This window comes from Oncorhynchus keta, chromosome 22 (genome assembly GCF_023373465.1).
Source record: "Oncorhynchus keta strain PuntledgeMale-10-30-2019 chromosome 22, Oket_V2, whole genome shotgun sequence".
Taxonomy (NCBI): domain Eukaryota; kingdom Metazoa; phylum Chordata; class Actinopteri; order Salmoniformes; family Salmonidae; genus Oncorhynchus; species Oncorhynchus keta.
Genome location: NC_068442.1, coordinates 43,436,177 through 43,579,264, shown reverse-complemented (window position 1 = coordinate 43,579,264; position 143,088 = coordinate 43,436,177). Strand labels below are relative to the sequence as shown.

The following is a 143,088-nucleotide window of genomic DNA, read 5'->3' as shown; positions in this document are numbered from 1 at the left end:
TATCTCAGACTGTTACAGAGTCACGGTAATCTCCTCTTATGCACTCTGGACATGCTTTGGCAGAACCCAACTAGCTGATGACCGTCCGGTCCTAATGGCCTGGTACTCGGCTCTATTGTCCCTCTAACAACTCTGACATCAATGCAAATGAAATTGAAAATCACATCAAACACATCATCCAAACAGTATCTGGCTTCTAAAAGTCACGTCACTGTGATCAATTTGAAGAAAGAAGTTCAACAGCAGGTTGAAACTGAGTGTAAAACATGGTCTTTGCTGTATTTGTTTTGGTATTTTATTAGGATCCCCATTAGCTGTTGCAAACGCAGCAGCTACTCTTCCTGGGGTCCAACACAAAACATGAAACATAAGACAGAATGACATAATACAGAACATCAGTAGACAAGAACAGCTCAAGGACAGCTCATGCACACCTTACTAGGACAAATAGGGGAGAGGTGTTGCTTTGTCTGTTTTTAAACCAGGTTTGCTGTTTATTTTAGCAATATGAGATGGAAGGAAGTTCCATGCAATAAGGGCTCTATGTATTACTGTACTCTTTCTTGAATTTGTTCTGGATTTGGGCAATGAAAAGATCCCTGGTGGCATGTCTGATGGGATAAGTGTGTGTGTCAGAGCTGTGTGTAAGTTGACAATGCAAACAATTTGGGATTTTCAAAACAATGTTTCTTATCTCAGCTCACTGGTCACGATGGCAACACCCATCCGTAGCACGCGCTCCAGCAGGTGTATCTCATTGATCATCCCTAAAGCCAACACCTCATTCGGCCGCCTTTCGTTCCAGTACTCTGCTGCCTGTGACTGGAACGAATTGCAAAAATCGCTGAAGTTGGAGACTTTTATCTCCCTCACCAACTTCAAACATCAGCTAGCTGAGCAGCTAACCGATCGCTGCAGCTGTACATAATCTATTGGTAAATAGCCCACCCATTTTCACCTACCTCATCCCCACAGTTTTTATTTATTTACTTTTCTGCTCTTTTGCACACCAATATCTCTACCTGTACATGATCATCTAATCATTTATCACTCCAGTGTTAATCTGCAATATTGTAATTATTCACCTACCTCCTCATGCCTTTTGCACACAATGTATATAGACTCCCCTTTTTTTCTACTGTGTTATTGACTTGTTAATTGTTTACTCCATGTGTAACTCTGTGTTGTCTGTTCACACTGCTATGCTTTATCTTGGCCAGGCCGCAGCTGCAAATGAGAACCTGTTCTCAACTAGCCTACCTGGTTAAATAAAGGTGAAATAAAAAATATATATTAAAAAAATAAAAATAAGTGATTCAGTCAGTCTTTCCTCAACTCTTAGCCAAGAGAGACTGGCATGCACAGTATTTATATCAGCCCTTTGATTACAATTAAGAGCAAAATGTACCGCTCTGTTCTGGGCCAGCTGCAGCTTAACTAGGTCTTTCCTTGAAGCACAGGACCACACGACTGGATAATAATCAAGATTAGACAAAACTAGAGCCTTCAGAACTTGCTTTTGGGAGTGTGGTGTCAAAGCAGAGCATTGCTTTTTTTAGCCAGACCTCTCCCCCATCTTTACAACCATTGAATCTATATGTTTTGACCATGACAGTTCACAATCTAAGGTAAGGCCAAGCCTGATGAATTTACTGTTTTAAATGAGGCCTCACCTCCTGGCTACACTAGTGACCATATCCCGCAAAGGCGGAGGTGTTGCTAACATTTACGATAGCAAATTTCAATTTACAAAAAAAAAAATTATGTTTTCGTCTTTTGAGCTTCTAGTCATGAAATCTATGCAGCCGACTCAATCACTTTTTATAGCTACTGTTTACAGGCCTCCTGGGCCATATACAGTGTTTCTCACTGAGTTCCCTGAATTCCTATCGGACCTTGTAGTCATAGTAGATAATATTCTAATCTTCGGTGACTTTAATATTCACATGGAAAAGTCCACAGACCCACTCCAAAAGGCTTTCGGAGCCGACTCAGTGGGTTTTTTCCAACATGTCTCTGGACCCACTCACTGTCACAGTCATACGCTGGACCTAGTTTTGTCCCATGGAATAAATGTTGTGGATCTTAATGTTTTTCCTCATAATCCTGGACTATCGGACCACCATTTCATTACGTTTGCAATTGCAACAAATAGTCTGCTCAGACCCCAACCAAGGAACATCAAAAGTCGTGCTATAAATTCACAGACAACACAAAGATTCCTTGATGCCCTTCCAGACTCCCTCTGCCTACCCAAGGACGCCAGAGGACAAAAATCAGTTAACCATCTAACTGAGGATCTCAATTTAACCTTGTGCAATACCCTAGATGCAGTTTCACCCCAAAAACTAAAAACATTTCTCATAAGAAACTAGCTCCCTGGTACACAGAAAATACCCGAGCTCTGAAGCAAGCTTCCAGAAAATTGGAACGGAAATGGTGCCACACCAAACTGGAAGTCTTCCAACTAGCTTGGAAAGACGGTACCGTGCAGTACCGAAGAGCCCTTACTGCTGCTCGATCATCCTATTTTTCTAACTTAATTGAGGAAAATAAGAACAATCCGAAATTCCTTTTTGATACTGTCGCAAAGCTAACTAAAAAGCAGCATTCCCCAAGAGAGGATGACTTTCACTTTAGCAGTGATAAATTCATGAACTTCTTTGAGGAAAAGATTATGATTATTAGAAAGCAAATTACGGACTCCTCTTTAAACCTGCGTATTCCTCCAAACCTCAGTTGTCCTGAGTCTGCACAACTCTGCCAGGACCTAGGATCAAGAGACGCTCAAGTGTTTTAGTACTATATCTCTTGACACAATGATGAAAATAATCATGGCCTCTAAACCTTCAAGCTGCATACTGGACCCTATTCCAACTAAACTACTGAAAGAGCTGCTTCCTGTGCTTGGCCCTCCTATGTTGAACATAATAAACGGCTCTCTATCCACTGGATGTGTACCAAACTCACTAAAAGTGGCAGTAATAAAGCCTCTCTTGAAAAAGCCAAACCTTGACCCAGAAAATATAAAAAACTTATCGGCCTATATCGAATCTTCCATTCCTCAATTTTAGAGAAGGCAGTTGCGCAGCAACTCACTGCCTTCCTGAAGACAATGTATACGAAATGCTTCAGTCTGGTTTTAGACCCCATCATAGCACTGAGACGGCACTTGTGAAGGTGGTAAATTACATTTTAACGGCATCGGACCGAGGCTCTGCATCTGTCCTCGTGCTCCTAGACCTTAGTGCTGCTTTTGATACCATCGATCACCACATTCTTTTGGAGAGATTGGAAACCCAAATTGGTCTACACAAACATGTTCTGGCCTGGTTTTAGATCTTATCTGTCGGAAAGATATCAGTTTGTCTCTGTGAATGGTTTGTCCTCTGACAAATCAACTGTAAATTTCGGTGTTCCTCAAGGTTCTGTTTTAGGACCACTATTGTTTTCACTATATATTTTACCTCTTGGGGATGTTATTCGAAAACATAATGTTAACTTTCACTGCTATGCGGATGACACACAGCTGTACATTTCAATGAAACATGGTGAAGCCCCAAAATTGCCCTCGCTAGAAGCATGTGTTTCAGACATAAGGAAGTGGATGGCTGCAAAATTTCTACTATTAAACTCGGACAAAACAGAGATGCTTGTTCTAGGTCCCAAGAAACAAAGAGATCTTCTGTTGAATCTGACAATTAATCTTAATGGTTGTACAGTCGTCTCAAATAAAACTGTGAAGGACCTCGGCCTTACTCTGGACCCTGATCTCTCTTTTGAAGAACATATCAAGACTATTTAGAGGACAGCTTTTTTCCATCTACGTAACATTGCAAAAATCAGAAACTTTCTGTCCAAAAATGATGCAGAAAAATTCATCCATGCTTTTGTCACTTCTAGGTTAGACTACTGCAATGCTCTACTTTCCGGCTACCCGGATAAAGCTGAGTCACTGGCTTACTGGGGCTCTCTCATGCCGTCCCTGGAGGGGGTGCGTCACCTGAGTGGGTTGAGTCACTGTTGTGGTCATCCTGTCTGGGTTGGCGCCAGATTCAGCTGAGGTCTTGAACTTAAGGAATGATTTGTACCAAATACAATGATCTTGGTTTTAGAGATGTTCAGGAACAGTTTATTACTGGCCACCCATTCCAAAACAGACTGCAACTCTTTGTTAAGGGTTTCAGTGACTTCATTAGCTGTGGTTGCTGATAAGTATATGGTTGAATTATCAGCATACACTGACACATGCTTTGTTTAATGCCAGTGGCAGGTCATTGGTAAAAATAGAAAAGAGTTGAGGGCCTAGAGAGCTGCCCTATGGTACACCACACTTTACATGTTTGACATTAGAGAAGAATCCATTAAAGGAAACCCTTCGAGTTCTATTAGATAGCTCTGAATCCACAATATGGCAGAGGTTGAAAAGCCAAACACACAAGCTCTCTCAACAACAGGTTATGGCCAATAATATCAAAGGCTAGACTGAAATCTAACAGTACAGCTCCCACAATCTTCTTATTATCAATTTATTTCAACCAATCATCAGTCATTTGTGCCAGAGCACTACATGTTGAGTGCCCTTCTATATAAGCATGCTGAAAGCCTGTTGTTAATTTGTTTACAGAGAAATAACATTGTATTTGGTTAAACACCTTTCTTTTTTTTTTTTTACAACAGTTTGCTAAGACCTGGCAGCGTGCTTATAGGGCTGCAGTTAAAACCAGTAAAGTTCGCTTTACCACTCTTGGGTAGCGGAATTACTCTGGCTTCCCTTGAGACCTGAGGACAAAGCTGTTGTTTCAAAGCCTAACACGATGAAGTGGACAGCTCTTTCTTAAGTGATGATGAGTTCAAAACACCCATAAACATTTTAAGGCTTATGCATATACATAGGCTTATGAAGCCCAAGACCAAAGAAAGAAAACTGAATTAAAATTAGGATTGTGCTTTTATACAATACATAGCCTACTGCATATTATTCATTGCAGAAAAACAAAAAAAACAAACTGATTTATGATGTCTTTGGTACATAATTGGTCTAGCCTATACTCCAAAATTAAACAAATGAGAGTAATCGCCTTTGAGTGTGGACTGCATAGTAGGGCTGCTGAGGGAGAAATACATGTTTTTTGTGTGTGTGTGTGTCCCCCCACAAATGTAGTCCACTGGGCCTGTATTAGTGGATAAATCCATCTGCATCACCAGCACATATCTGCATCGCAAGCGCAGGCAAAAATATACTGTATGTTGGTTCATTGATTGTGCAGGGAGGCTTACAGTTAGCCTCCAATTATAGCGAATTGAATAGCCTAGTAATAGGGCATTTTTTTATATTTTCATAATTAAATTGGGTGACACTTCCTTTCGAAATACAGAATATCTCACCGTGTTTCCATCTCCTCCTCTCTCTCTTTCATTCCTTTCTAGAGCGCGCAGAAGGGCTGGGAACTTGTTTTATTGTTAAAACGTGTTACTATTGATGTTTCCGAACAGATTCCACTTGGTTTCCCAAATTAAGCACTTGGTAGCTGTTGCAACAGGGTTGGAGAGCCCATGGCATACAGAATTTGGCCAGAATGTCACAAGTCGCGCAGCGAGAGCATGCTCCTCAAACAATGGTTGATGCATGGAGTGAAATAAGTGTTCATATACTTATTTCTCAGCTGCTCTTATTAAGCACAGCTCCGCTATAGAACCGAAGTAGCCTACCCAGTATCTGACAGGATGGGTAAGCGCACGAAATCCATTCGATATTCGAGTGCATACAGGTGACATGTATTTTTCCTCAGTTCCTACCCATTTAATAATGGGCCATTCTAAATTGAAACAAATTGTACATATTAGAGAAGACAAGATTCAGTTGAGAATCGTCTGATGGGTGAAAATATGTTCACTTGATGAGAGAACAGCTGTGCAGCCTGAGGCACGGAACTGAGCGCAAGCATCTTCTTTTTTACTTTCTCCAATCATCAATAGCCTACAGTCGCATCATGCAGCCCATATAGGTTTTCATTTTAAGGTTTGTGCCATTCACAATTAAAGTTGCCAAAACTCAATCTAGTTTATAGGACCTGTTTCAAACAATCACTTTTACGCTCAACATAGCCACTTCATGTGAGCATTCTCTCCAGAATGGGAAACATATCCTTTCTATATTATAAATTAAATTATATTCTTCTTACTATAAAATCAAAAAGTATAGTATAATGAAATGGGACTTATAAGCATATCTTGTCAGCTAAATGAACAAGCATATGGCATGGAGCATAGCCAGATAACATATAGTAAGCCTACTCATATTCTGATCTTCTGAAATACTTTATCGTGGCCAGGTCACAGTTGTAAATGAGAACTTGTTCTCAACTAGCTTACCTGGTTAAATAAAGGTGAAATAAAAAAATCAAATAAAAAAAATACATTTGACGTCAAAGTTGGCCCAACTTTTCTGATGACAAGAGAGTTTGGGAGAATGGCTGCCCTGAGAGTTCTGCTTTACATACATACATCATTTGAACGGTTTTAGAAGCTTTAGAGTTTTCTATTCAATAACAATTATTATATGCATATATTAGCAATTTATGACAGATTTTTTTTCTGTTTACTATGGGCATGCAATTCCTCCAAAGGGGGCAGTAGTCAGCCCTATCTTTAACAGGATTTAGTAGTCAGCCCTATCTTTAACAGGTTAATATAATGTTTCTTTAGACCTGACTAAAATAAATAATGGATTTAGTGTGATGGTGTATGTTAACACAAAAGTATAAATCAATTTAAATGTAGACATTCCAAAAGGATCAGTGGCCTGTAGGCAGCTTTTATGTGTGCAGGACTGGAGATGCTAAACATGTTTATGCTAATTAACGGTCAATTATGGTGAGACCGGCAGGCTTTAGCATGACAATAACAGGCTGACAAAATGTCATGACTCTCACAACCCTAGCCAGGCACACAGGTTTGTGTCAAGAGCTGCAACGCTGCTGTTTTTATTTTATTTTTACACACAGTTTCCTGTGTGTATCAAGAACGGTCCACAATGCAAAGGACATCCAGCTAACTTGACAGAACTACGGGAAGCATTGGAGTCAACATGGGCCAGCATCCCTGTGGAACGCCTTCAACACCTTGAACAGTCCATGCTCCAACAAATTGAGGCTGTTCTGAGGGTAAAAGGGGGATGCAACTCAATATTAGGAAGGCGTTCCTAATGTTTTAAATACTCAGTGTAGATAGGGAATAAATAGGATGTCATTTGGGATGCAGACAAGGCACTCCTGATCATGCTGTCTCCATGAATCAATCGCCATCGAGTGGCTCTGTGGCCAGACAGGGGTTTGATGAGTGTTATGATATGAACCAGACAGGGGTCTGATGAGTGTTATGATGAACCAGACAGGGGTCTGATGGGTGTTATGATAAACCAGACAGGGGTCTGATGAGTGTTATGATGAACCAGACAGGGGTCTGATGAGTGTTATGATGAACCAGACAGGGGTCTGATGCGTGTTATGATATGAACCAGACAGGGGTCTGATGCGTGTTATGATATGAACCAGACAGGGGTCTGATGAGTGTTATGATATGAACCAGACAGGGGTCTGATAGGTGTTATGATATGAACCAGACGGGTCTGATGCGTGTTATGATATGAACCAGACAGGGGTATGATGAGTGTTATGATATGAACCAGACAGGGGTCTGATGAGTGTTATGATATGAACCAGACAGGGGTCTGATGAGTGTTATGATATGAACCAGACAGGGGTCTGATGAGTGTTATGATATGAACCAGACAGGGGTCTGATGGGTGTTATGATGAACCAGACAGGGGTCTGATGCGTGTTATTATGAACCAGACAGGGGTCTGATGCATGTTATGAAGAACCAGACAGGGGTCTGATAGGTGTTATGATATGAACCAGACAGGGGTCTGATGCATGTTATGATGAACCAGACAGGGGTCTGATGCATGTTATGATGAACCAGACAGGGGTCTGATGGGTGTTATGATATGATGAACAGACAGGGGTCTGATGCGTGTTATGATATGATGAACCAGACAGGGGTCTGATGCGTAAATATGATATGATGAACAAGACACTCCTGATCAGGGTCTGAATGAGTGTTATGATGAAGAGGAACCAGACAGGGGTCTGATGCGTGTTATGATATGAACCAGACAGGGGTCTGATGAGTGTTATGATATGAACCAGACAGGGGTCTGATGAGTGTTATGATATGAACCAGACAGGGGTCTGATGAGTGTTATGATATGAACCAGACAGGGGTCTGATGCGCGTTATGATATGAACCAGACAGGGGTCTGATGAGTGTTATGATATGAACCAGACAGGGGTCTGATGAGTGTTATGATATGATGAACCAGACAGGGGTCTGATGAGTGTTATGATATGATGAACCAGACAGGGGTCTGATGCGTGTTATGATATGATGAACCAGACAGGGGTCTGATGCGTGTTATGATATGATGAACCAGACAGGGGTCTGATGAGTGTTATGATGAAGAGGAACCAGACAGGGGTCTGATGCGTGTTATGATATGAACCAGACAGGGGTCTGATGCGTGTTATGATATGAACCAGACAGGGGTCTGATGAGTGTTATGATATGAACCAGACAGGGGTCTGATGAGTGTTATGATATGAACCAGACAGGGGTCTGATGAGTGTTATGATATGAACCAGACAGGGGTCTGATGTGCGTTATGATATGAACCAGACAGGGGTCTGATGAGTGTTATGATATGAACCAGACAGGGGTCTGATGCGTGTTATGATATGAACCAGACAGGGGTCTGATGAGTGTTATGATATGAACCAGACAGGGGTCTGATGAGTGTTATGATATGAACCAGACAGGGGTCTGATGAGTGTTATGATATGAACCAGACAGGGGTCTGATGCGTGTTATTATGAACCAGACAGGGGTCTGATGAGTGTTATGATATGAACCAGACAGGGGTCTGATGCGTGTTATGATATGAACCAGACAGGGGTCTGATGGGTGTTATGATATGAACCAGACTGGACAGCGAATCAATACCACCAATAATGACCTCATTGATTTGGATGCTGGGAGCTCCACTATTGACATCAGGCACAGCATCCCAGACCTCTGAATATGGATTATGAGTTTGTGTGTGGAAAAGGACATTATTCAAAACATAAATGAGAAGATAATCAATTATGGGACTGTGTTATTAGGAGACTAAGTATATATTATGCAGTAATCCGTGTGACTCATTCCTATTTCATAATTTACAAAGCCAATTAGAAGAGAGGAAATTCATTTGAGCTCACATTTCTCCCCTATTTTGTCAATGAATAAAGTGCAATGAAACTGAAAGCTCTTCAGCTCTCAAATGCTTCTTGTGTCAGATGCCCTGATTAGTGAGTGAGCCAGTGATAGGATCCTCTTAGATGTCTTACTAGTCCCTACTGAATCAGACTAATGACCTGATACTAAACATCCAGTCTCGATTAGAATACCTGTGAATTGTCAACTTTAAAACCAGCAGTAGAGCATCTAAAATGTTTCTCTCTCCCTTTCAATCTTAATTTTTTTTTTTTATTAAATGTTACTTTTATTTAACTGGGCAAGTCAGTTAAGAACAAATTTTTATTTTCAATGACGGCCTAGGAACAGTGGGTTAACTGCCTGTTCAGGGGCAGAACGACAGATTTGTACCTTGTCAGCTTAATAATTAGAGGAGAGAAGAAAAGTTATAAACCAGCTTTGTTTTGCGCATTGGTCACAAATTTAGCCAAACTCTGGAGTCATGAATAAGGTGTTTATGATATGATGAACCAGACAGGGGTCTGATGGGTGTTATGATATGAACCAGACAGGGGTCTGATGCATGTTATGATGAAGAGGAACCAGACACGGGTCTGATGAGTGTTATGATATGAACCAGACAGGGGTCTGATGCGTGTTATGATGAAGAGGAACCAGACAGGGGTCTGATGGGTGTTATGATGAAGAGGAACCAGACAGGGGTCTGATGGGTGTTATGATGAAGAGGAACCAGACAGGGGTCTGATGCATGTTATGATGAAGAGGAACCAGACAGGGGTCTGATGCATGTTATGATGAAGAGGAACCAGACAGGGGTCTGATGCGTGTTATGATGAAGAGGAACCAGACAGGGTTCTGATGCGTGTTATGATGAAGAGGAACCAGACAGGGGTCTGATGCGTGTTATGATGAAGAGGAACCAGACAGGGGTCTGATGCATGTTATGATGAAGAGGAACCAGACAGGGGTCTGATGCATGTTATGATGAAGAGGAACCAGACAGGGGTCTGATGGGTGTTATGATGAAGAGGAACCAGACAGGGGTCTGATGCGTGTTATGATGAAGAGGAACCAGACAGGGGTCTGATGCGTGTTATGATGAAGAGGAACCAGACAGGGGTCTGATGGGTGTTATGATATGAACCAGACAGGGGTCTGATGGGTGTTATGAAGAAGAGGAACCAGACAGGGGTCTGATGCGTGTTATGATGAATAGGAACCAGACAGGGGTCTGATGGGTGTTATGATATGAACCAGACAGGGGTCTGATGCGTGTTATGATATGAACCAGACAGGGGTCTGATGAGTGTTATGATATGAACCAGACAGGGGTCTGATGAGTGTTATGATATGAACCAGACAGGGGTCTGATGCGTGTTATGATATGAACCAGACAGGGGTCTGATGAGTGTTATGATATGAACCAGACAGGGGTCTGATGCGTGTTATGATATGAACCAGACAGGGGTCTGATGCGTGTTATGATATGAACCAGACAGGGGTCTGATGCGTGTTATGATATGAACCAGACAGGGGTCTGATGAGTGTTATGATGAACCAGACAGGGGTCTGATAAGTGTTATGATATGAACCAGACAGGGGTCTGATGAGTGTTATGATATGAACCAGACAGGGGTCTGATGAGTGTTATGATATGAACCAGACAGGGGTCTGATGAGTGTTATGATATGAACCAGACAGGGGTCTGATGCGTGTTATTATGAACCAGACAGGGGTCTGATGGGTGTTATGATATGAACCAGACTGGACAGCGAATCAATACCACCAATAATGACCTCATTGATTTGGATGCTGGGAGCTCCACTATTGACATCAGGCACAGCATCCCAGACCTCTGAATATGGATTATGAGTTTGTGTGTGGAAAAGGACATTATTCAAAACAGAAATGAGAAGATAATCAATTATGGGACTGTGTTATTAGGAGACTAAGTATATATTATGCAGTAATCCGTGTGACTCATTCCTATTTCATAACTTACAAAGCCAATTAGAAGAGAGGAAATTCCTTTGAGCTCACATTTCTCCCCTATTTTGTCAATGAATAAAGTGCAATGAAACTGAAAGCTCTTCAGCTCTCAAATGCTTCTTGTGTCAGATGCCCTGATTAGTGAGTGAGCCAGTGATAGGATCCTCTTAGATGTCTCACTCGTCCCTACTGAATCATACTAATGACCTGATACTAAACGTCCAGTCTAGAATAGAATACCTTTAAAACCAGCAGTGGAGCATCCAAAATGTTTCTCTCTCCCTTTCATTCTTAATAATTAGAGGAGAGAAGAAAAGTTATAAACCAGCTTTGTTTTGCGCATTGGTCACAAATTTAGCCAAACTCTGGAGTCATGAATAAGGTGTTTATGTTCTGGTATCAACGTTACGGAATGCTACCTCTCATTTGGTATTTTACTGGGACACGCAGTGCAGTGCAAAGAAGTGAAGGAACATAAGGGCAGTGTTATTACTCAGAGAATAAACACCCTGGAATGTAAGGGAGAGAGTTGACTCAATCCCCTCAGGAGCAAGCCAACAGAACACAGAACTCCCGAAGACACATCACGTGTCCCAAATGACACCCTATTCCTTATATAGTGCACTACTAATGACCAGGTCCTATATGGCTCTTGTCAAAAGTAGTGCACATTGCAGGTTATAGGGTGCCATTTGGGATGCACTACATGTTCTAAAGGTTCACTCAAAACAGTCATTGTTATCAGACACTTCTTTAGGCATGTGGTAAATCACTGCTATTTGATACATGTGTAAGTTTGTGTTATCAATGCCTCAATTTCTGATGATAAAACATGTAGATAGATAATTTAGATAGAGCAGTATGTACTGTACACTTTGCTGCAACATGTAACCGCAAAACAGCAACAATTAAAGTGTATTATTTCAGAACATATTTAAACAGCGGAATGTTTTTTTCCCATCAACAATTTTGTGATCAAAAATATTGTGAAAGGGTTTGGTATCAATGCATAATTAATAAACACATTTGTTAGTATGGCACAAAGTTGCTCATAGTTTACCTTTTGATCCCAAAATATATGTTGACGTTTCCCTTACAAGCTGTGAGTGTCATATGGCCACTACTCTCTTTTGTGTGGTAGTGCTACAGAGTTCATGATGCCGAGGACCATATCTCTATGCCAGCTTTGGCAGGGCTGACACAGAGGTCAAACCACTGTGTACTTGAGTGCTTTCTTCAATGATTCTATAAGCTATAACTTATTTGTAGAACTTAATTCTAGATTGATGTTGCGCTGTTCACAGTGAGCACTGTACACAGAAATATTGGTCGGAACCGGTCCAGAACTGCTCAAGAACTTGAGTTGTTCTGGACTGGTTCCTACCAATATTTCGGTGTACAGCAGGTTCTGTGAAGGGCGCAACATCAATTGCTTCACCACTTAAAAGCTCTGGTTGTTCTGATTCATATGCGCTATCGCAAGCACAGCTTCACAGACACAGGAAATCGTATATTTGATTAAGGAGCAACACGTCACATTTTCTGGCCTATCCAGACAAAGGAATGATTCCTGTGCCAGTGAACCTCGTAGCAGCCGCTTGCAACAGCGCATATAAAACAGGATAGTCTAGTGCACGTGTAAAACTCATTCCACGGAGGCTGTAGTTTCTTCAAGTTCACTCCTCCCTTGTACTTGATTGATAATTCATTAGAAAATAATCCCCTCACCTGGTTGTCTAGGTCTTATTAGGAACTCCCCTCACCTGGTTGTCTAGGTCTTAGGAAGGAACTCCCCTCACCTGATTGTTTAGGTCTTATTAGGAACTCCCCTCACCTGGTTGTCTAGGTCTTAGTTAGGAACTCCCCTCACCTGATTGTTTAGGTCTTAGTTAGGAACTCCCCTCACCTGATTGTTTAGGTCTTATTAGGAACTCCCCTCACCTGATTGTTTAGGTCTTATTAGGAACTCCCCTCACCTGATTGTTTAGGTCTTAGTTAGGAACTCCCCTCACCTGATTGTTTAGGTCTTATTAGGAACTCCCCTCACCTGATTGTCTAGGTCTTAGTTAGGAACTCCCCTCACCTGGTTGTCTAGGTCTTATTAGGAACTCCCCTCACCTGGTTGTCTAGGTCTTATTAGGAACTCCCCTCACCTGATTGTCTAGGTCTTAGTTAGGAACTCCCCTCACCTGATTGTCTAGGTCTTATTAGGAACTCCCCTCACCTGATTGTCTAGGTCTTAGTAAGGAACTCCCCTCACCTGATTGTCTAGGTCTTATTAGGAAATCCCCTCACCTGGTTGTCTAGGTCTTATTAGGAACTCTCCTCACCTGGTTGTCTAGGTCTTAGTTAGGAACTCCCCTCACCTGGTTGTCTAGGTCTTAATTGAAAGGAAAAAAACAGAGGCTCCTGGTCCAGATATTATCGAACCTGGGGCTATAGTGACGCCTCAGCAATGCGATGCAGTGACCTAGACCACTGAGCCACTCGGGAGGCGGACCCCAAATTTTTGGATTGGAAGTTACTCTAGCCAGCTATCTAAGTCTCTAGTAATCGTGGCCGAATACTGACCAGGCACGTTCCCAGGGACCCTGTCATCCAGGGATCCACATTGATTTTGTCAGTCATTCTCACTCAGATATCATATTAACATGGCATAAGTCATTGCAAAATGTGTAGAATTGCAGGAAATTGGTTTTAGTACTGCAAAAATGTATCCCCACCCCATGGCAAAATGGGTAGAATTGCATGAAATGTGTTATAAAATTGCAAAGTCTTCTCTCCGCCCCATAGCAAAATGTGTAGAGTTGCAGAAAATTTACTTTAAAGGTCCAATCAGCCTTTTTAAAAATCTCAATATTTAGTAATGTTGGGTAACAATTAAGTACCTTACTGTGATAGTTTCAATTAAAATAGTCCAAAATAAACGAAATACTGCTTCTTAGCAAAGATACATTTTTCAAGCAAGCTTTTTGCTAGAAATGTCTGGGAGTGGTCTGAGTGGCAGAGAGGTTTGGAACACTCATTTAGAACACTCTTTTTATATTGTTCTATGAACTAACAGGCTGAAATTTCAGGTGGTCTTTTCAAACAGCTTACTAAAAGGGCATTATCATCATGTTCACAATTTCACAGTATTATTCCAACCTTATAGTGTGGAAATATATATAAACCATGGGAAATCATGTTTTTGACTGCACTCAGTGTTTAACACTGAAACATTTTCTCTACGCGCCATGGCAAAATGTGCAGAATCGTAGGAAATGTACTTTTCTCTCCATCATCAGGAGGGGGGCCGTTACAAATGTTTTACCATCAGGTGGGGGCCCCCCAACAAAATCTCGCTTAGGGCCCACAAATGCTAGAGATGGCCCTGGAGAGCATGGTGAGAGAACACAATGGTAGGGGGGTGTGATGGCAGAGATGATGGCAGAGACAGGGGAGGGGGGTGGTTTGGATGGGATTAGAGAGATGGAGGGGGGTGAAAAGAGATGAGGAAGGATGGAGGAGAGCACATTGGAGCTGGGGATAGAACTTGAAAAGGGAGAAAGGTGGTAGATGTTTTTGTGATGGGGGAAGAAATAGTTATTGAGGGATGGGAGGCTCAGGCTGCCACTGGCGGGAACTCAAGACTCCGTAATGCAGCCAGAAAAACTGGTACAGTCTTTTACCATCAAGCAACGTGTGATTGAAAATGTATCTTGAAAGGGTTTGGTGCCAGTACCAATGCCAGTGAGGAAATACTCCGTGTTTGGATAAACTGTTCCCACGATTACGCCGATGTTATAGATCCCATCAGTCATGATAATAATGCTGATATCAGAGTTTATATCTATCATGATTATGCTAACCTAGGGGATAACATCATTTCTGATTATAGAAGTAGGTTAGATTACATGTCTTGCCATATACCAGTACTGAAATATCTTACTCAAGTAGAAGTACTGTTACTTTAATGAAATTTTACCCAATTAGAAGTAAAATGACTGACTTGGGAAAATGCTAAAATAAGTAGTACTCTGAAAAGCTACTCAATTAGATGAACAAATGTAGTTGTAATTAGCTACTACCTAGCTACCTTTATGCCCTTTTCCCTGATGATTTATCTGCTAAAGCTAACTCCTGGTTGAAGCCACCTTCCACATCACAACACTTTCCATAAAAGCCGGGTTGACAAGTGAATGTTGATCATAACCTTTTTTTCTTTTAAACTTTAAACTTGGATTCAAAAATCCAAAAAGCATTCCCGCATCTTGGATATCTTGTTGCAGGTGCATGGGAAACAAAGTGAGAGCTTCAAAGAAAAGAGAAGCAAAATGTTAATCATCTTAGATATCTTGTTGCAGGTGCATGGGAAACAAAGTGATAACTTCAAAGAAAAGAGAAACAAAATTTAAACCATTTAGCATATAATCGTCATGTCATTCACAGGGCTATATTATCTTGGTAAAGACAGAGTCATGTCATTCACAGGGCTATATTATCTTGGTAAAGACAGAGTCATGTCATTCACAGGGCTATATTATCTTGGTAAAGACATAGTCATGTCAGTAACAGGGCTATATTATCTTGGTAAAGACAGAGTCATGTCATTCACAGGGCTATATTATCTTGGTAAAGACAGAGTCATGTCAGTAACAGGGCTATATTATCTTGGTAAAGACAGAGTCATGTCAGTAACAGTTGGCTAAATCAATTTGCACTCATTACATTGATCTAAACATTACTTTTAAAGTTGTAATTAACAATGTGTGTGGAAATTCTAAAGACTGAATTCATCAGTGCAAACACATTGATCGTGATTGAAGAACTCATTCATTTACAGCCTATTGTGGCTTATTGTTGGCTGTATTGTAGGCTGTATTGTAGGCCTACATGAGACCCGGCTGGGAAAGAGAATGGTTCTGCTTGTAGGATTCTTATTGGATACTGGGATTACTTTGGTAAAAACTCCAAAGCAGAAACCATTTTGCTATGCCGATTTCAGCTTTGTTGTTCATCACAAAGCATAATTCATATTCAAGTTGTAGCCTATTGAAACAGACACCCAAAATAAGATGCCTACCTGATATTGGTACTGATAGCTACCCCATATTGGTACATAATCCCATGCGAAGAAGTTTATAACCTCCAAGGCCATTGCACTAAAAGTGATGTTCTGTGACTTCTGTCTTCTCGTCATTATCCAGAGACACAACAAGAGATCTACTGCCACTGAGTGGCTGCTTTTCATCCTGAGAGGACATTATTGAAAATGGAAAGTGGAATCAGAGAGGCTGTTGTGGAAATGAAGAGCGTGTCTGTCGACTGTCTGCATCCTTCTAGCTGAGAATGGTGCCTCTGTTGGGACGCGGTGCCAAAATATCTGAAACCTTTACTTTCATCTCCTTCATCAGAACAGTGTCCTGTCAGATGTTTTGTCACTCTTAGCGTTAAATAAATACCCTTCTGTTATTTTCATTAACAATCGATGGGGGAGTTTCAAAATGTCCCATTGATTAAAGGGTAGGCTGATAAGTAATTAACTATCTGTATCACTGAGTAAATATCGAGACGGGAAAAGAAGAAACCTAAGCCCTGTGCACAGCAGTCATATCAAACACTTGGCTTAAATTAGGCTAAATCCCAAAGGAGCTCTTTGTGAACAATTGTTTTTATTTAGTCACTTCAGCAACAATAAAACCAATTACAAACAATATCATTCTTAAACAACCCCCCCCCAGTCCCACCCCCATCCCAAACAAACCTCTGGCAGCCCCCCTAAACAAACCCCTGGCAGCCCCCTAAACAAACCCTGGCAGTGACTAGATTGCTAATCACATACCCTGGGACCGACAGATGGAGCGTTCAAATTGAATCTAGATGGGGTTTAAATCAATTACAGAAGTAGTATCTCACACTGACACCACAGGAAACACCTAAATGTGTTTATGTTGCAGTATTTCAACTGGCCAACTCAACTCGGTTGCCTCCCAGTTTAAGGGATCCACACATGGCAGTGGTATTGATGCTGTCATTTCAAGCTAGTTTTATATTCTGATAGTCAAATCACAGCCTAATACCTAATGCTATGAAATAAACGTAGATCACACTCAAATTGAATATGCGCATCCACACGCCACAATTCTCACAGACAAACAAATATGAGTCCCCTGAGGCCTATGTTTTGTTTTTATCTTTGTCTCAGTCTTAATTCATAGTGAGTATGTAATTTGAGAATAAACATGATATTCTCATCTAGCCAGGTGTGACTCTGTGGAAATCACATTTTCCCACTTGGGTTTCTCATAATTCCTTCATCTAATTGCTTTTGAACTTCTTTTGAAAGTAGCAGCATGTGTTCCATATTCATAACACTGAACGCACCGATTCCGCATGCGTTTCTCTGTTGCTCATTAAGAAAAACAAGATTTCAGTCTTAGGGGGTGTGTCAGTGGCAGATGTGGCAATTACTGATGTTTGTCCCCCATGGGAGACACCATAGGAACAAAGCCAGTATCACTTTCTCAAAATAGTCCAGACAAGGTAACTCTAAGAAATCTATAATTAATATGGACATTTTTGCTAATTCTACATGTAGCTAAGTATTTCTTAGGTTAAAACAGTTGTGGTGTGTTGTCTTATGTAAACAAAGTGTGTTCCGCTGCTAGGCAGGTCTGTCTCACTGTTTGTGTCTCCTGTCCCTGTCTGCAGTAGTTTGTGTCGGGGGGCTAAGGTCAGTTTGTTATATCTGGAGTACTTCTCCTGTCCTATTCAGTGCACTGTGTGAATCTAAGTGTGCGTTCTCTAATTCTCTCCTTCTTTCTTTCTCTCTCTCGGAGGACCTGAGCCCTAGGACCATGCCCCAGGACTACCTGACATGATGACTCCTTGCTGTCCCCAGTCCACCTGGCCATGCTGCTGCTCCAGTTTCAACTGACATGAGCCCTAGGACCATGCCCCAGGACTACCTGACATGATGACTCCTTGCTGTCCCCAGTCCACCTGGCCATGCTGCTGTTCCAGTTTCAACTGTTCTGCCTTACTATTATTCGACCATGCTGGTCATTTATGAACATTTGAACATCTTGGCCATGTTCTGTTATAATCTCCACCCGGCACACCCAGAAGAGGACGGGCCACCCCACATATGCTCTCCCTAATTCTCTCTTTCTTTCTCTCTCTCGGAGGACCTGAGCCCTAGGACCGTGCCCCAGGACTACCTGACATGATGACTCCTTGCTGTCCCCGGTCCACCTGACTGTGCTGCTGCTCCAGTTTCAACTGTTCTGCCTTGTTATTATTCGACCATGCTGGTCATTTATGAACATTTGAACATCTTGGCCATGTTCTGTTATAATCTCCACCCGGCACAGCCAGAAGAGGACTGGCCACCCCACATAGCCTGGTTCCTCTCTAGGTTTTCTTCCTAGGTTTTGGCCTTTCTAGGGAGTTTTTCCTAGCCACCGTGCTTCTACTCTTGCATTGCTTGCTGTTTGGGGTTTTAGGCTGGGTTACTGTACAGCACTTTGAGATATCAGCTGATGTACGAAGGGCTATATAAATACATTTGATTTGATTGATTTGATTTGTATAGAGCGCAACACACTGTTTAAACACTCTTAAATAAAATAAAATGACTACTATATGGAACATTTTGGTCAGTTAAAATGTTCTAATTCCACCAGGAATCAATTTGAAACTGTTCTAATTCTAACGGTCCACCAGGAATCAATTTGAAACTGTTCTAATTCTAACGGTCCACCAGGAATCCATTTGAAACTGTTCTAATTCTAACGGTCCACCAGGAATCAATTTGAAACTGTTCTAATTCTAACGGTCCACCAGGAATCCATTTGAAACTGTTCTAATTCTAACGGTCCACCAGGAATCCATTTGAAACTGTTCTAATTCTAACGGTCCACCAGGAATCCATTTGAAACTGTTCTAATTCTAACGGTCCACCAGGAATCCATTTGAAACTGTTCTAATTATAACGGTCCACCAGGAATCAATTTGAAACTGTTCTAATTATAACGGTCCATCAGGAATCCATTTGAAACTGTTCTAATTCTAACGGTCCACCAGGAATCCATTTGAAACTGTTCTAATTCTAACGGTCCACCAGGAATCCATTTGAAACTGTTCTAATTATAACGGTCTATCAGGAATCCATTTGAAACTGTTCTAATTCTAACGGTCCACCAGGAATCCATTTGAAACTGTTCTAATTATAACGGTCTATCAGGAATCCATTTGAAACTGTTCTAATTCTAACGGTCCACCAGGAATCCATTTGAAACTGTTCTAATTATAACGGTCTATCAGGAATCCATTTGAAACTGTTCTAATTCTAACGGTCCACCAGGAATCCATTTGAAACTGTTCTAATTCTAACGGTCCACCAGGAATCCATTTGAAACTGTTCTAATTCTAACGGTCCACCAGGAATCCATTTGAAACTGTTCTAATTCTAACGGTCCACCAGGAATCCATTTGAAACTGTTCTAATTATAACGGTCCACCAGGAATCCATTTGAAACTGTTCTAATTCTAACGGTCCACCAGGAATCCATTTGAAACTGTTCTAATTATAACGGTCCACCAGGAATCCATTTGAAACTGTTCTAATTCTAACGGTCCACCAGGAATCCACTGCTATTCCAGCATGAAGACACAAGAGGACGGTGGTTGCAAACACCCTACCAATAAGCATGTTATTTTAGAATCTATTGAAGGCCCAGTGCAAGTAAAAAACGTAATTGTTCTGTGTTTTATACATTTCCTCGCTATGAAGTTGGAATAATATGGTGAAAGTGTGAAAATTATGATAATTGCTTTTTAGTGTTAGACCTGTTTGAAAAGACTGCCTGACATTTCTGCCTCTTTTGGTGGGATGGAGCATTGGCCTGCCTGGTTACATCACCTGGTGGTAAATGAGTTAATAAGAAAGTTCCAAACCTCTGCTAATAACAGCTAGTTTTTAGTTTTCCCTCCCCACTCAGACAGTCCTAGCAACAGTTTTGCTTGAGAAATGTCTCTTTGCTAAGAAGCTATTTTTGTTTCTTTTTTTAATCATTTTGATTTCTATCAATCATAGTAAGGTACTTAATTGTTACCCAGAAATTATTTTATGTTGTGATAATAACAGCTGCATTTGACCTGTAAGGTAAGAAAAGTTGATTATTTAGTCCAAACATATTAAACCGTAGTCATATGAACTATACGCTAGATAGATACGGTTGTTTCAGAATCAGCTAAAATTAGACACTTAATAAGCTAGCTCTTACAAATATATGTTCATTTTTGAATATGCCAAATAGAGCTATAACATTGGCAATTAGCTAATTGTTTCTTTCAGTGTCAGTGGGCTGACGGAAAGGATCCCAGTGTGCTGACGGAAAGGATCCCAGTGGGCTGACTGAAAGGATCCCAGTGTGCTGATGCAAAGGATCCCAGTGGGCTGACTGAAAGGATCCCAGTGTGCTGACGGAAAGGATCCCAGTGTGCTGACAGAAAGGATCCCAGTGGGCTGACAGAAAGGATCCCAGTGTGCTGACAGAAAGGATCCCAGTGGGCTGACGGAAAGGATCCCAGTGGGCTGACGGAAAGGATCCCAGTGGGCTGACGGAAAGGATCCCAGTGGGCTGACGGAAAGGATCCCAGTGGGCTGACGGAAAGGATCCCAGTGTGCTGATGCAAAGGATCCCAGTGGGCTGAAAAGGATCCCAGTGGGCTGACGGAAAGGATCCCAGTGTGCTGACAGGATCCCAGTGTGCTGAGGAAAGGATCCCAGTGTGCTGGCGGAAAGGATCCCAGTGGGCTGACGGAAAGGATCCCAGTGGGCTGACGGAAAGGATCCCAGTGGGCTGATGGAAAGGATCCCAGTGTGCTGACTGAAAGGATCCCAGTGTGCTGACGGAAAGGAATGCCTTCAGTATTCACACCCCTTGACTTTTTCCACATTTTGTTGTTACAGATCTAATTTAAAATAGATACAATTTAGATGTTGTGTCACTGGCCTAAAATTAATTAAAAATGAAATGCTGAAAAGTCTTGAGTCAATATGTCTGACCTTTATTTCCTTTGTTTTGTATTTATTTAGTATGGTCAGGGCGTGAGTTGGGTGGGCAGTCTATGTTTGTTTTTCTATGATTTGGGTATTTCTATGTTTCGGCCCAGTATGGTTCTCAATCAGAGGCAGGTGCCATTAGTTGTCTCTGATTGAGAATCATACTGGTGGGTTGCACTGTTTGTTTGTGGGTGATTGTCTATGTTGATGGCTTGTTTCCAGCGCAGCTCGATTAGCTTCACGGTTGTTATTTTGTTTACTGTTTTTGTATAGTGTTTCAGTGTTCAGTTCTTTCTTTAATTAAACATTCAGCATGAGCACATCACGCTGCATTTTGGTCCTCCGATCCTTCTCGCCTCCTCTTCAGATGAAGAGTGAATATGTGGACACCTATAAGTACCTAGGTGTCTGGCTAGACTGCAAACTCTCCTTCCAGACTCATATCAAACATCTCCAATCGAAAATCAAATTAAGAGTCGGCTTTCTATTCCGCAACAAAGCCTCCTTCACTCACGCTGCCAAGCTTACCCTAGTAAAACTGACTATCCTACCGATCCTCGACTTCGGCGATGTCATCTACAAAATTGCTTCCAACACTCTACTCAGCAAACTGGATGCAGTTTATCACAGTGCCATCCGTTTTGTCACTAAAGCACCTTATACTACCCACCACTGCGACTTGTATGCTCTAGTCGGCTGGCCCTCGCTACATATTCGTCGCCAGACCCACTGGCTCCAGGTCATCTACAAGGCCATGCTAGGTAAAGCTCCGCCTTATCTCAGTTCACTGGTCACGATGGCAACACCCATCCGTAGCACGCTCTCCAGCAGGTGTATCTCACTGATCATCCCTAAAGCCAACACCTCATTCGGCCGCCTTTCGTTCCAGTACTCTGCTGCCTGTGACTGGAACGAATTGCAAAAATCGTTGAAGTTGGAGACTTTTATCTCCCTCACCAACTTCAAACATCAGCTATCTGAGCAGCTAACCGATCGCTGCAGCTGTACATAGTCTATTGGTAAATAGCCCACCCATTTTCACCTACCTCATCCCCACAGTTTTTATTTATTTACTTTTCTGCTCTTTTGCACACCAATATCTCTTACCTGTACATGATCATCTGATCATTTATCACTCCAGTGTTAATCTGCAATATTGTAATTATTCGCCTACCTCCTCATGCCTTTTGCACACATTGTATATAGACTCCCCTTTTTTTCTACTGTGTTATTGACTTGTTAATTGTTTACTCCATGTGTAACTCTGTGTTGTCTGTTCACACTGCTATGCTTTATCTTGGCCAGGTCGCAGTTGCAAATGAGAACTTGTTCTCAACTAGCCTACCTGGTTAAATAAAGGTGAAATAAAAAATAAAAAATAATAAAAATCAACAACCAACTTGACAGAGCTTGAAGAATTCTCAAAAGAATCATGTGCAAATATTGAACAATCCAGGTGTGCAAATCTCTTAGAAAAACTCAATTTAATTCAGGCTGTAACACAACAAAATGTGGAATAAGTCAAGGGGTAGGAATACTTTTTGAAGGCTTTGATAGCTATCAAAATGATATATAATCAATTATTTATAATACGTCTTGGTGATTCAATAGCCTAGTTAATCATTAAATGACTTTTAAAACACTATCTACGTTTTGCTCAGCTATCTGAGGCAGAGGATCCTTCTTTCAGCTGCTGCATGTGAATTGTTCTTCTACATTATTATAATTATGTCTACAAAGCATTTTGTCTTCATTTTGGCAGATTAACGGATGCTTATTTCTGAAGATCAACTAATGTTTTTGCTCCTTCGTTTTTTTTTTAAAGGAAGCAGCCAGGCAAAAATACAGAGTTGGTACCGAGATTGACGTGGGTCATCACTCAAACAAATATGCCTTCATGGCCACCAGTGCATATTTCCAAACTATAATGATAATAAAATTTCAAAACTATGCCGCTGTACTTTTGTCGATTTTTTGTTTTGTTTGCTGTTTAATATGTTATATTCTTAGCTAAAAATCGTATTATTTATTAGTAGCCATAATTCATAAATTACACCATATATATTTACCTTTAATTAACTAGGCAAGTCAGTTAAGAACAACTTCTTATTTATTAATGTAGGGTTCTATATGGAACCAATTCAGGTTCATGGGAGAAGAACCCCTAACGTTCTGATCAAAGAAACCTATACAAGGGTTCTTCTATATAGCAGATTATAAACTGGTTTCCAGGTGTTTGATGTATTCTTTCTCAAAATGACAAAACTTCTGCATTCATCAATGTGACAAATCTCAGAGGAGGGCTTTGTGTGGCGCACCACATGTACTGGTGAGGCCGCGCCCCTCTTTACAGAAGTAGCTGAAAGAGCTTGGAGACAGTATGTTATAATGTGTTGTGAAGACGGGTGCGGTGCCAAACTGGAAAGTGATACTTCATGTGCGTTATTTGACGCGAACAGAGTCAGATGTTCATGGACCACACCGTTACACTGTACTGAGAAGCAGCTAAGCAGGAGACGCCAGGATTATGATTTCTTTACCAATTAATTCGTAATTAATTTGATTACTGTTATGAGAACAGTCAAACTTGTTCTCATTCATCCATAATATCCATGCATTGGCAAATGGTGACAGATAATTGCTGAAGACGTTGACAGGTGGGGATTTTCCTTTAATTAATCATGTTTATTTCTGTTTTGTTTTTTGCATAGTTTCGACCAAAATATCAGTTTTTTTATCACAAGTGAAATATTGATACCTCGACTTTAATAACCCCTAAAACAAAGTTTAAAAGGGTAGGTTAATCACTGACCTCACGTGCGTCATGCGTAAAAATCACTGTTTCCAAAAAATAAACGTTCACTCTTGTGTGAACATTTATTTTTGTACAGAGTAATTTTTATGATTGAGGCACGTGAAGTCAGTGATTAACCTACCTTTTTAACTTTGTTTTAGGGGTTACTAAAGTGCTAGAGCTAGAAGTAAAAGGGAATTGATGACCATTGTTTACAAAATTCTGCTCAATCATATATAAAATGTTCCTTTTTCAAAGGGTGTCAATCCATTGGCTGAATATTGACCAGGTGCCGTCAACAGAGAAAAGGCAGTGAAGTACAGTACCCTCCATAATTATTGGGAAAGTGAAGCTTTTTCCTTCTTATGTCTCTAAAAAGGTTGGATTTGAAACCAAACAATGACTATGAGGTTAACATTCAGACAGTCAGCTTTCATTTGAGGGCATTTTCATTCATATCAGGTGATCCATTTAGAAATTACAGCACTTTCAATACATAGTCCCCCCATTTTAGGGTAGCAAAACTATTGGGACAAATTCACTTATAAAGTAGTAAAAATATAATATTTGGTCACATATATTCCTAACACACAATGACTGCGTCAAGCTTGTGACTCTACACATTTGTTGGATGCATTTGCTGTTGGTTGTGCTTCTGATTATTTTGTGCCCAATAGAAATGAATGGTAAATAATGTATTGTGTCATTTTGGAGTCACTTTTATTGTAAATAAGAATAACATATGCTTCTAAACACTTCTACATTAATGTGTATGCTACCATGATTATGGATCATCCTGAATTAATCTTCAAATATGATGAGTGAGAAAGGTACAGATGCACCATACCCCCAATACATGATAACTGCTCAAGAGTACAATAACAGGGTTAGCATTTTTTAGGGAGTGTGATATTTGTGCATATTTGTGCATCTCTCACTCATCATTATTTGCGATTTATCAGGACTATCCGTAATCATGGTAGCATCCACATTGATGTAGAAGTGTTTAGAAACATATTCTATTCTTCTTTACAATATAAGTGACTCCAAAATGACACAATACCTTACTTGATTTCTCTCAATAAAGTAAACACAATAAATTGCACACTGCTACCACTGCAATGATGAACTATTTATTGACTGTTGCACTGTGGGAGCCTGGTACTCCTGGTTCCTTATTTGAATGACCATTTACCGTAGTCCAGTGGTACACTGCACAATTTAAAGTAAATAATATATATATTTTGTAAGCACTGACTTATAAGTCTGATGCTCTGAAGTGTAGACCTACTAGATAAAAGCTCTGTATACGTATTCACTTTGGTCATGACTCAGTTGCTCCGTAAAATCTACGTTTTAAATGTCATTTGTTTTGGAGTGTTGTTTATTAACGTGTCGTGAAGATAAATGTTTTGGAGCTCTGTCAAAGCCATTCAACCATCCTTTCTGTCACATGTTGATCCTCAGACTGGACCAGGACTTGATAATGCCAGGCAATGGGAGTTCCGAGGCGGGATGCAGCAAGACAGCAACAGGCAGCTACTCCAACACCACCTGTGGCCAGAGGGAGCTGTCCGTCACCGCCTCTGTCATTTCCATGACCGTGGGCATCTTCTCCAACATCCTGGCTCTCTGCATCCTGGTCAACGCCTACCGTCGCTTCCGCCTCAAGACCAAGGCCTCCTTCCTGCTGTTCGCCAGCGGCCTGGTGGGCACCGATCTCCTGGGCCACCTCATTAACGGCTCCCTGGTGCTATATGTCTACGCTTGTAACAAGGAGTGGGAAGCCTTTGACCCACACCACATCCTGTGCAGTCTCTTTGGGGTGTCCATGGTGTTTTTCGGTCTGAGCCCCCTACTCCTGGGTAGCCTAATGGCGGTGGAACGCTGCATTGGTGTCACCAGGCCCCTGTTCCACTCCACAGCCCTTGCCGCCCACCACATGAAGAGGCTGCTGGGGCTGACCTGGCTCTTAGCTGCCCTGGTGGCTCTACTACCTGTGCTGCTGTGGAGGCCCTACCAGGTGCAGCGCTCCCAGAGCTGGTGTTTCTTCCGCATGGAGGGGCCCCGCAACTGGCTGGACGTGGTGCTCCCGCTGATCTTCTCTACACTGGGCCTCCTGGCTCTGCTGGTGTCCATTGTGTGCAACACACTGACCAGCTGCACCCTACTGCAGTCCAAGCTGCGCTGCCACCGCCAATGTCGCCGCAAGGACACCTCCCACCACTTTGAGATGATCTGCCAGCTCATGACCATCATGCTTGTGTCCTGTGTGTGCTGGGGCCCTTTACTGGTAAGGCATCTTCTTCCCTCCTTTCCCTGGGTCTTAGAAGCGCTTATCTCTGGTATGTCTGTTGAGCAGTGATGAAGAACTCACTTTCACCTCATCCCTGCCAACAGTCCTCTGCATTGGTGGAGTCTGCCAAGATTCCCACAGCACGCAATTTGTTCTTCTACTCGGAACGCTCACAAATCCTTTCAAAAGGAAAGGGAGCTATTTCAACCTTTGTAGAGATGCTCAAGATGTTTAATAGGGCACAGATTTGTGGCCTGTTTGTTATTTTGTGCTTTTGATACTTGTGTTCACGTTATTTAAGGCAGTTTGTCATTTCACGCCAAGATTTCTGGCATGTAATGTCCTTCTTTTCTCCCAGTGCTTTGTGTAGTTACTTTACATCCATTTCAATGACATTTGTTTTTACCAACCCTTGTAAGAGCAAAATATGGTATGTAGCAAAAGTAGAGGGGAAACATTCTCAATCCAGATTTCTTCTCTGTGATGGAAACTCTGACGCGTCTTATTGAAATAAATGGTCCTCCTTTGACAATGTTTTTATTTCTTTGCCTGCCATTAATCGTAGACCAGGATTCTTCAAATGAAAAGTGACAGTATAATATCTTAGATTAAGCCAGATCATTAACACGTGATGAGAAGGCTTGTAAGGGAAGGTCAAACAATATGTTTTTTTTCCTCTGGCAAGACATTTCATTAGACCTACATCAATAAGATGTTTAGGGAGCGTTCACAATGTTACCCAGAGGAAAATGTGGGAGGGTTTCATATTTCCTTTGTCCAGGGAGGGTCATGTATTTTGTAATCGATTAAATGTCAGTTATTTTCAGCATTTTGGAATTTACATATTGAATTCAACTGTGTGTAACTTTGGTGTACTACCCTGCGCTCTCTCGCTCTCTCATTCTCCTCGCTGAGCCTGGCTGGATGGGCATTCCACTTTCAATGTTGAAAACTCTGGCATCTTTTTAGAGCTCAGACTTTCCTAATTGAAAATCAATAACCTTGTGATTTGATCTTGTTTTTTGTTTATTGAGTTCCAGTTCTCTTGAAAGCACCAATGAACAATAACAAGCATGGCATAGAACAATTACACAAGGACCACAGCAAGTGAACAAAGTTACCTTCACAGTAATTGAAGGGTTTCTTTGCGGTCTCTGTCCGCTGAAGACAGTCCAGAAGAGTTCAATTGAATTTTGAAGTTAAAAGGAGATGGTTCTTCAATGCTGCTCCTAAATGGGGAGGACAACAGTCCATGTGGATGGTTGGACTATCTGAATGCCTTTATGCCTCTGAGTTGTTGTCTTTTTCGAGCGATATGTTTATTCTAGGCTGTCTGTCATTTCATAAACTTTTTTATATATTTTTTTATCACTGTGTAAATTCATTGGGTAGGCCTATATGCCATTCACTGCAGTATTATTCCTAATAATTCCTCTATCTCTTGGAGTCCTAGGAAACGCTAGACTAGACCTACAATAGCCTGTCGTACACTTATTTCAAGCATTTTATTTTCCACGGATCAAGGAGAGATTCCAACTTGCTCTTGCTTGCTGAATATAAAATACAGAAACCAAAATAACTGGCTGTGATTTTGAAAGGAGAGAAAGAGAGGTCTCGATGGTGTGATTAAAATTCACCATATGAGTAGCCTGCTAATGTACCTTTCTGAACTTTGTAAACTGCCTAAAAAAATATCCATAACTGATCTAAATGGTTGCATTATCAGGTTGAGGATGTATGCAGTATTTTGGCATGAAGCATTCAAAACAGGACTTTGAGCCGTTATTCAAATTAGCCTACATCACTGCAGTTTACAGCCCTAGACAATAAATGTGTAGGTCTACACACTTGATAACAATAATACATACCCAATTGCACTGTGTTGTTGTAGCCTCAGGGTGGAATAATGTTGTCTAAAAACCTAGGCCTAATCAATAGTGGAGCTTTGCATGCACGACTGCCAGGGGGCTGCAGAGCACAGCCTGGAGGAACACACAGATCAGTCATTTCCTTATCTGTTAGCCTAACTTTCTTTTCATGCACTTTGACAGGGAAATATTTATAGCCTTAGTATTTACGTAACCAGTGGCCTAATATCTAGCTAATATTTAGCTTCTTTGGCTACACAACTCTAGCTCCTCTCTTCCTGCTGTTCCCGTGCACAATGTGCTATAGGCTACGGATGTTGTACAGCTTTGATCAGTTGATTGACAGGTATAGGCTATTGTAGAACGACAAACTTTCCTCGAGTGTGGATGCTCACCAACATCAATAATGTATTGTTATAGTTATCGTCCTTAGTGTGGAAGGCCCTTAATGCTTGAATTGGTAAATGCCACCCTCTAACGGATGAATGTGGTATGAACTACAGCAGTGGTTCTCAGTGATTTGATAGAAATCACGACTGCAACATTGATAGCCTACTTAAAGGGGAATTTATATTTCAGCTATTTTGTTTTAATGATCATTTTGGAGGGTTACATGTTTTCTTTTTCAAATGCTCGGGGAGGGCCAGGTGAAAATATATTATCCTCAGGGGGACTGCCATCCATTTTCATTTCAGAGAGGTCCGATTACCTCCAGGTATCCCTCAATATAAAAAGCGTTCACTCACTTACTGCCCCTCACACATCACTGTGTACACAAAACACTATTACACATTCTCAAATGCAATTTAATCATATTCTATTCAGCTATTTCTAGGACAATAAAAAAAAGTGGTAGCTTAAATCAAATCCCTTTTTTAAAGTTTCCCTTGATTCAAGAGAGCTGGTTATACTGTAATAACGCAATTTGAAGTGTTGAACAAAGTACAGTATTCAACTAACAACCATTTAAATGGTTCCCTTCAAGTAATTACATTCAGTCTCACATAATGTCCTATGTTTACCCTCCTAGGTTAACGTCATCATACTGAGCACCCAGGTCCAGGGCGAGCGTGCGTTTGCCCGCCTGCTGCTGGCAGTCCGCATGGCCACCTGGAACCAGATCCTGGACCCCTGGGTCTACATCCTCCTGAGGAAGGCCATCCTCAAGAGGCTCTTCCTGCTGGTGCACAGCTGCTGGTGCATCAAGTCCCACTCCCACCCCCTCAACCGGTGGAAGTGCAGCCCAGTGAAAGGCTCTGGGGAGACCAGCGGCAGCTCCATCAGCACTAAACCAGAATTCTTCTGTTTGGATGGAAGTGTTGGAGGCCTACCAGACACAATAATTAAGCCCATCACCTGAACCCCTGGATGGGGCATCTGATCTGAGAGACCCTGGGTCCCAGGTGGAGTGTTTGCAGGCAGCACCTGTAGCACATTGATGTATAGTTGGAGTAGGCGATAAGCTAAGGAACCAGATAAGGTTTGTTTTAGGAAGAGCATATGAAGGATCATTCAATGTATTATAAACTGGGTAGTTTGAGCCCTGAATGCTGATTGGATGACAGCCTTGGTATATCAGACCGTATACCACGGGTATGACAAAACTTTCATTTTTATTGCTCTAATTACGCTGGTAACTAGTTTATAATAGCAATAAGGCACCTCGAGGGTTTGTGGTATATGGCCAATATACCACGGCTAAGGGCTGTGCCCAGGCACTCCACATTGCATCTTGCCTAAGAAGAGCCCTTAGCCGTGGTATATTGGCCATATACCACACACTTCCTCGGGCCTTATCGCTTAATTGTACACTCATGAGCCGTACAGACACTGGTAATAGGTGTGTTGGTCATAATTGACAGTGACACACAAGACTAAGATGAACCCTGGAGTTAGTTATCCCCAGTTACTGATATTTCTGTCTAACCTGTAACTGACCTTGAAAGGATGAACTCTGCAATCAGCACTAGATGTCAATGTTGTCTTCTTGAGTCTTCTCTGTGACAGTAGCTATGGCATATAAACCCAGCTGCTCAGAACTAAAGACATCTGTAGCTCTGGAGTTCCTCACAGCGCTCAAAGATTGTGCAGAATGACATGATTGTTTTCAGCTCCCCATCATTCAGTGAGTGAGTGCCAGGCAATCTGAATTATCACCTCAGCAGGTGATCCTCCGGTAAAATGAATTGTTCTCTTGTTTCACTATCTTCTGGAGTCCCAATATGGCAGTTATGACATAATTTCCACGTAGAATGATTTGTTTTGGATTCTGAAGAGACTCTTCTGGCTGGCCCGTCTGATGAAGTTGCTTTTGTGTTTGGCAGATGGTTGGTATATCTCTTTGACCTTCTGCGGTGCTATGGACTGATGAAAAATGAGTTTTTGACACATTTTATATTTGTCTGTCCATGTTGTTTCTGTATTAAAACATTTTCTGAAGTCATTCTCTCATCATGGGTGTTTACAGCACAGTAACTCAGTTAAGCTCATCTGATGAGTTGATCACCTCTATCCTTTCAGTGGTTTTAAAATGACTCAGCATGATCATTTTAATTTAACAGTGCTTTCTTATATGATATACTGTGTGTTGATGTAACATGACGTATCTATGGAATATGTATACAGGTCCTTATAAACCATTTACTAATCATAAGTTACATCTTTTTGCATGGCCTCATCTAAAATAAAATGTGAGCTATGTATGCTTTAGAAATACTTTATAAATGTTTTGAGTGACCAGTGTAATTTCTCACAAAAATATGAACATGCCATTGGTAGACATTCCAGCAGTACCTGATGCTCCTTAAGGTCTCAAAATGGCCCCTAAAACATATCAATGGTTAAAGAATAAGGAAATATATTTACATTTTATTCACAACTGTTGTGAAACAAGTGTTAGAAGGGCTTGAGGAAGAGCTGTATAATGTGAATGTTCTGCTAATATTGTGAACCTGGAGAATATGAACTGATCATAAAACATGGAGATGTAGACTACACACAACGGCTGGCCGGACCAGACAGTTTTCCCCTAGTGGATTTGTATGAATTATTACTGATATGTGATTGAGGTATACATGCTACATGTATGATTTGCAGGTAGAAATTGTATATGTATAAACTTTAAATGCTTCCAGTGCTTCAGTCTTTTAACTGCAGACTATTTTCTCACATGGCTTTGTTTGGTGTCTCCTCTAATGGACCTTTAAATATAGTAACTCTCTAAACGTAGGGTAGCATGGGGTAACTAGCTCTCCGGGGCTAGTTTAGTTACTAGTAACTAGTTATCAACTAGCACTCAGTTATCATATTAAAAATGGCTAACATTTGCCTCCACCCTATGGCAAAATTGCAGAACTGCAGGAAATTAACTTTAAAACATAACTTTGAAGGGGGGGTGGATGTGGGTACGCAGACCAGAGAAACCACTGCTGCCCCTCGTGATGAGTTCCGTTTTTTGTGGCCCCCACCCCCATCAAAGTTGCCCATCCCTGATCTCCACTGATTGAAGTGGGTTTAAAAGGTGACATCAATAAGGGATCATAGCTTTCACCTTGATTCACCTGTGTCATGGAAAGAGCAGGTGTTCCTAATGTTTTGTACACTCAGTGTATACTAGATTACTAGCATTTACAATGTGGGAGGAAAGGTTAGGAAATGGTGATTAAACTATTTATTAAGCCAGAATACATGCTATATTACGTGGAGTTATTATAATGTAAAGTGCTACTATTTGTTTTTATTGCCGAAACAGAACAAAGAGAACTATATTGTGTCTATGTCAACCATCATGCCAACAATATGCATGCCAAAGACCTGCAAGAGTGAAAAACGATGATGTATGTAAATTAAAACACATTGATATTGTATTGTTGTATCGTAAGCACATCATTTTAACCTCCATATCTGCTCTTTTCTACTTGAAAAAAGGCTACCACTTCGTTTGTGCAATGATCTCCTTCAGTATAAACTCAATTATATTTACTTTTCTACACATTGTCATTGCCATTTATGTCCGAACTGTGAAGGCTTTTTGGAGGCTATGCCGACAGACAGGCAATAACATTTATGTTCAAACTGTGAAGGCTTTTGGAGGTGGGCCTAGGCTATGCCGACAGACAGGCAATAACATTTATGTTCGAACTGTGAAGGCTTTTGGAGGTGGGCCTAGGCTATGCCGACAGACAGGCAATAACATTTATGTTCGAACTGTGAAGGCTTTTGGAGGTGGGCCTAGGCTTGCCGACAGACAGGCAATAACATTTATGTTCGAACTGTGAGGCATTTGGGTGGGCCTAGGCTATGCCGACAGACAGGCAATAACATTTATGTTCGAACTGTGAAGGCTTTTGGAGGTGGGCCTAGGCTATGCCAGGCAATAACATTTATGTTCAAACTGTGAAGGCTTTTGGAGGTGGGCCTAGGCTATGCCGACAGACAGGCAATAACATTTATGTTCGAACTGTGAAGGCATTTGGAGGTGGGCCTAGGCTATGCCGACAGACAGGCAATAACATTTATGTTCAAACTGTGAAGGCTTTTGGAGGTGGGCCTAGGCTATGCCGACAGACAGGCAATAACATTTGGAGGTGGGCCTAGGCTATGCCGACAGACAGGCAATAACATTTATGTTCGAACTGTGAAGGCTTTTGGAGGTGGGCCTAGGCTATGCCGACAGACAGGCAATAACATTTATGTTCGAACTGTGAAGGCTTTTGGAGGTGGGCCTAGGCTATGCCGACAGACAGGCAATAACATTTATGTTCGAACTGTGAAGGCTTTTGGAGGTGGGCCTAGGCTATGCCGACAGACAGGCAATAACATTTATGTTCGAACTGTGAAGGCATTTGGAGGTGGGCCTAGGCTATGCCGACAGACAGGCAATAACATTTATGTTCGAACTGTGAAGGCTTTTGGAGGTGGGCCTAGGCTATGCCGACAGACAGGCAATAACATTTATGTTCAAACTGTGAAGGCTTTTGGAGGTGGGCCTAGGCTATGCCGACAGACAGGCAATAACATTTATTGGCAGTGAGGGATAAGTGATGAGGGATATTGTTTATACAGAGACTTGTTAGAAAATAGCTTTGTTATATTGCATTTCAACACACAAAACGTATCAAAATGTTATGTCTGACACCCCTTTAAATCACTCCCATAACGTAGGGGGGTTCATGAAGGCTTTATGATACCCCCGAAGAAGATATTAGTCATATGATAAGTGATCATTTCATATCCTTCATCTTCTGTTGAGTCATGGCTAAAAGGTTTACAGCTTTTGTCAAATTCTTGAAGAGGTTGTAATTGCGGACTGTATTTCGGGGCATTTCTTTATGTGGTTGTTCCCTGATATCAGGAAATGCTCATTGATACCTGACATTGGTCAGTTCCGGTGTTATGAGACTGATGGTTTCTCGACAAAAATGATTTGTTTACATAGCAGGTTAGGATAACTAACGTGGCAGGTTAGGTAAATTAGCGTGGCAGGTCAGAAGACTGATTAGGTTAGGAAAAGGTTAGGAAAAGGGTTAGGGTCAACTTCAGTTACAGTTGCCAACAACTGCCCGCAGCCATGGAGCGGGAGGGGAAAGAAGAGCCGGCCGGGAGGAAAGGGGACAGGGAGAGTCAAAGGATGTGGAAAGGGAGTAGAGTAGACTCAAAGAGGTCAGGAGGGAGAAGGGATCACACTTTAAATTACGTGTAGCTTATAAAGGCTTCATAAAGCCTTCATAAGGCATTCATAAGCACTACATAAATGTGTTACAAAGCATCTATAACCATTATGTCATACCTTATAAAGGATTCATAAATGTGGCCTAACTGTGTGACATAATCACCATGTCAAATGTAATATAACCCACTTTGTCAAACATAATATAGACATGTGCTTTATAAATAATATATAATAATATATGCCATTTAGCAGACGCTTTTATCCAAAGCGACTTACAGTCATGTGTGCATACATTCTACGTATGGGTGGTCCCGTACGTAAGGGTGACATGTTGTGCTGAAGGACCGCATACACTCTATAGTGATGCCATGTTAGTCACATTACACCTAATCTCGTTCCAAGACACTTCCTCCCAAATGTGCGGAAGGTCTGGTGGACAAACGCATCAAACTTGGCCTTCATTAGTTAGGGTTAAGTTTAAAATACAATTTTAATTAGATACATTGTGGAAATGTGTGTAATAGCCAGGGGGTGACTTTACACAAAGATTAACACGGTTTCTCACTGTTCCTAGGCCGACATTGCAAATAAGAATTTGTTCTTAACTGACTTGCCTCGTTAAATAAAGGTTAAATAAAAAATTGAAATAAATTAATTCTGACCAGTCATCTTATTAATCATTACCTCTTATCATATCATCATTTTGATTTGTCATCTTATTAATCATTACTTCATTTCATATCATCATTCTGATTTGTCATCTTATTAATCATTACCTCTTATCATATCATCATTTTGATATTTTTCTGAGGTCTTGGCTGATTTCTTTTGATTTTCCCATGTTGTCAAGCAAAGGTAGGCCTTGAAATACATCCACAGGTACACCTCCAATTGACTCAAATGATGTCAATTAGCCTATCAGAAGCTTCTAAAGCCATGACATAATTTTCTGGAATTTTTCAAGCTGTTTGAAGGCACAGTCAACTTAGTGTATGTAAACTTCTGACCCACTGGAATTGTGATACATTGAATTATAAGTGAAATAATCTGTCTGTAAACAATTGCTGGGAAATTATTTGTGTCATCCACAAAGGTAGATGTCCTAACCGACTTGCCAAAACTATAGTTTGTTAACAAGAAATTTGTGGGGTGGTTGAAAAACGAGTTTTAATGACTCCAACCTAAGTGTATGTAAACTTCCGACTTCAACCATAGGTCCTGGATGGCAGGAAGCTTGGCCCGAGTGATGTACTGGGCCGTATGCACTACCCTCTTTAGCGCCTTACGCTAAATGCTGAGCATTTGCCATAACAGGCAGTGATGCAACCTGTCAGGATTCTCTCGATGGTGCAGCTGTATAACTTTTTGAGGATCTGTGGACCCATGCCAAATCTTTTCAGTCTCCTGAGGAGTAAGTTTTGTCGTGCCCTCTTCACGGCTGTCTTGGTGTGTTTGGACCACGATAGTTCATTGGTGATGTGGACCCTAATCTAATTAGGCCCCAATCTATGGATTTCACATGACTGGGCAGGGAAGCAGCCATGGGTGGACCTGGGAGGGTATAGGCCCACCCACTTGGGAGCCAGGTTCACCCACTGGGGAGCCAGGACCAGCCAATCAGACTGATTTTTTCCACACAAAGGGGCTTTATTACAGACAGAAATACTCCTAAATTTCATCAGCTGTCCGGGTGGCTGATCTCAGACGATCCCACAGGTGAAGTATCCGAGTGTGGGGGTCCTGGGCTGGTGTGTTATTGCCAAGTTCTCTAAAACGACGGAGGTGGCTTATGGTAGAGAAATTAACATTCTATTGTCTGGCAGCAGACAATGCTCACGAATAGCAATGTAAACAAATTTGTGTACAGCATTTGAGAGAAATTAGCTTTTTGTGTATATCGAACTAAACGTTAGCCCCTCCCATGGGTGCACATGGACTTGCAAACGCGAACATGCGCGCACAATCGTTGCACAAATATAGCCTGTCATTACTACCATAAACAATAATGCGAAATGCAAGATAGGCTACAGAAACTGAGTTTTACACCTGCATTTCGAGTTGAAAGTCATTCATCTTAGCAGACAATATCAACCAGGGATATACAGTATCATGTCACTTCTATGTCCAAAGCAAGCAAAACCACAAGACCTTCTTGTAGCTGAGGTTGCACGATCGGATGGGAAAGCATGTTCTATCTACCACAGGAGGTTGTGGCACCTTAATTGGGGAGGTTGGACTTGTAGTAATAGCTAGAGCGGAATCAGTGGATTGGTATCAAATACAGTGCATCAAACACATGGTAGCCATTCCATTCGCTCCACTCTAGCCATTATTATGAGCCGTCCTCTCTTCAGCAGCCTCCACTGCTATCTGCAGCTTGCTTTCAGAGTATTCCTTGCCCGCCGGGTAGCCCTGTTCTTCGTAAGAAATTTTCCAGAATATTAATCCCATAATATTGAAGGCAGCTGTTTATCTTCAGACATATAGCCAGTAGCCACCCAAACTAGGCCCCTCTCTGATCAATCAAATCACCAGGTAGCCTATTATTCTGGTAAAGATGAGTTAGTAGATTGCAAAACTATATTTTATATGGATGATGAACGTAGGCCTACTCTGTTTCTGCAAAACTGGAGGAAATTAAACAAGTTCTTTCTGGTCGCTAATCTGGATATGAGGGCCGCCTTTGCTTTTCAATGCTGATGACTGGTCACTGGTCAACAATCAAGACGCGCAACTTTTTGGATCTGAAGAATAGATGACACTATTGACAACTTGCGGAGACAGTGGGTTCAGAACAGCAACGGCAAACATTTTATACAAAAAAATAGAAAATTGGGGGAAATTATAAAACCACTGAAAAGGGCACTTTGGAGACTGGAAGGGCAAAGGGGCATGTGCTCTGCACAGGTAGAGCCCTGTCTGTGCATGTTCATGATGTCAGTATCCTAATTGCGGTCGTAGCTAGCTAGTTATCTGGAAGTTTTATGCAAAGTTTACCTCATTTCCCAAAGGGTTTGCCTGTTTTGAAAAAAAAGAGTCTCAAAAGAAGCTCTGAATAAAATTTAAATGTTGCTAAGTTCATAGTGCATAACCTCCAATTGCACTTCTCTGTACCTCAGATTGGGGCGAAGGTTCACCTTCCAACAGGCCAAGACCCTAAGCACACAGCCAAGACAACGCAGGAGTGGCTTCAGGGGTCTATGAATGTCCTTGAGTTGCCCAGCCAGAGCCAGAACTTGAACCCGATGGAACATCTCTGGAAAGACCTGAAACTAGCTGTGCAATGACGCTCCTCATCCAACCTGACAGAGCTTGAGAGGATCTGTGGAGAACAATGGGAGAAACTCCCCAAATACAGTTGTGTCAAGCTTGTAGCATCATATCCAAGAAGACTAGAAATTGCTTTCAAAGATGCTTCAACAAAGTACTGAGGTAAAGGTCTGAATACTTATGTAAATGTGACATTTCAGTTTTTTATATACACATTTGTAAACGTTTTTTGCTTTGTCATTATAGGGTTTTGTGTGTAGATTGACGAGGGCAAAAAACAACAACAATTTAATCCATTTTAGAATAAGGCTGTTACGTAACTAAATGTGGGAAAAGTCAAGGGGTCTGAATACTTTCTGAATGGACTGTATTTAAAAAACAAATCTGTTGTTGTATAGTACTGTCTTTTTACCAGCTAGGGCCATCTACTTCAAACCCATTCCTGCAGTCAATGGACCAAATCTCCCTCTAGTGGCCTCATGGGTGGGATGTTATTAATATTTTTCATAATATCATAATTAATAAATGTTTTTTTTTTTTTATCCACCAAAAATCTGGTGTTTCTATGTCAAACAATGTTGTTATATTTCAGTCTTCTGTGATGTATATAAAGTGTAATATTGGGATGCAACCTCAAAATGTAATACATTACAACTCTAGATCTGGTATGATACAGGCGTCTTCTTTTTTATAAGCTCCTAACCATGTGTGTGAGGTTCATACATTTGCTTCAAATTAGATTTGTTTAAGACTCCCAAGAAGCACTCTGCATGACCCTAATTTAGCCCACTGCTATAAAAGGCTTTAATTAAGAGCTGTCTGTCTTCCCAGTAGTCTACTTTGTGTGGGAACTGCTGACTGCACATCATTTGCAGCAGACTGTTGACACATCAACCAGGATTACGTACAGGAATTTATGACTGTTGTTGTTTTGGCAATCATTGGAGATGGAGTGGTTTCTCCTCTCCTAGGCAATCAGCAATTAGTACCAGGAGGTGTGCTCTTTACCTCTTCTAGGCAATTAGCAATTAGTGTTAGTACTTCAGTCTCCCCTGTTTGCTCAGCGGCAATCGTGTTAGCTGCAGTCGTGTTAGCTGCAGTCTCATCGCTGAAACAAAGACGATTCTGTGGAGTTATTCGGGAAAGATAAGGTTTCATTCACACCACTCTCTCACTTGAGTATCTTACCTAGATTTTTTTTGTCATTTTGCTCTTTTGTAGCTTTGTCAACTATGTCTGTTTTCTATACCTTGGTCTATATCCCTTCTCTCGTGAACAAAAATATAAATGCAACATTTTCAAAGATTTTACTGAGTTACAGTTCATATGAGGAAATCAGTCAATTGAAATCAATTCATTGAGCCCTAATCTATTTCACATGACTGGGAATACAGATGGCTTTAAAAACAAATGGGCCTCACAATGGGCCTCAGGATCTCGTCACAGTATTTCTGTGCATTCGAACTGCCATTGATAAAATGCAATTATGTTAGTTGTCCATAGCTTATGCCTGCCCATACCAAAACCCCACCTCCATCGTGGGTTACTCTGTTCACAACGTTGACATCAGCAAACCTTTCGCCCACACAAAGCCATACACGTGGTCTGCGGTTATGAGGCCGGTTGGCCGTACTGCAAAATCTCTAAAACGACATGGGTGATAGCTTATGGAAGATAAATTAATGTTCAAATCTCTGGCAAGAGCTGTGGTGGACATTCCTGCAGTCAGCATGCATATTGCACGCTCCCTCAACTTGAGACATTTCCGGCATTGTTTTGTCTGACAACTGCACATTTGAGTGGCCTTTTATTGTTCCCAGTACAAGGTGCACCTGTGTAATGATCATGCTGTTTATGGGGCGGCAGGTAGCCTAGCGGTTAGAGCATTGGACTAGTAACCGGAAGGTTGCAAGTTAAAACCCCCGAGCTGACAATGTACAAATCTGTCGTTCTGCCCCTGAACAGGCAGTTAACCCACTTTTCCTAGGCCGTCATTGAAAATAAGAATTTGTTCTCAACTGACTTGCCTGGTTAAATAAAGGTAAAATAAAAATGCTTCTTGATAGGTCATATCTGACAGTTGGATGGATTATCATGATAAAGGAGAAATGCTCACTAACAGGGACGTAAACACATTTGTGCACAATTTGAGAGAAATAAGCTTTCGTGCATATGGAATGTTTTGGGGGATCATTTATTTCAGCTCATGGAAAAGGACCAACACTTTACATCCTGTTTTTTTTTTATATATCTTTGTTCCGTGTAATTTAGTGTACCCTTCACGCACAACCCATATGGAACTCCTGGTGTCCGGCAGCATTTGGAAGGCTGAGATGAACTCTGCCTATGCTACCCTTCAATCCCTAGATTTTTTTGGCCCTGATGGAGACACTGCTGCTCTCCATCTGACTATGTGTTCTCTCATATTCCAAGAGTATCTGGTGATTGTGATGGTAGCACAGAGCTACTAATTTCTCCTAAGTGATTTTATTTTCTCCCTCACTCAGTGATAGAATAATTGGATTGTTTTAAGATAATGGCTAAAGTGTTCCACTCTGAAATTGTCTGTGTGTGGGAAATGTTTGAGAATCATAAGAAGATAATATGAAGATGTGTGTAGCTCTGTTGGAATTTTAATACTAGGGTATTATAGTCTTCAGTAGGAGTGTAAGCAGAGTGAAGTTGTAAATCACCATTATCTATCCAAATTGTAGCATTACTTTGGGAGACTATTATTTTCCATGGGGAGGTATAAACAGTTGTAATTCTAAGTTGATTAGTTATTAGAATTAGTTTTTGATACAACGTTTTTTATTTTATTAATGACTTGTTTGAAAGCGGTAACTGACCAGTTCCCTGAGGTCCTGGTCTTGGGGTACTTATACAGTGGTACTGTGTTTAGGCTGCATGTAGAAAGGAGAATATACAGTGGTACTGTGTTTAGGCTGCATGTAGAAAGGAGAATATACAGTGGTACTGTGTTTAGGCTGCATGTAGAAAGGAGAATATACAGTGGTACTGTGTTTAGGCTGCATGTAGAAAGGAGAATATAGTGGTACTGTGTTTAGGCTGCATGTAGAAAGGAGAATATAGTGGTACTGTGTTTAGGCTGCATGTAGAAAGGAGAATATACAGTGGTACTGTGTTTAGGCTGCATGTAGAAAGGAGAATATAGTGGTACTGTGTTTAGGCTGCATGTAGAAAGGAGAATATAGTGGTACTGTGTTTAGACTGCATGTAGAAAGGAGAATATAGTGGTACTGTGTTTAGGCTGCATGTAGAAAGGAGAATATAGTGGTACTGTGTTTAGGCTGCATGTAGAAAGGAGAATATAGTGGTACTGTGTTTAGGCTGCATGTAGAAAGGAGAATATAGTGGTACTGTGTTTAGACTGCATGTAGAAAGGAGAATATAGTGGTACTGTGTTTAGGCTGCATGTAGAAAGGAGAATATAGTGGTACTGTGTTTAGGCTGCATGTAGAAAGGAGAATATAGTGGTACTGTGTTTAGGCTGCATGTAGAAAGGAGAATATAGTGGTACTGTGTTTAGGCTGCATGTAGAAAGGAGAATATAGTGGTACTGTGTTTAGGCTGCATGTAGAAAGGAGAATATAGTGGTACTGTGTTTAGACTGCATGTAGAAAGGAGAATATAGTGGTACTGTGTTTAGGCTGCATGTAGAAAGGAGAATATAGTGGTACTGTGTTTAGGCTGCATGTAGAAAGGAGAATATAGTGGTACTGTGTTTAGGCTGCATGTAGAAAGGAGAATATAGTGGTACTGTGTTTAGGCTGCATGTAGAAAGGAGAATATAGTGGTACTGTGTTTAGGCTGCATGTAGAAAGGAGAATATAGTGGTACTGTGTTTAGGCTGCATGTAGAAAGGAGAATATAGTGGTACTGTGTTTAGGCTGCATGTAGAAAGGAGAATATAGTGGTACTGTGTTTAGGCTGCATGTAGAAAGGAGAATATAGTGGTACTGTGTTTAGGCTGCATGTAGAAAGGAGAATATAGTGGTACTGTGTTTAGGCTGCATGTAGAAAGGAGAATATAGTGGTACTGTGTTTAGGCTGCATGTAGAAAGGAGAATATAGTGGTACTGTGTTTAGGCTGCATGTAGAAAGGAGAATATAGTGGTACTGTGTTTAGACTGCATGTAGAAAGGAGAATATAGTGGTACTGTGTTTAGACTGCATGTAGAAAGGAGAATATACAGTGGTACTGTGTTTAGACTGCATGTAGAAAGGAGAATACAGTGGTACTGTGTTTAGACTGCATGTAGAAAGGAGAATATAGTGGTACTGTGTTTAGACTGCATGTAGAAAGGAGAATATAGTGGTACTGTGTTTAGACTGCATGTAGAAAGGAGAATATAGTGGTACTGTGTTTAGGCTGCATGTAGAAAGGAGAATATAGTGGTACTGTGTTTAGGCTGCATGTAGAAAGGAGAATATAGTGGTACTGTGTTTAGGCTGCATGTAGAAAGGAGAATATAGTGGTACTGTGTTTAGACTGCATGTAGAAAGGAGAATATAGTGGTACTGTGTTTAGGCTGCATGTAGAAAGGAGAATATAGTGGTACTGTGTTTAGGCTGTGTTTAGACTGCATGTAGAAAGGAGAATATACAGTGGTACTGTGTTTAGACTGCATGTAGAAAGGAGAATACAGTGGTACTGTGTTTAGACTGCATGTAGAAAGGAGAATATAGTGGTACTGTGTTTAGGCTGCATGTAGAAAGGAGAATATAGTGGTACTGTGTTTAGGCTGCATGTAGAAAGGAGAATATAGTGGTACTGTGTTTAGGCTGCATGTAGAAAGGAGAATATAGTGGTACTGTGTTTAGGCTGCATGTAGAAAGGAGAATATAGTGGTACTGTGTTTAGGCTGCATGTAGAAAGGAGAATATAGTGGTACTGTGTTTAGGCTGCATGTAGAAAGGAGAATATAGTGGTACTGTGTTTAGGCTGCATGTAGAAAGGAGAATATAGTGGTACTGTGTTTAGACTGCATGTAGAAAGGAGAATATACAGTGGTACTGTGTTTAGACTGCATGTAGAAAGGAGAATACAGTGGTACTGTGTTTAGGCTGCATGTAGAAAGGAGAATATAGTGGTACTGTGTTTAGACTGCATGTAGAAAGGAGAATATACAGTGGTACTGTGTTTAGGCTGCATGTAGAAAGGAGAATATAGTGGTACTGTGTTTAGGCTGCATGTAGAAAGGAGAATATACAGTGGTACTGTGTTTAGGCTGCATGTAGAAAGGAGAATATAGTGGTACTGTGTTTAGGCTGCATGTAGAAAGGAGAATATAGTGGTACTGTGTTTAGGCTGCATGTAGAAAGGAGAATATACAGTGGTACTGTGTTTAGGCTGCATGTAGAAAGGAGAATATAGTGGTACTGTGTTTAGGCTGCATGTAGAAAGGAGAATATAGTGGTACTGTGTTTAGGCTGCATGTAGAAAGGAGAATATAGTGGTACTGTGTTTAGGCTGCATGTAGAAAGGAGAATATAGTGGTACTGTGTTTAGACTGCATGTAGAAAGGAGAATATAGTGGTACTGTGTTTAGGCTGCATGTAGAAAGGAGAATATAGTGGTACTGTGTTTAGGCTGCATGTAGAAAGGAGAATATAGTGGTACTGTGTTTAGGCTGCATGTAGAAAGGAGAATATAGTGGTACTGTGTTTAGGCTGCATGTAGAAAGGAGAATATAGTGGTACTGTGTTTAGGCTGCATGTAGAAAGGAGAATATACAGTGGTACTGTGTTTAGGCTGCATGTAGAAAGGAGAATATACAGTGGTACTGTGTTTAGGCTGCATGTAGAAAGGAGAATATACAGTGGTACTGTGTTTAGGCTGCATGTAGAAAGGAGAATATAGTGGTACTGTGTTTAGACTGCATGTAGAAAGGAGAATATAGTGGTACTGTGTTTAGGCTGCATGTAGAAAGGAGAATATAGTGGTACTGTGTTTAGGCTGCATGTAGAAAGGAGAATATAGTGGTACTGTGTTTAGGCTGCATGTAGAAAGGAGAATATAGTGGTACTGTGTTTAGGCTGCATGTAGAAAGGAGAATATACAGTGGTACTGTGTTTAGACTGCATGTAGAAAGGAGAATATAGTGGTACTGTGTTTAGACTGCATGTAGAAAGGAGAATATACAGTGGTACTGTGTTTAGACTGCATGTAGAAAGGAGAATATAGTGGTACTGTGTTTAGACTGCATGTAGAAAGGAGAATATAGTGGTACTGTGTTTAGACTGCATGTAGAAAGGAGAATATAGTGGTACTGTGTTTAGGCTGCATGTAGAAAGGAGAATATAGTGGTACTGTGTTTAGACTGCATGTAGAAAGGAGAATATAGTGGTACTGTGTTTAGACTGCATGTAGAAAGGAGAATATAGTGGTACTGTGTTTAGGCTGCATGTAGAAAGGAGAATATAGTGGTACTGTGTTTAGACTGCATGTAGAAAGGAGAATATAGTGGTACTGTGTTTAGGCTGCATGTAGAAAGGAGAATATAGTGGTACTGTGTTTAGGCTGCATGTAGAAAGGAGAATATAGTGGTACTGTGTTTAGACTGCATGTAGAAAGGAGAATATAGTGGTACTGTGTTTAGGCTGCATGTAGAAAGGAGAATATAGTGGTACTGTGTTTAGACTGCATGTAGAAAGGAGAATATAGTGGTACTGTGTTTAGGCTGCATGTAGAAAGGAGAATATACAGTGGTACTGTGTTTAGACTGCATGTAGAAAGGAGAATATAGTGGTACTGTGTTTAGGCTGCATGTAGAAAGGAGAATATAGTGGTACTGTGTTTAGGCTGCATGTAGAAAGGAGAATATAGTGGTACTGTGTTTAGGCTGCATGTAGAAAGGAGAATATAGTGGTACTGTGTTTAGACTGCATGTAGAAAGGAGAATATACAGTGGTACTGTGTTTAGGCTGCATGTAGAAAGGAGAATATACAGTGGTACTGTGTTTAGGCTGCATGTAGAAAGGAGAATATACAGTGGTACTGTGTTTAGGCTGCATGTAGAAAGGAGAATATAGTGGTACTGTGTTTAGGCTGCATGTAGAAAGGAGAATATAGTGGTACTGTGTTTAGGCTGCATGTAGAAAGGAGAATATAGTGGTACTGTGTTTAGGCTGCATGTAGAAAGGAGAATATAGTGGTACTGTGTTTAGACTGCATGTAGAAAGGAGAATATAGTGGTACTGTGTTTAGACTGCATGTAGAAAGGAGAATATACAGTGGTACTGTGTTTAGGCTGCATGTAGAAAGGAGAATATAGTGGTACTGTGTTTAGACTGCATGTAGAAAGGAGAATACAGGGAAAGGAGAATACTGTGTTTAGGCTGCATGTAGAAAGGAGAATATAGTGGTACTGTGTTTAGGCTGCATGTAGAAAGGAGAATATAGTGGTACTGTGTTTAGACTGCATGTAGAAAGGAGAATATACAGTGGTACTGTGTTTAGGCTGCATGTAGAAAGGAGAATATACAGTGGTACTGTGTTTAGGCTGCATGTAGAAAGGAGAATATACAGTGGTACTGTGTTTAGGCTGCATGTAGAAAGGAGAATATACAGTGGTACTGTGTTTAGGCTGCATGTAGAAAGGAGAATATAGTGGTACTGTGTTTAGACTGCATGTAGAAAGGAGAATATAGTGGTACTGTGTTTAGGCTGCATGTAGAAAGGAGAATATACAGTGGTACTGTGTTTAGGCTGCATGTAGAAAGGAGAATATAGTGGTACTGTGTTTAGACTGCATGTAGAAAGGAGAATATATGTGTACGGCTATCTTCATGATCTGATAACCATCCTAGAGGTCACCAATAGGATAAGGGAGTATGGACTCATTTAGAAAATAGTTTTTAGCGGTAACATTGTGTTTGTTACATTTGTCTTAGAGGGTATAAAGAAAAGGTTAATGTCATAATGCGACATAGTCAATGTTTGTCTAGTTTCCTGAAACAGAATTGGTATGAACTTAACTGTTATGATCTGTGTTTTTATTTTGTTGAGGTTATCATGAAAGGTGACGTCAGATCGTGTTTCATTGCATGGTAGAAATAGTTTGACCATATACGGTGTGTGTTTAACCTTAAAACCCTCCCTAATCGGCTGAAAGGAAAAAGCAACATTCGCTCCTCATTCACTCCGCCTATTGACCCAAACCAGTCAGGCTTCAAGACAGGTCACTCCACCGAGACTGCTTTTCTCTGTGTCATGGAGGCTCTCCGCACTGCCAAAGCTGACTGTACAAACTCAGTCTCACATCAGAATTCATGTCCATCCATGTTTATCAAACTCCACATTTTGACGTTGTTCCAAATTTCAAAGTATTTAAGGTTAAGTTTAGGCATTAACTATTAAAGGCTGAAAACAAAAATATAAACTACTTTCTATCGCTGGATTTGAACATGCAACCTTTGGAATAAGAAGCCGACGCTTACGCCCATCCACCTTCCCGCCCACAATGCCTTAGCAAAACCTACTTGAAAGTAACAGTGCTCACTGTTGCCCCTTGTGGCCGGTTTCCACATCATCTTCCGACATCCTCAGACATGGATGGACGTCGAATACTGACTTGTATCACGGATGACCTGCTTGGACTCTCTCTCCTGTGTATTCTCCAATATCTATCCACTGCCTTTGACATCATGGACCATCAGATTCTCTTCTCACCGCTGGGCGTTGGCGTCTCAGGCTCTGCACACTCTTGGATTTCGTACTACCTGGCAGGCCACTCCTACCAGGTAGGAGCCCTCTTCTCTCTCTACACCAAGTAACTCAGCTATGTCATATCCTCACATGGTCTCTCCTACCCCCCTTCTGACACCTAGGTGGTGACACAATTCTGCGCACCTGGCAGATATCTCAGCTTGGATGTCAGCCCATCAGCCCATCAGCTCAAACTCAATCTCGATCAGATGGAGCTGCTCTTCTTCTTGGGGAAGACCCTGCCTTCTTCAAGAACTGTCCATCACGGTTAAAGACTCCATGATGTCCCCCTCCCAGAATGAAAAGAACCTTGGCGTGACATCAAAGTAGGGACTTGCTCCTGCAGGTTCATGCTCTACAATATCCGTGGAGTACAACCCTACCTCACACAGGAAGCAGTGTAGGTCCTAATCCAGGCACTTGTCATCTCCTGTCTGACCTACTGCAAGTTGATGTTGGTTGGGCACCCTGCTTGCCATCAAACTCCTGCAGCTTATCCAGAATACTGCAGTTCAACCTTCCCACGTTCTCCCATGGCAACCAACTCCTCAGCACACTCCACTGGCTTTCAGTTGACGCTTGCATCCACTACAATACCATAGTTTCTTGCCTACAGAGCAGCAAGAGAGGCTGCCCCTTCCTACCTTCAGGCAATGATCAAACCCTACACCCCAACCCTAGTACTCCATTCTGCCACCTCTGGTCTCTTGGTCCTTCAACCTCTACGGGAGGGCAGCTACAGCTCAGCCCAGTCAAAGCTCTTCTCTGTTCTGGCAACCCAATGGTGGAACCAGCTTCCCCTGGTAGGATAGCAGAGTCCCTTCCCATCTTCTGAAAAAAAATCTGAAATCCTACCTCTTCAAATAGTCAACAAAAAAAATGTGCCTTTCGTAAAGTGATATGGTGTGTGGTCCTCCCACTACAATTCTGGCTCCATACAGTTTTAGTCTACAGATAAATTATTTCATGATTAATTTCCTAGGGTGGTGATAAAACTGCACATTATCTTGATACTTTCCAAAAAATATTGAGGGTTTTATTCTGGTCACATGATGATCGATGCTTGACTGCCTGACAAATATTCTCACTCTCATCCATAATAATATCATCATGTAGACTTGCCTACCCGCACAACAACCTGCACGATCTGCCCGCTGTTGGCTAGAGCACATGTGCCAAGACCAGATTAGGCACATTTGATATTTAAAGCAACAGTTTTTGTGACAACTCAGTAGAATTGAACATGCAATGAAAACACATTGAACTTGAGCTTTTTAGTCGGGACATGAGAACTTATGCAACAAAAAAAAGTACATTTTGTGTGCACTGTCATTACGCACAGCTTTTTATTTGCAACAAGTCCGTTTGGTGGAAACGCACCACTGGCAGGAAAATGTGCATATTTACTTTATGCAGATTAAAAAAATATTTGCATGAAAGTCTTTTGCCAATTGTATGAAAACCTAGCTAGTGACTGAGATGTGGTTGTCCCAACTAGCTATCTAAAGATGACTGCACAAACTGGAAGTCGCTCTGGATAAGTGTCTGCTAAATGACTCAAATGTAATATGTGGAAGTTTAAGATGAGAATGTAATGCACTGCGAAAGCAAATCCCTTGTCATTTTCCCTTGATTCAAGAGAGCTGGGTATACTGTAATGTGTTGAACTAAACCCTTATAACAACACTTTCAACGGTTCCCTTCAAGTAATTACATTTAGTCTCACATAATGTCCTATGTTCTCCTAGGTTACTGTCATCATACTGAGCACCCAGGTCCAGGGCGAGTGTGTTTCTGGACCCCTGGGTCTACATCCTCCTGAGGAAGGCCATCTTCAAGAAGCTCTTCCTGCTGGTGCACAGCTGCTGGTGCACCAAGTCCCACTCCCACCCTCTCAACCACTGGAAGTAGACCAACGGCACCTCCATCAGCAGTAAGCCAGACTGCTTCTGCTTGGATGGAAATGTCAGAGGCCTACCAGACACAATATTGTGCAGTACATTCATGAGGCGTACAAGACACTGGCATGTTAGTCATCATTGACAGTGACAAACACTTAATGGCTGGACCCAGATGGACACCTGCTGGCCACCTATTGATTGCTTCTAGTCAACCTATTAGTACTTTACTACCTAACCTTGAAAGGCTGAACTCTGCAATCAGAACTAGATGTCAATGTTGTCTTCTCTGTGACAGTTATGGCTTATAAACCCAGCTGCTCAGAACTAAAGACATCTGTAGCTCCAGAGTCCCTCACAGCCCTCAGCAAGTGCATAATGACAAGGCCAATTGATTGTTTTACAGCTCAGTCAGTGAGCGACTGAAATATCACCTCAGCAGGTGTTCCTCTGGTAAAATTAATTGTTCTGTTTCACTGCTGCCGTTGTGTCTGGCAGATTAAAAAGTAAGACATTTTGGATTCATGTGTCTCTGTCCTAAGTGAGAGTACTTTTGTTTGATGGTTTTCTGGATTGTTTTTTTTCCCCAATTTGGTTTAAGTCATTTTAAATATCAAGTTCGTTCCCCACCTCAAACCACAGTCTGATCGGACCCCCTTGCATATGTTTGCCACCCCTGCCCTAGGCGCGGCTGCCCTACAAAGGCAAAACTCAGTAACTACGCCATCAGCGAAACTGAAATAGCTTGAAAGATGTTTTTACTAGCCAGCCAACTGTGTTCGGTAGATAAGTGAAAATGCAATGATGTATAATGCAATTATTGAGTAATACTTTATGCATCTCAACCATGAACACTGATTTGACCTATGCCCCCTAAAATGCTCTCTGTATTTTGTATGGTATTAAACACCTATATGGGTAATGCAAAGTGCTGTACCTACAATCTAAACCATTTATGCAACTTTCTTGTTTTCCTGTTTGATGGAAACAGTTAAATCTCAAACTAAATTCTTACTGTAATTAATGGTTTTGTTACGTTTTTGTATTTTTGAATGTTGTATTTTTTGCCATAAGGTGCAGAATGGTTACTTAAACATTTGACTTTTTGCAGTAAATACAATCTAAATATGTTTATCCAACTTTCCTGTTTATCTGTTTTTCATATGGTCATTTATTTGACTTTGGTCGTAGGTCAAATCGGTGATCATCAAATTTTATTGGTCACATACACATGGTCAGCAGATGTTGTGAGTGCAGCTAAATGCTTGTGCTTCTAGTTCCAACCATGCAGTAATATCTAACAATTTCACAACTAACTTATATCAAATTTATATAGTCCTTTGTACATCAGCTGATAACTCAAAGTGCTGTACAGAAACCCAGCCTAAAACCAAAAGCAGCAAGCAATGCAGGTGTAGAAGCACGGGGGCTAGGAAACTCTCTAGAAAGGCCAAAACCTAGAGAGGAACCAGGCTATGAGGGGTGGCCAGTCCTCTTCTGGCTGTGCCGGGTGGAGATTATAACAGAACCTGGCCAAGATGTTCAAATGTTCATAAATGACCAGCATGGTCAAATAATAACAGTAGTTGTCGAGGGTGCAGCAAGTCAGCACCTCAGGAGTAAATGTCAGTTAGCCGGTCATTAAGAGTATCTCTACCGCTCCTGCTGTCTCGAGAGTTGAAAACAGCAGGTGGCGGGACAGGTAGCACGTCCGCTATACACACAAGTGTAAAGGAATTAATAAGAATATGTACATATAAATAGATGGATGAGCGATAGCCGAACGGCATAGGCAAGATGCAGTAGATGGTATAGAGTTCATTATATACATATGAAATGAGTAATGTAGGGTATGTAAACATATTATTAGTGACTAGAAATTTGAGCCAGTATGTTGGCAGCAACCACTCAATGTTAGTGGTGGCTGTTTTAACAGTCTGATGGCCTTGAGAGAGAAGCTGTTTTTCAGTCTCTCGGTCCCAGCTTTGCACCTGTACTGACCTCGCCTTCTCGACGATAGCGGGGTGAACAGGCAGTGGCTCAGATGGTTGTTGTCCTTGATGATCTTTTTGGCCTTCATGTGACATCCGGTGGTGTAGGTGTCCTGGAGGGCAGGTAGTTTGGCCCCAGTGGTGCGTTGTGCAGACCTCCCTACTCTCTGGAGAGCCTTACGGTTGTGGGCGGAGCAGTTGCCTTACCAGGAGGTGATGCAGCCCGACAGGATGCTCTCGATGCTCTCAAGTGTTTTTGGTGACAAGCCAAATTTCTTCTGCCTCCTGAGGTTGAAGAGGCGCTGTTTTGCCTTCACCACGCTGTCTGTGTGGGTGGACCAATTCAGTTTGTCTGTGATGTGAACGCAGAAGAACTTAACTTTCCACCTTCTCCACTACTGTCCGATCGATTTGTATAGGGGGGTGTGATCCCTCCACAATCATCTCCTTTGTTATGTTGACTTTGAGTGTGAGGTTATTTTCCTGACACCACATTCCGAGGGCCCTTACCTCCTCCCTGTAGGCCGACTCGTCATTGTTGGTAATCAAGCCTACCACTGTTGTGTCGTCTGCAAACTTGATGATTGAATTGGAGGCGTGCATGGCCACACAGTCATGGGTGAACAGGGAGTACAGGAGAGGGCTGAGAATGCACCATTGTGGGGCCCCAGTGTTGAGGATTAGTGGGGTGGAGATGTTGTTTCCTACCCTCACCACCTGGGGGCGTCCCATCAATGTCCAGGACCCAGTTGCACAGGGCGCGGTTGAGACCCAGGGTCTCGAGCTTATTGACGAGTTTGGAGGGTACTATGGTGTTAAATGCTGAGCTGTAGTCAATGAACAGCATTCTTACATAGGTATTCCTCTTGTCCAGATGGGTTAGAGCAGTGTGCAGTGTGAGTACTATCGTCTGTGAACCTATTGGGGCGGTAAGCAAATTGGAGTGGGTCTATAGGGTGTTAGGTAGGTTGGAGGTGATATGGTCCTTGACTAGTCTCTCAAAGCTCTTCATGAGGACGGAAGTGAGTGCTACGGGGCGATAGTCATTTAGCTCAGTTACCTTAGCTTTCTTGGGAACAGGAACAATGGTGGCCCTCTTGAAGAATGTGGGAACATCAGACTGGGATAGGGATTGATTGAAAATGTCCGTAAACACACCAGCCAGCTGGTCTGCGAATGCTCTGAGGACGCAGCTAGGGATGCCGTCTGGGCCGGCAGCCTTGCGAGGGTTAAGACTTTTAAATGTTTTACTCACGTTGGCTGTGGTGAAGGAGAGTCCGCAGGTTTTTGTAGCGGGCCGTGTCGGTGGCACTGTCTAGTCCTCAAAGCGAGCAAAGAAGTTTAGTTTGTCTGGGAGCAAGATATCGCGGTCCGCGACGGGGCTGGTTTTCTTTTTTTAGTCCGTGATTGACTGTAGACCCTGCCACATACCTCGTGCCTGTGCCGTTGAATTGCGTCTCTACTTTGTCTCTATACTGATGCTTAGCTTGTTTCATTGCCTTGTGGAGGGAATAGCTACACTGTTTGTATTTGGTCATGTAAAAGCGGTGGTTCGCGCTTTCAGTTTTGTGCGAATGCTGCCATCAATCCACGGTTTCTAGTTGGGGAAGGTCTTAATTGTCTCCGTGGGTACAACATCACCGATGCATATGCTAATAAACTCGCTCACCGAATCAACGTCTACATCAATGTTATTGTTCGACGCTATCCGGAACATATCCCAGTCCACGTGATCGAAACAATCTTGATGCTTGGAATCAGATTGGTCGGACCAGCGTTGAGCAGACCTGAGCACGGGCGTTTCCTGTTTTAGTTTCTGTCTATAGGCTGGGAGGAACAAAATGGAGTCGTGGTCAGATTTCCCGAAAGGAGGGCGAGGGAGGGCTTTGTATGCATCACGGAAGTTAGAGTAACAAGGATCCAGAAATTTTCCAGCCCGGGTCGCATATTCGACATGCAAATAAAATTTAGGGAGCCTTGTTTTCAGATTAGCCTTGTTAAAATCCCCAGCTACAATAAATGCAGCCTCATGATATATGGTTTCCAGTTTACATAGAGTCCATTGAAGTTCTTTCAGGGCCGTCGAGGTGTCTGCTTGGGGGGGAGCGGTGAACACGGCTGTGATTATAATCGGAGAGAATGTCCTTTGGTAGATAATGCGGTCGGCATTTGATTGTAAGAAATTCTAGGTCAGGTGAACAGAAGGACTTGTGTGTTATGATTACACCATGACTCGTTAATCATAAGGCATACACTCCTGCCCTTCTTCTTACCAGAGAGATGTTTGTTTCTGTCGGTGCGATGAGTGAAGAAACCAGGTGGCTGTACCGACTCTGATAACGTATCCCGAATGAGCCATATTTCCGTGAAACAGAGAATGTTACAATCTCTGATGTCTCTCTGGAAGGCAACCCTTACTCAGATTTCGTCACCCCAATGAAGTTGAAAATTAAAACTGTTAAAGGTAAGGGTTATTATGGTAAAGAGTAGGAATTAAGGTTAGAGTAGGGACATTCCAAGGATTCCACACAGCACTAACCTATGTAGCCTCGTAATTTTTATATTTAACTAGGCAAGTCATTTAAGATCAAATTCTTATTTACAATGACAGCCTAACCCAGACAACACTGGGCCAATTGTGCACCCCCCTATGGGACTCACAATCACAGCTAACTGTGATACAGCCTGAAATCAAACCAGGGTCTGTAGTGACACCTCTATCACTGAGATGCAGTGCCTTAGACCACTGCGCCACTCGGGAGCCCATACTAACCAGTCTGCCAGACTGATTACTGCTGGTGTGTAGCAAGTTTAAAGTTTTATCGGTCGTATGTAGAGGATACACGTGGTATACACCATCCAACAAAATACTTACTTGCAGTTTCCTTCTCGACAATGCAACAACAATAAGAAATCAAATTTAAAAATAAGAATAGGTAAATATAGTAAAATGCTCAATAGAATAGACATTTTAGCATAAGTAGAATAGAGGAAAGCACAATATTTACATATGTATCATTGGGTCGCAAGTGTTTAAATTGTGCAATAGTAAATAAGAGTCTGGTTGTGTGTGTGTGTGTGTGGAGAGAGAGTCAGTGCAGGTGGTCAGTCTAGTTCAAGTGTCCAGCAGTCTGTTGGCTTGTAAATTGAAACTGTCTCTGAGCCTGTTGGTATCAGAACTAACGTTCCGATAGCATCTGCCGACAGTAAGGAAGTAAACAGCTCATGGCTGGGGTGTGTGGGGTCCTTGATGATGTCTTGGATGTCTTGGTTATAGGCTATGCTGGCAGGTGATAAAAGTGATTTAATTCAAATTAATTTCCAGTGATGGATAGGTGATGAGGGATATTGTTTATACAGAGACTTAGAATGGTTCTGTTTAATTGCATTTCAACAAAGAAATCTTATCAAAATGTTGTCTCAGACAGTCCCCTTTATACTACTCCTGTGCAGTAGGGGGATTCGTAAAGGTTTTATGATACCACGGAAGAAGATATTAGTCATATGGTGAGTTACGTCATTTATCGCTCATAGTCATCCTCCATCTTTCGCTGTCGCATGCTTCCTCGGATATCTTCGGATCAGGTATGGTATATCGTGTTTACGTAAATACGAGAGGTTTCGTGGTCTACAATTACATGTGTGTTTCATAGTTGACCGGGAACGAAGTATTTTAGGCGAAAAGAGGCGTTGACACTTCGTGTGATACCCAGCAAGTCCACTAAATGAGCTTGCTAGCCAGCCTGTCTGATTAACGTTAGCCTGGCTAGCTAATGTTAGTTATATCTGGACATTTGTTCATATTACGTCGGCGACAGACAACATATTTTGTGAAAGGTGTCGCACGTGGATTAAACTAGTTTTCAAATGGCATGTTCTTGTGTTCGCTACTTACTGTTCACCGTAGTTAGTTACACCCCCATGTTAAATGTGGTTAGCTAACTAGATAAAGGGCTTATAACTAAACATAGTAAGTTAGCTATCCTAGTTAGCAGCAGCCGTATGGGGTTGTAACCTGAGTGGAGAGGTTCTGACACTGGTCATCTATGGAACACATTGTTTTACTAATAGTTGATGATTGATAAATTGCCAACCCATATTGCCTATACTGCCTCCAATTGAAAACCGATACATTGTCATGTTTTACTCTAACTCATAACCCCTCTCATTCTTCCAGGAAACGTTAGTAACATGAACCAAGAAAAATTAGCGAAACTTCAAGCCCAGGTCCGGATAGGAGGAAAGGTAAGATAATTCTCAATCTTTAGTGATGGTTGCTTCCCTTGAAATGGACAGCAACGATGTGCAGTCGTAATTTCAACAAAAACGGTGCGGTTCTGAACGACAAATTGAAGAATGTGATTATGGAGGCAGGAGTATTCTTTCAAATGCTCACACACCCATATTGATCCGGCCACACCCACTGAACAGTAGCATATGTACCACTGAGACTATTGAGGGACATGTGCACCGTTTTGGGGAAACGTATCGTTCAATATAAACAGTCACACAACATAAATGTTTAATGAACTGAACACACCCCTGATTTAGGGACTATGGGCTTCACCAGGCAAATTCAAGTCTGAACCTCAACTCAGTGGCACATGATGTTTTCATTCTCCCGCTGTAATGAAGGACTGATTTAGACATGAGACACAAGGGGTGTGTTCTGTTCAACGTTTGCTACATTGCGTGATGGTTTGTACTGAACTAAATTTTTCCCCAAAATGTTGAGCACAGTCTTCAACAGCCTTTGAGGTATATTTGTTCCTGGTTGATGAGGTGTGGCCTTTTTTATGGCTGTGACCATTTTTAATATATTAAAACTTGTGCAGCACTCCATAGACAATCGCCCTCTGGGCCACCATAATCACTCCTTTCTTCAAATGGTCGTTCAGCAGCCCATTTCCCTCAAATTAAACATTGTTCTGTTGTGCAATTCATTATGAGGTAGAACAGAATACACGCAGTACTCGGGACCTCCAGACTCTGATTTGAATACCCCAGGGCTACAACATGAGATGCACACACGTGCCATTGAAGTCAATATAGACACGTGGAGTGTCCAAACACTGTTCTTGTTGAGAACCACTGTGTTGGCTGTCTTAGTTGTTTGCCGTTGTAAGCCCAGAGGGACCTTTTAAAAAATTAATTTCTCTTAATTTTGGGGGGCTTTAGGACTGGTACAAATCACCAGGTGGAGGTCTCAGAGGACTGGATATACCCCTGCTGTGTTTATCCTCTAAGTATGTTCCGACATCTCCCTGAATTGTTTTTAGGGCTCGGCACGTAGGAAGAAGAAGGTCGTACACAGAACGGCAACAGCCGATGACAAAAAACTTCAGAGTTCGCTAAAGAAATTAGCTGTCAACAACATTGCTGGTATTGAAGAGGTAAGCAACAGCAACCGTTTCACACGTCTTTGCATTTCGTAGATAATGTATTGTAACACATGCATTGCACGTTTCATATATATTTCCTCCCTCCTTTGAGACTCCTGTCTCCAGTTTATAGATTAATTTGAATGGAATGACTGCACTTCTGATGACTCTTGCATGGGCTACAGTCTTGTATGTCAGTCACTTTGGGCACCAAACTTGGAGAATAATCTGAAGTAACCGAAACCCCCACCTGCTCTGTCACTAGGTAAACATGATCAAGGATGACGGCACGGTGATCCACTTCAACAACCCCAAAGTGCAGGCGTCTCTGTCGGCCAACACCTTCGCTATCACTGGCCACGCCGAGACCAAGCAGCTCACAGAGATGCTCCCGGGCATCCTCAGTCAGCTGGGTGCCGACAGCCTCACCAGCCTGCGTAAACTGGCAGAGCAGTTCCCTCGGCAAGGTGGGTTGGCAGATGCAGTAGGCTAGGGTGTATTTACGAGGAACCAAACGGGTAAATAAAAACGGAGGGACCTACCTGAATTTGTCCAATAGAAACTCTTGTTTAACTTTTGCTATAGCTTTCTGCTGTGTGCACTAATGAATACACCCCTGGGGATTATTCTGCAACCTGAGACCCAAAGAACGTCTTGATGGTTATTGCGTACAATTTCTTGTTTTGTTTCAGTGCTCGACAACAAAGCCCCTAAAGCAGAAGATATTGAAGAGGAAGATGATGACGTTCCAGGTAAGGATGATTCTGTTTAAGACTTCAGAGGAAACCACACATAATTTCAACCTGTAAAACCATCCTTTGTTTTCCTCTCCCTTTCTCTTCAGACCTGGTGGAGAATTTTGACGAAGCATCAAAGAACGAGGCAAACTGATTGATCTTCCCCTCAAGACCCAAAACAAGGATTGGAATTGCAATTAAGAAAGGCGACTTCTCCTGTGTTTTAACTTTTAGCTATGAAGGCATATCATTTCAAACACTATCCCGTCAACCGGAGACTTGTGTATCTTGAAATGGCCCACGGATGCAGCCCTTATCAGACTGGCTTGCGCACTTAAACTCCCAACACATTGGTCAACAGTTCAGTACTTTGCACCACATTGTCAGTCTCGATCAGGATTGCGGTGGTCTTTAAAATAAAGCTAGTCTCAGAGGTTTTTTTTGTTTATGAAACAAAATAAAGGTGATTAACATTTTGTACATGGTGCTGTGGTCTTTCTAGCTGTTGAATGGGGGTATTTTGTTTTTGGAAACTACAATTTTCACAATGTCTGCCACCCTGGTTCATTATTGTAGTATCAAGATGCATAGCTTTTCTTTGTCACTATATATTTAAATTCAAGCAGGTGTGGCCTTAAACTCAAAAGTAATTCATTCAACTCCAGCATCAGGCTGTGCAGCAGATATCAGACTGACTTGGATGATAATATCACTGGTCAAAGATAATGGCCTTTCGTGGTTGTATTTTTAGACATGTTTTCTTTCTGAGGTTTCATGTACACATGACTTGTATTATGATTTTAAGACTTTAACCACTGGGATAAATACTTTTTAAATGTTTTATCAGGAGTCATTCATTCCTATGTGCAGTAGACACTTGGCTAGAAGTGAGCAAGATTTAGATACAATTAAACTGGCTTGTGTGGTCTACTGTACAGTGTACACTGGTTTAGAAAAGGACATATGAGGACATCCTTGAGTTCATTCAAGAAGACCTGCAGTGTAGCAGGGGGGCAGAAGGAGAGGGGGGAATAGAGGGAAATCCTCTGATAGTGAGCAAGACTGTTTTATTTTCTTCGCTACTGTTACAAAATGTTGAAGTTCTTCAGTGCCCAGGACGATGAGAATGAAAGCCTCTTGGGTGCATTGACAGAAGGTAAGGTTTTTAATTATATTGTATAGAGATGCAAGCTGTATTTCAATCAGGGGAAATTATAGCTGATCTGCAATCATGCGTCTTGCTGCTCGCGACACATTCATAGAACGACAGATCGAGGCACAAGTGAGAATATTGTTCAGCCTATATGAATTACTGGGAAAAAACGACTATTTTTGGGAATAGCGTGATAAAGATAATATTGTGCTTAATTACTCTGCAACATTTAATGAAGCGAGATGAGCAGCAAATGTCGCATTGCCGTGTTCGCTGGTTGAGGGGATTTAAAACAGTTGCACGTGTGCTGGATACTGAGTCACCGTACCGCAAACGCTCAGTCAGCTGAATAGGTTGGGCCCTATTGTTGTTTAGTAATCGTCAGCATGAATGGAAGGGTTGGGGTGCGATAACGGGGTTGAAGCTGCAATGCAGTTTTACCCCGAAAATAATTCACCAACGCCAATAAAGGCTATGTGAAATTGTGCAATAGAGGCAATAACCAACCGAGGAGAGAACAATCACAGCATATCCCAAAATCTGAATCATAACATTTTGGCGCATTTCAGTCGATAGTGAAGTAGAATTTTTAAACAATATAGAATTACATTAATATTGTCTTAATTTGTGTTCTTGTCGTTATCCATTCATTATCTTGTCATTAAGCCTATAACTATTTGTATACACCTTGATTCATAACGTTTAATAATAATGCAGGCTACATAATCTAACATCCAATTTTGCCACTGTTGGGGAAGTAGGAGTGCTGAGGGTGCTGCAGCACCCCCTGAAAAATATATATATATTTTTGTCTTCACAAAAGTAGTGCACTGGGCCTTTGCTAGTATTAGCGGACTGATATAGACGTCTATAGTGCTGGCATTTTTTTTGTGTGTGCAGTAGTTGTATAATTAAGCAATAAGGTCAGAGTAGGTGTGGTATATGGCCTATATACCTTGGCTAAGGACTGTTGCAGAGTGCCTGGACACAGCCCTTAGCCATGATATATTGGCAATATACCACAAACCCCTGAAGTGCCTTATTTCTATTATAAACTGGTTTCAAACATAATTAGAGCAGTAAAAATACATGTTTTGTCATACCCGTGGTATACAGTCTCATATATAATGGCTGTCAGCCAATCAGCATTCAGGGCTCGAATCACCCAGTTTATAATTGAGAACAGTATCTTGTAGGATTCAATAGTTAGAATTGTAAGAGTTATTGCCTTGTCCCTTCTCTGCAATTGTCATTCTAACGGAATCTAGAAATAACAAAACCCTGTCCTCAAACATTTACATCAAAAGGTTCAAAGTTATGGGCAAGACACAAAATGTCCACATCAAATTAAATATTTTTCTTAATCAAATTATGTGGAAAACAACCACTTTTTGTGCAGTACTAATTTTCCATCCTTACAAACCACTTAATGTAAGTGTATATTACTGTATTGTACATAGGCTGGTCATCTAGGGTTGTAACTGCAGGCTTTTCATCACAATTAAGGAAAATAATGCATAGTGCATTAATTGAGTACATTGAGCCATCAAGTGGTTTGTGATGATGTGATGTGAGGATGTGGCTCAGTTGGTAGTGCATGGCGCTTGCAATGCTTGGGTTGTGGGTTTGATTCCCAAAGGGGACCAGTATGGAAATGTCTGCACACACTACTGTAAGAGCATCTACGAAAAGGAATTAATAGATCATTTCAGTTTTCACATAGAGTTGCATTTGCAAAGTATTTCAAGAAACTGGAAAACATATCAAGCAAGTATTTTTATATTCCACAAGTATTATCAGATTAACTGTTTTATACAGATACAGATAATTATCAGACTGAAGTTACAAATGCTGGTAAACACTCAAATACATTGTTTACATTTTTTCACAAAAGTAGTGCACTGGGCCTTTACCGGTCCTGTATTAGCAGACCGATAAAGATGTTTTCAGTCAGCCGTGGGCTGAATTTTTAATTTAACCTTTATTTAACTGAAGAGTTAAATAAAAGTAACATTTATTCAAAAGTAGTGCACTTCTTAGGGAATAGGGTCCCATTTGGGATGCAAGAAAAGCTCTCTCAAGGACGACAGTGCACTTATGTTGGAATCAGTGGATAATTTAACCTAGAGCCATATATATATAGATCTGGTTCAACCTATTAGATGCGACAAGATAAATGGCCAATTACCACCTAGGAACACAGCCCGTCAAATCTGGGGCCATGGTTATGTGTGTGTGTGTGCGCGTGCATACAACGAACGCTTTTGTGAGTGTGTGTATGCGCTTGTGGACTGAATGTTTTATGTTCCTTATAGCCTGTTTTTTCTCTCGGCGAGAAGCAGAATGTCTTTGTCAGGTTCATTTGACATTTCTCTTCCAATGGTTTTGATCTGCATCCACGTCTTTGTATGAACAGATGAATCAGATGCTCCGTCTCTGATGGATGCTAAGCACCACTGGCTCCACAGACCCTGTCTGCTGATGCTCGAAGATGGGGATGTCACAAAGCCAGGACAGCTGGTCTGTGGACACATCGGATCAGAGTCCCCTGCAAAATCCAAAATCCCAGGGGTGACAAAAGAGGGTCCCATTTCCCAACTAGAGACCCCCGCTCAGAGGCTGATGAGACAGCTGGAGGAGGGGAACTGCGCTGTGACAACTCTCTCCACATGGGGAGGGAGGCATTTCGGGAAGGCCTCCACCCCTTTGATGCTCATACCCTCCAAAGTGCCAGAGGTGGAGATGAAGGAGGAGAAGAAGAGACCTCAGTTGCCCTCCTTCAAGGAGGACTCTGTGGTTGAGGAGAAGGAGCTGGAAGAGAGTGAACGTAAGCTGCACAACTCACCCAGTGGCTCAGATGGCATAGGTCCTGACCTGGACGCCACGTCTGATCGGCCTGTGGAGGAGCTCTATGAAGGCAGCCAGACCCAGGGGCCCAGACTGGGGCTTCAGAACCAGACCAAAGCCAACGGGCTGACTAATGATGAGACTAATGCCAACAGAGCACAGGTAGACAGTGAAGAGGGAGCTGTGGGGGACTGCACGCCTTCCCCTATGTCTCCATCAGTGGATCCAGACAATGAGCTACAGGCCGGCCCCACGGGCATTCTGTCCAGGGAGCGAGGCACTATCCTGGGGGAGGTGGCCCCCGTGTGGGTCCCTGACGCCCATACGCTGGTCTGTATGATGTGTGAAGTCAGGTTCACCTTCACAAAGAGAAGGCACCACTGCCGCGCCTGTGGCAAGGTGAGGGTCTTACACCACTTGGTTGTATTTAAATTAAGAAGGGATTGCATGATTGTCTATGGTCTCATGTCCCTGAGAAAGGAGGCTGACCCTGTGTGTGTGTGTGTGTGTGTGTGTGTGTGTGTGTGTGTGTGTGTGTGTGTGTGTGTGTGTGTGTGTGTGTGTGTGTGTGTGTGTGTGTGTGTGTGTGTGTGTGTGTGTGTGTGTGTGTGTGTGTGTGTGTCCTACAGGTATTCTGTTCAGTGTGCTCCGGTCTGAAGTTCCGACTAACACACCTGGATGGGAAGGAGGGGCGTGTCTGTGTCTCCTGTCACTCAACTCTAGTGAAAGGTGAGTATCACCTGACAACACTATTACCGTGACACTACAGGCAACAACAGTGTTTTACACAGTTCATTTGTGCAAAATGCAGAAACATGTTCCTGTCAATATTATTGACACTCTCTCTCTCTTGTTATTTTCTTTAGGAACCCCTCCCAGGGGGAGAAGGAGGGTGTTGTTTGCTGATGAAATCCTATCCAATGAGAAATCAGACTCTGCTCCTTGTACACCAATCAGAGGCCCCACCTTCTCACCGCTATTATTGAGGAGAAGTATAGCTGCTACAATCAGAAGCGCCACTGGGTCACCACAGACCAGCAGGAGGACACCAATAGCACAGGGGCTGCCCCTGCTCAATGTATGTAACAAACCATTGTCAGACAAGACTCATTTAATGCAATTTATTTCAAATGAACATAAAATAGCTAAGGATGTGCTCATATGTAGTGTACTCTCAGTCTTTCTGTTGATACCTTTGATATCCATAACCCAAAGTAATCTATAAGCTCTCTCTCTCTTTCCTTCCTCCTCCCTCTCTCCTCTTCCTTGGGGCAGCAGGTAGCCGAGAGCCTCAAGGCTAGAGAAGTGGGTCGTTGCTGGTTCTAATCCCATGTCTGACAGGGGGACATCTGATTGAGAGTGACCTAGATGCCATCGCCTGCAGTTGTGGCCTTGAGCGAGGCACTTAACCCCTAAACTGCTCACTGGTGTGGTACTAGTAGCTGCCCACTGCTCCAGCCACTGTGTGTGTGTGTGTGGTACAACAGAAGACCAATGTCTGTCTTGTATGGATGAATAAAGTATTCTTCTCCCCTCTCCGTATAGCCTCTGCAGGAGGTGTGTGGGCCCTGTGGCTGGGGTACAGCAACCCTGGTCAGTAGCCACATCAGTAGCTCTGCCAACCTCATCCCACTGGATGGCCTCCCTCCCATCCTCACCTCTACTGGAGTCAAAGGAGGTACAACCAGGCTACCAACACTGGAGATGCTTACCGCTAGCTCACTTTAGCTAACCGCTAACTCACAACCCTTATCGTATTAGGACCGGTGCCTGCTGGTTTTATGTTATACCTGATATTTAATTGCAGACACCTGGTGTCCCATGTCTAAATCAGTCCCCAATTAGAGGGGAAAAACAACAAAAAAAACGCAGTGGAACTGGACCTGGCTTCGAGGTTGAGTTTGAGGGTCATAGGGTTAGGTAGTCAGCTACAGGATATGCAGAAGGCTAGCCCACTGTACTGGGATTGTCATAGCGTTAGGTAGTTAGCTACTGGAGATGCTAATGGCTGGCTAGTTCACTGTACTGGGATTGTCAAATGGACACTTCTTTTGAATAGTTTCTAAGGATGTCTAGGTCACCATTTCATCTGTCTCACCAGACTACACGGTGGAGGAAAGGCCCTCTGAGAGGGTTCTCATCCAGGACCTGGAGAGCGGCAGGCCCAACTCCCTGGTCTTTGTCCTCAACGCCAACCTACTGGCCATGGTCAAGCTAGTCAACTGTATGTGACATTTTTTCTCAACATTCAACCTTTTTTCAGTTATTGACACTGTGTGACACCCTGTTTTCATCTTAGCTCACTATGGAATCATTCAAGTCACATGTAACCTCACATTGAAGTGCTACCTCTCATTGTCTTTCCTCAGATGTAAACAGGAAGTGCTGGTGTGTGACGTCGAAGGGCATGCACGCGGTGGGCCAGGTGGAAGTGGTGGTGCTGCTGCAATGTCTGCCCGAAGAGAAGAGGTTCCCCAAAGACATCTTCAGCCACTTTATACAGCTCTACAGGGACGCCCTCACAGGTGAGACTGGCATTGACGTGGTCTGGCAAGTTAGCTACCATTGATCAGCACTGGATTGAGCTCTGAAGCAGGTCTTGAAAGAGTCCCATTTTCCTTCCATTTTACATTTTAGTCATTTGGCAGATGTTCTTATCCAGAGCAATTTACAATTAGTGCATTCGTCTTAAGATAGCTAGGTGAGACAACAACACATCACAATAGTATCAAGTACATTTTCCCTCAACATAGTAGTTACCAACAAAGTCAGTGTTAGTAGGATGGGTGCACCATGAAGGTTATTTAAGATACTCTTCAAAGAGGTAGGGTTTCGAAAGATGGGCAGGGACTCCGCTGTCCTGACTTTAGGGAGAAGCTGGTTCCACCATTGGGGTGCCAGGACAGAGATCAGCTTTGATTGGGCTGAGCGGGAGCTTTCGTGCCATAGGGGTGTGAGGGACCAAGAGACCAGAGGTGGCGGAACTGAGTGCTCGGGTTGGGATGTAGGGTTTTTAAGCCTTGAGACAATTCCATGTGTGCATCAAGAAAGGTTCTCCACCAAATGGACTTCCAGCCAACTTGACACAACTGTGAGAATCATTGGAGTCAACATGGGCCAGCATTCCTCTGGAACTCTTTCGACACCTTGAAAAGTCCATACCCAGACAAATTGAGGCTGTTCTGAGGGCAACTCAATATTAGGAAGGTGTTCCTAATGTTTTGTACAGTCATTGGTTATCTATTTCCCTCCCTCCATCTCTATTTTTTCCCTCCATCTCTATTTTTTCCCTCCATCTCTCTTTCTCTCTCTCTCTCTCTCATTCGCTCCCCCTCTCCGCCTCTCTCTTTCTCCCCCTCTCTCTTTCTGCAGGCAAGGTACTGAGCCACCTGGGTCTCTCCCAGTTCTCCAGTAGTTTCCTGGGCTGTGAGGAGCATGCAGGCTTCCTCTGGGTGTGCTCCACCCTCCAGTCCCTGCAGGGTCTCCCTATGCCCAACCAGCCCTTTCTCTTTGGCCTGCTGATCCACCGGGCTGAGGTGCCCTGGGCCAAGGCTTTCCCCCTGCGCCTCATGCTCAGATTGGGGGCTGAGTACAGATGTGAGTCAGCGCTCGAGAGAGAGAGAGAGAGAGCGAGAGAGCGAGAGAGAGAGAGAGAGAGAGCGAGAGAGAGAGAGAGAGAGAGAGAGAGAGAGAGAGAGAGAGAGAGAGAGAGAGAGAGAGAGAGAGACCAGTGAATAACAAACACCATTGTTAATACAACCTGTGTGTGTGTGTGTGTGTGTGTGAGAGAGAATATGCGTGTAAGTGAGAGAGAAAGTGTGTGTGCACCTGTATGCATCAGAGACACAGTGTGCAGCTTTTGACGGCCACGTCCAGTGTCATCCCATTAAGGCGTTCCTCTCCCTTTTCAGTTTACCCCTGTCCCTTGTACAGCGTGCGCTTCAGGAAGGCTCTGTTTGGGGAAACCGGCCACACCATCATGAGACTACTAGTAGTAAGTAGCTTGCCTCTCATTACACTAACAACAATCAATACCAAGGTTGTGTTCATTAGGGCACACCGTACCAAAGTGTTTTACAACGGAAAATGAATGGAGCGTTTTATACTGGACGAGTTCAGAAAATCCCTCTCTGTTTAGGTCTGTTTTCTTCCATTTGGGTCCTAATGAATTACACATTTTTCCCTCATTGCTTACGAGGACTTCAGGAATTACCGGTACACTCTGCCAGTGGTGCCTGGACTCACTGTAGATCTGGAAGCTCAGAGGACCTGCATTAAAATCCCTACCAACGGCTATGATGAGGTACAGGCAAACCATGAAGCAGCACTTGGTTACGCTTTATAATAACAAAAGCTGCACGCAGGGTAGCCTAGTGGTTAGAGCGTTGGACTAGTAACCGGAAGGTTGCAAGTTCAAATCCCCGAGCTGACAAGGTACAAATCTGTCGTTCTGCCCCTGAACAGGCAGTTAACCCACTGTTCCTAGGCCATCATTGTAAATAAGAATTTGTTCTTAAAACTGACTTGCCTAGTAAATTAAAGGTAAAAAAAAATAATAATAAATAAATGAATACGGTGTTATAAATGCATATAAATTATAAAGAACTCCGTTATAAACAACTCTTTCAGCAATAGATCAAGGGTTGATATCAATCATGCCTCTCTTTCTACCCTTCCACCTCTCCCTCTCTCTCTACCCCTATCTTTCACCTCTCAATTAAATTCAAGGGGCTTTATTGGCACGGGAAACATATGTATACATTACCAAAGCAAGTGAAATAGATAATAGAAAATCTATCTCTCTTTCTCAGCTGATGAAGGCTTTGAATAAGTCCAATGAGCATGTGCTGGCCATGGGGGCATGCTTCAACGTGGCGGCAGACTCCCACCTCATCTGTGTTCAGGGGGACGATGGCGAGTACCAGACCCAGGCCATCAGCATCCACAATCAGCCTCGCAAAGGTGGGAACTCCCATAGAATCAACAGAGGGCGATGTGGGCTAGGGGAGACCGTAATCTCTCATGGGCATGTAATATTTAAAATTGTATATAACTATCTTAATGTTGCTGGACATTAGCAGCAGCTAATGGGGATCCTTAATAAATACAAATACAAATCTGAACAAATTATGCAAGATTTTACTTCTGGGTTGCAGAGATTATTAGGGAGACTGAGACAGAGTCCACTGCCTGTCCTGTAATCAAAGAGAACCACCAGTAGAGAAGGAATGCTACACAGCAGCACATCACCTACAATCAAGGAGAGAGAGATTATGGTACCGAGATGTAATACTGACTGCCACATAACACCCACCATGTATCTGGCCTTTGACAGCCGAGGGAAAATCGTATGTATGATTTGCAATGTTTTTAAACGCGCTCACTGCAAGAACTGTGCCTTAGCTACCACTGGAGGGCAATGTGGTGTCATGTGAGAGGGTGAAAGATACAGGTGGAGAAAGCTTAGTTCTGTCATTATTTTTGGTTTGTAATATTGAAGGTGTTTATATACTAAACTCAGCAAAAAAATCTAAATAACTTCACATATCTTCATTGTAAAGGGTTTAAACACTGTTTCCCATGCTTGTTAAATGAAACATAAACAATTAATGAAATATGCACCTGTGGAATGGTCGTTAAGACACTAACAGCTTACAAGACGGTAGGCAATTAAGGTCACAGTTATGAAAACTTAGGACACTAAAGAGGCCTGCCTACTAACTCTAAAAATACCAAAAGAAAGATGCCCTGGGTCCCTGATTATCTGCATGAACGTGCCTTAGGCATGCTGCAAGGAGGCATGAGGACTGTGGCAAGGGAAATAAATTGCAATGTCCGTACTGTGAGACGCCTAAGACAGTGCTACAGGGAGACAGAACGGACAGCTGATCGTCCTCCCAGTGGCAGACCACGTGTAACAACACCTGCACAGGATTAGTACATCCGAACATGATGGCAAAAACAACTGCCCGAGTTGCACCAGGAACGCACAAACCCTCCATCAGTGCTCAGACTGTCCGCAATAGGCTGAGAGAGGCTGGACTGAGGGCTTGTAGGCCTGTTGTAAGCCAGGTCCTCACCAGACATCACTGGCAACAACAATCGCCTATTGGCACAAGCCCACTGTTGCTGGATCAGACAGGACTGGCAAAAAGTGCTCATGACTAACGAGTCGTGGTTTTGTCACACCAGGGGTGAGGGCCGGATTCACGTTTATCGTCGAAGGAATGAGTGTTACACCGAGGCCTGTACTCTGGAGCGGGATCGATTTGGAGGTGGAGGGTCCGTCCTGGTCTGGGGCGGTGTGTCACAGCATCATTGGACGGAGCTTGTTGTTATTGCAGGCAATCTCAACGCTGTGCGTTACAGGGAGAACATCCTCCTCCCTCATGTGGTACCCTTCCTGCAGGCTCATCCTGACATGACCCTCCAGCATGACAATGCCACCAGCCATACTGCTCGTTCTGTGTGGGATTTCCTGCAAGACAGGAATGTCAGTGTTCTGCCATGGCCAGCGAAGAGCCCAGATCTCAATCCCATTGATCACGCCTGGGACCTGTTGGATCGGAGGGTGAGGGCTAGGGCCATTCCCCAAAATAAGTCCGGGATCTTGCAGGTGCCTTGCTGGAAGAGTGGGGTAACATCTCACAGCAAGAACTGGAAAATCTGGTGCAGTCCATGAGGAGGAGATGCACTGCAGTACTTAATGCAGCTGGTGACCACACCAGATTGTTTTTATTTATTTCACCTTTATTTAACCAGGTAGGCAAGTTGAGAACAAGTTCTCATTTACAATTGCGACCTGGCCAAGATAAAGCAAAGCAGTTCGACAGATACAACGACACAGAGTTACACATGGAGTAAAACAAACATACAGTCAATAATACAGTATAAACAAGTCTATATACGATGTGAGCAAATGAGCTGAGATAAGGGAGGTAAAGGCAAAAAAAGGCCATGGTGGCAAAGTAAATACAATATAGCAAGTAAAACACTGGAATGGTAGATTTGCAGTGGAAGAATGTGCAAAGTAGAAATAAAAATAATGGGGTGCAAAGGAGCAAAATAAATAAATAAATCAAATAAATACAGTAGGGAAAGAGGTAGTTGTTTGGGCTAAATTATAGGTGGGCAATGTACAGGTGCAGTAATCTGTGAGCTGCTCTGACAGTTGGTGCTCAAAGCTAGTGAGGGAGATAAGTGTTTCCAGTTTCAGAGATGTTTGTAGTTCGCTCCAGTCATTGGCAGCAGAGAACTGGAAGGAGAGGCAGCCAAAGAAAGAATTGGTTTTGGGGGTGACTAGAGAGATATACCTGCTGGAGCGTGTGCTACAGGTGGGAGATGCTATGGTGACCAGCGAGCTGAGATAAGGGGGGACTTTACCTAGCAGGGTCTTGTAGATGACATGGAGCCAGTGGGTTTGGCGACGAGTATGAAGCGAGGGCCAGCCAACGAGAGCGTACAGGTCGCAGTGGTGGGTAGTATATGGGGCTTCGGTGACAAAACGGATACCGACTGTTACTTTTGATTTTGACCCCCCCCTTTGTTCAGGGACACATTATTCCATTTCTGTTAGTCACATGTCTGTGGAACTTGTTCAGTTTATGTCTCAGTTATTGAATCTCGTTATGTTCATACAAATATTTACACATGCTAAGTTTGCTAAAAAATAAACACAGTTGACAGTGAAAGGACGTTTCTTTTTTTTGTTAACTTTACAAGTCAAGTGGTGATATGTGGTGTTGTGTTTTGTTTCAGTCACTGGTTCCTGCTTCTTTTTGTTCAGTGGAGCCCTTAAAGCAGCATCAGGATATCTGGCCAAATCCAGCATCGTTGAAGGTACTGTCATCCGTCTGTATCTTAATTTAGATCTGGAACATTACCGTACTAATCATTTTCAACTATTCACATACAGAAATAGTCTTATTAAGAGAACATTACTACTAACTTTCATCCTAAATAGGATTTCCTTATTTAGTCTCTCAATGTTTGTGTGTATGTGTGTGTCCATGTGCACTCAAGGTGTGTGTGGCTGTATGTATGTGCAGGTGAGTGTGCGTGTCCTTGTTGCTGTCTGTGTGTGTTTTTGCTGTATTGCTATCCCTCTCTCCAGATGGGCTGATGGTGCAGATCACTGTGGAGACCATGGTGGAGCTTCGCCGGTCGCTACGGGAGATGAAAGACTACAACATCTCCTGTGGGCGGATCGACCAATCAGACAGCCAAGAGCATGTCCAGGTCCAATGGCAAGAGAAAGAATGCACTGTAAACAAGGGGTAATGGTTTGGTCATTACATCTGCCCTGATCAGTGTTCCATGGCTAGTTCTGTAGCCTATCATTATACTACCTTTAACCTAACCCACTGTCATTTCATCCAGTCTCCAAGTCTGTCTCAGACCTGTGAGCCCCCTGCCCATTAACCATTCTCTATCGATTGTTGGCTACTCTTTATCATTGCCTGCAACTTTGTATTACCCTGTGTGTGTGTGTGTGTGTGTGTGTGTGTGTGTGTGTGTGTGTGTGTGTGTGTGTGTGTGTGTGTGTGTGTGTGTTTTTTTCCCCTCAGGGTTATTAGCCCCATTGATGGCAAGTCCATGGAGTCCATCAGCAGTATCAAGATGTTCCAGAAGTCTGAGTACAAGGCCAATGGAAAGGTCATCCGCTGGACAGAGGTTAACCCCAGCCTTTCGACCAAACAATATCTAGGACACATCTAACCACTAGTCTTGACTCCTACTCAAAGCCTCTTTATTACTGTATTCTGTAAGTCCATTGTTATCTTGTGTCCTTCAGGTGTTCTCCTTACAGAAGGGGGGTCATCCTAAGAGCCAGGGTGACCACCATACAGAACACAGCAGGCTCACAGAGAGACTGGCCCGGGCATTCTGCCTGGCACTGGGCCCACACCTCAAATTGCTGAAGGAGGATGGTATGGCTAAGCTGGGGCTGCGCGTCACGCTGGACTCCCACCAGGTGAGGGCGCCATTGGCTAGGATGAAGATACTGCACGTAGGTCATTGGCCAATTTAGACCTTTGAGGAAATGTACTCTTTGAAATTGTATTTAACTTTATTCCCGCCTGACTTCAATAATTGTAATACTTCTTGAATGACTAATATGTGAGTGGTTGACCACCTTTTAATATAAAGTTATTCTTTATTTAAATAGTGATCGGATATAGGCCTGCATAATATTACCAAAGCTAGCAGTTGAACCCATAGATGTGTAGTGGTTAACATCGCTTTTCCATGTTCCAGGTGGGGTTTGTGGCCGGCAGTAACGGCCTGCCCCTCCCAGCCCCGTACCTCAAAGCCCTGGAAACAGTGCTGATCCCCATCATCCACAGCAGGGGGCGCAAGAGGAGCGAAGAACCCTTAGTCATGGAGCTCATTTTCTATATCCTGGAGAACATTTCCTAGGGGAAAGGGGGTCAAAGTGCACACACTCATCCCCACACCATCCTCTCCCCTGGTTCTCAATTTGTGCTGGTGTGAGTTCAATAGCTTCAAAATAGCATTGGTTGGAGGAGTAAGCTCTTTCATGGGACATAGTAACTCGCCTCCAGGATATGTCTCAGCCAGCCTATAAGAAAGGGTGGCTGGATGGTAAGTGGTCTGACTCACCAAAGCTCACCTAGCCTTGGCATCTGCAGCAGTAAATATATGGCTTGAGAATGGTACATTTCTGTATATTTTCAATAAATACCCATATTTTGAGAATGCCTTTAAACTGGGGGCTGTATTCAGTTCCAATGGGAAAATGAGAATGACTTGAAATGTTATTTATCAGTAGACCTGTAGCTAGCTGTTTGATGCAAACTGAATTCATTCATGTAAATAACATTTTAAAATTCGGAAGTATTTTAATTCCTCTCGATTACCCCCAAAATGCATTACAGTCAACCTAGGGTGAATAAACATGAACACAAAGGACATCATACAAGGATTTGTCAAACATTGTTTGAAATGCTTGTGGAAATCAAGGTATAAAGTTCCATTTTCCGTCAGGATCAGTATCCGAGCAGATGTAAGGAGACAATGTCCACCTTTATTTACAGTGTCAAGGTCTCACAAAAACGCTTTGAAAGAAGCACCATAATGTTGCTCTGTCATGACAAGCAGGTCATTTACCAACTCATTGAGGTTGTTGGACTTACAGCCCTGTGAAGTAAGAATGGCATTAGCCTCGACACGTCATAGATACTGTAGACATTTCCAGACAGTCATTACCATTAGAGGTTGTGTCGTTGGCATTATTAGGTAACTTACAGTACACATGTCACCAGCTCCAAGTCAAACTCATATACCGGTATTATGCGTTTGCCCTAGTCCAACCCTGAACCAGGCCCCTCCCCCACACAAAGAGATGTGGGTTGGGTGAACAATGATGAGTGAGAAAGTTACAGAGGGTCAAAGATAATGCCAAGACATCGAATTTCCCGTTTTTGGAAATGGTGAGCGATTAGCATGTCTTGGGGGTATGATCTTTGACCCCCTGTACCTTTCACACATCATTATTCACAATTAATTCAGGATTATTGATAATCATGTTAGCATTAACCATAATCAAGTGTTTAGAAACATATTCTATTCTTATTTACAATAAAAATGACACAATACATTATTTACCATTCCTTTCTATTGGGCACAAAATGATATGACACACAATCAAAAACTGCAAATCCAGCCAACAAGTTTGTAGAGTCACAAGCTTGATGTGGTCATTGTGTGCTAGGAATATGGGACCAAATACTAAACTTTTGACTACTTTATTTACAATAATCTTTAGGAGGTGTCAATTTTGAACCTTACCTTTTTTAGAAAAAAAGAGTATTACTTGTTAAACAAAATCTCTTTTAGTATAAAATAATATAATTTCCCATTTTTTTTATACAATATAGCTCAGTATTTTTATTATTTATTTTATATAGTCATTATTGCTCATCTTTATCATAGGTGGCAACATCAGTAAAGAGATAACATCAGGTCATAGCATGTCTCTTCATAAATTGTGTTCCATAGTAAGTTCAGTTTAAAAAATAAAAAATAAACGAAATGTGGGACCCCAACCGCAGAAGTCATTGACCTCGTCATTTCCCCAGCTTTTTGTGCTGAATAAAACTAAAAACGATCAGAAAATAAACATAACCAAAACATTCTTTGGAATCCACAGTAGTTTGTGCGGGATCTCGTATTCACGCGTCTCGGATGTTCTTTTCTGAAGACCCTAGGACTTCTTCATCTTGCCCGCATGGGCACTGCCATTTTCGTGGTGACTGGAACCGTTGCTTGTGCCATTACTGTTACCTTTCTTGTGGTGCTTGCCATTGGCGACCATGGTGGTCCCGTTGGCCTTGCCGTTGAGGCCAGGCTTGGAGTCCTGCTTAGGCAACCGCTTTCCCTTCACATATGCCTGGTACCAGAAGTTGGAGAAGAGCACGAAGAAGAAGGTACCATACATCCAGATGAGGTGGATGAACAGGGGGACCTGGTAGTCACAGCTGTCCATGAAGTAATACTGGGTGACGTGGAGGGACACCATCACAAACTGAACCTGTTGGTGGAATGAAGAGGAACAAATCGCATATGGAGAAGAATGTTCTGAAGTGGCACAGCTATTGCACTGATGAATAATGGTATCTCAGACTAGTTTTTTTACTACTTTAGTATATTGCATCTACAAAAGTTATTTTTTTTTTTTAAACTAGTACAGATCACCTTTTAGAGAAACAACAAGAAAATGCTGTATAAACAGCCACGAAGACCTGGCAAAAGCTTACTACTCATAGTACAAATTTATACTGGAAATGACAATGTCATAAGCATCCATTCAGAACAAAGAAAACATACCAGTTGGATGGCGGTCATGTACTTCTTCCACCAGAGGAACTTTTGGAAGCGTGGTCCAGCCGCAGACAGGCCGTAGTAAGAGTACATGATGACGTGGACGATGCAATTCACCATGGCATGGAAAGAGCCTATTCCCCCTGAGGTAAAACACACAGAACACTTCAAACCAACCCTGCCCATATTCCACTGAATCCACCAACAACATACCTTTGTCTACTGCAAATAGAATTGTCTTCCCACCATTTTACAATACCAAATATTGTGGACTCACCGGGAGCTAAACTGACACCCCACCACCAGGTCCAGGGCATGAAAGAGTGGTGGAAGACGTGCAGGAAGGTGATCTGGCCATGTTTCTTCCTCAGAACGAAAAACACCTGACCCAACGAGAGAAACGTGTCAAATACAACTATGATGACCATTACGTGAACAGGTGGGAAAGACTGAAGAGATGCAAATCTGTAGGAAATAAAAGTCTTACCGTGTCCAAGAGCTCAATGAATTTGGAGAACAAGAATAACCAGGCCACTCGAACCATCTAGTGAGGGAACACAGCACACCATGCAAACGTGAGAAATTGGACAAAACAGCCTATTAATAGTAATCTAAAGATAGTATTGTCACAGTGGATCAGTAGGAATATCCTAAGAATGTGTATCTTGTCTTGCATACTTTCTTTCAAAGATGATGCATCTCATGACCATCACGGGGCAGGGGGGACCATGTGTGAAGCAAAGACTCAGGACTTACTCTAAGGCCTTGGGGGCTGTCCGAGTAATCAACGGCGTCACATCTCCATGTGTATGTCGTGGCCCAGCCTGACATCATGAACTAAACAGACAAGAGAACAAATTGAGACAAACCGATACTGTAGCTACCGGTAGTCAAACTAGATTGGAAAGAAGCCATACTGTTATTAACATAAGCAAGTGTATATTGACTATATGGGTCATCTTCTACATGTAAATCTCAAATCTTATTTACCTCCATCAATCTAGGCAATGGTTCATTTAGCTAGTGTTCCAATTATCCAGCACACTCTGGCCAAGTATGGCAATAACCCATTCAGACAGAGCTGCCACATACCAAACACACTGCTAGGGAAAAGACTGGCTCCAAGTCCTGTAGAGATGCCCCTCAAAAGAACCAATCAAGAACCCAGATCTTTGAGAGACAAGAGATTTGCATCATAGTGTTTCACCTCATAGACAATAAAGGCGTTCAATGCCACCATGGAGAAGTTGTAAGTGATCATGGCCTCCTTGAGTTGGAAGGGCTTGCGGTTGGCCATGAAGCGAGGCCCAGCAACCAGCACGAAGAAGATGTAGGTCAGCAAGATGGCCGACATGTTCACCGGACTCCCCATGAGTGGGTAACTCCATAGTCGCGGGTCTGAGAAACAAAACATGAGCTGTAAAATAAACTACAAAACAGGTTTATGACCACAAAAAATATATACTTGCTTACAGCTTTCATGGTACACAAAGCAGAGGTATAGTTAAGTAATTAACTAGGCATAAAAATACCTCACCTGTTCCCTTCAAGAGATACTCATAAACCCCCATGGCTCTAGCACCAATGTCCTGAAGCATTTTGACTAACTTCCGCCTCTGGTATCACCACCCAATCACCTGTGGAAAATCTAATTAATTAGTCATGATGTCATTTTTATGGATTTTGCATTACCCGCTTTAAAAATATTGAAAACATATATATTATATTGTATATAAATGTTAGTTTTTTACTCAGTAGAGCTTTGAGATAACTCTGTAATGAAAAGCGCTATAAAAAAAATGACATGTATTATATATAAAAAATAAAATAATACGCTACTCCAAATCCCTTACATACTGACTAATGTGATATGCTATTGCAATATCTTTAGGTACTGACATTACAATATATTTTACCCAAACATCATTCATGGTATTAAACTGCCTGCATCATATTTAATCATCTAGTCACAGTTGTATTTGGCAAAACCATCAACCCTTACTCACAAAAACATGACACAGAACATCACTTTACAGCTAGTATTTTATTTGGTTTCATGACATGAAAGAAGGAGACAGGAAATGTGCATGTGCTACAGTTGATGATCCTTGTTCAGCAACAGTGTGTTCTGGTTCTGAACAAATATCACTGACCCAGCATACCACACTCTGCCCCCACATCCCAGCATGCCTTGCCCCTGTCCCGGCAGACATGGCCTGACAGCAGAGAGGAGGGGCTACAGGGGACAGACAAGCGTCTCCATCCCATAGCATTCGCCTCAGTTTGGGACTGCCAAGTATGGGAACCAGGCCAAAACACAGAACCACAGCAAAACACAAATGCTCTCTCTCTGCTCTCCCCGAATGACCCCAGCCGTGAGAGGGAGGAGGCAAAAGGCAATCATCTTTGAAGTTTGAATTTGTTCTAGACCAGTCTCATGAGATCCAGGTGTCGACAGAACTACCCTGACTGAAGAGAGAGATCAAACAGGCTTATTTACCAACATGTTACGTCTGGGAACAAACAGCATAACACAGGTGGGACGGTTTAACCTCAAGGTTTATAAAAGAACAATTGGACTGAAGACAGGTGTTCCACAGACTGGCACATTTACCTTAGGGTTATAAGGACAATTGGACTGAAGACAGGTGTTCCACAGACTGGCACATTTACCTTAGGGTTATAAGGACAATTGGACTGAAGACAGGTGTTCCACAGACTGGCACATTTACCTTAGGGTTATAAGGACAATTGGACTGAACTCAGCGACCTGCAATTTATATCAACAACTGAACTACAAGTATCAATACTGGTATAAAACCTTCCAACTTCTAATCTCGACACATTGGCTGACTACAATGTGTATACAGTAACATTAAAAAAAGTGTACACAGGGGCTGAGCGCAGTCTTGACAAAACCTATCCGTATCAAATCTCAACTCCAAATAGGGCATGTCGTCAATGTTATTGGTCAATAGCTGGGATGTGTGGGTGCGGTAGCATTCTTGCCCCACTATGGAGCAAGAGGGATCCATTGTTCATAGAAAACCTACACTGAGCTCTCCCTGCCCTAGGAGTAAAGTCTACCCTAAGCTAACACCATCGGAGGTAATGATCCAGCCTACTGGAATGTACAGGGGGGCAACAGCAAAAAGTATAGAAAAGTGTCTAACACAGAGCAAAAACATATATCAGTCCTTAGAGCTGAACACACAGTACACAATCGACAAGGAATGACAATCAGTAATGTCTGAGCATACAGGGATCAGTATGGGAGACATTGTCAAGTGTACACATCGTTAAAATCGGAGGGACCCTACATGATTACAACAATAGTTCAAGTGGGAAATGTTCGCTCTCAGCTCCCATCCACTGGTATGCTCACGGAAAGAAGCCCTTTCAATTAACCAAACACTAGGCTGGAGGTCTTTCATACAGCAAGAATGTCAAGCAACACCTGTTTTCCAAAGGGCATATTCAAGATAAATGCTTTGTGTACATGTCAATATTTAGTCCTTTATGCACTTTAACACCGTTTGAAACTTTGCCCAACATGATTTCGCTCATGTGGTGTGAACGACAACCTGTGACTTACATACACGTCAGAGTTGAATCGATGACAAAGAAAAGCTGGTCAACACTCGGTAAAGGGAGCTCTCACAGATAGCATCCAATATTCTAAAGTATGTTGAATAGCAGGCCATTCCATCTATCTACTTTAGCATCTGTACTCAATGAGCCGAATGCAGTCTCTTGTTATTTTTATGTAACAGTGATTATGAACTTAAAAATCAGCAGCCAGACATTTTCAGACCAACAGGGCTTTCTATAAGATGTATGGCCTTTAAATCATATAACCTGCACACATATCTGTATGTAAAGTTAACTGGCATTATCTGTACTTCTCTTGAACTCCGGTAAAGGTCTGGAGTAGTTTACCAGCAACTAGCCACAACTCACATAAAGAAAATACTATAGTATGGTAAAAATACATTAGTATTAATTGTAGTGTTTTGCAGACTTTACTGTAGTACTCACTAGTGTTTACTGTAGCATTTACAGTTAACTAGTCTAAATACTGTAGGAAAATAAAAAATATAATATATACTATAGTAATTAATGTAGTATACTGTAGTATTTACTGTAATGTCTTGGTTTTGCAGACTATAGTGTTTTTGTTCTATTATCTTTGTCATAGAAGTAGAGGCTTTCTCCTGAGGAAACCTACTAGAGAAATACTAAAGAGTTTTGTTCTATTATCTTTGACATAGAAGTAGAGGCTTTCTCCTGAGGAAACCTACTAGAGAAATACTAAAGAGCTATAATTTTCCATAACATGTAGGTAGCTACAGGGACTGGGGTCTGAAAGGATCATTCAGAGCTTCTGCTCTTTTCGGAACACAATATACGGTATGTAGGTTTCTCACTTATGGATGGCACAAATTGTGATATGGGGAGGGGAATGGGCAGGGTCTATGCAAATAAAAAACTGTAGTATTCACCATAATTTTTTTTAAAGTGTGGTGTTTTTGCTGACACTACAGTAGCATTTACCAGTGTTTTTTTGTGTGGATAAAACTGTAGTATTTACTACAGCATGTCTACAACATGTAAGTACTACACATGATCGAGGGATACTACAGTGTGTAGTATTCTACAGTTTACTATAGAATTCTATAGTAAGTACTGTAGTATTCTATAGTAAAACAGTAGTATTGTTTCATCTGGGAAGGTATAGCAAATGCACATGTTCGAAGAGGCAAAGGAATATCCAGTTTGCGAGATCTAATCTAGCAGTTAAGATCACCTGCACATTTTGTTCACCTGGAACCTACAAGGACACCGATAACAACCGCACGGCAAGGGGGATATCAGGCTAAACCGCTATCGTCTTGACTCCATGTGTGATTATGAGAACATTCCTGAGAAATCGGAACATGTAGGCCTTTGAACTTAAATGCACATGCCATGTCACATTATGGATGCAATAGGTGAAAACCTCAAGGAAAAGCCTGCAACTAAGGCAGAGGTTGGCATTTACTAAACCACAATTCATTATGTGTTCCAAGCAGAAAAGCCAAGCTTCATGGGCGCCTACAAGTGATATAGGGCAAAGTTCATTGTATGCAGATTTACAGCGCACCGGCAGGGGCAGGGAGTTTCCTGGTTGTCGAGTGAGTGCTCACCTGTCTGTATGATTCTCATTTCCATGCTAATTTAGACCAGAGACGAAGAATTTCAGAAAGCTCTTACACAAATAGCTGTTGTTCCTTTGGAACCTGAAAACAAGGCGAGTCGGCAGGTGTGCCTCATATCTGTGGTGACAACACACATCTCAGTGCCTCTAACTCGAGCAGATTCAGACATCAATCGTCTGTCTTGATCAGAGGAGTAACACTTGCACATTAAGAGATCATGTGAACATTATGACAAATGTTAGATATCTATTGATAGTGATAATCTACTGGTCCTTAGTTTGAGTGTGGCATCGGAGAAGGTTGCGGTGTACCCATGCGAGGAAGATCAGAAAATTTACATTTTAATTTATTTTTTGAGTCGCTTTCCACTTGGAAATGAAAATAGAACAATGTTTTGGCATCTTGCCTAAATTTCTGACTCAAAGACCAAACCTTTAACGAGGCAAGTCAGTTAAGAACAAATTATCATTTACAATGACGGCCTACCGGTGAACAGGGGGTTAACTACCTTGTTCAGGGGCAGACCGACAGATTTTTACCTTGTCAGTTCAGGGATTCGATCCAGCAACCTTTCAGTTATAGTGGGGCGGCAGGGTAGCCTAGTGGTTAGAGCGTTGGACTAGTAACCGGAAGGTTGCAAGTTCAAACCCCCGAGCTGACATGGTACAAATCTGTCGTGGGCAGTTAACCCACTGTTCCTAGGCCATCATTGAAAATAAGAATTTGTTCTTAACTGACTTGCCTAGTAAAATAAATAAAATGAAAAACTGGCCCAACGCTCTAACCACTAGGCTCCCTGCCGCCACTACTTTAAGCCTATTCTGCCGTGCCCCTCTACTGTGACAAAAATATATTCAACATAACCCCCAAGACAACATTACCTAAAACGCTGTATCTGCTCAAAAGCAAGTGTGTATAACCCTGAACGGACATGTGATTTGTTAAAAATCTCACTGAAGAACAGGATTTTACCGAATGGAATTCACCACCAGAGATCTGAGTATTGCACACAGAGGGGCAGTTTGCATTGCCAATCTTTCTAGTCAAAAACCTGAACGCCTCTGTGTGAGTATGAGAATGTATAGTGTCAGGGGCTCATCTTGTGGCTAAGAGGGACCTAACCAGACACAGGAGAACACAACACGATTCTTTCAATCCACATCTGAAGGTACCAAAGAATCAGACAGACCAGCGAGGAGGAAATAAACCTGTACAATAGCCATAGTGGAGATATCCCAAGAACATCGGAGAGACTAGAGACACCCCTGGTAGACAGGCCAATAACCTAATGAGTGAGGAATATTCAGGATATTTCTTTTTACCCTTTTGGCTTCTTGTACATGTCTATAAATGTATCTAGACTAAAGCAAACAACCACAACTACGGATAGGAAAATCTCAGTCAGGACATTAATTCCAACCTTTAGCAACACCAAACCATCCAACAGAATCTAGTAGTTCAACTTGACTGAGCAGTACAGCAGCAGAGGACTGTGACACTGTTCATATTTGTTCGATTCACTTCAAAACAATGTGCGATAACAGTAGTCCTTCAGTTCTGATCTGACAGTGCCATCACTTCAATCTGGCAACCTCACTCTACGGAAATGTCTCAAGAGTCCAGACATACCAATCCCATGAGTTCCCTACAAACACTTTTAAACTCCACAGTCACATTGTAACAAAGCATTCTGACTGCTACTGTAAAGACTTCCAGGAGAATTTCCTCATGGTGTTGTGACTACTAAGTCAGCAATAATCGTTCCACCAGCACTGTGGTGGATCACAAGGTGGTACTTCCCATAACCTGACCAGAGAGTCAAAGTCCAAGCACTACACTAATCAAATCTAAGGTTATTTGTCATGTGCGCCGAATACAACAGGTAGACCTTATAGTGAAATGCGTACTTACAAGCTCTAACCAATAGTACAAAAAAAGGTATTAGGTGACCAATAGGTAAGTTTAGAAATAAAACAACAGTAAAAAGACAGGCTATATACAGTAGACAGGCTATATACAGTAGCGAGGTTACATACAGACACCGGTTAGTCAGGCTGATTGAGGTAGTATGTAGATGTAGATATGGCTAAAGTAACTATGCATAGATGAAGAACAGAGCTGTAGCAGTAGCGGTTGGCAGGTGGTGGGTGGGACACAATGCAAATAGCCCGGTTAGCCAATGTGTGGGAGCACTGGTTGGTCGGCCCAATTGAGGTAGTATGTACATGAATGTATAGTTAAAGTGACTGTGCATATATGATAAACACTACCTCAATTCCATGAAAGAAACGCCATATAGGCATAGCTAACTGTAAAGTGGACAGACAGATGAAGCCAATTAAATGTAGCGCTTTTTGGTATTACAGTCAACAGTGCTACACAGTTAACAGCCATAAACCAGGAGGGAGGAGACTGTCAGATCACCTCATCCCTCTCCGTTCCAGAATGGAGTGAGTGTATCTTTCCTCAAAACTATCAACCTATCGTGTGATGATCAGCCATCTCGAGACCTTGACCAGATACAATTCTCTGTGACTACACTATTGACATAGAAAACCCAGAACAGAATTGTGACGCTGGTAATAGGTGGGAATAAATCTTGGTTTAGGAATAACTCTTCAAATCGCCGACTAAGTGCCTCTTATGACTTGCAGGGAAGAGTAGCACAGTGGAAAGGGTGGGGAAAATGCATGTGTTATGGGAAGCCTGTCAATTAATCATAGTGATGAGAAAAGGAGCCTTGTTCAAAGGGTTAGAGTTCATGATGAACAAAACGACAGAGGGGAGGGGTAAAAAACGTCCGCAGGGAGAGAGGGAGGAGCCAATTAGAAAAAACACAGTGCAGCTTATGTTTAAAGGCCTAATGCAGACGTTTTTATTTCTATATACATGTATTTCTGGTTAACAATTATGTAACTTACTGTGATTGTTTTCAATTAAAATGGTCAAAAATAAACAAAAATAGCTTATTAGCAAAGAACAATTTCTCAAGCAATCATTTTTCTAAGGCTGTCTGGGAGTGGTCTGGGTGGAGTGGGGGGGAACTGAAAACTATTTTTACTTACACTAAAAAAAGTGCATAATCATAATTTTCACAGTATTATTCCAACCTCATTATGGGAATATATATAAAAACACAGAAAAATCACGTTTTTGACTGTACTGGGCCTTTAACAGAAGTGTTGGCAGGGATGCTCTACCTACTGTACGCACACACACTGGGTTTTCAAAGTCAAAACAACATCTGTGTGTTTACCCCAGCTTGTTAAGACACATAATATAGGCGTTCCCTGAAGAGATAACGTAAACACAAGACCTAAAAACCCACTTAGGGAAACAAACCCAAACCATTAGCTCAACAAACGTGCCAAAATTAGATAAAGGGGGAGAAGACGTTAGGGTTCGTTTCCTGGGTACTCCATCTGGTGCTAAGTGAGCAGACTTACCTCGTCTTTGATGTGGTTTATTTCTTGTTCACCTCAGAGCGGGCTAAAGGAGGCCAGTGTGGACACCAACACTAAAGAGCACAGCTAGCTTGCTTGCTCCTTCTGGAGAGAAGCGCCAGGATAGCAGTCAAGGGAGAGAAAAAGGGAGTGAAAGAGGAAGCAGGAGTGAGTGAGACAGAGAAAACGGATGAAGTGTGACTGGTACTGCTGTCCTCCCCACCCACCGTGACGCACACACACAGTGAATGAATAACGAGTTCAGAAAGAGAGAGCGAGGCAGGCAGAGAGAGAGAGAGAGGGAGGAGTGTATATGTGTCAGTGTAAATGCAAGCTGGGTGGTTAAGAGTGAAAACAAGAGGAAGCTGGCCTTGTATTTCAACCGGCAGTGTGAAAACCTCAAAATAAAGGAAAGGTAGGTGGCCGTTTTGTGACCACAGCCCTGGTCTGACAGGAGTTGCCCCTTCCCCTCTTACCTCCATCCTCCCCCCTCTCTCAAAGCTAAATAGAGCAGAATATGGCATCATCCTGCAGGTTTCTCTCCTAGGGGCTGATTATATTATTCTCAGAAATCAGTGGCGACTGTTGTTGTGCCGCTAGTCTCTTTCCCCAGCCAACACCCCGAAAGCAAAGCTAACATCCATTTCACCCTCCATCTGGACTGAAAGTCATTACCAAAATAAACATTTTACAACTCCATAATGACACTTACAAAAACAATCATAGGGGCTTTCCAAAATGTAATTTAAAAATTGTATTGTTCATCAAACATGGAATACTTATTCTGGAGACTGAACACCAATGAGGAAAATACCAGTTGGAACATAAAAAGTATAATTCTACGGTTTACTCAAGGCTGGTTGATAAATCTGATAACATAGATAAGGCCATTATGGCTCCTACAGGAAGACAGTGACTTACTGGCAAATATGTAAGTATATTGTAAGTACGTTCTGCTTGCTCTCACGCATATGAAATCAGAGTCTGATCTCCCTACCAAGCCCAGTTTTAAAAGGAGGAACAGATATTGAGACAATCTTTAAAGCTATGTAGTTATGACGCTCATTCTCCCTCTAGAACAAACACGTGCAGCACACACACTCACGTACCTTTCCAGGCCCAGGCCATACAGAACAGTCAGGTGGGAGTCAGACACACTCCACCCTTTAGTTGTATATTAACAGGTTAAGTAGCCTACAAATTCCTCTCTACTTTAAGCAAGCTCTCAGATCCTTTGTGATGTAAAATATTTGTCAAACAAGCCACCCCGAACTGAGAGCGAAGGACACTCGTCAAGTACTGCTCTAATATTTTATCTAACATCAATCTACTTAAATTAGGTACTTAGTCGTGACTAAAAGTGTGCATCACAACTGGCACCCTAGTCCAATCAACTGTTAATAGTTGTGTAGATGTACTTGTCTGACCTATCTGTGGACAGAGACGGGTTTACCCGTTGCTTTGTCCCAAGGGATTTGATTAGTTTAGGAGTTTTTAGGATCCGCATTAGCCGACGCCAACATCTAGTCTTACTGGGGTTCTGCATTTTTTATAAATAAATATAAGACAAGTTTTTTTGTTTGTTTCCTTGAATTTGTTTTGGACCTGAAAAGACCCCTGGTGACATGTCTGGGGGGTAAGTGTGTCAGTGCCGTGTGTAAGTTGACTATGCAAAAGTATTTGGAATTTCTAACACGTTTCTTAGAAAAACTAAAAGTGAAGCCGTTAGTCTTTCCTCAACTCTTAGCCAAGATACTTCCTTGCATAGTATTAATATTAGCCCTTTAATTACAAGATGTGCCGCTCTGTTCTAGGACATAGCTGCAGCTTAAATAGGTCTTTCTTTGCAGCACTTGACCATATGACTGTACAATAATAAAGATAAGATAAAACTAGAGCCTGCAGGACTTGCTTTGTGGAGTGTGGTGTCAAAAAAGCAGAGTATTTCTATTATGGACAGACTTCTCCCCATCTTCGCCAACCATTGAATTTACACTACAGGACCAAAAGTATGTGTACACTGCTCATTGAACATCTCATTCAAAAATCATGGTTGGTCCCCCCTTTGCTGCTATAACAGCCTCCACTCTTCTGTGAAGACTATCCACTAGTTGTTGGAACATTGCAGAGACTTGCTTCCATTCAGCCACAAGAGCATAGTGCGGTCTGGCACTGATGTTGGGCGATTAGGCCTGGCTTGCAGTCGGCGCTCAAATTCTTCCCAAAGGTGTTCGATGGGGTTGAGGTCAGGGCTCTGTGCAGGCCAGTCAAGTTCTTCCACACCGATCTCAACAAACCATTTCTCTATGGGCCTCACTTTGTGTAAGGGGGCATTGTCATGCTGAAACAGGAAAGGGGCTTCCCAAACTGTTACCCCAAAGTCAGAAGCACAGAATCATCTAGAATGTCATTGAACTAAGGGGCCTAGCCCGAACCATGAAAAACAGCCCCAGACCAATATTTATCCTCCACCAAACTTTACAGTTGGCACTATGCATTCAGACAGGCAGCGTTCTCCTGGCATCCGCCAAACCCAGATTCGTCCGTTGGACTGCCAGATAGTGAAGCACGATTTATCACTCCAAAGAACATGTTTCCACTACTCCAGAGTCCAATGGAGGCTAGCTTTAAACCACTCTAGCCGATGCTTGGCATTGCGCATGATGATCTTAGGCTGTGTGCGGCTGAACGGCCATGGAAACCCATTTCATGAAGTTCCCGACGAACAGTTCTTGTGCCGACTTTGCTTCCAGAGGAAGTTTAGAACTCAGTAGTGAGTGTTGCAACCGAGGACAGATGATTTTTACGCGCTACGTGCTTCAGCACTTGGTGATCCCGTTCTATGTGCTTGTGTGGCCTACCACTTCACGGCTGAGCCGGTGTTGCTCCTAGACTTTTCCCATTTCACAATAACAGCACTTACAGTTGACCGTGGCAGCTCTAGCAGAGCAGAAATTTTATGAACTTACTTGTTGGAAAAGTGGCATCCTATGACAGTGCCACATTGAAAGTATTCAGACACCTTCCCTTTTCACATTTTGTTACATTACAGCCTTATTCTAAAAAACGTTTTATCATCCATCTACACACAATGTCCTCTAATCACAAAGCAAAAACAGGTTTAGAAATGTTTGCAAATGTATTTCAAATAAAAAAACTGAAATACCTTATTTACATAAGTATTCAGACCCTTTGCTATGAGACTCAAAATTCTGCTCAGGGACATCCTGCTTCCATTGATCATCCTTGAGATGTCCACCTGTGGTAAATTCAATTGACTGGATATGATTTGGAAAAGCACACACACCTGTCTATATAAAGTTTCACAGTTGACAGTGCATGTCAGAGCAAAACCCAAGCCATGAGATCGAAGGAATTCTCCGTGGAGGTCCGAGACACGATTGTGTCGAGGCACCGTACTAAAACATTTCTGCAGCATTGAAGGTCCCCAAGAACACAGCAGCCTCAATCATTCTTAAATGGAGAACCTGATGGTCACAGAGATCCAAAGTCCCTCTGTGGAGATGGGAGAACCTTGCAGAAGGACAACCACCTCTGGAGCACTCCACCTTTATGGCAGAGTGGCCAGAAGGAAGCCACTCCTCAGTAAAAGGCACATGACAGCCCGCTTGGAGTTTGCCAAAAGGCACCTAAAGGACTCTCAGAGCATGAGAAACAAGATTCTCTGGTCTGATGAAACCAAGATTAGAAACCAAGAATACCAAGCGTCACATCTGGAGGAAACCTGGCACCATGTCTTCAGGGAAGCATGGTGGTGGCAGCATCATGCTGTGGGGATGTTTTTCAGCGGCAGGGACTGGGAGACTAGGTAGGATCGAGGGAAAGATGAACAGAGCAAAGTACAGAGAGATCATTGATGAAAACCTGTTCCAGAGCGCTCAGGACCTTTAGACTGGGGCGAAGGTTCACCTTCCAATAGGACAAGGACCCTAAGCACACAGCCAAGACAGCGCTGGAGTGGCCACTCAATGTTCTTGAGTGGCCCAGCCAGTACCCAAGCTTGAACCTGTTCGAACATCTCTGGGGAAATCTGAAAAAAGCTGTGCAGCGATGTTCCCCATCCAACATGACAGAACTTGAGAGGATCTACAGAGAACAATGGGAGAAATTTCCCAATTACAGATGTGCCAATTTTGTAGCGTCATAACCAAGAAGACTCGAGACTGTAATCGCTGCCAAAGGTGCTTCAAAAAAGTACTGAGTAAAGGGTCTGAATACCTATGTAAATATCAGTTTTCTATTTTTAATAGATTTGAAACATTTCTAAAAAAACTGTTTTTGCTTTGACATTGTGTGTAGATTGAAGAGGGAAAAAAACAATACATTTTAGAATAAGGCTGTAACGTAACAAAATGCGGAAAAAGTCAAGGGGTCAGAATACTTTCTAAATGCACTGTATGTTTTGACAATGAAAGTTTACAATCTAAGGTAACAAGTCATTTATTCCCCTCAACTTGATCAACAGCCACACCATTCATTACCAGATTCCACTAAGGTCTAAAACTTAGGGAAACAAATACAATGCTCTTAGTTTGAGATGTTCAGGACCATTTCATTACCAGTGGTCCAATACATTCCTAAAGAAAATAATGTACCTTTTACTCCTTACATTTTCTCCGACACCCAAAAGTACTCGGTACATTTTGAACACTTAGCAGGACAGGAAATTTGTCTAATTCAAACACTTATCAAAAGAACATCCCTGGTCATCCTTACTGCCTCTGATCTGGCAAATTCAGTAAACACAAATGCTTCATTTGTAAATTGTCTGACTGTTGAAGTGTGCCCCTGGCTATTCGTACCTGGAAAAAAAAATCTACTTAGCTTAATATAAGGAATTTGAAATGATTATTTATACTTTAACAACTTATGTATAATTTACTGGGTGACTTTCACTGGAGTCATTTTCTTTTAAAAAGGTATCTTTACTTTTATGCAAGTATAACAATTGGGTACTTTTTCCAATACTGTTTATTGCTAGCCACCCATTCCAAAACAGATTGCAACTCTTTGTTAAGGGTTTTCGTGACTTATTATTAGCTGTTGTTGGCTGATACTTATATGGTTGAATCATCAGCATACGTAGACACACATGCTTTGTTTAAATGCCAGTGGCAGGTCATTGGAAAAAAAATAGAAAATAGTAGAGCCTAGAGAGCTGTCCTGTGGTACACCACACTTTACATGTTTGACATTAGAGAAGCTTCCATTAAAGAAAACCCTCTGAGTTCTATTAGATAGAACATTCTCTCTGCTACCGCACAGCAAGCAGTACCAGAGTGCCAAGTCTAGGACCAAAAGGGGGGTCATTTTTTTACACTGCTGCTCTATCTATGCATAGTCATTTTAACCCTACCTACATATACAAATTACCTTGACTAACCTGTACCCCCGCACATTGGCTCAGTACCCTATGAATATAGCCTTGATACTTTATTGTATTACTTTTGTTAGTTTGGTAAATATTTTCTTAACTCTTTCTTGAATTGCATTGCTGGTTAAGGGCTTGTAAGTAAGTATTTCATGGTAAGGTCTACACCGGTTGTATTCGGTGCATGTGACAAAGTTTGATTTGATTCCACGATATGGCAGAGGTTGAAAAGTCACAAGTTCTCAACAACAGGTTATGGTCAATAATATCAAAGGCTGCACTGAAATATAACAGTACAGCTCCCACAATCTTCTTATTATCAATATATTTTAACCAATCATCAGTCATGTGTGTCAGTGCAGTACATGTGATTGCCCTTCTCTCTAAGCATGCTAAAAGTCTGTTGTTCCTTTGTTTACAGAGAAATAGCATTGTAATTGGTCAAAAGAAAATGGCAACAGTATACCAAGAACTGGCAGGTCTGCTGTTAGAACCAGTAAAGGCCGCTTTACCACTCTTGGGTAGCGGAATGACTTTGGCTTCCCTCCAGCCCTGAGGACAAATACTTTCCTCTATGCTCAGATAGGAATGGCTATAGAGTCAGCTACCTCAGTTGTCAATGCCAGGAGGTTTGTCATTATTGATCAATAACAATTTTTCCACCTCTTCCGCACTAACTTTACAAAATGTAAATGTACAATGCTTTTCTTTCATTATTTGTTTTTGTATACATGAGTACGATGGCTCACTGTTCATTGTTGGCATTTTCTGCCTAGGTTTGCCCACTTAGGATTTTTTTTTTGTTATCAATCAATAATGACAAACCTCCTGGCATTGACAACGTAGATGGAAAGCTACTGAGGATGGAAGCTGACTATAGCCACTCCTATCTGTCATATCTTTAATCTGAGCCTAGAGGAAAGTCTTTGTCCACAGGCCTGGAGGGAAGCCAAAGTAATTCCGCTACCCAAGAGTGGTAAAGTGGCCTTTTCTGGTTCTAACAGCAGGCCTATCAGCTTGCTGCCAGCTCTTAGCATACTGTTGGAAAAACGTGTTTAACCAATTACAACACCTCATCAACACTTGACATAACATATTCTGTAAGCATTACAGAGATATGGCTCTGAATATATATACACAGTAATAACTCCCCATAAGCATTCCTGTCTCTTCTATAGATGTTATATCCTTTTATTGCTATATCATAAAATTAATTATCTAAGTGAGTCTCAGAAATGGCTATTATATGAATCTTCTCATCTTATTTGGGCTCCCAAGTGGCACAGCGGTCTAAGGCACTGCATCTCAGTGCTAGAGGTATCACTACAGACCCTGGTTTGAAATACAATGAAACAAACTAGAAATACAATGAAACAAACAGGCATTCTATTTTTGCTCTATTATAGATATCGATCAAGTGCACAAGGCTACATGTGTGCAAAAATAACATTTATACTTTCTGCCTGTGGACATCTGTTCTACAATGTGCCAGCAGAGCATGATACCCTTTGTTAGCATAATTGATCTCTTTCAGGCAGAGATTACACCTGGCATACCCCATTTTATCCACAGTATTAAAAAGACAGAGGTAAAGTTGGTTTTAAACTAAAGGCCATTTTAAAATAGTAAAAATCAATATGGTGGACAGCCCCATCAAGAGGTAAGGACAGCCCCATCAAGAGGATCCACCTGGTGATGTATTTTGGGAGAGTGGTAAGCAGCCTGAAACTCCTGAAACCTATAGCAGTAGCCATTACACGGATTGAGGGAGACAATGCCATCCTGTCTGATGTTCAGACTCTGCTTACAGATGTAAGAGAATAAATTCGTACTGCCCTGTCCACTTCACTGTTGCTCCAAGCAGAGGAAACTGCACTTCTGAAATACATCAAAAAGACTTCTGACTGAAGCTCATACATGCCGCAGCGTGCATGTTGGATGCCACGTATGCTGGCAAGAATATCCTGTCTGGTGCAGAGATCAACAAGGCCTATGGTGTCATAATTACCGTGTCTCGCCACTTTGGCCTGGATGAGGGCAAGGTTCTTGGCAGTCTGGCAAAGTACACTTCCAAGCAAGGGCTTTGGGATGGACATGCAATATGGCAGTGATGCCAACATATCTCATCAGCTACCTGGTGGAAGGGACTTTGTGGGTCTGCGGCTCTTTCCCCTGTTGCCTCCATCATCCTCCAAATCCCACCAACATCAGCTGCCTCAGAGCGCAACTGGTCCTTGTTTGGGAACACACACACCCAAGCACTCAACAGACTGAGCAATACAAGGGTTGAACAATTGGTGGCCAGCCGGGCAAATTTGAAGCTTTTTGAGCCTGACAACGAGCCACCCCCAACAAGGTTGGAAAGTGACAGTGAAGATGAGGCCTCAGAGTCTGATGTTCAAGAGCTGGACATTGAGGAGGTCCAGGGAGAAGAAATGGAAGCCTGAGAGGATGACAACCAAAGCTTTAGTTTCTAGACTTATCATTTTACAGACGTATGTTGAAAACGTTTTTGGGAGATGTGATCCTTTCTTTTGTTGTTCAGTGAAGTCATCCCATGTGAAGAGTTATCTCCTTTAATTAAAGTAAAATTTGTAACTAAATGTTTTTTTTTTCTATTGTAAGGATTTAATCATTTGCAATCATGTCTTCTTATAGAAAGGTCAAATGGTTTGTTTGTATCCATATGATATGGTAAATATATCCAATTCAAAAAAACATCCACATTTATTATTAATATTAATTAGCATATTTCCCATATATTCCCATGGAAAGTTTCCACCTCTGAAAGTTCCCCAAAATGTGCAGCTCTACTTGATTGAAACACCCGATTGGCCTCTCATACCACAATGCTGTAAGTCTGTCAGCATAAACTGCAGCACTAACTCACCTCTGTTCCCTGCTGGCCTGGGGTGTAATCATAAATCCTAAACATTTTGCAACGGAAATCGTTTACTCAAAACGGAATACGTTTTGCAACAATACAAGAGTTTATATTGAATAAATTCAAGTATGTCCTTTCCCGATTTGTTCCGTTTGTTTGAGTCCCCAGTCTGTTGTCTTAACCTGCTTTAAAAGGAGACCACCATCATCCCAGTGCCCTAGAAAAAAAAAAGATGACATGCACAAATGACTATCGCCCCGTTGTACTAACCCCGGTCATCATGAAATGCTTTGAGAGGCTGGTCATGGCCCACATCAAGGCCAGCACACTGGACCCACTCCAATATGCCTACCGCTCCAACAGATCCATGGAAAATGCCATTCCCATCACTATTCACATGGCCCTAACACATCTGGACAAGAGGAACACCTATGTGAGAATGCTGTTCATTGACTACAGTTCAGAATTCAATACTATTGGTTGCTCCAAGCTCGACACCAAGCTCAGAGCCCTGGGTCTGGACACCACCCTCTGCAACTAGATCCTGGACTTCTTGATGGGCAGACCTCATGCTGTGAGGATTGGCAACATCTCCTCCACACTGACTCTTAACACAGGGCCGCCCCAGGGGTGAGTCCTCAGTCCTCTGCTGTACTCCCTGTTCACCCACGACTGGCTTTGCACGACACCAATTCCATCATCAAGTTTGCTGACGACATCCCGGTTGTAGACGTGATAAACAACAACAAGTCAACCAATGGGAGGTAAGTGAACTGGCATGACAACCACTACCTCAAAATCAGCAAAACATAGGAGTTGATTGTTGACTTCAGGAAGCAGAGGAGGGAACCACAAGCCACATCAACAGAACTGCAGTAGAGAGTCAGCAGAAGTTCCTTGGCATCCACATCATCAGGGACTTGTCATGGACCAACAACACCACCACTCTTGTCAAGAGGGTGCAACAGCGCCTCTACTTCCTAAGGCGGCTGAAGAAAAGCAGCATTGCCGCCCCGGGCACTCTCCAAATACTACCACTTCACCGTCGAGAGAATCCTGACCGGTTGCACCACGGAATTGCTCTGTCCACGACCAGAAGGCCCTCCAGCGGGTGAAGACGGCCCAGTACATCACTGGGACCGTGCTTCCACCGATCCAGGACATCTACTGGAAACAGATGGTATCGGAACATGACGTCTGATAGAAACTGTCTGAGCCTGTTGGTATCTTCAAGCCATCAGAATGATTAACACTTGAACTGGACTGACAACTTGCTCTGATTCTCTGCACCTTTGCACACACACAAAACAACTGCTGCTCCCAGACTCTTATTACACTGCCCCCACATCCCCAGTTCCCCAATACACATGTAAATATTGCGACTATAAAAACTGTGCCTTTCTGTATTATACTTATACTCAAATGTTTATTCAATTCTACTGAACCATTTACTTTATGTTCGTACTCTTATTTTTTATTATTGCATTGTCAAGAAGGAAACTGCAAATAAGCATTTCGTTGGACGGTGTATACCATGTGTATCCCCTACATACGACTAATAAAATCTTGAAACTTGTTTGGTTTCTAGTGAATAGGCCTACGCCCCAGTTTTGTGTGAGTGAGGTTGCGTCAAGTGTCTGTATGTGTTCTAATTGTTACACAACAAGTAAGCACATGTCTCCTGATATTTCCACCCGTATGCTATACTATGGTGCAACACTACCAAGGCCTTCCCCATTCCCTGAATGGAATGAGCTTCAGGCTATGGAATATAGAGTAAAATTACCAAGGCAACATGCTGATTTTTCACAAAAGAAGCAGTCTGTTCTGAAATTGAATAATATGGCTGAGCTATTTACGACGTCGCACACCATTTAATCTCAGATGGCAAATTAAAGATCACTTAATGGCCTAATGTCAAAGTAAGTCCATGTTCCACGACTTCTGTTATGTTGAAGAAACTATAGGCCTCAACTCCAAGTGGAGAAGGAAGGTACCGTCTGAAATTCTGGTATTATTAATATGATACCCATCTTTCGTTTGGGATTGAAGAAATAACCTATAGTTTTGGCAAGACGGTTAGAACATCTACTTTGTGCATGACACAAGTCATTTTTCCAACAATTGTTTAGAGACAGATTATTTCACTGTATCACAATAACAGTGGGTCAGAAGTTATTACACTAAGTTGACTTTACCTTTAAACAGCTTTGAAAATTCCAGAAAATGATGTCATGGATTTAGAAGCTTCTGATAAATGATGTCAATTAGCCTGAGTCAATTGGAGGTGTACCTGTGGATGTATTTCAAGGCCTAACTTCAAACTCAGTGCCTCTTTGTTTGACATCATGGGAAAAATCAAAAGAAATCAGCCAAATTGTAGACCACCACCAGTCTGGTTCATCCTTGGGAGCAATTTCCAAACGCCTGAATATACCACGTTCATCTGTACAAACAATAGTATGCGAGTATAAACACCATGGGACCACGCAGCAGTCATACCGCTCAGGAAGGAGACGCGTTCTGCCTCCTAGAGATGAACGTACTTTGGTGCGAAAAGTGCAACGCAATCCCAGAACAACAGCAAAGGACCTTGTGAAGATGCTGGAGGAAACAGGTACAAAAGTATCTAGAACCACAGTAAAATGAGTCTCGGCAGTATCGACATAACCTGAAAGGCTGCTCTGTAAGGAAGAAGCCACTGCTCCAAAACAACAATAAAAAAGCCAGACTACGGTTTGCAACTGCACATGTAGACAACAATTCTACTTTTTGGAGGTCTGATGAAACAAAAATAGAACAGTTTGGCCAAAATGACTATCGTTATGTTTGGAGGAAAAAGGGGAGGCGTGCAAGCCGAAGAACACCATCCCAACCGTGAATAACCGGGGTGGCAGCATCATGTTGTGGTGTTGCTTGGCTGCAGGAGGGACTGGTGCACTTCACAAAATAGATGGCATCATGAGGTAGGAAAATTATGTGGGTATATTGAAGCAACATCTCAAGACATCAGTCAGGAAGTTAAAGCTTGGTCGCAAATGGGTCTTCCAAATGGACAATGACCACAAGCATACTTCCAAAGTTGTGGCAAAATGGCTTAAGGACAACAAAGTCAAGGTATTGGAGTCACAAAGCCCTGACCTCAATCATATAGAAAATGTGGGTTCAAAACTGAAAAAGCATGTGCGAGCAAGGAGGCCTACAAACCTGACTCAGTTACACCAACTCTGTCAGGAGGAATGGGCCAAAATTCACTTATTGTGGGAAGCTTGTGGAGAACTTGCACAATTGGTGGCTGACTAAATACTTTTTTGCCACACTGTATATACACTGCTCAAAAAAATAAAGGGAACACTTAATCAACACAATGCAACTCCAAGTCAATCACACTTCTGTGATATCAAACTGTCCACTTAGGAAGCAACACTGATTGACAAATGCCACATGCTGTTGTGCAAATGGAATAGACAACAGGTGGAAATTATAGACACCCCCAATAAAGGAGTGGTTCTGCAGGTGGGGATCACAGACCACTTCTCAGTTCCTATGCTTCCTGGCTGATGTTTTGGTCACTTGAATGCTGGCGGTGCTTTCACTCTAGTGGTAGCATGAGACGGAGTCTACAACCCACACAAGTGGCTCAGGTAGTGCAGCTCATCCAGGATGGCACATCAATGCGAGCTGTGGCAAGGTTTGCTGTGTCTGTCAGCATAGTGTCCAGAGCATGGAGGCGCTACCAGGAGACAGGCCAGTACATCAGGAGACGTGGAGGAGGCCGTAGGAGGGCAACCCAGCAGCAGGACCGCTACCTCCGCCTTTGTGCAAGGAGGAGCAGGAGGAGCACTGCCAGAGCCCTGCAAAATGACCTCCAGCAGGCCACAAATGTGCATGTGTCTGCTCAAATGGTCAGAAACAGACTCCATGAGGATGGTATGAGTTCCCGACATCCACAGGTGGGGGTTGTGCTTACAGCCCAACACCGTGCAGGACATTTGGCATTTGCCAGAGAACACCAAGATTGGCAAATTCGCAACTGGCGCCCTGTGCTCTTCACAGATGAAAGCAGGTTCACACTGAGCACATGTGACAGACGTGACAGTCTGGAGACGCAGTGGAGAACGTTCTGCTGCCTGTAACATCCTCCAGCATGACCGGTTTGGCGGTGGATCAATCATGGTGTGGGGTGTAATTTCTTTGGGGGGGCCGCACAGCCTTCCATGTGCTCGCCAGAGGTAGCCTGACTGCCATTAGGTACCGAGATGAGATCCTCAGACCCATTGTGAGACCATATTCTGGTGCGGTTGGCCCTGGGTTCCTCCTAATGCAAGACAATGCTAGACCTCGTGTGGCTGGAGTGTGTCAGCAGTTCCTGCAAGAGGAAGGCATTGATGCTATGGACTGGCCCGCCCGTTCCCCAGACCTGAATCCAATTGAGCACATCTGGGACATCATGTCTCGCTCCATCCACCAATCATGGAATCTGTTGCACCACAGAATGTCCAGGAGATGGCGGATGCTTTAGTCCAGGTCTGGGAGGAGATCCCTCAGGAGACCATCCACCACCTCATCAGGAGCATGCCCAGGCGTTGTAGGGAGGTCATACAGGCACGTGGAGGCCACACACACTACTGAGCCTCATTTTGACTTGTTTTAAGGACATTACATCAAAGTTGGATCAGCCTGTAGTGTGGTTTTCCATTTAATTTTGAGTGGGACTCCAAATCCAGACCTCCATGGGTTGATACATTTGGATTTCCATTGATAATTTGTGTAATTTTGTTGTCAGCACATTCAACTATGTAAAGAAAAAAGTATTTAATAAGAATATTTCATTCATTCAGATCTAGGATGTGTTATTGTAGTGTTCCCTTTACTGTTTGAGCAGTGTGTATATATATATATATATATATACACACATGGCATTTATTTTGTTTGATTTAGGCATATTTGTAAAATTTCTATGGTGGAGGGGGAGGTGCTTCACCATGACGGTTTAACATTCTAGTCTTTCAACTCCTTGTAACGGATATTGTAAATCACAAATACCAGTATACTGTTAAGGTTATTATTGCACTATCACTCCCCTCTAGTTATGTAAATTACATGTATTGACTAATAACAGTGACAGAATTATCTACTTACTATGATGTTGATACCAAAAATTGGTGTTTCCAGACCAGGGACAACCAATCATGTCCCAGCACAGTGTCTCCACTGTGAGTCACCAGCTTATTTTAACTTAACTTCAGCACCAACAATTTTGTTTGAGAGGAAAGGGAAGTTGAATCCAGGATGTGGTTAAATAACACCCCCAGCATGGTTCTGTATGAACTCATTCCATACACAAGGTTGTTTAGAAAAGTGGAACAAGTTCAATGTCACCACTCATTGAAATGAATGTTATATTCTGTTATTTTAGGATTGTGCAATGGATCAGAAGCTTGCCTTAGCGCTTTCTCCCTCTTTTTAAAAGCACATTTGTGTACATAAACAAAAATAAGCAACCCCTCTTTAACCCTATGCATACCTCCGCACTAAAAATAACATACCTTGAAATAAAATATTCACTTTTAAAAAGTACATTTCCATCTCTCCTTCACTGGAATGACGCTGTGTAAAACCACCAAAATGTGTAAACCACCAAAATGTTTACTCAACATTGCATTACCTTATCTAACTACTCCATCTATTGTGGTCCTTCTGTAGCTCAGTTGGTAGAGCATGGCGCTTGTAACGCCAGGGTAGTGGGTTCGATCCCCGGGACCACCCATACGTAGAATGTATGCACACATGACTGTAAGTCGCTTTGGATAAAAGTGTCTGCTAAATGGCATATATTATTTATTATTATTGAATGAATCTTTGTCATACTAAAACCTTTGTGAAAACATCACATATTTGAGGGGGGACAATCATTCAGCAAGCCAGAGGGATGACACACTTGCTCTACAGAGAGAAGTGTCAGTCAGTAGTTTTCCAAGGTTGTGTAGGAGTAGAGCCCCTGGTGACAGCTCTGTCAGTTTGGTCACCTACCTAAAACTAGGCTATTCCTGGCATTTGCCTTAAGATAATAACCAAGAGGTAGTACTGATTATTACTCCAACAGCATCATTCCAAAAACACCCTTCCACAATTATTATTGAAGTATATCTTATCAGAACTGGTTTCAACATAGGATAGATAACATTACCTGCTTCAGATGACATTTGAAAAAGTGCTCATTACAGAATTATAACTGTTCCAAACAATCAGATGCATATGAAACCTGCCTCGAGGATGTTTACTACCCTCTAAAGGTGGGAACAGGGAGGAGGGGTAGAGGGTTTGAGTCACTGGTCAGGATAAATATTTGCAGGTATTTCTCCCTCATCACAACACTAAAACATGTCAATCATTCCTTACAAATGTCATGATTATACCTTTTGGTATCAAAGTGGGACTGTGTGTAGGGTTGACACACACTTCAAAAATACCTTCCTCTTTTAAGTTCTGTATGGGTGGTCACACAAGGTCACCACTTCCCTTCTGATAAATAGAACGTTTTTTTATTTTAATTTTTACTTATCTCCGCACTTGAAAAAAGGAACTTCACTCTGGGCACAGATGTCAGTTCAACATCAACATGTTGATTTACATTTGGTTGAGGTGTCAACTATTGTGAATTCAATGTGAAATAAAAATAACTAAAAAAATAGTATCAACAAGGGCTTTCTACAAAATAGCAACATTAGCGCAGCTAGCTTGGAATCAAGACCATATGCAACACACACGGACGTGCAATGCCAAACAACGCTACTGCCACCTTCTGGTTTGGAGTATTTTAACAAGGCTGAGTGGCTGACTGCTTCCAAGGTCTTTGCTCTGTGAACACAAAAGAGGTTGACTGCCGACACTGTTCAGAGGTGCTAAGTGCTGTTGGGAGGCAAACGTTTGACAATCCTACTGGTGCGTCTTGAGCTTTTAGTGTAGAGCAGGTCTCACAGACAGCGTAGGATTATACAAGACTGTGTAGATTACGCAATGTATGGAATGACAGCATCCACAATGTCTGTGAGGAATGCATTGCCTCTTGTGAAAATAACTTCCAAACACTAATAAGCACCACATATCAAATCAATTAATAAATCCATTGAACACTTATGGTAAACCTAGAATGAGTTGCTCGGGGAAATGATGTTGATGTTCGATCCAGGTGCAGATTTCTTGGCTGTCTGAGGTGACTAAACATTCCACATAGTACAGTGTACGTGAAAGAGAAAGTTGGTTCGCAAAAAGTATTCTTCAGTGCCTTCTATCAACTCAATGTGCGGAGGCAAAGTAAGTGATTTCATTTTAGCTATCACGAGGCTCCTCTTAAGGACACAAGCAAATGCCTTAATCTGATGGGAGAGTAGAGCAATTGGCCAACTCTTAAGAGGAACAAGTTAAGCCATTGTCCTCTCTGTATTAGACCGCTGCTCCTGAGTGGTGCAGTAGTCTAAGGGAGCAGCGGTCTAAGGCACTGCATCTCAGCGCTAGAGGCGTCACTATAGAGCCTGGTTCAATTCCAGGCTGTATCACAACCGGCCGTGATTGGGAGTCCCATAGCGCACAATTGGCCCAGCGTTGTCTGGGTTTGGCTGGGGTAGGCTGTCATTATAAATAAGAATTGGTTCTAAACTGACTTGCCTAGTTAAATACATTAAAACATGACTAGATGGCTGAGGGGAAAATTACATGGGAAAAGGAAAGGTAAAGGAGATACCTAGTTAGTTGTACAACTGAATGCATTCAACTGAAATGTGTATTCCGCATTTAACCCAAACCCTCTGAGTCAGAGAGGTGCGGGGAGCTGCCTTAAATTTACATCCACTGCCTTGCTCAGGGGCAGAACATATTTTTACCTTGTCAGCTCTGGGATTCGATCCGGCAACCTTTCAGACACCAGTCTTTTGCTTGATGGACAATCAAGCAATGAGCAAGAGCATAATATGATGACCCAAAGACTGTAGACTGTAGGTATACTGTAGGTTTCACAGACAGAGATTAACCCCAGTCCTGAACTAAAAAGCCTATATTTTATTTTGGGGCTTAATCGGTGTCCGGGAATCCGGCTGAAAATGTTCTTACACATCTGATGCAATTGCTTTGCGCAATTCGCCTCGAGACAAGCTTATCCCTTTAGGCAGCAGCCGTTGACACTCATCGGACGATAGAAACATGATGCATACTGTGTGTAAACAGTGACACCGCTCCATTAAGATCCTAATATTTACATTAGCATCAGAAAACAAACAGGGCCAGTCACCTTGAAGCAGTTTCTCACACGCCATTAAAATATTTGGCTATAGTTTCAAACCGTTGCCCCAATGGCCCGAAACATTTACATGTCAAAGAAATAGCCTTGTGAGGTGAGAGAGATAACAATCCTCCGTAATCAACATACATGGACGTTTCCATTAACAATGGAACAAATCATTTATCCACACTACCATGGAAGAGTTGACTACACAGAATAATCATTAATGTTGATAAGCTGATAGCTGGCATCAGTGTGTATTGTGACAGTGATAGTATCCTTTGACAAAAAGAGAGCAATGGAAAGTGAGAGGAGCCTTCATGGGAAAGTGGAATGCTTTGCAACGGAAGCTCATGGCACTTACAGAGGCAATGTGTTCAGTTCAGACTGCAGATTCTCCACACTTGGTTGAGTTGATAACCAAACACAATTCAATATCACTATTTTTTTTAAATGAGCTTGAAACCCTAGGCCTATTGTATTGTCTATTTGGGTTGAATTGAAACGATAGCGGTTGTTGAATTCGCAAATGCCCAATAGTATTGTCACATTTAATTTGCACTGTTAAACCCAACCTTTGGAATGACTTCAATATCAGCAGTGAACCTATTTAGGTTTTAAGTGGAGATATCTCAGAAATCAGTCATTAATTCTCACTATAGCCATTGTTATTCATAGGCAGTGACAAATAGCATAGCTAAGTAGGGCTGGGCTTGGTTAAAACCCTGGCTGGGAGACCAAAGGGTAGCTGTAGTTAAATACATTTTCCAGTAGGAAGTGCTGCCCTGCTTATATATTTTTACCATCTGATAAGTGGATATGGAGTCAAAGGTCTGACATTGTTTTAAGGGTAAAACTCAACATATATTATACAAGATTTATCTCTGTTGAAATTTGGTTACCATGATGACGTAATCCTGTGGCTGAAATTTTACTCAAATCCTATGTATTTCCCACGTAGATTCCACGTCACAATACGTCCACACATTACGTTGAAACGTTGATTCAAACACTTTGTGGCCAATGGGGTGCGCAATAATGTTCACAACAAAACTGTCAAAGTTGTAGGAAATAGGGTCTGCATAGCCATATGACGCAGTTACAAAAATAAAATGTGTAAATTCACTGACAAAGCTGATCAAGTTAAGTGGTTTTCAAATCCCCTACCATGACTAATCATATGCATGGTAATATAATAGCCGACTAGTGACATTGTCATAGCCAACAATTAGCATATAATGTAGATTGCCTTCAGCCAAATAGGTTACCTGTTTTACAATAGTTAAACTAGAAAAATAAGTTTAATTCCCAAATGAATTTTATACAGAACAGCAAGTATGCTATAATTAGTGAAATAAAAGTTTTACCCACCTGGAACAAAGTGGTGGAGAGCGTGAGAAGTTAAAAGAGAGAACCGTTAAAACAAGTGGTGTGGTGTGTCGTCCTTCAGGGCTAAGTTCAGTACGAAAAAAGGTAATGCAATGTTCAATTAAACGGAAACAAAGTTTTAAAAATGGGTTGGGGAACCCTGTCAGCATGGCATTCGCTATAAATGTCACTCATTTCTTCAAGCCACACCCCGCCACACCCACCAAACGTATCTCAGTCTGTTCCAAGAACTCTGAAGAACGTTCCGTTCAGCAGAAGGCGTTAGGCAATGTAGCGAACGTTTAATCAAACTGAACGCACCCATCGTAGAACGATTGTACCGCACTCCTTTTTTAACGTTTTGATGAAACAGGAAAGGGTGGGCGGTTAAAGGAAAAGGTGGAGTCTTTTTTCAGTCGAACCAGTTTAGACCCGTACCAATGTGCACGCTGAAACTGATCAGGACATTGATTGTCTGCCCAAACTGAGAAAAATATATATACATATATATATTTTTAAACATACACTCAAAAACCTGTTTTAATGATCGCCTAAACTAACCCATCACCTATAGGCCACCCAATGTGCCATTTATTACACTGCTTTAGGCCTACAGTACTGGCTCCCGTCTGAAAGCTGTGTAATAATGGCTGCAATTACGCTATTGACATCTTTTGACAGTTGACACCATAGCCTACTGTAAAGGGGTGCAATTTAGCTTTATCCTAGTGATCCTGATCACTTACAGTTCAAGCTTGGCATTGCACACATTTTGTATAAATCGAACATGAATTTCATCATTGATTATTGCCAATTATTATTTTATGTGGGACTTCTGTTTAAACTCTGGATTTCAAGAGGGACTTCTCTCATTTCTGAGCCCTTGGAAGCAAGATATGTAGCTGATGACATCCTGTGGATGTTGTGGATCACTGCAGGGGGCCTTTCACCTGTAATTCCCGAAACATCTCTTCAATGCAGCTGTGAGATACAGAACTCATGATTTAGAAAAATACACTTTGATTAACAATGTTCAACACTATTTTATTTAGTATTTTTATTCAATAGGCTGTACACGTTCCGCGGACGTTATCGCAGGTGCAGCGAAATGCTTGTTTCTATCTCCAACAATGCGGAAATACCTGACAATACACACAAATGAAGAAAATAAATAAATACACATATATATATACACACTTATTTTCGTATCCGATCGTGCATGAATATAAATGTACACAGTTGTGTCAAGTTGGCTTTAGGTGGTGGAACATTCTTCATACACACGGAAATGTGTGTGACAGTTCTTGACACAAACCGTGCGCCTGGCACCTACTACCATACCCCGTAGAGACCTGTGGATGGGCATATCTGTAGTTGTTAGCCAATTAACAGTCTTATGGCCAGGGGATAGAAGCTGTTTAGGAGTCTGTTGGTCTGAGCACCGGTCCCGCCTGCCGGATGGGAGTGTAGCCGGTCTGGCTACTTTTCTGCGTTGTAGTCTGCTGTATTTGTAACGAACAGGTCTAGTCTGGACAGTAGTTATCTTTTACTTATCTGGATTGGATGGAATACATGCAATGCACTGGATGGTGAGCTTCTCAATACTGCACACCTAACGTGATGAAAAGTAATGCACGCAAGTACCTGCACGAGGGAAGTTACATTACAGACAGCCTGCTAGCATGTGAGTTAACTAGCTAGCCTAAAATTGCACCACTTCGTAAACTCTTTCAGCAGAATATTTAATCAGAAATGGTTGGCTTGCAACACAACACTATTGGAATACATTATTTCACAATTATATGACGATTTACTACTTCGAAACATTTATAACATATGCATTTACACATACCTCTCCTCAGTAGAACCAAAACATACTGAGAGGGAACTCCTGCGTCTGACTTGAAGGTACTGCAGGCCAGAGCAATATACCACAGAGCAATCGATACACTCACAATCCATGGATATGAAAGGATTTAGGTGAAATACACAAGGCAATATTAACACTCGTTAGAGGAGCATGGAGAACGGTCCAGGTCTCAGTGGCTCGAGTCTATTTTTTTTGTAGATTTGTGACGCTTGATTGTGTATGTTGCACCAGACAATACATTTCTGCAAGTCAAAATTGATGGATTTGGTTACATCATGACAATGAAATAGAAATGATAGCAGGTTGAGGTTTATTGGGATGAATCTTGTCCTGGATGCAGAGCTGAGCGGTTTGAGAGGAGTGGAAGAGGGGGCCAGGGTTGCTTCTTCCCGCCCCTATCGTACAGGAACCTCCTCTGTTGATTTGTAGGTCTTCCATTCACACATACACACACACACATACACAGATACAGCAGGGGCCTAGCAGACAAAGTCAGGATGTGACATCACTCACAGGAAGAGAAGCCAAACAACTTTTTTCAGCTTTTTTTGTCTGCGCTGCTGTGTAACTGGTTGCTGAGTGAAGTTGGAGCCTCAAGGTCTGTTGGTGGCTGGGAAGGAGAGAGTCTCCATAGGATCCGGAGAGGGACAGATCTGCCTGGATCGTTGTCCGGAGGGAATTAAAGTAAAGGGGGCTGACCACGGAACTATCCTTGGCCTTCCAAAGACTCCCCACATCATTCCAAGCCATCCACACGGACCCCGGCCAGGTACTGTGGGGAAACTTCCCTTTTTATCTCACGCTCTTTCTCTTTGTTCCATATGACTAGATCTTACTGAATTTGTTCCTGTGCATTAGCTACTGTTTTCTCTCTCCCACATACTGTATTTTTGAAGGACCTTGAAAGATCTATTGTTATTCTCCAGTCTCAGAAGGAAATTCCATGGAAAATCAGTAAAGTGATCAGGGTGCCTAGCGGACCTGGTCCACCGTCCCACATACATGATCAGACATGCACCAGTCTGTAACTGGAGAGGCATGAAGACACTGAGAAGCAGTGAGGTCATAATCAAAAAGAAAGGACACTGGTTTACTGCCCATGACTGGTATTCACATTTGTGGAACTGCTATGGATTTAGACTTAGATACCAAAACTAAGGGAGTGTAGTGGCCATCATAAAATCAGTTACCTATCCAGTTGTGGACCAGCTCCTTCTGTCATATGGTCATTCTCCAAGTGAATACCCAATGCCTGATCCACTAGAGATAATAGAAATGAAGTACTGAGAAAGAGGAGGATCCTGTTCACACCACACATACTGTGTAACAAACACCATACAGATGTGGAGGAAGCTGTCCAGAAGGAGAATGACAGTCATACTTTAGGCCTACTGTTCTGAGTAGTGAGAGCTGAAGCTCTTTGTCAAGTTTCTGCTACAGTCTGAGAGCAAAACTACAGGAAAATTACACTAAACCAGGTGGAGTTCAACAGTTCTACTTTGTCTCATTCTGAATTACTCTGTACAGTTCTGGCTCAGAGCACACAAATATGATTGACTTACACTGAGTGTACAAAACATTAGGAACACCTTCATAATATTGAGCTGCATCCCCCTTTGCCCTCAGAACACCCTCAATTAGCCGGGGCATGGACTACAAGGTGTCAAAAGTGATCCACAGGGATGCTGGCCCATGTTGATGCAAATGCTTCCTAGTTCCCACATTTGTGTCAAGTTGTCTGGATGTCCTTTGGATGGTGGATTATTCTTGATACACATGGGAAACTGTTGAGTGTGGAAAAACCCAGCAGCGTTACAGTTCTTGACACACTGAAACCGGTGCACCTGTCACCTATTACCATACCCTGTTCAAAGGCACTTAAATCTTTTGTCTTTCCCATTCACCCTCTGAATGGCGCACATACACAATCCATGTTTCAATTTTCTCAAGGCTTAAAAATCCTTCTTTAACCCATCCTCCCCTTCATCTACACGGATTGAAGTGGATTTAACAGGTGACATCAATAAGGCATTATACCGTTCACCTGGATTTACCTGGGCAGTCTACTTGTATGTCCCTAATATTTGTGTATATACTGTAAGAACAGAAACTGGTGCTCAGTTTAACCACACAAGCTGCACCATAACAAACCCAGGAAGTGTTGAGAGTTGCTGTGTGAAACGGGACGTGGGACATAAATGCGGATATAGTCACATCACCACCAGACATTGTCATTTAGAATGGTTGAAAGGAGCAACAGCAGATTCAAAACTATTCTAGAACATCACACTGTTTGTATTATATTCAGTATGCCTTTTGAAACAATATCTGTATGACTTCTTGAGAGTTGTAAATATGGCTTGACTTTTCAGAGCTCTCCACATGAAACTCTGTCATGGAAACTAACTCACCACTGCCATGCACTGAACTCCTTCTATAATTCAGAAAGGCAGAGTTGCTGTGTTTTAGTGTATGTACACTAATGACCCACTGGAATTGTGATACAGTGAATTATAAGTGAAATAATCTGTCTGTAAACAATTGTTGAAAAAATGACTTGTGTCATGCACAAAATAGATGTCCTAATCGACTTGTCAAAACTATAGTTTGTTATCAAGAAATGTGTGGAGTGGTTGAAAAACAAGTGTTGATGACTCCAACGTAAGTGTATATAAACTTTCGACTTCAAATACATGCATACATACAAGGACCTATTTCAAGGGCCAGATGGTTGTCGGTATTGTAACCTACAATTCATTTTACATAGCAGCCACCAGAAATGAATGCCACAAATGGATTCTTGTACACTCACTCCACTGTTGGTTTGTCCTCATATTTGGGGTCATATTTTATATTCAGAGCAGTTTCACAATCACAACAATCACAACAATCACAGCTTTGCTTATCAAGTCCTTCAAGCTATTTCCTTTGTAAACAAGCTGACAATACTGTTTATACTTTGCTGATTTAGTTTGCTGATTTCTATCATGTTGCCTAATTTGCAGGCATGATAGTATTGTGGTACTTTGTTTGCAGGTATGATATCATGGGGGTAGAAGCCATTCTAACTTCTCATGACCTTTCTTGTTGTTTTCTCTATTTTTTCAGAGAAATGTCCCTGCATTCCCAACCGCCCCCAATGTAGAGGTCACTGCCCTCAGAACTCCTCAGAGAACACCTAAACCTGAACAAACTTATGTTCGTGAAACCTGTCCAATTACCTCTCAGGAACCCCCCACACCCAACACACACACTGTCCATTAGTCCACCATTAAGACAATGGCGCTCTGTCTCGGACAAGTCTTCAGCAAAGACAAAACGTTCAGGCCTCGGAAGCGCTTCGAGCCTGGGACCCAGCGCTTTGAACTATACAAGAAGGCCCAGGCCTCTCTGAAGTCCGGCCTGGACCTGAGGAAAGTGGTCCAGCTTCCTGAAGGAGAGAACATCAATGACTGGATCGCTGTGCATGTGGTGGACTTCTTCAACCGCATCAACCTAATCTACGGCACGGTTAGCGAGTTCTGCACCGAGCGCACCTGCCCCATCATGTCCGGGGGCCTGCGCTACGAGTACAGGTGGCAGGACGGAGATGACTACAAGAAGCCCACCAAGCTACCTGCCTTGATATACATGAACCTACTGATGGACTGGATTGAGACCAACATCAACAATGAGGACATCTTCCCCACAAGAGTAGGTGTGTGAGGACCTCATACTAAACCCTGAGGGACTCCTCTGTAGGGGGACTGTCTTTGAAGTTAGAGTTGAATCTATGGGGTGTGTGACCATGGAAGCTCCTAGCTATATAAGGGTGCTTCAGGGTGCAAATGTATATTGATGTTCAGGAGACATTCTTGGCTGCAATGGTCCTATAGAAAGTCAATGTACAGAACATTTTACAGCAGTAATTAAAACGAAATCTCTTTGATGTTGATCTAATGATAGTGAATGCTTCTGTGATGTTGCATCATACCCTAAGTAATCAATCATTGGGGTGGCAGGGTAGCCTAGTGGTTAGAGCGTTGGACTAGTAACCGGAAGGTTGCAAGTTCAAATCCCCGAGCTGACAAGGTACAAATCTGTCGTTCTGCCACTGAACAGGCAGTTAGGCCGTCATTGAAAATAAGAATTTGTTCTTAACTGACTTGCCTAGTTAAATAAAAGGTAAAATAAAAGGTAAAATAAAAATAAAAATACCCCACCTTCTCTGACAATACCTTTTAATGTATCTAGAAAGGTTCAAGGATAGGTTAATTATACAATGAGGGTGGCATTTAGAAGAAATTGAATGAGGGACTCTGAGTCTATTGTTCATTGTTAAAGGGTTGTCATCAACCTCTGTTTAGGGAGGGAGATTATCTAATGCAGTGGTTCCCCTTCAAACATTCAACCTCCCGCTGCGTACCCCCTCTAGCACCAGAGTCAGCCTGCAACACACACACTATATGATACGATATATTTATTGAACATAAGAGTGAGTGTGAGATTTTGTCACAACCCAGCTCGTGGGAAATGACTCTTATAGAACCAGGGCACAAATAATAATATTATAATAATCAATCATTTTGTTCTTTATTTAGCCATCTTACATATAAAATCTTATTGTTCATCGGAAATTGTGAATAACTCACCACAGGTTAATGAGAAAGGTGTGCTTGAAAGATACACATAACTCTGCAGTGTTGGGTTGTATTGGGGAGAGTCTCAGTCTTAAATCATTAAATCAAGACAGGATACTCTGAGCGCAGCCCAATTGAGAAATCTGGCAGTGGCTTCTGATTAAATTCCATTTTCACAGAACCGCTTGTTGCTATTTCGATGAGGCTCTCTTGTTCAGATATCAGTAATGGACTGGAAGTAGGGCATGAAAGGGATAACGAATCCAGTTGTTTGTGTTATCCATTTCGGGAAAGTAACTGTGTAATTGCGCACCCAACTCACTCAGGTGCATTGCTATATCACATTTGACATTGTCCTTAACCTCGTTCATTTGCACACAAAAAATCATACAATGATGGAAAGATCTGTGTGTTGTCCTTGTTAATGCAGACAGAGAAGAGCTGTGTGTTGTCCTTGTTAATGCAGACAGAGAAGAGCTCCAACTTCTTAATCATATCCTCAATTTTGTCCCACACATTGAATATAGTTGTGGAGTGTCCCTGTAATCCTAGATTCAGATCATTCATGCCAGAAAAACATCACTCAGATAGGCCAGACGTCTGACAAGTTTTTCACACAAGTGAAAATGATGGTCAGTGAAGAACTTTAAGCTCGTCTCTCAATAAAAATAAAAAAACGTGTCAATACTTTGCCCCTTGATAACCAGCACACTTCTGTATACTGTAAAATAGATAATTGCATCTGTTGATTTTATACATGTCTTACTACTCAAGTCATCTTAATTCTCGCTCAAACTCCCGTGGCTTATTTTTCAAATGGGCATGTTTTGCTTCTAAATGTCTGCGGAAGAGTGAAGGTTTCATCGAGTTGTGAGATAGTACTTTTGCGCATATAATCCACTGTGGCTGAGGAAAGTCACTACTCCCAATATATGTGAACCCCAAATCAATGTAGTTCTCATCATATTTGCGCCTCTTCGATGGTCCAACGTCCCTGTTTGTTGTTCGGTGCTTTCCTGGGTAAGGGGGCAGTAGCTCTTCGGCTACAACAACTGTCAGCTAGCTGGGCTAACAACAAATATAGAATTACTGATGCTAGCATTGGATGTGCTCATGGAAACAGATTAACTTGTGTCATTGACAGGTGCAGGTGTAGTACTGCTAGAGTACTGCTGGTGTTGATAATGGGATATGTAGATAGGGCGAGTCGGTCAAGGATCGATTCAGACAAGGTGGTAAATTGTATGACAAGCGACAGTTTATTCAGAGTAAAGATATCTGGTACAACGTATACGGGCTCATTCATTTGGCTCACAAGGAACCAGCAGAAAGAAGCCCTGATAACAGAGTGCAAGCATGTTATGTACAGTACAGAAAGTAGGTTGAGTCTGGAAGTCCTGGTCTTCTGGTTGGCCCCAGTTGAGGTGTTGTCTTCTTGGATTGGCCCTGTTGAGCCGTCCGTCGTTCCTCCGGGTCTCGTCGGGCTGTTCTCAGTCACACAATGTTCGGCTAGGAAGGAGATTGTGTGTGTGTGCTTGTGTCTGCAAGTCAAGGCTGTGTCTCTTCCTCCCAATGTGTGGGTGTATGTCTTATCTGTGTGTCCTCGGCAGTTAGTGTGTGTATGTGTGTGTGCTGTGTGTGTGTGGGTGTGGAAGCTATCCTGTATGGGACCTAACATGTTTCACTGTGAAAATACGTTGTCTCAGTTATAGCAATGTAATAGCAGTAAGCTGGTCATTTGCATAAGAAATAGCACTTCCTTACAAATCCCTCTCTTCACGTTTCCCCAGAGACGTGACACAACCTAACTAGATCCAGACACAAAAAGAAAACTTTTCCCAGAAGGAAAAGTTTTGTGATTCCCTCTCTTCACATCTCCTAAGAGATGTGATATAGTCCAGATACATTACTCCAAACAAAAACATAACCCAAAAAGGAAAACAGCCTAAACTAGGTAAGTCTATACGGAATGGCCCACAAAGGCCGCAATGCCCCCTCTTCCCATCTCAGAAGAGGCACGACATACAATGGAGAAGCTTAATCAATAAAAGCAATTGGATCCCCCTCTTCATACTCGGGTTCCCCATCCCCTAAAAGGGGAAACATCTGGGAAGGGCTTGGGTCAATGGCTTTAGTTATAAACTGAAAGATGGGTCCCTGCTCCTGGCGCATCTGTTGATGTAACTTGCTTATGAAGAACATCCGGGCTCTCATGCTCCATACCGTTATCTCGCACCTGGCTCCTGTTATCTAACAAAAGACCGCTTGTTCTCGCAACACCCCGCTCTGAATGTTCCCCCCGCCCAACTCATTTGAACAGTTAGTCTTCATGCTACTCTGTATTTTTCCATCATGAGAAAGTCCCATGGCCCTGATACTTTTAACAATGTTTCAAATCAGCTAGGTTGCATAACACATACATACATCCACACAAGGCAACAGCAGATAATATTCAATCATATATATGGTAATGGATATAATATAAAATACAGGATCCAACACTGGTAGTAGCGGTACTACCAGTAGAGCTGGTACTGTATGTGTCTCTATGGGCCTTATTTTTTTTAATCCATTTTTGAGCAAACGGGATGAGCAGCATCTACTGTACGTTTGGCTACATACGGACCGTTAGTGGAATTCCCGCAAGAGAGTGATGGTTAATGTGATTGGATATTAATTATTTAACTAGGCTACCTGTATTTGATATTGTGTAGTTATTTTTGCTGAACACTAGATGAAATGAGGCTACTCAGGTGAGGGGAAAAAACTCACCCAAATGTATAGCCCCAAAGGGTTGCACATTTCCGTAACATTCCCCAAATTCCCAGTTTTTTTCCCTCAAATCCTGGTTGGAAGATTCCTACATCCAGGATTTGAAAATGTGAAGAATTACTATTGTTTAACAAATAATGTGAATGCCATTTTTGTTTGACGCACCCCTGACGGCATTGCGCGTACCCTAGTTTGGGAATACCTGATGTAATGATGTCCAGCGTGTGGGTTTAAATGATCTTCAATGGAAACTCATGTGATTTGTGTTTTAATGCTAGTTTAAAAAAAAGCAATTATCAAAAAAATAATGGAACATAATTATGGAATATTTTGAAAATTACAAACTGATTTTCATTACTGCATCCAGGGATGGTCTCTAAAAGGCATTTAATGTGGTTGCAAAGACACAATGCTTAATTATAAGGTAACTAACTGTACAGTGTTCCTCCTCATCGACTGTTCTATCCTTCTTGTTGTAGGTGTTCCTTTCCCTAAGAACTTCCAGCAGGTGTGTAAGAAGATTCTGAGTCGTCTTTTCCGGGTCTTTGTGCATGTCTACATCCACCACTTTGACAGCATCTGTAGCATGGGCGCCGAGGCTCACATCAATACCTGTTACAAACACTACTACTACTTCATCTCTGAGTTCAGCCTCATCGAACACTCAGAACTGGAGCCCCTGGTGAGAGAGGAGGTGTGGTGGTGAGTAGGGTTGCACATTTCCGTAACTTTCCCCAAATTCCCAGTTTATTTCTCAAATCCTGGTTGGAAGATTCCTCCATCCAGGATTTCTGGAAAACCATCAAATTTGGTGAAAGTTACCTGAATTTTTGCAACCTTAGGGGTGAGCTTACGGCACAATATTAACTCTGTTACACTTGGATGGGAGGTTTTTATTAATATATGTACAGTACATATATACAGGGCATTCGGACAGTATTCAGACCCCTTTTTGTTACGTTGCGCCTCATTCTAAAATGGATCACATTTTTCCCCCCTCATCAATCTACACAAAGTACCCCATAATGTCAAAGCATAAAACAGGTTGTAGAAATGTTTGCAAATGTATAAAAATAAAACACTGAAATATTACATTTACATAAGTATTCATATACTCAGTACTTTGTTGAAACACCTTTGGCAGCGATTACAGCCTCAAATCTTCTTGGGTATGACGTTAAAAGCTTGGTACACCTGTATTTGAGGAGTTTCTGCCATTCTTCTCTGCAGATCCTCTCAAGCTCTGTCAGGTTGGTTGGGGAGTGTCACTGGACAACTATTTTCAGGTCTCTCCAGAGATGTTCGATCGGGTTCAAGTCCGGGCTCTGACTAGGGCCCTCAAGGACATTCAGAGACTTGTCCTGCAGCCACTCCTGCGTTGTCTTGGCTGTGTGCTTAGTGTTGTTGTCCTGTTGGAAGGTGAACCTTCGCCCCATTCTGAGGTCCTGGGTGCTCTGGAGCAGGTTTTCATACATTGCAACGTTCATCTTTCCCTCGATCCTGACTAGTCTTCCAGTCCCTTCCGCTGAAAAACATCCCCACAGCATGATGCTGCCACCACCATGTTTCATTGGAGGGATGGTGCCAGGTTTCTTCCAGACATGACACTTGGCATTCATGGGAAAGAGTCCAATCTTGGTTTCATCAGACCAGAGAATCTTGTTTCTCATGGTCTGAGGGTCCTCTAGGTGCCTCTAGGCAAACTCCAAGCGGGCTGTCATGTGCCTTTTACTGAGGAGTGGATTCCGTCTGGCCACTCTACCATAAAAACCTGATTGGTGGAGTGCTGCAGATGTGGTAGTCCTTCTGGAAGGTTCTCCCATCCCCACGGAGGATCTCTGGAGCTCTGACAGAGTGACCATCCGGTTCTTGGTCACCTCCCTGTCCAAGGCCCTTCTCCCCTGATTTCTCAGTTTGGATGGGTGGCCAGCTCTAGGAAGAGTCTTGGTGGTTCCAAACTTCTTCCATTTAAGAATGATGGAGGCCACTGTGTTCTTGGGGACCTTCAATGCTGCAGAAATAACAAGAACTGTCAAATGTGGGACATTATATAGACAGGTGTGTGCCTTTCCAAAGCATGTCCAATCTATAGAATAGGACTCCAATCAAGTTGCAGAAACATCTCAAGGATTATCAATGGAAACAGGATGCACCTGAGCTCAATTTGGTGTCTTATAGCAAATGGTCTTATCAAATCAAATCAAATGTATTTATATAGCCCTTCGTACATCAGCTGATATCTCAAAGTGCTGTACAGAAACCCAGCCTAAAACCCCAAACAGCAAGCAATGCAGGTGTAGAAGCACGGTGGCTAGGAAAAACTCCCTAAAAAGGCCAAAACCTAGAGAGGAACCAGGCTATGAGGGGTGGCCAGTCCTCTTCTGGCTGTACCGGGTGGAGATTATAACAGAACATGGCCAAGATGTTCAAATGTTCATAAATGACCAGCATGGTCAAATAATAATAATAATCACAGTAGTTGTCGAGGGTGCAGCAAGTCAGCACCTCAGGAGTAAATGTCAGTTGGATTTTCATAGCCAATCTTTAAAAGGATCTCTACCGCTCCTGCTGTCTCTAGAGAGTTGAAAACAGCAGGTCTGGGACAGGTAGTACGTCCGGTGAACAGGTCAGGATTCCATAGCCGCAGGAAGAACAGTTGATACTGGAGCAGCAGCACGGCCAGGTGGACTGGGGACAGCAAGGAGTCATCATGCCAGGTAGTCAGTCCTGAGGTATGGTCCTAGGGCTCAGGTCCTCCGAGAGAGAGAAATAATTAGAGAGAGCATACTTAAATTCACACAGGACACCGGATAAGACAGGAGAAGTATTCCAGATATAACAAACTGACCCTAGCCCCCCCGATACATTAACTACTGCAGCATAAATACTGGAGGCTGAGACAGGAGGGGTCAGGAGACTTATGTAAAAAAGGTATTTCAGTTTTTCTTTTCTTTTTTAATACATATGCAAACATTTCTAAAAAGCTGTTTTCACTTTGTCATTATGGGGCTATGTGTATAGATTGATGAGAAAACAAGATTTAATCAATTTTAGAATGAGACTGTAACATAACCAAATGTGGAAAAAGGGAAGGTGTCTGAATACTTTCCGAATGCAGTGTAGTGCAGGGGGTGTCTGGATATTCATTTATGAGGGAATATCCTTCACATACTGTAGTGCAGTCCTTCAGACTTAGATGGTCTAATTTTGCTGTAGTTCAATGAAGGAGGAGCTTTACTGTCATAAAACAGAAGCAGTGGATTGTCACCGTTATTTTACACCACAAGCGTGTCTGCTCAAACCACAACCTGGGCGATTTATACAGAATCACTCTCTGGGCATAGAACATAATGACTAAATCACAGTTTAGTATAAGATAATTATACAAGAGATGCTTGTCTTTAATTGTTCCCTTTGCCACAGTCATTGGAATTAGTGATGCACTACTTGTTTCCCAAATTTGAATCATAAAAGAAAAGTGTTAGTCTGGTTTGGTTTATATAACCATTATAAGTGAAATTGCAGTCTAGTCAGCCATACGTAAGAATGATGTCACTTTCAAGTTGTTTTCTTTAGTGCAGCGATTCATTATATCTGAACCGTTGAAGGTTGGAGCTCTGAGGTATACAATGAAAGTCTTCTGTTATCATCATTATGAAGTACAGATTCTACTTATAAATAACAATGAGACATTATGTCAACAATGCAATATGAGGGGAAATCAACCTTGTTAACATAAGACAGTGTGATGGATTGAGCATTTAGTTTTTCTGATTTTGGTTGACTATAAGTCATCTGTTTTGTGAGTGGAAACAGCCGAATGAGTTCTCCTCAGATTATGGCTTTAGCCTATCTTTTGGGAAATGATTTTAGCATCATCATATAGCATGTCAGCATAGGCATGTAGTTCTGTTTGTCACCTCAAATGAACAGGGCGATCTGGGATTGGTACATCCATTTTTGGACTTAATGATAGACAGTTATTCTTGAAGAATATGTCTTACTAAAACAGGGACGAGTGACCGCTTTGTTTTTGTTTTCCCAGATGGCCCTTTAATCGTAGCCCTGTTCAATGGAGAAAGCTTTGTAATAACCATTCCTATGTCTTGTTTTTGCAGCAAGGTAGGCATATAATGCAATTATTTGTCAATATCATGTTAATCCCCCAACTTTACTCTCTCTTCTCTACCCTCAGAGGGCAATGACAGAGAAGATCTGTAACTAAACCACTTGGAAAATGGAGGTTACATCATTTCAGCATTCCCTGTGGCCTTCAAGAGACCCACAGCTTCAATACAACCAAACACTCAAACTAAAGGAATGGATTTTGAGTGGATTTGAAGAACTAAAGTGTTATCCATCCCAAGCATTACAAAGTTTGTTCATAAAGTGACATTTTCAGCCAATAGTCTATATGTTTTATGAAAAAGGACTGTTCTGCTTCCTATAGTGCTGTGACATGATGCAGCACTCCAGTCTTCTGAGCTTTATTGTAATTGTAGTAATGTTTAGTAATAACTATTCTAGCTCTGTTTTATTACGCATGTATAGTTCTTGACATCATCAACTGTTTGCGGCTTCGAGGTGTTTGAGACACTGTGTAATGGATGGAAGGTCACAACCATAGAGATAACTCATCTTTGTATCTGTGCAATTATAGAGTCTGTGACAGCATGGGCATTGAGGCTATCTCCATTTTGAAGTAGTACATTTTCTTCTTCACAATTGGGTGATCCCTCCTGATGACCTGATTGGACATGACTCCAACAGGGTCACCAGGAGGGATCACCAATGAAGTTGGAAGTCCAGCCCAGTTGACTACATTAAAATGGTGGAAGCTCTAAATGGTGTTGCCCATGCTAATATGGCCTTTTGGCCAGTAGAGGCCTCTATCATTCTCTATGGTAACAACACTAGACCTGTTTCCAGTGTTTTGCATTTTTATGACAAATATGTGTGGAATGTGTCCCAGCCAGACAACTTGAAAAACAAGTGTCAAGGGATGTGCAGAATGACAAGTATGGACTCATATTGGGAATTACTGACTTAATTTGAATTTACACAAAACCAGTTTAAACCTTACTCTGTGAGACTGATCTGATGTGTAACTGATTAAATTCCCAAGTATTAAGAGCCTATTTTACCCTACCTGGCCTCTTCTGTTGAGTTAATTGTGTTCATTTTTGAGGAAAATTATTCATTCATCTTAAAATACTCATGATTCATTAATATAACTTGCACTACAAATGTATTTTATTTTATTGAACCTTTATTTAACTTAAATACGACGCCTTAGACTATAATATAACCTACCTTGCTACTACTAGTATATTTTCTATGAATGAGAGTGCTGTCATACACCAGAAATTCCCTATATTATGAAATAGGGGAAGTTGTTTTGCAATACCTGACGTCCCTAGTGGTTTATTCTTTTCGTCCAATGAATAAACTACAGGACATGCAGGAGGCGGGAGCTCTGCGTTTACCGCCTTACGTCACTAGCTGGATTTCACTCTGTTGTCCACCCCGACTCACCGCAAACCCCAGAGGATGACAGAGGCTCTGGAGGAGGATTTCGGCCTGTTTGGACACAGACTCCAGGTTAGATATATCTTTTTTAATATCATCAGTAATTCATAACGTCATTAGCAAGACGGATTAGGTGACATAGTAACTCGCCAACGGAAAATAGTTAACTATGTAACGTTACTGTAGCTAGCTAGCGCAAATGTATTTGTTTTGGCTTTTCATAACACACTCATCTGATACAATTATTTTCTGAACATCGTTATGACTGAGCTGATATATGGATTGCTAGCTAGCTAGACAGCTAATAAGGTCGACCTGTTTATAACCTTATGAGTATCTTTACTATAGTTAGCTAGCTAATGTGTGTGATTGCATAGTCTACTTTTGCTGACTGATTGATTGAACTAACTATAACGTGGTAGCTAAGTAGCTGTATTTTTGCCGCCTCCAGTCAGGCACGACCAAGTCGTGGCTGCTTTAATCAGCATATTTGGAGCTGAGTTTTCTGGAATGACTCAATAACTCACCCAATTATCCAGATAGGTTTGACATATAACCTACAGCTAGCAGAATAACACCAACGTTACAAAAAACCGCCCGGCTTATGTGTGTAAGGAAAGGTCCAACCAGTTCTGGAATGAGTGTTCAAGTGAAAACACATCGCATCATCACTGATGGAATTCCTTAGTGTAACTTTGAATACTCTCTCCCTGTTTCTGCCCCCACCGATATGACTTTACTAGCTCGCTACTCGAAAACGTGCTACCTATCTGAAATGTTTCGTTTTTTTTTCTTCAGTTGGCAGATATGGTGAGGCAGAGCACGGTGGCAGAGTTGCAAGCCTTCCAGCACTCTCTCCAGGTAAATCAATATTGCTGTCAGAAATAGCTAGCTAACTAGCTATTTTACAAACTTGTCATAGCTTCTGGTTTTGTCACACTTGTTACTTCCCTTATCCTTTCCTGTTGCTCAGACAAGAGTAGCTTCTAGTAGTAACAGACTGCCAGTAATTATGCTTATCTTAAGGTTATACTGGATATGTTGCATCATTTTCAATGAGTAGTACAAATATGCCTATGCTATCACTGGATGTGAAAGTGTGTTTGGGAATATCCAGGGTCAGATAAGGTCTTTGTAAGCTTTCCTGTTTGTGTTTGCATTTCAGTTTACCCTATTGGCAGGCTGCCACAGGGGGAGATAACCTTGTTTTAAACCAGAAGCTTGGTTCTAATTATACTGTATTGTTATTTTATCTAGAATATGCCATATCAGTAGATTTGACATTGGTTTAGGACTGCACTGGTACTCTAAGAACAAAAGTGACACACTGTGCTTCTTCTTGTTCTTTCTGTCCCTCTCCACCACCTGATCTCTCTGGCTCTGCTCTCACTTTCACACTTTCTCTCCCCACTCTCTCTCTCTTTCAGTTACAGAGTAACTCTCTGGCCCTTGGCCCAGTAGGGGACAGCTGTGGGGAACAGCAGAATGTGGTGCCCCCCACTGCCACAGAGGAGAGACAGCACCTCTCAAAGGGCCCTCCAGGTACTGCACTTCAGGCCTCTGACCAGGGCCCTATCAGTAGCAGTACCTTTTAGATCATAACGAATAAGATTTATATGGACCAATCTTAGATCAGCACTTCTACTCCGATGCTTTGTGGATACTGACCCAGCTCCACAACCAGCTTCTCCCTGTCTGCTTTGCTATCAAATTGGCACATAGCAGTCCTACATGTTAGTCAATATACACATCGCACACACTATGCTTTAAGCAATCATTTATTTGCTTAACATAGTTAATCCATTCAAGGCTCTATCAATGTGTCACAGTTTTAAACAATCATTCACAATTTAAGAAAACATTTTATTTTTGTTGATTGGCACATAGTCAATAGATGTTAGTCAGTATGCATGTTGCAAACACTTTGCAATTCAAGCAATATTTTACAATGTAACTGTGGTTGACGTGAATTAACAGTCGACTTGTTTATACAGAGGTGGAAGCTTGCCAGCCAGTAAGCGTCCCAGACTCAGCCAAACCAATGGAAGCCACCCAGCCAGTAAGCATTCTAGACTCAGCCAAACCAATGGAAGCCACCCAGCCAGTAAGCATTCTAGACTCAGCCAAACCAATGGAAGCCACCCAGCCAGTAAGCATTCTAGACTCAGCCAAACCAATGGAAGCCACCCAGCCAGTAAGCATTCCAAACTCAGCCAAACCAAAGAAGAAGAAAAGGAGGTCAAGAGCAACAGACAGCTTTACAGGAAACTTCAACGGTAATCATTTTGCATATAAATCAGACAAGCCTGTCAAATATCCAATCACTCATGTCATTCAAAATCTAGAGTTTTAATAAATGCACCCACACCATAGATACCAGAGACAGGCTTTTGTGCGTTTCTCTTTTCTCCAGACCTGTACAAACTGACAGATGAAATGCTGGGTCAGGGTGCATATGCAAAGGTCCAAGGATGCATCAGTCTTCAGAATGGGAATGAATATGCTGTGAAGGTGAGTCGGAGGCTGCGTATGAAACGGTTCCCTATTCAGGGCACTACTTTTGACCAGGGTGCATAGAGGACATATGGGACTTGTGATGAATGTCATACAACACATGCAAAGGTTTTATTGTCATTCCAGGGTAGTTGAAGTATAATTAGTCACTAACTGATGCTGTTTCAACCCCAAACAGTGTTTTCTTTGCCCGGTTTGTGGTCCAAACGTTGTCCTATTAAACAGTTAAGCGTCATAACAGTGTGCAGATTAGCTTTTTGTTCTACATTGTCCTCTCTGATCCAGCACTTGGGACATCTTTTTTTGTTTTATGGATGTGCACGTATACCACCCACTAAGCCAAAGATTTTTTTATAACTAATCCAAGATAGACCCACAGCCTGCCGTTTCAAATGGGAGCAAGTTAATCATAGTTGGCAGAACTAGCAGGAGGTAGGCAGAGCACGAGCTAATGAGATCCTATTGGTGCGTTCTAGCATGTAGTTGCATATTTCCGTTAGGGAACGCCTGTGAAGTGCACTTGTGAAATAGCTCAATTCGCCCTTGGACTCCTAGACCACGTAATTTTTTGAAACTTTGGCAAAGGGTAAAGTCTGCAAAACTTAGTCCACTTTGGCCTCACATATTTTAGTTTTGGGAACAGAAAACTATTGAGATCAAATTTTTAATTGATGAGAAAATATGCAGAATGTCAGCCAAAATCCATCTGATTCCATATTTTCCCAATGCTGGGAAAATTTTATACATCAAGCTCATTGTTCTGTGACTTAAGCTTTCTTCACTCACTGATACCTGTGTCTATTTGGTTTTGTCTCAGATCATTGAGAAGAACGCGGGGCACAGTCGCAGCCGCGTCTTCCGTGAAGTGGAGACCCTTTACCAGTGCCAGGGCAACAAGTGTGTGCTCTTTCACTCTACAAAGTGAATGTTCTGAAGGTTAAATAATAATTACAACAAAAAAAGTCACCCACTAATGTGTTCCTATTAACATTTTCAGGAACATTCTGGAACTAATACAGTTTTTTGAAGATGACTCCTGCTTCTACTTGGTGTTTGAGAAGTTGCGTGGAGGTATGTCTTCCTGTTTTTACCATATTATCCCACTTTTGTGAGGGTGAAGGTGGGTCATGTTCATTATGCATAAAATTGAAGAAAAAGGTAAACTGGGGAGATACTGCTGTAAGTGTTTTTATTGGACAAGTTCAATGTTGTTTTCTGTTGCAAAACATGGTGGTGCTTTGTGGTCTAATGAACATGACCCAGATTACATGAAACTATTAGGTGTTTCTCTGAAAGCTCTCTGCTCCTGAATGCTCTCCTCTCTCTCCTCCTAAAAGCTCTCCTCTTTACCCATACAGGCTCCATTCTGACTCACATCCAGAACCGTAAGCACTTTGATGAGCTGGAGGCCAGCCGTGTGGTCAGGGACATCTCCAAAGCTCTCCACTTCCTCCACAACAAAGGTAGGACCCCTGAACATGGGGCTGTGCCTGTATCGAATTACAGTGTGATTGTTTCCTCATAAACATGCTCTGTTCTACAGGTATCGCCCACCGGGACCTAAAGCCAGAGAACATCCTGTGTGAGTCTACTGACCAGGTAACCTTTGTTTCCTCCAATGTGCTACGGAACAACAACATATGTTTTCTGTAGAAAATGTCATGTTTGCCAAACAGTTGTTGTGGTTATAGCTAGTGAATGCTTGCTATTTTTCTCTCCCCCTGCAGGTGTCTCCGGTGAAAATCTGTGACTTTGACTTGGGCAGTGGAGTGAAGCTTAGCAGTGCCTGTATTCCAATCACCACTCCAGAGCTCACCACACCGGTAAAAACCACAACCTGAACCTACCACTAACCCTGATATTTGTGTGTCTTATCTGTTCGTCTGGCAAAGTCTTAATTGTCCCTAAGTGCAAATTTTAAATTTTTACTGTAAAGAGTGTTGCAATTTTAAATCAAATTTGATTTGACATATGTCCTCACGGTGTTTGGTTTCCCCGACTCAGTGTGGCTCGGCAGAGTACATGGCTCCAGAGGTGGTGGAGGTGTTCACAGACGAGGCATCGTTCTACGACAAGCGTTGTGACCTCTGGAGCCTGGGGGTCATCCTCTATATTCTGCTCAGCGGAAGCCCCCCCTTCACTGGTCATTGTGGGACTGACTGTGGCTGGGACCGTGGAGAGACCTGCCGTACCTGCCAGGTACACAAGCCATCACCAGTCTTCTTCAAACCCCCAGTTCACCTTAGATTTTTTTTTAAATAGTGCTGTAGATGTCTGTCTCGAAGGAACACAAACTCTGGACCTTCGAGACCGTTTATAAAAAATAATTTAAAAAAAATATGCCATGCATTTATTGGTGTTATAACCATTATAATTCATAAAAATGTATAGTAATTTAGAAATTGTTTCTGATTCATGTCATAAGTGAATGCCCAAAATATTATTCATGATTTTCCCTTTTAATATATTGTGTCCCACCCCTGCAGAAGAATCTGTTTGACAACATCCAGGATGGCCAGTATGAGTTCCCAGAGAAGGACTGGGCCCACATCTCTGCCCAGGCCAAGGACCTCATCTCCAGGCTGCTGGTGCGGGATGCCACCCTCCGCCTCAGTGCTGCCCAGGTCCTGCAGCACTCCTGGGTGCAGGGGGTGAGTGTCAATTTCCTAACCCTTCTGTACACTGTGTTCAAATACATGTCTATTATTTGTTATTGAATACTTATTTTCTGTGTATCTGAGTATTTTCTAATAATGTGGCTCGAATCACCTACTTCTATTGGAAGTATTTGAAAGTACTTTCAAATAATTTCCTGTAAATAGCCTAGTATTTTGAAATAAGTATTTGAAAATACATTTCAAATACCAAACAGACCTGGTTGAAATGCATTTAATTTAATTATTTGTTTAAATATTGTGTATTTGAGTATTTAAAAAAAAAAATATATATATATATATATATTAACACACTGCTCAAAAAAATAACGGGAACACTTAAACATCACAATGTAACTCCAAGTCAATCACTTAGGAAGCAACACTGATTGACAATAAATTTCACATGCTGTTGTGCAAATGGAATAGACAACAGGTGGAAATTATAGGCAATTAGCAAGACACCCCCAATAAAGGAGTGGTTCTGCAGGTGGTGACCACAGACCACTTCTCAGTTCCTATGCTTCCTGGCTGATGTTTGGTCACTTTTGAATGCTGGCGGTGCTTTCACTCTAGTGGTAGCATGAGACTGAGTCTACAACCCACACAAGTGGCTCAGGTAGTGCAACTCATCCAGGATGGAACATCAATGCGAGCTGTGGCAAAAAGGTTTGCTGTGTCTGTCAGAGTAGTGTCCAGAGCATGGAAGCGCTACCAGGAGACAGGCCAGTACATCAGGAGACATGGAGGAGGCCGTAGGAGGGCAACAACCCAGCAGCAGGACCGCTACCTCCGCCTTTGTGCAAGGAGGAGCAGGAGGAGCACTGCCAGAGACCTGCAAGATGACCTCCAGCAGGCCACAAATGTGCATGTGTCTGCTCAAATGGTCAGAAAAAGATTTCATGAGGGCCCGACGTCCACAGGTGGGGGTTGTGCTTATGGGGTTGTGCAGGACGTTTGCCATTTGCCAGAGAACACCAAGATTGGCAAATTCGCCACTGGCGCCCTGTGCTCTTCACAGATGAAAGCAGGTTCACACTGAGCACATGTGACAGTCTGGAGACGCCGTGGAGAACGTTCTGTTGCCTGCAACATCCTCCAGCATAACCGGTTTGGCGGTGGGTCAGTCATGGTGTGGGGTGGCATTTCATTGGGGGGCCGCACAGCCCTCCATGTGCCCGCCAGAGGTAGCCTGACTGCCATTAGATACAGAGATGAGATCCTCAGACCCCTTGTGAGACCTTATGCTGGTGCGGTTGGCCCTAATGCAAGACAATGCTAGACCTCATGTGGCTGGAGTGTGTCAGCAGTTCCTGAAAGAGGAAGGCATTGATGCTATGGACTGGCCCGCCCGTTCCCCAGACCTGAATCCAATTGAGCACATCTGGGACATCATGTCTCGCTCCATCCACCAACGCCACTTTGCACCACAGACTGTCCAGGAGTTGGCGGATGCTTTAGTCCAGGTCTGGGAGGAGATTCCTCAGGAGACCATCTGCCACTTCATCAGGAGCATGCCCAGGCGTTGTAGGGAGGTCATACAGGCACGTGGAGGCCACACACACTACTGAGCCTCATTTTGACTTGTTTTAAGGACATTACATCAAAGTTGGATCAGCCTGTAGTGTGGTTTTCCACTTTAATTTTGAGTGTGACTCCAAATCCAGACCTCCATGGGTTGATACATTTGATTTCCATTGATAATTTTTGTGTGATTTTGTTGTCAGCACATTCAACTATGTAAAGAAAAAAGTATTTAATAAGAATATTTCATTCATTCAGATCTAGGATGTGTTATTTTAGTATTCCCTTTATTTTTTTTGAGCAGTATATGTATGTATGTATGTATGTAATGTATGTATGTGTCATTACTAAACAAGTGTTTCCAAATATATTCCAATACTACTTGTTTCAAAGAAAAAATATCCAAATACTTAAGTTCCAAATTACTTTTGAAATCAATTGAAATACCCTAAACAGTATATGAACCCAGGTCTGTACTTTATGTTGTTCCCGGTGGATGTCAATATTCTGAAGTGGCTTTCTTGCCTCGTCTATTCTACACTGATCTAAGAAGGCTGAATGTGTGAAAGAGACATCCAAGAAACCAGCGGGCTTGTTTTCACCAGTACATTTCCTTCAAACTGTATATCTGTAAAGGAAAAGGTACAATTAAAATAAATGGATTCCGTTTTCCTGTTATATCTTATTTGTGTTATTTATTTTCCCCTAGAATGCACCAGAGAGAGGTCTCCCAACCCCACACTTCCTCCAAAGGTAATCCACTCATTGCTCATTTCACAGAATGTGAGGTACATTACAGCAGATGGCTAATAAATTCAATTGTTGAAGGGACGTTACACTTCAAAATCAAAGTTTTTTTCCCAGACCTACAAAGTAGCATAATGGACTCAACTTGACATTTTGAGGCCTGAAAACATCGGACACAATTAGATTTAGGAGTGTTCCTGACAAATTGAGTGTATGTCTCCTAGAGCTAAACGTGTGATCTATAATTGGATCAATCTCTGACTGATCGTCTGCTCGTTCTCTACAGGAACAGCAGCACCAAAGACCTGACCCAGTTTGCCGCCGACGCCATCGCCTTCAATCGCCAGCTGTCGCAGCATGACGAGGAGCAGGAGGAAGTGGTCACCACCATTGTGACCTCCATGAGGCTTTCGCCCCCCTCCAACTCCCGGCTGGCTCGCAGACGGGCACAGTCCAACGCTCAGCGCACCACCCAGGACTTCCTGCCTGCTGATGACGACAACCTCGACACTCTCGTCACCTAACCAGCTCCTGGTTTAACCCCAGGAAGACCCCGTTTTGGTGCTACTGCAGGCTCGGAGTTCCCTCGCACCTGGTTTATCCTTCTAATATAGTCGTGTGCTTCTAAGATCCCAACAGGGTCAGATTCTCTGATTTAACCATGTCAGCCTCAGAACTGCTGCCAGGCTCTTTGTGCCTCCCTTTCCCCTCTTTTATTTCTCCTCTGTTCCCTCCATCCTGGTGCTAGTTTCTCTTCCTCTCTACGTGGTGTTTACCATGTCACACCATCTGAGATGGACGATAGCTTCCGTTGGCAGGAGACTCCTGTGTAGCTTCACAGGGTTGGTAGCCTCATTGTCCAAGCTCTCATGGCCAGTGGTCTTCTTATCACCTAGAAACAGAGACCGGAGCACAAAGGGAAGCACTTTTATCCTCTACTAAGCTAACACACACTGAGTCCCAGCTTTGTTTCAGTGATTAGTTTGGGTTGAGGTAGTTTCTTGCATTTGATAATAACCTCAGTCTATACAGAGCGCAATCCCATGTTAAGACGATAGGAATAGTGACTAAAATGGGTCTAAGCCTGTTCTAGTGATTATTTTTCTATGGTTAAGACTGCTAGTGATGGTTGCTTTATGCTAGCTATACTTAATTGCACGGTTATTTCCGTTAGGAATGGATTCTTGATGATGTCCGCATGGGGCATTTAATACACGTACAGTACATGTAGCTAGCCTGTCTTATTGTAAAAATCCTTTTAATTTTCAAAAAACATTTTAATTTACGTTGTGTTGGTCAAGTTGTGAAAAGGTTTTAGCGTTATTTATAGAGTTACTGAATGCTGCAAAAGTAGAGCATTACTTTTCAGTCCCTTAATGAACCTGTTTTTAGGGATGGTCATACATAGGCTGTGAGGAGGGTTTCAAAACTTTCCCAAAATGTCCTGGTTTTTCCAGAAATCCCAGTTTTAGGATTTTTGGAAACAGCAGGGATGAAGCATCCAACCTCTAATTTTTCATGCAGGATTTCTGGAATATTTTTTGGAATGTTTTGAGAATTCTGCAAGCCAATAATTGCAAGGCAAGCAGACACTGTGACTATGGCCTGGTATTCAGGGAATGGACTCTGTCCTTGATTATCCTAGTAAGCATTCTGGGGCCCTATTATTGACACGGGTCGATATCTACAGTATGTTGAATGTGATTGTTTGGCCTAGAACTTTTAAGACATTGTGCTTGTGGAAGATGGGTTACTGAATGATTTGAGAGTGCATCATTCATTTGAAAAGCATTTTATTATTTGAATCACCCTGAAATTCCATTTCTTATCTCCTTATCGAAACATCAGCTACCTGGAACACTTCTATACTTTGAAACAACTCACTCGTCATATGTATTTTGAGATTATTTGATATGATTGCATTTCATCAGTATTTTTATTTTTTTAGACATATTTGAAGTATTGATAAACTATAAGGATTACCTCAGAAACCTGAATTGCACTAGCCTGGTTGCCAGTTTGTTTGTGTTATGTTGTCACTTAATGTCATGCAAAACATGACATTACAAAGAGTTGACATGATGCCACAAACAGATCTGGGGACCAAGCTAGAATTTGTATGATGTCTTTACACATTTTTTCAAAATGATTACAGGACCATTCTGCCATTGCTTGCTTCAAATGTTTTTAACTTATTTTCAGTCATACCACTAATAACCTGCAGCTTTCTTTTTACACAAATTAATTACTATTTTGGCTATTCACACTTCACTGAATATTGTTAGAATCTGTTTAAGTGATATAGAAATCTGGAAATGTCTTTTTGTTTTTTAATATTGTGTTTTTTTAAACGTCCATAACTTTATTTTTTATATATTTTATATTCCAGAGGGGATGCCATGATAAATATACCTTTCTCTGGCGGAAAGGGAATTATAGTTTTATATCAGTTTTTTTAGTAGTAGTTTTATTTGTGTATTGTCGGTTGGTTTGTCAGCAAATGGATCTGAATAAGTGTGCCAAAGAAACCATAGAGACTAATAGAAATAACTTGTGACGACTGTGAATGCTAGCATGTCACATTAATTTGGTTTCAGGTTTTTAAGCATAAATTGGTCAGACGGCCATTTCAGCCTGTGTAACATAGTTACTGAAATGCTCTTTGGTTACTGAAATGCTCTTTGGTTACTGAAATTATTTGATTTACCTCTACCAGTTTGACTGTTTCAACTCTTAAGAGCTTGTCATTTTATTAATGTGGGGACACTGATGGAAGTCTAGCACTTATTCCCCTCAACCTTTAACTTCATGTATTGCATCCCCCACCCCCATGTAAAACGGCTTGTACCCAATGCCTGGATCTCCCCCGGTTGCCATGGATACTCAATCGCTATAGCAACCAGGGGGCCTTCCTAAGCGGGCACGGACTCTCCGTCAGAGAAGGTGCAACACACATTAGGGATCTCCCAGTGGCTATGGTAAAGCCCTCTCACTCTCATTAGTCCCAGATGGCACCCTATAGCCCATAGGCCCTGGTCAAAAGTAGGGCACTACATAGGGAATATGGTGCCATTTGGGACAAACACTAAACTCAAATCAGATGGGATAAGATGCATTCATTGGCATAAGCTATGCAGCTAAATACCTTATAACCTATGTGTATGAGGTCTTATGGCAAATGTTCTTACAATGTTGCACATCAATAGCCCCTGTGGTATGCTGTTTTCCCAATAAAACCCAATTCTTTCTTACGAAATTCTTCTTTCTCTGACTTCTAGGCAGAACTCTGACATCATGTAACAAGTTAGGCAGATTGACTGTTCTTCTAGGTTCAGTACATGTACTCTAGGTTCAGTACATAAACAGAGACTGCTCAGTTTATGGCTGGAAGAACTGATTGAATGGGTTTATTTCGGGCCCATCACTCACCAGTTGCCTATTGTAGCGTGTGAATGAAACGGGGACATGGATGATTGTGATTCACCTGACCACACAGTGAAGAGAGGAGTATGGGGGTTGGTCTAGAGCACCTAAAGGAAGAAGGTAACAGGGAAGAGAGGAGTATGGGGGTTGGTCTAGAGCACCTAAAGGAAGAAGGTAACAGGGAAGAGGAGTATGGGGGTTGGTCTAGAGCACCTAAAGGAAGAAGGTAACAGGGAAGAGAGGAGTATGGGGGTTGGTCTAGAGCACCTAAAGGAAGAAGGTAACAGGGAAGAGAGGAGTATGGGGGTTGGTCTAGAGCACCTAAAGGAAGAAGGTAACAGGGAAGAGGAGTATGGGGGTTGGTCTAGAGCACCTAAAGGAAGAAGGTAACAGGGAAGAGAGGAGTATGGGGGTTGGTCTAGAGCACCTAAAGGGAGAAGGTAACAGGGAATAGGAGTATGGGGGTTGGTCTAGAGCACCTAAAGGAAGAAGGTAACAGGGAAGAGGAGTATGGGGGTTGGTCTAGAGCACCTAAAGGAAGAAGGTAACAGGGAAGAGAGGAGTATGGGGGTTGGTCTAGAGCACCTAAAGGAAGAAGGTAACAGGGAAGAGAGGAGTATGGGAGTTGGTCTAGAGCACCTAAAGGAAGAAGGTAACAGGGAAGAGAGGAGTATGGGAGTTGGTCTAGAGCACCTAAAGGAAGAAGGTAACAGGGAAGAGAGGAGTATGGGAGTTGGTCTAGAGCACCTAAAGGAAGAAGGTAACAGGGAAGAGAGGAGTATGGGGGTTGGTCTAGAGCACCTAAAGGAAGAAGGTAACAGGGAAGAGAGGAGTATGGGAGTTGGTCTAGATCACCTAAAGGAAGAAGGTAACAGGGAAGAGAGGAGTATGGGGGTTGGTCTAGAGCACCTAAAGGAAGAAGGTAACAGGGAAGAGGAGTATGGGAGTTGGTCTAGAGCACATAAAGGAAGAAGGTAACAGTGAAGATATACGAGCAGACACTGTTATGGTCCCTTGTAGCTCAGTTGGTAGAGCATGCCACTTGCAATGCTAGGGTTGTGGGTTCAATTCCCGCAGAGAGTAGCTTTGGATAAGAGTGTCTAGTAAAATCTTATGCCATCCTCGAGGGAGATGTACACACACAAGCTGGAGAGGAAGACATCATGCTTTGTTGCAATGTATGTTGGGTGGATAGTTCAGAATCGTGCTTTGTTGCACTGTATGGGCAGTGGTGGAAAAAGTACCCAATTGTCATACTTGAGTAAAAGTAAAGATCCCTTAATAGAAAGATACTCAAGTGAAAGTCACCCAGTAAAATACTACTTGAGTAAAAAGGTAGTATTTGGTTCTAAATATACTGTAGTATCAAAAGTAAATACAATTGCTAATATATACTTAAGTATCAAAAGTAAAAGTACATTTCAAATTCCATATTTTCAGCAAAGCAGACAACCATTTTCTTATTTTAAAAATGTACAGTAAGCCAGGGGTATACTCCAACACTCGGACGTCATTTACAAGCGATGCATTTGTGTTTAGTGAGTCAGCCAGATCAGAGGTAGCAAGGATGATCACGTTCTCTTGATAAGTGCGTGAATTGAACCATTTTCCTGTCCCGCTAAGCATTCAACATGTAACGAGTACTTTTAGGTGTCAGGGAAAATGTATGAAGTAAAAAGTACATTATTTTCTTTAGGAATGCAAGTGAAGTAAAAGTTCTAGAAAATAGAAATAATAAAGTACAGATATCCCAAAAACCTACTAGTACTTTAAAGTATTTTTACGTAAGTACTTTGTACCACTGAGTGTGGGATAGTAGTTCAGAATCATGCTTTGTTGCACTGTATGGGGTGGGTAGTTCAGAATCATGCTTTGTTGCATTGTGGGTAGTTCAGAATCATGCTTTGTTTCATTGTGGGTAATTCAGAACAAAGAGTGGTAGAGTTTATCTGGGCTATATGTCTGGATGGTTTTCTAAGCAAGCAATATTTCACAGTGCTTCTATCAGAGTTTGATTATATCCAAAGCATTTGCTTAATTAATCATCCAAATGAACAATAACTATCCCCATAATACATATTGGGCTCTTTCAATTCCTGCAAAATATATAATTTCCTTTCATAATCGATTTCTACAGATATCTCGAATAAATGTTTTATTTTTTGTATTTGTTTAAATGCACGTGTCTGTGTTGGTTTGTTCAACCATTAGTCTCGCTGTACTTGTGTGTGTTCATCAGTGAATGACGCTCATATGGCGCCCCTAGTGGTTAACCAAGCACGAAACTCATGAGCGCTCTTCTCTTTTCCTCTGTCGTAATTCCACCTGCTTGGGTGAGCGATCTCACGAGAAGAGTGTCATGGAAAGTCCACGACTCGATTGAAATAAGACAAACGACGGGAATAGTGTTGTATTTCAAACAAGATTACCTGAACTATGGGACTCATCATATGTAAGTAAAAGCAATTGCTGTCAGTGACGTATTTGTTTTCATCACCAAAAGAATATGAAATATTTTCTGTTCTGAGTGAATAGTCCAATTGCCAATCAGTGATTATAGAATATAAACTGGTCTTTAAACGACCATTTAAATAAAATAACTCCTGTAATGGTAATTATATTTTTTATTGTTTTATCAGGGTAATCTAATCTGTCAAAATGCTCCAGTTTATTGGCTATGTGTCAGTCTAAGACATATATTTATGTAGTCTAATACACTTTTAACCATGTAATATAAGACCAATACCTCTTCAAAATATAAATGATCGTCTGCGAACATATCAGAACCCAGTGTACTTGTTCATTGTGTACTTAGGAATATATATATGAACAAAAGACAAGAAAATCAGAATTTCTTATTCTCTGTGAAAAAACTAGGCATCAATATGTTGCAGAGCTGAAGATAATAATACTGTTGATTTATCTAGTCTTTGTAGCATTTATTACACGTCATGTATGCATAATGCATCAGCTTTTCTCCCTCAATGTCAGTTGCCTTTAGACCTGTGTGACAATGATTTATTTTGTCGAAAACCTATGTCTATGACAGGAACACACCATCTGACTCTTCTGTCTATCTTTTGTAGGGCAGAGAAAACTCAGACTGGATTATGTTGTCATTAATCAAGACTATTAAATTGTATTTTAGCTGACACCATAAAATAATTAAGTAATATGCAATCCTCAAAATATCTGAATTCGACAGTATACAACATAAAGCCTGGAGAGATGGTCCTTCCCGATAAGAGCTCGGGGCCCAAAACGGTATTCGGGAAACGGCCCCAGAGTCTCCCCTCCCCGGCCCTGTGCTGCGCCTGTGGCTTGTGCATTATGCTGGCGGGCATCAACATCACCCTGGTGGGGGCCTTTGCTTTCAAGTCCTTCATCCCCACCAGCAACCCACCCATCATCATCGGGCCCCTCCTCCTACTTGTGGCCCTGTCCTTTTTTGGGGCGTGCTGTGTGTGTGGGCGGCGGCCACCAACCCACAATGCCGGCAAGGCCAAGGGGGACGAGAGCTGGGGTCGGACGCGGATAGGGGCCGGCGTCACATTTGAGATGGAGACGAGCGAGCACACGCTGCAGGACACCACTGCTGTGCAGCTCAGTCCCACCAACTCTCAGAGCTCCTCCCACAAGTCTAGTAACTCCGCCCATGGGGATACCCCTGCAGTAGGGGCCTGTGAGGATGACCCCACCCCCAGGGCCTGTGATCTCGCCAGCTCAGAGGCCTATGATATAGATGTGAGACCTGATGACCAGCTCTTGACCTCTGAGGACCAGGTCTTGACCTCTGAGGACCAGCTCTTGACCTCTGAGGACCAACTTTTGACCTCTGAGGACCAGGCATTGACTGCTGATATTGAAGATAAGGGGAGCATCCAGATGACGGCACTATACAAGCCTTGCCCAACGTAGCATGGCTGTCTACTGGCTATTACATAAACTGGTACTGTATATCCTGTGTGACAATGACCTGTGCATCACTATATATTGACTTGCTTAGTTAAATATCCCTCTGGTACTATAAACTGGTACTATATATCCCTCTGGTAATATAAACGGGTACTTTATACTTCTTTGGTACTATAAACTGGTACTATATATCCCTCTGGTACTATAAACAGGTACTTTACACTTCTTTGGTACTATAAACTGGTACTATATACCCCTCTGGTACTATAAACTGGTACTATATATCCCTCTGGTACTATAAACTGGTACTATATATCCCTCTGGTACTATAAACTGGTACTTTATACTTCTCTGTAGCCACCAGAGTCTCCGGTCAACCTGGAACTTTTCAGGCTCATTGACAGGAATTAACTAGGCCATCATAAAAGTGATGAACGTAAAAAGTGATGTAATGAATGTTTGAAAGACAAAACAAATCAATAAGTGCTACTTTGCCTGTTTTTAAATTGCTGTTACAGCAGGTCCTTCAAATGTAACCTCGTCCACAGGCAATATTGCTCCCGCATATAGGGAGCCGGATGGAGGACGAGATGAATTAATATGTGTACGAGGTGTTGACTAGATTATCTCAGATATTATGAGAGCAAGCTCTGTCAGTCAGTCTCAACATATTGTAAGTTAAAGACTGCATCCCAAATGGCACCCTATTCCCTACATAGTGCACTACTTTTGACAAGGGCCCATAGGGTTTTGGTTAAAAGGAGTGCACTATAAAGGAAAGAGGGTCACATTTGAAATGCAAACAATTTGAGAGAAGATGAAGAAGAGGAGAACTAAGTCTCTGATCTGGTGTAGATTGGTCTCCCTGTCTGGCTGTCTGGCTGAGCTCAGTCATCAATGTTAGAATAATCACTGTTAATCTTGTTGGATGACTCAGATGGTTTACTCAGATCTGGGGACTGTGGGAGGGATGCGGGCTTCATATACAGCCAAACCGCCTTTAGTGAGGATACAGTTCATATGAAGTACAGTTCAAGTCCACATGCATCACTATAAATCATCACTATGTGTCTAATAAATAACTGTGTTTATTTACTGAAAATAACTCAGATCCCGTTGTGACTTCATGACGTGGGCCAAAAGCTCCATCCCACCTGAACAGCCTGACATTCCAGGCATTTTGAAACAGTGTTTACACAAAAATCTTTTTCACAATTCCATAGTGTTATTTCGACCTCATAATGTGGAAATATAATTTAACTTCACTGCCTCTTTAAAGCTAAAAAAAAAGACAGTTCACCCAATAACGTGTACATTTATTTTGCAACACTCGTTGACGCAACGTTGCTGGTCTGGTTTGGGTGTTACCCCTGTAAGCAGTATATGGACATGGGAAGACAGAAATACGTGATTTGGTAAGAAAGACAATATTTGATTTTATAATTTAGGTAAACTATGCCTTTAAGATTTAAAAAACATCACAGTGCTGCTGTGATAGACCCTATAAAAAAGGATGTTATTTTGAGATATTCATCTCTTTTTCCTTAATTTCTTGTTTTGTCCTGTTACCTTGAACACAGTATACTGTAAAAGGGACAACTTAGTATCTTCAGCAAAGTAAGGTTCCCGAAGTAATGAAAGCTGATGACTCATTGACTAGCAGTCATTCACACAGAAATGGTGGTTGTTTCCCAAATTGCACCCGACTCCCTATGTAGTACACTACTTTTGACCAGGGCTCTGGTCACAAGTAGTGTACTATGTAGGGAATAGGGTGCCATTTGGGATGCAATATGTGACTGCTGTCATTTTCTTTGGCTCTTTGTACCGACTACAAGTGCTGCATTTTAATATTAATGTATAGTACAACGTAAACATATATATGTCCTTTGTATTTTATTCTTTCTATGCTGGGATGAAGGAAAGATGTTGTAAAAGAGGACTATTGACTATTGAAAGTAATGTTCTGTAATGTTTGTGCAATGAAAGTGATATGTATAATTGCAAAAATTAAGAACCATTTGATGTTTTCTTCTGAAAAATGTACGTACATAAAGAAAATAATGTTTGCACCCTAAAAAACTGGCTCAGATATGTGGAAAGGTGTCAGATATATTGGAGGACAAACATTCTGGGAGTCTAAAGTAGCGAGCCTCGTGCACCAGACTTCCTCCCCGTAGCCTGGGAATGAGGTTAGCATGTAGCTGACACCAGACTTCCTCCCTGTAGCCTGGGAATGAGGTTAGCATGTAGCTGACACCAGACTTCCTCCCTGTAGCCTGGGAATGAAGTTAGCATGTAGCTGACACCAGACTTCCTCCCTGTAGCCTGGGAATGAGGTTAGCATGTAGCTGACACCAGACTTCCTCCCTGTAGCCTGGGAATGAGGTTAGCATGTAGCTTACACCAGACTTCCTCCCTGTAGCCTGGGAATGAAGTTAGCATGTAGCTGACACCAGACTTCCTCCCTGTAGCCTGGGAATGAGGTTAGCATGTAGCTGACACCAGACTTCCTCCCTGTAGCCTGGGAATGAGGTTAGCATGTAGCTGACACCAGACTTCCTCCCTGTCGCCTGGGAATGAGGTTAGCATGTAGCTGACACCAGACTTCCTCCCTGTAGCCTGGGAATGAAGTTAGCATGTAGCTGACACCAGACTTCCTCCCTGTAGCCTGGGAATGAGGTTAGCATGTAGCTGACACCAGACTTCCTCCCCCTAGCCTGGGAATGAGGTTAGCATGTAGCTGACACCAGACTTCCTCCCTGTAGCCTGGGAATGAGGTTAGCATGTAGCTGACACCAGACTTCCTCCCTGTAGCCTGGGAATGAGGTTAGCATGTAGCTGACACCAGACTTCCTCCCTGTAGCCTGGGAATGAGGTTAGCATGTAGCTGACACCAGACTTCCTCCCCCTAGCCTGGGAATGAGGTTAGCATGTAGCTGACACCAGACTTCCTCCCTGTAGCCTGGGAATGAGGTTAGCATGTAGCTGACACCAGACTTCCTCCCCCTAGCCTGGGAATGAGGTTAGCATGTAGCTTACACCAGACTTCCTCCCCCTAGCCTGGGAACGAGGTAAACATGTAGCTGACACCAGACTTCCTCCCCCTAGCATGGGAATGAGGTTAGCATGTAGCTGACACCAGACTTCCTCCCTGTAGCCTGGGAATGAGGTAAACATGTAGGTTACACCAGACTTCCTCCCCCTAGCCTGGGAACGAGGTAAACATGTAGCTTACACCAGACTTCCTCCCCCTAGCCTGGGAATGAGGTAAACATGTAGGTTACACCAGAATTCCTCCCCCTAGCATGGGAATGAGGTTAGCATGTAGCTGACACCAGACTTCCTCCCTGTAGCCTGGGAATGAGGTAAACATGTAGGTTACACCAGACTCCCCCTAGCCTGGGAACGAGGTAAACATGTAGCTTACACCAGACGTCCTCCCCCTAGCCTGGGAATGAGGTAAACATGTAGCTTACACCAGACTTCCTCCCCCTAGCCTGGGAATGAGGTAAACATGTAGCTTACACCAGACTTCCTCCCCCTAGCCTGGGAATGAGGTAAACATGTAGCTTACACCAGACTTCCTCCCCCTAGCCTGGGAATGAGGTAAACATGTAGGTTACACCAGACTTCCTCCCCCTAGCCTGGGAACGAGGTTATCATGTAGCTGACACCAGACAGTCCACGTTTCAGACAGGCCAGTATAGTCTAGACCAGGCAGAATGTGTGGACAGTTCTGTCTAATCAGAGAGGAGCAAGCCTGGACAGCCAATGCAAACAGCTCCTTCAGCTCTCTCCCCAGCACGATGCCCAACACTAACACTTGACATTTTACGCAACAGCTGGTGGCAAGACGAGATTGTTTACTCATCCACCATCCACAAACACAGCTAGCCACCCAACTACACATTACAACAAGCAGAGATCACAGCAGACAAGACTGTCCACAGAGGAAGATGACACAAAATGGCCATCTGGTATCACAATAACACAGTATTAGATCTGGCGACTGGCTTTGTTGGCAGTCTTGAGATGGAGGAGGGACAGCACTGCAGAAGTTAGGATGATTTATGTTTCCTGTGATCTAATTTGGCTAGGATGCATTCAGAGAAGATTAGATGTGTTATGATGAGCCACAAGTGCATCCTAAATAACACCTATTTGGGGCACAGGCACAGTCATAGTGGCCTTAGATGAATCCTATACCTTCATGGGAATATTCTTTACATATTGTCCATGTCACAATCACTGGCTCCAATAATTGCTTACAGAGAGAAATTCCAATGTGATTTGAATGCCATCTCCCTGTCTCTCCTCTCATTGAGACTAAAGGCCTAATCACTTGGTTGTCAGGGGCAGAGCACAAGACTATTGGCTAGATAATTCAGAAAGACATCGCATCACTCATTAGCCCTGTGCTAAGGACCATTACAAATGTATTAAGCAACACTTGTCATGCAAGACGCTTTGAATAAAGAATGCATTCATTACTCTGACTCGGAGGTAAGTAAAGTGGGGTATTGGAAATACAAATATGTGGGTTTGATAATGTGTCATTCTGATCATTCTCATTCTTGTCATCAGAAAAAAAGAGCAGTATGCTTGGTTGAAACAAGAGCATGTGAGCGGAGAGGAGCTGGAGCAGAGCAAGGAGCTGAGCGTGCCCAATTTGACTGGAACATGGAGCCAGATTCCCAAAGTCTGGAGCATCGGCTTTCTCAACCACTCCAGTTTCGCTCCAGTAGTGGCCATGTCAGGAGCCCAGGGCTTGCCCGCCCCAGCATGCATTTGTAGTGTACTTGTGTTCTGCTATAAACCTTGCTTTAGCTCCTGTCATGGAATTCGCAAAATATTTTAACCAATTGATAAAAGACACGTTCTAAATCAAGGTAACTTACAAAGAGAGGACCAAAAGCAAGAGAGAATGTGAGGTGATGTCGGATAGTGTCCATAACTGAAGAATCATTGTGGAATCTGAAAAGACACATTTCCCAAAAGCATGATGGTGTACTTAATATGTGCACATGCTAATATAAAGGAACGAGGTGGGGAGATAACTAAGTGTGTCATTGTAGCAAAGTAGTTATAAACAAAAAATAGGATCTCATTAACGTTCCGTTCATATTTTGTTCTATTATCTACACAATGGCCCAATAGGCCTGGCATATTCCCACGTTCAATGAGCTTTCCGTTTCGATTGTGAAATATTGCAGAAAAAACATTAGGCCTACCTATAGATATATTTTTTAAACAACTCTGCATCTCTACCCAGGCTGGCTAGAGAAGCCTACATGGTGTTTAGCATCTGCAGTGGCTCTACTAGTGTGGAGAGGAAATTCTGCATCTCTACCCAGGCTGGCTAGAGAAGCCTACATGGTGTTTAGCATCTGCAGTGGCTCTACTAGTGTGGAGAGGAAATTCTGCATCTCTACCCAGGCTGGCTAGAGAAGCCTACATGGTGTTTAGCATCTGCAGTGGCTCTACTAGTGTGGAGAGGAAATTCTGCATCTCTACCCAGGCTGGCTAGAGAAGCCTACATGGTGTTTAGCATCTGCAGTGGCTCTACTAGTGTGGAGAGGAAATTCTCCACTGCTGGCCGGCTCTCCAAGCACCATCGCATGAGCCTGAAGCCCCAGACCGGCCAAACTCCTGTTTCTAAAAATGAATTCTAAAAATGAATTCAAAGGCACTAATAAGTCACTTTTCGTTTTAATATGTATTTCATTATAAGTAAGTCACAGCCTCTATGCGCAATTTATAGACTATAATAATTTAATACAACGAAATGTTGTTTATTGCTGAACGCTGTATGTCCCTTCCAGCCTCTTGTGTCTCACTCGCAAATCCTTCGCACTGTATTTCGTAGTAGCCTTAAAATAATATAGTCTAAATAATTCATTTTCGTTACTTCTTAGGCTGTCTGTCTGGCTATTTGACATTATGTTTGCTTCTTACATTCAAATACTTTTCTTTCAAATCCTTATGGTTTTGAAAGACATGGAGCACCAGGAAAGGACATGGAGCACCAGGAAAGGACATGGAGCGGTAGGAAAGGACATGGAGAGGTAGGAAAGGACATGGAGCGGTAGGAAAGGAAATGGAGCACCAGGAAAGGACATGGAGAGGTAGGAAAGGACATGGAGAGGTAGGAAAGGACATGGAGCACCAGGAAAGGACATGGAGCACCAGGAAAGGACATGGAGAGGTAGGAAAGGACATGGAGAGGTAGGAAAGGACATGGAGCGGTAGGAAAGGACATGGAGAGGTAGGAAAGGACATGGAGCACCAGGAAAGGACATGGAGAGGTAGGAAAGGACATGGAGCGGTAGGAAAGGACATGGAGAGGTAGGAAAGGACATGGAGCGGTAGGAAAGGACATGGAGAGGTAGGAAAGGACATGGAGCGGTAGGAAAGGACATGGAGAGGTAGGAAAGGACATGGAGCGGTAGGAAAAGACATGGAGCACCAGGAAAGGACATGGAGAGGTAGGAAAGGACATGGAGAGCTTTGACAGGACATGGAGCACCAGGAAAGGACATGGAGCACCAGGAAAGGACATAGAGTGGTAGGAAAGGACATGGAGCGGTAGGAAAGGACATGGAGAGCTTTGACAGGACATGGAGCACCAGGAAAGGACATGGAGCACCAGGAAAGGACATGGAGCACCAGGAAAGGACATGGAGCGGTAGGAAAGGACATGGAGAGGTAGGAAAGGACATGGAGAGCTTTGACAGGACATGGAGCACCAGGAAAGGACATGGAGCACCAGGAAAGGACATAGAGTGGTAGGAAAGGACATGGAGCGGTAGGAAAGGACATGGAGAGCTTTGACAGGACATGGAGCACCAGGAAAGGACATGGAGCACCAGGAAAGGACATAGAGTGGTAGGAAAGGACATGGAGCGGTAGGAAAGGACATGGAGAGCTTTGAAAGGACATGGAGCACCAGGAAAGGACATGGAGCACCAGGAAAGGACATGGAGCACCAGGAAAGGACATGGAGCGGTAGGAAAGGACATGGAGCGGTAGGAAAGGACATGGAGCGGTAGGAAAGGACATGGAGCACCAGGAAAGGACATGGAGCACCAGGAAAGGACATGGAGCACCAGGAAAGGACATGGAGCACCAGGAAAGGACATGGAGCGGTAGGAAAGGACATGGAGCAGTAGGAAAGGACATGGAGAGGTAGGAAAGGACATGGAGCGGTAGGAAAGGAAATGGAGCACCAGGAAAGGACATGGAGCGGTAGGAAAGGACATGGAGCACCAGGAAAGGACATGGAGAGGTAGGAAAGGACATGGAGAGGTAGGAAAGGACATGGAGCGGTAGGAAAGGACATGGAGCAGTAGGAAAGGACATGGAGAGGTAGGAAAGGACATGGAGCGGTAGGAAAGGACATGGAGCAGCAGGAAAGGACATGGAGCGGTAGGAAAGGACATGGAGCGGTAGGAAAGGACATGGAGCACCAGGAAAGGACATGGAGCGGTAGGAAAGGACATGGAGCAGTAGGAAAGGACATGGAGAGGTAGGAAAGGACATGGAGAGGTAGGAAAGGACATGGAGCGGTAGGAAAGGACATGGAGCACCAGGAAAGGACATGGAGCGGTAGGAAAGGACATGGAGCGGTAGGAAAGGACATGGAGCACCAGGAAAGGACATGGCACGGTAGGAAAGGACATGGAGCACCAGGAAAGGACAAAGAGTGGTAGGAAAGGACATAGAGTGGTAGGAAAGGATATGGAGCACCAAACACTCAACTCCGCTCACATGCGCTGGTTGAAACACATCGTACAGCATTATTACAACTCAGGCAAGAGTTTTAATTGAAAGTCAGACTAAGTTTATCAATCCTCATCTAGTGGATATGAGTGAGGGGAAGACACCAACAGTTCGTTTGTATGTAGCGTACAATTTAGTCACTAGAGGGAGGTCTAACCATTCATAGTACAGGACAGAAGGCAGAAAGTGTGAGTGGAAAGCTTTACTAAAGCTGGGGTGTCAAACTCATTCCATGGAGGGCCTAGTGTCTGCTAGTTTTTGACTTTCCTTTCAGTTAAGACCTGCCATCCAGGACCTCTATACCAGGTGGTGTCAGAGGAAGGCCCTAAAAATTGTGAAAGACGGCAAGCGGTACCAGAGCACCGAGTCTGGGACCAAAATGCTCCTTTACAGCTTCTACCCCCAAGCCATAAGAAGGCTGAACAGTTAATCAAATGGAGAATGCCAAGAGTCTGCAAAGCTGTCAGCATTCCAAAGGGTGGATACTCTGAAGAATCTCAAATATAAAATATATTTTGATTTCTTTAACACTTTTTTGGTTACTACATGATTTCATATTTGCTATTTCATAGTTTTGATGTCTTCACTATTATTCTACAATGTAGAAAACAGCAACAATAAAGAAAAACCCTTGAATGAGTAGGTGTGTCCAAACCTTTGACTGGTACTGTAGATCAAATGATTATCGTTTATTGATCGATTGAAGTCATTGAAGTCAAATAAGAAAAAATTCAGAGGTTTTCCCAGAATCCTGATTGGTATTCTGCAACGTTGGAGAGGAATATTAATGCAATGTCCTTGGCACCCAATTTCCTCAACTTTTTGTTCAGAGAGAAAGAGAGGACGTGCCCTCCATTGGCCCTGAACCGCTCTAGTCTGCCCACTTGACATGCTAAAACACACATTTCCCAGGGGAAATATACCAATGTGCGAGATGATTCTGGAAGATGGAACAATAGCAAGGTGAACATGTCTTTTGACGATCTTTGGACAAAACTATCAGCTGCAGGTGAATGACCAGGAGTATAAGGGTAACAACTCCACTACAGGGCCTTCAGAAAGTATTCACATCCCTTGACTTTTTGTTGTTGTTACGAAATGGGATTCAAATGGATTTAATTGTCATTTCTGGTCAACGATCTACACAAAATACTCTGTAATGTTAAAGTGGATGAAAAATTCTAACATTTATGAAGCACTAATATATCTTGATTAAATAAGTATTCACTCCCTGAGTCAATACATGTTAGAATCACCTTTGGCAGCGATTTACAGTCCTAAAGAGAGGGTACAGTCCTAAACAGTGTCATCAAGAGAGGGCACAGTCCTAAAGAGTGTCGTAAAGAGAGGGTCCAGTCCTAAAGAGTGTCGTAAAGAGAGGGTACAGTCCTAAAGAGAGGGTACAGTCCTAAAGAGTGTCCTAAAGAGAGTGTACAGTCCTAAAGAGAGGGCACAGTCCTAAAGAGAGGGTACAGTCCTAAAGAGTGTCGTAAAGAGAGGGTACAGTCCTAAAGAGAGGGTACAGTCCTAAAGAGTGTCCTAAAGAGAGGGTACAGTCCTAAAGAGAGGGTACAGTCCTAAAGAGAGGGTACAGTCCTAAAGAGATGGTTCAGTCCTAAAGAGAGGGTACAGTCCTAAAGAGAGGGTACAGTCCTAAAGAGTGTCGTAAAGAGAGGGTACAGTCCTAAAGAGAGGGTACAGTCCTAAAGAGAGGGTTCAGTCCTAAAGAGAGGGTACAGTCCTAAAGAGAGGGTACAGTCCTAAAGAGAGGGTACAGTCCTAAAGAGAGTGTACAGTCCTAAAGAGTGTCGTAAAGAGAGGGCACAGTCCTAAAGAGTGTCGTAAAGAGAGGGTACAGTCCTAAAGAGAGGGTACAGTCCTAAAGAGAGGGTACAGTCCTAAAGAGAGTGTACAGTCCTAAACAGTGTCATCAAGAGAGGGCACAGTCCTAAAGAGTGTCGTAAAGAGAGGGTACAGTCCTAAACAGTCTCATCAAGAGAGGGCACAGTCCTAAAGAGTGTCGTAAAGAAAGGGTCCAGTCCTAAAGAGTGTCGTAAAGAGAGTGTACAGTCCTAAAGAGAGGGCACAGTCCTAAAGAGAGGGTACAGTCCTAAAGAGAGGGTACAGTCCTAAAGAGAGTGTACAGTCCTAAACAGTGTCATCAAGAGAGGGCACAGTCCTAAAGAGAGTGTACAGTCCTAAAGAGAGGGTACAGTCCTAAAGAGAGGGTACAGCCCTAAAGAGAGGGTACAGTCCTAAAGAGAGGGTACAGTCCTAAAGAGAGGGCACAGTCCTAAAGAGAGGGTACAGTCCTAAAGAGAGGGTACAGTCCTAAAGAGAGTGTACAGTCCTAAACAGTGTCATCAAGAGAGGGCACAGTCCTAAAGAGAGTGTACAGTCCCAAAGAGAGGGTACAGTCCTAAAGAGAGGGTACAGTCCTAAAGAGAGGGTACAGTCCTAAAGAGAGTGTACAGTCCGAAACAGTGTCATCAAGAGAGGGCACAGTCCTAAAGAGTGTCGTAAAGAGAGGGCACAGTCCTAAAGAGTGTCGTAAAGAGAGGGTCCAGTCCTAAAGAGTGTCGTAAAGAGAGGGTACAGTCCTAAAGAGAGTGTACAGTCCTAAAGAGTGTCGTAAAGAGAGGGTCCAGTCCTAAAAAGAGTGTACAGTCCTAAAGAGAGGGCACAGTCCTAAAGAGAGGGCACAGTCCTAAAGAGTGTCGTAAAGAGAGTGTACAGTCCTAAAGAGAGTGTATAGTCCTAAAGAGAGTGTACAGTAATAAAGAGAGGGCACAGTCCTAAAGAGAGGGTACAGTCCTAAAGAGAGGGTACAGTCCTAAAGAGAGGGCACAGTCCTAAAGAGTGTCGTAAAGAGAGGGCACAGTCCTAAAGAGAGGGTACAGTCCTAAAGAGTGTCGTAAAGAGAGGGTACAGTCCTAAAGAGAGGGCACAGTCCTAAAGAGTGTCGTAAAGAGAGGGCACAGTCCTAAAGAGTGTCGTAAAGAGAGGGTCCAGTCCTAAAGAGTGTCGTAAAGAGAGGGTACAGTCCTAAAGAGAGGGCACAGTCCTAAAGAGTGTCGTAAAGAGAGTGTACAGTCCTAAAGAGAGGGCACAGTCCTAAAGAGTGTCGTAAAGAGAGGGTACAGTCCTAAAGAGTGTCGTAAAGAGAGGGTACAGTCCTAAAGAGTGTCGTAAAGAGAGGGTACAGTCCTAAAGAGAGTGTACAGTCCTAAAGAGAGGGCACAGTCCTAAAGAGAGGGCACAGTCCTAAAGAGTGTCGTAAAGAGAGGGTACAGTCCTAAAGAGAGGGCACAGTCCTAAAGAGTGTCGTAAAGAGAGGGTACAGTCCTAAAGAGAGGGCACAGTCCTAAAGAGAGGGCACAGTCCTAAAGAGTGTCGTAAAGAGAGTGTACAGTCCTAAAGAGAGGGCACAGTCCTAAAGAGAGTCCTAAAGAGAGTGTACAGTCCTAAAGAGAGTGTACAGTAATAAAGAGAGGGCACAGTCCTAAAGAGAGGGCACAGTCCTAAAGAGAGGGTCCAGTCCTAAAGAGAGGGTACAGTCCTAAAGAGAGGGCACAGTCCTAAAGAGAGGGCACAGTCCTAAAGAGTGTCGTAAAGAGAGGGCACAGTCCTAAAGAGTGTCATAAAGAGAGGGTCCAGTCCTAAAGAGTGTCGTAAAGAGAGTGTACAGTCCTAAAGAGAGGGCACAGTCCTAAAGAGTGTCGTAAAGAGAGGGTCCAGTCCTAAAGAGTGTCGTAAAGAGAGGGTACAGTCCTAAAGAGAGGGCACAGTCCTAAAGAGTGTCATAAAGAGAGGGTACAGTCCTCAAGAGAGGGCACAGTCCTAAAGAGAGTCCTAAAGAGAGTGTACAGTCCTAAAGAGAGTGTACAGTAATAAAGAGAGGGCACAGTCCTAAAGAGAGTCCTAAAGAGAGTGTACAGTCCTAAAGAGAGTCCTAAAGAGAGTGTACAGTAATAAAGAGAGGGCACAGTCCTAAAGAGAGGGCACAGTCCTAAAGAGAGTCCTAAAGAGAGTGTACAGTCCTAAAGAGAGTGTACAGTAATAAAGAGAGGGCACAGTCCTAAAGAGAGTCCTAAAGAGAGTGTACAGTCCTAAAGAGAGTCCTAAAGAGAGTGTACAGTAATAAAGAGAGGGCACAGTAATAAAGAGAGGGCACAGTCCTAAAGAGAGTCCTAAAGAGAGTGTACAGTCCTAAAGAGAGTCCTAAAGAGAGTGTACAGTAATAAAGAGAGGGCACAGTCCTAAAGAGAGGGCACAGTCCTAAAGAGAGGGTCCAGTCCTAAAGAGTGTCGTAAAGAGAGTGTACAGTCCTAAAGAGAGGGCACAGTCCTAAAGAGTGTCGTAAAGAGAGGGTCCAGTCCTAAAGAGTGTCGTAAAGAGAGGGTACAGTCCTAAAGAGAGTGTACAGTCCTAAAGAGAGGGCACAGTCCTAAAGAGTGTCGTAAAGAGAGGGTCCAGTCCTAAAGAGTGTCGTAAAGAGAGGGCACAGTCCTAAAGAGTGTCGTAAAGAGAGGGTACAGTCCTAAAGAGAGGGTACAGTCCTAAAGAGTGTCCTAAAGAGAGTGTACAGTCCTAAAGAGAGGGCACAGTCCTAAAGAGAGGGTACAGTCCTAAAGAGTGTCGTAAAGAGAGGGTACAGTCCTAAAGAGAGGGTACAGTCCTAAAGAGATGGTTCAGTCCTAAAGAGAGGGTACAGTCCTAAAGAGAGGGCACAGTCCTAAAGAGAGGGCACAGTCCTAAGAGAGGGTACAGTCGTAAAGAGAGGGTACAGTCCTAAAGAGAGTGTACAGTCCTAAAGAGAGGGCACAGTCCTAAAGAGAGGGCACAGTCCTAAAGAGAGGGCACAGTCCTAAAGAGAGGGCACAGTCCTAAAGAGAGGGTACAGTCGTAAAGAGAGGGTACAGTCCTAAAGAGAGTGTACAGTCCTAAAGAGAGGGTATAGTCCTAAAGAGTGTCCTAAAGAGAGGGTACAGTCCTAAAGAGAGGGTATAGTCCTAAAGAGAGTGTACAGTCCTAAAGAGTGTCGTAAAGAGAGGGCACAGTCCTAAAGAGTGTTGTAAAGATAATAATAATAATATATGCCATTTAGCAGACGCTTTTATCCAAAGCGACTTACAGTCATGTGTGCATACATTCTACGTATGGGTGGTCCCGGGGATCGAACCCACTACCCTGGCGTTACAAGCGCCATGCTCTACCAACTGAGCTACCGAAGGACCACGAGAGAGGGACAGTCCTAAAGAGAGTGTACAGTCCTAAAGAGTGTCGTAAAGAGAGGGTACAGTCCTAAAGAGAGGGTACAGTCCTAAAGAGAGGGTTCAGTCCTAAAGAGAGGGTACAGTCCTAAAGAGAGGGTACAGTCCTAAAGAGAGTGTACAGTCCTAAAGAGAGGGTATAGTCCTAAAGAGAGTGTACAGTCCTAAAGAGAGGGTACAGTCCAAAAAAGAGGGTACAGTCCTAAAGAGAGTGTACAGTCCTAAAGAGAGGGTACAGTCCTAAAGAGAGTGTACAGTCCTAAAGAGAGGGTATAGTCCTAAAGAGAGTGTACAGTCCTAAAGAGAGGGTACAGTCCTAAAAAGAGGGTACAGTCCTAAAGAGAGTGTACAGTCCTAAAGAGTGTCGTAAAGAGAGGGCACCGTCCTAAAGAGTGTCCTAAAGAGAGGGTACAGTCCTAAAGAGAGGGTACAGTCCTAAAGAGAGTGTACAGTCCTAAAGAGAGGGTACAGTCCTAAAGAGAGGGTACAGTCCTAAAGAGAGTGTACAGTCCTAAAGAGAGGGTACATTCCTAAAGAGAGGGTATAGTACTAAAGAGTGTCGTAAAGAGAGGGCACAGTCCTAAAGAGTGTCGTAAAGAGAGTGTACAGTCCTAAAGAGAGTGTACAGTCCTAAAGAGAGTCCTAAAGAGAGTGTACAGTCCTAAAGAGAGGGTATAGTACTAAAGAGTGTCGTAAAGAGAGGGCACAGTCCTAAAGAGTGTCCTAAAGAGAGTGTACAGTCCGAAAGAGAGGGTACAGTCCTAAAGAGAGGGTACAGTCCTAAGGAGAGTGTACAGTCCTAAAGAGAGGGTACAGTCCTAAAGAGAGTGTACAGTCCTAAAGAGAGTCCTAAAGAGAGTGTACAGTCCTCAAGAGAGTGTACAGTAGTAAAAAAGAGAGGGTACAGTCCTAAAGAGTGGCGTAAAGAGAGGGTACAGTCCTGAAGAGAGGGTACAGTCCTAAAGAATGTCGTAAAGAGAGGGTACAGTCCTAAAGAGAGGGTACAGTCCTAAAGAGTGTCGTAAAGAGAGGGTACAGTCCTAAAGAGAGGGTACAGTCCTAACAAATGTCGTAAAGAGAGGGTACAGTCCGAAAGAGAGGGTACAGTCCTAAAGAGTGTCGTAAAGAGAGGGTACAGTCCTAAAGAGAGGGTACAGTCCTAAAGAGAGTGTACAGTCCTAAAGAGTGTCGTAAAGAGAGGGTACAGTCCTAAAGAGAGTGTACAGTCCTAAAGAGAGGGTACAGTCCTAAAGAGAGGGTACAGTCCTAAAGAGTGTCGTAAAGAGAGGGTACAGTCCTCAAGAGTGTCATAAAGAGAGGGTACAGTCCTAAAGAGAGGGTACAGTCCTAAAGAGTGTCCTAAAGAGAGGGCACAGTCCTAAAGAGTGTCGTAAAGAGAGGGTACAGTCCTACAGAGTGTCGTAAAGAGAGGGTACAGTCCTAAAGAGAGGGTACAGTCCTAAAGAGTGTCCTAAAGAGAGTGTACAGTCCTAAAGAGAGGGTACAGTCCTAAAGAGAGGGTACAGTCCTAAAGAGTGTCGTAAAGAGAGGGTACAGTCCTAAAGAGAGGGTACAGTCCTAAAGAGATGGTTCAGTCCTAAAGAGAGGGTACAGTCCTAATGTCTTCTTAGCCTGTTTCTGATATGGAGCCATCTGATCAGAGTATTATATTGGTGCCATCTGTCCAGAGTCTTATATTGATTCCATTTGTCCAGAGCCTTATATTGGTGCCATTTGTCCAGAGCCTTATATTGGTGCCATTTGTCCAGAGTCTTATATTGGTGCCCTCTGTCCAGAGCCTTATATTGGTGCCCTCTGTCCAGAGCCTTATATTGGTGCCATTTGTCCAGAGCCTTATATTGGTGCCATTTGACCAAAGTCTTACATTGGTGCCATTTGACCAGAGCCTTATATGGGTGCCAATTTATCAAATGGCCACCGGACTATTACATTGAACCCCCCCCCATTTGTTTTGTACACTGCTGCTACACACAAAGCAGAGACCGAGAATGAAAATAGAACTGGAATGGAAATAGTTTTTATCTGGATTATCGATCAATGGTT

The 143,088-nt window shown here is 42.5% G+C and overlaps 7 protein-coding genes and 1 non-coding gene across 17 annotated transcripts; 6 read left to right on the top strand and 2 right to left on the bottom strand.

Annotated features, from left to right (window-relative positions):
* Positions 1 to 23,732: 23,732 nt before the first annotated feature.
* On the top strand, positions 23,733 to 32,218 carry ptgfr (prostaglandin F receptor (FP)). Its single transcript, XM_035797797.2, has 3 exons — positions 23,733 to 24,015; positions 24,411 to 26,445; positions 29,347 to 32,218. The coding sequence occupies exons 2-3, from the start codon at positions 25,513 to 25,515 to the stop codon at positions 29,674 to 29,676; spliced, it is 1,263 nt and encodes a 420-aa protein (XP_035653690.1). The 5' UTR covers positions 23,733 to 24,015; positions 24,411 to 25,512; the 3' UTR covers positions 29,677 to 32,218.
* A 6,053-nt stretch (positions 32,219 to 38,271) lies between these two features.
* On the top strand, positions 38,272 to 56,471 carry LOC118401539 (transcription factor BTF3 homolog 4). 3 transcript variants are annotated; one of them, XM_035799134.2, is made up of 7 exons: positions 38,272 to 38,408; positions 47,737 to 47,921; positions 54,055 to 54,122; positions 55,157 to 55,270; positions 55,524 to 55,725; positions 55,951 to 56,010; positions 56,103 to 56,471. In XM_035799134.2, exons 3-7 carry the CDS (start codon positions 54,069 to 54,071, stop codon positions 56,147 to 56,149), a joined length of 477 nt encoding a protein of 158 aa, XP_035655027.1. In that variant the 5' UTR covers positions 38,272 to 38,408; positions 47,737 to 47,921; positions 54,055 to 54,068; the 3' UTR covers positions 56,150 to 56,471. The 3 variants fall into 3 exon arrangements, with proteins under 3 accessions (XP_035655027.1, XP_035655028.1, XP_035655025.1); XM_035799135.2 differs by lacking the exon at positions 47,737 to 47,921 and having other exon boundaries at positions 38,362 to 38,408; XM_035799132.2 differs by lacking the exons at positions 38,272 to 38,408; positions 47,737 to 47,921 and adding an exon at positions 53,321 to 53,462.
* A 436-nt stretch (positions 56,472 to 56,907) lies between these two features.
* On the top strand, positions 56,908 to 70,287 carry LOC118401537 (zinc finger FYVE domain-containing protein 9). 3 transcript variants are annotated; one of them, XM_035799129.2, is made up of 16 exons: positions 56,908 to 57,151; positions 59,565 to 60,394; positions 60,625 to 60,724; positions 60,862 to 61,073; positions 61,541 to 61,673; positions 62,097 to 62,219; positions 62,365 to 62,520; positions 63,368 to 63,592; positions 63,907 to 63,989; positions 64,194 to 64,298; positions 64,807 to 64,957; positions 67,754 to 67,834; positions 68,109 to 68,271; positions 68,563 to 68,668; positions 68,790 to 68,969; positions 69,254 to 70,287. In XM_035799129.2, the coding sequence occupies exons 1-16, from the start codon at positions 57,088 to 57,090 to the stop codon at positions 69,413 to 69,415; spliced, it is 2,874 nt and encodes a 957-aa protein (XP_035655022.1). In that variant the 5' UTR covers positions 56,908 to 57,087; the 3' UTR covers positions 69,416 to 70,287. The 3 variants fall into 3 exon arrangements, 2 of the variants coding, with proteins under 2 accessions (XP_035655022.1, XP_052331251.1); XR_008075644.1 differs by lacking the exon at positions 69,254 to 70,287 and having other exon boundaries at positions 68,018 to 68,271; positions 68,790 to 68,832; XM_052475291.1 differs by lacking the exons at positions 68,563 to 68,668; positions 68,790 to 68,969; positions 69,254 to 70,287 and having other exon boundaries at positions 68,018 to 68,542.
* Positions 69,839 to 98,573, bottom strand: elovl1b (ELOVL fatty acid elongase 1b). 2 transcript variants are annotated; one of them, XM_035799131.2, is made up of 8 exons: positions 98,406 to 98,573; positions 73,377 to 73,476; positions 73,047 to 73,237; positions 72,596 to 72,676; positions 72,327 to 72,383; positions 72,117 to 72,222; positions 71,846 to 71,982; positions 69,839 to 71,549 (listed from the first exon to the last, which is right to left on the bottom strand). In XM_035799131.2, exons 2-8 carry the CDS (start codon positions 73,435 to 73,437, stop codon positions 71,223 to 71,225), a joined length of 960 nt encoding a protein of 319 aa, XP_035655024.1. In that variant the 5' UTR covers positions 73,438 to 73,476; positions 98,406 to 98,573; the 3' UTR covers positions 69,839 to 71,222. The 2 variants fall into 2 exon arrangements, with proteins under 2 accessions (XP_035655024.1, XP_035655023.1); XM_035799130.2 differs by lacking the exon at positions 98,406 to 98,573 and adding an exon at positions 80,484 to 80,696.
* On the bottom strand, positions 76,115 to 76,169 carry LOC118401603 (U7 small nuclear RNA). The gene has a single exon (XR_004829295.1). It is a non-coding gene; the product is annotated as a U7 small nuclear RNA (small nuclear RNA).
* A 1,268-nt stretch (positions 98,574 to 99,841) lies between the features above and the next one.
* On the top strand, positions 99,842 to 112,799 carry mob3c (MOB kinase activator 3C). Of its 4 annotated transcripts, none has more exons than XM_035799126.2 (5): positions 99,842 to 99,991; positions 100,858 to 101,041; positions 103,381 to 103,969; positions 108,143 to 108,345; positions 111,859 to 112,799. In XM_035799126.2, the coding sequence occupies exons 3-5, from the start codon at positions 103,552 to 103,554 to the stop codon at positions 111,886 to 111,888; spliced, it is 651 nt and encodes a 216-aa protein (XP_035655019.1). In that variant the 5' UTR covers positions 99,842 to 99,991; positions 100,858 to 101,041; positions 103,381 to 103,551; the 3' UTR covers positions 111,889 to 112,799. The 4 variants fall into 4 exon arrangements, with proteins under 4 accessions (XP_035655019.1, XP_035655018.1, XP_035655020.1 ...); XM_035799125.2 differs by having other exon boundaries at positions 99,973 to 99,991; positions 100,815 to 101,041; XM_035799127.2 differs by lacking the exon at positions 99,842 to 99,991 and having other exon boundaries at positions 100,136 to 101,041; positions 108,143 to 108,365.
* Positions 112,800 to 112,954: 155 nt separating this feature from the next.
* On the top strand, positions 112,955 to 123,887 carry mknk1 (MAPK interacting serine/threonine kinase 1). Of its 2 annotated transcripts, XM_052475290.1 has the most exons (15): positions 112,955 to 113,264; positions 113,991 to 114,053; positions 114,620 to 114,734; positions 115,187 to 115,306; positions 115,397 to 115,468; positions 115,606 to 115,703; positions 116,524 to 116,603; positions 116,704 to 116,777; positions 117,065 to 117,169; positions 117,250 to 117,305; positions 117,434 to 117,529; positions 117,711 to 117,905; positions 118,193 to 118,357; positions 120,594 to 120,637; positions 120,918 to 123,887. In XM_052475290.1, the coding sequence occupies exons 1-15, from the start codon at positions 113,214 to 113,216 to the stop codon at positions 121,153 to 121,155; spliced, it is 1,572 nt and encodes a 523-aa protein (XP_052331250.1). In that variant the 5' UTR covers positions 112,955 to 113,213; the 3' UTR covers positions 121,156 to 123,887. The 2 variants fall into 2 exon arrangements, with proteins under 2 accessions (XP_052331250.1, XP_035655017.2); XM_035799124.2 differs by having other exon boundaries at positions 115,187 to 115,468.
* A 3,362-nt stretch (positions 123,888 to 127,249) lies between these two features.
* Positions 127,250 to 127,972, top strand: LOC118400678 (transmembrane protein 275-like). Its single transcript, XM_035797689.2, has one exon. The coding sequence runs from the start codon at positions 127,283 to 127,285 to the stop codon at positions 127,970 to 127,972; it is 690 nt and encodes a 229-aa protein (XP_035653582.1). The 5' UTR covers positions 127,250 to 127,282.
* The last annotated feature ends 15,116 nt before the right edge of the window (positions 127,973 to 143,088 follow it).

Excerpts from the sequence above, each read along its gene's own strand:
- ptgfr (XM_035797797.2), top strand. The coding sequence starts at position 25,513 with ATGTCATTTGTTTTGGAGTGTTGTTTATTAACGTGTCGTGAAGATAAA. Across the intron at positions 26,446-29,346 it reads TGTGCTGGGGCCCTTTACTG|GTTAACGTCATCATACTGAG; the intron begins GTAAGGCATCTT and ends TTACCCTCCTAG.
- LOC118401539 (XM_035799134.2), top strand. The coding sequence starts at position 54,069 with ATGAACCAAGAAAAATTAGCGAAACTTCAAGCCCAGGTCCGGATAGGA. Across the intron at positions 55,271-55,523 it reads ACATTGCTGGTATTGAAGAG|GTAAACATGATCAAGGATGA; the intron begins GTAAGCAACAGC and ends CTCTGTCACTAG. Across the intron at positions 55,726-55,950 it reads AGAGCAGTTCCCTCGGCAAG|TGCTCGACAACAAAGCCCCT; the intron begins GTGGGTTGGCAG and ends GTTTTGTTTCAG.
- LOC118401537 (XM_035799129.2), top strand. The coding sequence starts at position 57,088 with ATGTTGAAGTTCTTCAGTGCCCAGGACGATGAGAATGAAAGCCTCTTG. Across the intron at positions 63,593-63,906 it reads ATTGGGGGCTGAGTACAGAT|TTTACCCCTGTCCCTTGTAC; the intron begins GTGAGTCAGCGC and ends CTCCCTTTTCAG. Across the intron at positions 64,958-67,753 it reads CCACAATCAGCCTCGCAAAG|TCACTGGTTCCTGCTTCTTT; the intron begins GTGGGAACTCCC and ends GTTTTGTTTCAG.
- elovl1b (XM_035799131.2), bottom strand. The coding sequence starts at position 73,437 with ATGCTTCAGGACATTGGTGCTAGAGCCATGGGGGTTTATGAGTATCTC. Across the intron at positions 73,238-73,376 it reads GTATCTCTTGAAGGGAACAG|ACCCGCGACTATGGAGTTAC; the intron begins GTGAGGTATTTT and ends TTTGTTTCTCAG. Across the intron at positions 71,550-71,845 it reads ACATGACCGCCATCCAACTG|GTTCAGTTTGTGATGGTGTC; the intron begins GTATGTTTTCTT and ends TTCCACCAACAG.
- mob3c (XM_035799126.2), top strand. The coding sequence starts at position 103,552 with ATGGCGCTCTGTCTCGGACAAGTCTTCAGCAAAGACAAAACGTTCAGG. Across the intron at positions 103,970-108,142 it reads CATCTTCCCCACAAGAGTAG|GTGTTCCTTTCCCTAAGAAC; the intron begins GTGTGTGAGGAC and ends TTCTTGTTGTAG. Across the intron at positions 108,346-111,858 it reads ACTCAGAACTGGAGCCCCTG|AGGGCAATGACAGAGAAGAT; the intron begins GTGAGAGAGGAG and ends CTCTACCCTCAG.
- mknk1 (XM_035799124.2), top strand. The coding sequence starts at position 113,214 with ATGACAGAGGCTCTGGAGGAGGATTTCGGCCTGTTTGGACACAGACTC. Across the intron at positions 113,265-113,990 it reads TGTTTGGACACAGACTCCAG|TTGGCAGATATGGTGAGGCA; the intron begins GTTAGATATATC and ends TTTTTTCTTCAG. Across the intron at positions 118,358-120,593 it reads AGCACTCCTGGGTGCAGGGG|AATGCACCAGAGAGAGGTCT; the intron begins GTGAGTGTCAAT and ends ATTTTCCCCTAG.
- LOC118400678 (XM_035797689.2), top strand. The coding sequence starts at position 127,283 with ATGGTCCTTCCCGATAAGAGCTCGGGGCCCAAAACGGTATTCGGGAAA.